The sequence below is a fragment of the Cupressus sempervirens genome, chromosome 3 (assembly GCF_028749045.1).
Source record: "Cupressus sempervirens isolate cs-2001-9-10 chromosome 3, ASM2874904v1, whole genome shotgun sequence".
Lineage (NCBI taxonomy): Eukaryota > Viridiplantae > Streptophyta > Pinopsida > Cupressales > Cupressaceae > Cupressus > Cupressus sempervirens.
In genome coordinates, this window is record NC_143120.1 from 231,949,091 (window position 1) to 232,093,269 (window position 144,179).

General features: G+C 36.1%; 2 protein-coding genes across 2 annotated transcripts; both read right to left on the minus strand.

The window, feature by feature from the left end:
- Window positions 1-5,181: 5,181 nt before the first annotated feature.
- Window positions 5,182-89,377, minus strand: LOC149565700 (transducin family protein / WD-40 repeat family protein). The gene is made up of 9 exons (XM_089819198.1): window positions 89,201-89,377; window positions 69,538-69,604; window positions 30,314-30,570; window positions 28,347-29,877; window positions 27,595-28,056; window positions 27,296-27,490; window positions 26,714-26,770; window positions 6,183-6,245; window positions 5,182-6,071 (listed from the first exon to the last, which is right to left on the minus strand). The coding sequence occupies exons 1-9, from the start codon at window positions 89,224-89,226 to the stop codon at window positions 5,988-5,990; spliced, it is 2,742 nt and encodes a 913-aa protein (XP_089675324.1). The 5' UTR covers window positions 89,227-89,377; the 3' UTR covers window positions 5,182-5,987.
- Window positions 83,164-83,777, minus strand: LOC149565701 (uncharacterized). The gene is made up of 2 exons (XM_089819199.1): window positions 83,522-83,777; window positions 83,164-83,436 (listed from the first exon to the last, which is right to left on the minus strand). The coding sequence occupies exons 1-2, from the start codon at window positions 83,664-83,666 to the stop codon at window positions 83,189-83,191; spliced, it is 393 nt and encodes a 130-aa protein (XP_089675325.1). The 5' UTR covers window positions 83,667-83,777; the 3' UTR covers window positions 83,164-83,188.
- Window positions 89,378-144,179: the final 54,802 nt, after the last annotated feature.

Consider the following 144,179-nt stretch of genomic DNA (forward strand, 5'->3'; position numbering starts at 1 on the left):
ATCATATATCTTTTGGAGAGAAATGGTGAACTCCATAGTATACATAATGAACATAGTTCAAATTAGACAGGACACTGGTAAGACACCTTATCCACTTTGGTTTGGACATGCACCTACCATGAAATATTTTGGACTCTTTGGAAGTAAGTGTTACATTAAAAGAGATGATGATATCGGCAAGTTTGATTGTAGAAGTGACAAAATGTTTCTTGAATATTCATTGAAAGTAAAGCACATCGATGTTTAAATCAAAGATTGAAGACTATTGTTGAAAGTGCTAATGAAGGAGTTGATGAAAAAATTAGAATTCAAGAAAGGATAATTGATTATAACTCAGATGGAGAAACTAATCAAAGGACTAACAATCAGAATGTTGAGGAGGAATCATTTTATGAAACCGACACTAATTTGCATAATGAATTACAAAGAGAAGAAAAGAGAGAAGAATCAAGATCAAAACCTAAAGCAAAAATCAGAGTTGAACAAGTAACACCTAACATGAACATTGCAAAGAATCACCATGTGGAACAAATCATTGGAAGTGTGAACAAAGGAGTTATAACAAGAAACAAGGTTAGTGAAGAATTTTGTTTGATATCTCAAGTTGAACCTAAGAATGCTAATGAAGTTTGTAAAGATGAGTTTTGGATAAAAGCTGTGAAAGAGGAATTAGAGAAGATTGAACAGAACAAAAGTTGGAAATTGGTTTCTAGACCTAAAGATAAGAATGTTATTGGAACTAGGTGTGTACTTAGAAGCAAGATGAATGAATAAGGAGTTGTGAGAAATAATGCAAGATTAGTTTGTAAAGGATATGCACAGTAAGAAGGAATTGATTTTGAGGAAACTTTTGAACATGTTGGTAGATTAGAGGCATTGCAAATGTTTTTGGCACATACAACTAACAAGATCTTTAAAGTCCATCAAATAGATGTTAAGTCATCTTTTATGAATGGAGAACTTGAAGAGAAAGTATACATTAAACAACCTGATGACTTTATTTTGACATAAGGCAAGGATATGGTTTACAGATTGAAGAAAGCATTATATGGACTAAATCAAGCACCTAAAGCCTGGTATGCAAGATTGGATAAACATTTTCCTAATTTGGGATTTGTAAAAGGTAATGTTGATAGTAGTTTGTACCCGAGAAAGAATGAAGACGGTTTGTTGATTGATGTAGTATTTGTGAATGACAATATTTTGGAGGTAACAATGAAGCTAGCAAGTCATTTTAGAACAAATGAAGACAGAATTTGAGACGAGTATGATTGGCAAAATGACATTTCTCGGGATTGCCTATTGTAAAGAATAAAGATGACATTCTCATTTCGCAAGCTAAGTATCTCAAGAGTTTGTTGAAAAGTTTGGATTGAAAAATTGCAAACCTTTTGGAACACCTATGGTGACTGGATGTAAGTTATCTAGCAAAGAGGAATCCCCTAGTACATAATGAATAAAAGTACAAATATATGATTGGTGGATTGCAATATTTGACAGATACTAGACCTGATATAGCTAATACAATTGGAATTGTGGCAAGATTTCAAGTAAATCCTAAAGACACACACCTTGCAGTAGTAAAAAGAAATTTCAGATACTTGAAAGGATTTCCTCATTATGGCATATGGTATGACAAATCACATGATTTCACATTGTGTGTGTACACTGTTGTTGATTGGACAAGAAGTGTAAATAGAAAAAGCACTAGTGATGGAGCATTCTTCTTGGGAGGAAGATTGGTTTCTTGGCTAAGCAAGAAACGAGATTATGTTTCAGAGTACAATAAAGGCAATATATGTCATTGTAGAAAACAGTTGTAATCAAATTATTTGGATGAAGAAAATGTTGAAGGATATTGGAATTGAGTTTATTGATCCTATTATCATACATTGTGATAACACAAGTACATTTAGCACATCAAAGAATCTAACTTTACGTTCAAAGACAAAGCACATTTCAATCAAGTATCACTTTTTGAGAGAAAAGGTAGCAAAGAAAGAGATCATATTGGAATATTTTAGCACAAAAGAGCAAATAACAAAACACATTTGCAAAACCTTTGGCTAATGACATAGTTGAGTATTTGAGAGGTATGTTTGGGGTCATGCCCCAACCTTCTTAAGAGTAGTTGATGCAAAGATTGCATGAGTTCATATGTTTCTTTTATCTGAATTGGATGGTTGATGCTTTGCTTATGGGGGAGTATTTGTGTGGGAGCTGAGTCATTGTGGACTCTTAGTATTGGTATTTAACAATGTCTTTGTACACTTTGTTGAGCTTTTGCAGATTGGATTAGAGATTATTGAGCTTTGAGAATTGGCATAATGACACATTTATCATTGATGTCAATGGGGGCAGCGTAGTGAACATGAAAAACATTATTTATGAATGGGAGACTAGCGTACATGAAAAAAAATCTTGGAGAGATGTTATACTCGTAAAACATTGCTTATTAATGATGTCAATGGGGAGAAAATGTTCTTTGTTATTTTGAGAGAGAGTTGTATTGATGTCTATGCATGGGGGAGATTAGCACCTTCTTTGTGCATGTTGATTATTGATATGTATTGTGTGGTTGTGATTAGAACATCAAAAACTCTTTACAACTTCTCTAAGATTGAGATGTATGTTTACATTTATGGGCAACATGAATGGGCAGAGTGGAGGAAGAAATGTGTTTTGGTATTAACGGTACTTTGATGTTTTTGATCTTATTTTGGCATCAATGTCAAAGGAGGAGATTGTTAAGCATGAATGCTTGATGCAGATTTATGGGGAGTTTGTTAGTATGTCACAGAGATGATTGAGTACTTATGTAATGCATTCATGACAGTGTTTGTCATTGATGTAAACATATCAATTTTCTAGAGAGTTCAGCCAAAGTTGTAAAGTAAGATTTGTTTGGCAAGATTAATTATCAACGAGTTATGTACACTTGAAGGTATATTCATGAACCTGTCTTGATGTTATGTTTATGTTCGCAGAAAATTTTATGAAGATTCATGAGAGTTAGAGAAAGTTAACTGGAGAATGTTCTCAGAGAGAGTTTTTGGTTGACAATTTCTAGCATTTGCATTATATCTTTTTGGTGAGGCTCGGGATTGTTCCAGGCACTTGGATTATGGTTGAAGATATATTCATGATGTTATGGTTAACATGGCGGAATCAAATGTTCATTTTGTGAGGTTTTGTGAAGATTATTCAACGCCTTGTTCCTAGGAAGTCTGTGATTGTTAAAATCCTTATGGGAAGTGTTAATTGTAATGTAACATATTTTGTAACATCTTAATGAGGTCCTATATTAGTCATTGTAAATTGAGAAAGCCTCAAGGGTGACTAAATACTAGTTTTACAACTTGGTGTAAAGGAAAGGTTGTTTCCTTGGTTGTAATCATCAATGAGATCATTATGTTGTTTATGCAAGCTTTGGGTGCGAATTATGTTTGATCAAAGCAAAGAGTGATGTTGAGAATATATTGTGAGCTTCGAAGGAATTGTATTGGCAAAGAATTTTTTGTTTAGTTAGTTCATAACTTTAATATGTTATCTTGATAATTGTTTAGTGAAGACAGTCCGAAGCTATTTGTACAGTGGGTTCAATTCTCCTTTCAACTCCTAAAAGGGTTGGAATCTCCTGACAAGGATTCAAAGTCTTCTGACAAGAACTCATATGTATTGATTATATTTAATTGGCTCCTAACAAAGGCCATCATTTCACAAAGAACTTTTATATTAATACATCATATTGTGGGCATCATTCTCATCAGGGTTGTCCCTCTGATCAAGGGTTTCCCTCGTTAACATAACTTGTGTTATTATGCATGGTTATCTTTCTATGGTTGTTGCATCTATTGTTTACATATTTCCGATTTGATAAAGATCTCATGGTGGACTTCACTTTCTAACACAACCACCCCCCACTCTCAGTCATCTTGGTGGACTTCACCTTCTAACACAACCACCATGACTAGAGCTTTCCGACATTAATTCTTCCTTATAATGATAATTTGTTTGTTTCCTTATTTAAAGGCAAAATCTAGTCTGAAATATCGTGAATCAATTCCTCACAATCAACCTCCCTTGCAATTTGCTCCACAATTACAACAAATTGAAATAATAAGGAAAGTTGCTTACAAGTTCCCAACTTAACAATCTTGTGCAGTTTGCACAGTATTGGAAACCATTCCTAGACCATCATCTCTCCTCCTACAAACAATGAATATTTTCCTCACAATCAACCTACCTTTTACTTTGCTTCACAATTGGAGGATTAAACACATCCTAATAATGTGAAGCATAATGCCAAATGGCTTTGTTTGCAACCAAATCACCACATCTTCCTCACAATGTTGGCTACAAATGATGCCCTCAATCTCAATTTCTAATATTTCCTACACAATCTAACACAAGGATAGAAGTGAAACAACAAAGACAACATTTGTCTAAAAGACATTAGAAAACCTTTCGTCATTGACTACACCCTGGTAGAATGGATCACGATTTGTTGTTGAAGAAAGCTTAGCCATTGAGAAGAGTTGTACCACATAGAAGACCATAAAGAAGAAATAAAGATAAACCCTTATTCCCCCCACATTAAACTTCCCATCTGGCACACAACAAGAAAAAGGACATTCAAAGTCAAGCAATCAAAGAGATCCCTATAACGTGCACCTAGAAATAATTTCCTGACTTCCATAATATCAACCTTGAATGATGAATAGAGAGTTTCCACAACTCAAAAAAGTGGCATTGCACAACCTTCTCGCAAAGACTGCAACCCTCTAGAGTGGATCCGGCACTCCTCTTCCTAAACAACACTTAAGAAAATCATAGAGAGGAAATAAAGCTGAACCCCAATCACCTTCACAAAAAAAATTCCAAGTGGCACATAACGAAACATTGGGCATTTATATCTCGTATATGCCTAGAAATGATTTCTGAACTTGCAAAATGTCAGCCTTGAATGAAGAATAGAAAATTTTTGCCATCCAAAAGAGACAGCACGCTCTTTAAGAAAAAATTAGAGAGGTAAAAGGAAACAACAAAAACAGGCAATCAACTCACAACATTGTCACCAAACTCCCTCATGGAATCATTCCATTAGTAAAAATAGCCAAAGTGTTATTTTCTTAATGCGGCATTAGCTAAGAAACCTACCACTTTGATCAATTCTATATATAACTCAGAAAAAAAAATGGATTTAAAGGTTGCCCCATGAAGCTTTAAAACATTCAACCTCGAGTTCCATTTTTATCCAAAACCATTAACCACCACCATAGTCTTAATTCCACAATAAAATATTTATAGTTCACTAAGACAACCAAGGTATACCCTTCCACCACCACTTGCTAATGTACCTCATTCTCTAGCTTTCATACTGCCTCCCAAAATGGCCATTTTGAGTTAAGTTGCATGTAATATGCTTGAATCTGTCAGGCCTTATTGGAACATATATCTGTCGAGCTCCACCAGAAGAATTACTGTCAGGTTCCCTTGTAATTGTTACATTCATAAAGCTGCCACTGGCCTGCACTTTAGATGCCTGGAATAAAGTCAACTTTTTACATTCAACATCAAAAGTTAGTTCATTGCTACAGGGAAAGAAAAAGCTATACTGAAATGATGTACATTTTGTAGTAATTTGCAATAGCATGAATTTAGTCTGCTAACAAGCCCAAGCTTAACACTGTGGGCCCGCTATCTCTTCTTTCTATTTTTCCTTGCCCATGGAATAATCTTAAGTCAGGCATCACTTATCAAATGTATGAAATATTGCACTACTTGGTAAAACTCATACATTTTTAATTTGTTGAGCCCAAATTTGGAAGAAACGTGCTCTTAGAAAACCAGATAATGCCATAATTCAAATTAAAAGACAAAATAACACTGCCCAGAATTGGTTTCTTGTAGTGGTACAGTTCAGTCCAGTATTCCCAATCTTCATCATGAATAACTGCAACTCGGTAGTGTCTAAGATGTTCACCTCAGCCACCCATCCCAGATAAGGATAGACATTGTAGATCGGAATCATGGTCCTTCGGACATGTATCACTCGAGAGAAAATTTATCTGCAGGAAAAAGTATTCAACACAGCAATAATTTACAGATTATACATTGCGTATTAATTCCAAACTCATAGGAAGACATATAAATCGGGAAAATACAAATCTTATTTATACCTTGAGGATCTCTGACTTTGAGTCTGGATTGAAGTATGCTGCCAGCACACTTAAGTGGAAGTCCTGCAGACAAACAATAAATGTAATCTAAGAAACCAGATCCAAGAAATAGAACAAATATTTGACTTATCTCTTAATTCTTGAAAAAATATGGACTTTGAAGATGATAAGATAGAATTTGGTAAAGGGATGACCAAGCATTTTATTTTTACAATCTCCTTGGTAAATAATCAAGAAAATAATTTAACTTTTTACTAGAATATTTATAATAAATATATCTTCAATGAAATTGGCAATAACAAAAGTTCGACTACATGATATAGATGAAAGAGAAGAATATTTGGTGCTGAATAGAGACCATTAAAACAAAGGTTATGTTTCAACATTTCAGTGTCAAATCTTTCTTTTAAGGCCAAAGAATATTTTCCTATGCAAACAAAACCAAACTGCTAGATTTATATCATTAATCATTGTTTTTCCACTGCCATTAATTCTAATTTGAGACTTCCCAACTATTTAGTCAAGGTCGTCTGTTTATTTGAGTAAAATATGTATGCTTTGAGAAGGAAGATCAGCAATGGCATTACCCAATTGAGGCAGAAATGATCTCCAAGCTTCAGTAGATAGGCTAATTAAGATTAGAGATGACAACTGAGGAAGGGTACATTAAAACACACACTCTAAAAAACAGTGAAAATTTCTTCAAAGAATAATCAAAAGCTGGAATAAGCTGACAGTGTAATGTCCCCTACTGGGACTTACTAATTTACTCTACTATTCCCCACTAGAGTTTGGATTCTGCTTGAAAATGGCAGTTTAAACGTTCCTTACCAGGAGAATCACTTCCCAATGATTAACATACATTACTTTTTAAGTCAGATTAAAATGAGAAACAATCCTGATTCATAATACCATACTTAAGCTCTAATTCCTTGCTTTCCTCCTAATCAATAATCTTGAGAAGGATGGGGAATTATTTGTCCGTGGGCATTTGGAAACCATTTGTAAGTAGGCTCCCTCAAGGATTTGTGGCTCATATATGCATTACCTATTTTAGAACGACGTCCTTAAGGATTCATGATATGCGGTGTGCGCCCTTACCCCAATCTTGGAATTTTCCTCTTACATCCTGCAGTATTACTCCATATATACAAATTTATATTCTACTTTATTATAAATATATTTATTATAATATTTAACCTTTATTTCATTCTTAAATCTTGCATTCTGTCAGCACATAATTTACTTACGCAGACTTTCTCTAAGTCTGGTGCTCTCTGTATTATTCTTGGTCCAATTCTGATATATTCCTCTCATATGTTTCAATTTTGTATTCCCTCTACCTACATGCCAGTGTTTGTAATTCAATTAACCATTGATAGTGATATTTACAGTCTGATATATCTGAAATTGAATCGAACTTATACTGACCGCAAGCATAAAAGGATAAGTATATTGATCACGTCTGTTGATCCCAGTTGCAGATCCTACACCAAATCTTGGATAACAAGAAAATGGAAACAGTGTTTGTGTGCCCCTAGGAAAGAAAGGGCCACCTCCTTTAAGAAATTGAGCAGGGTACCATTAGATCATGATTGTAAGAACATGGGTTGGATGGTAAAACATCCTGATGATACTCTTTCACCCATGGAGGTCAGAAGCTAAAGAAAGTTCAGTGGAGTGGGACAGCAAGTACATATCTTGTGAAAGATAACTAGGTAGAATTCTGTTATTTCATTTTATAGTAATATAATGCTTAGTTACTTTCTTTTGGAAGTTACAGTTTCATTTCTCATTTAATTCCTTATGCTGCTAACGTAATGAAATGAAGACTTTAGTAAGTTCTATCAAGCTAGTTTATGAAATTACTTTTCATGTTCATAGGAACATGAAAGACAATTATTTCAGTTATATTGTTATAGCATATTCCTTTCCCTCGAAATGAGAAATTTTTGAATACCTAATTTATTAGGATAGTTTGGTTGGTTGTTACAAGAACCCTTGCTAGTAAGACTTAAAGGAGCAAATGCCGTTCATTGTTTTACTGAACTTTTACTGGAAGCCCATTAGTTGTCTTAGGGGCTAGACAAACCTAAATCTTTGACGATTTTTAAAGAGTGTATTTAGCATTTAAGTCTTTAATTCTGATTTTGCATAATTAAGTTAATGAATCTTATAATAAATTATCATTGTCAAATGGTTAATCTAAGGGTTGAAGGAAATGAAAGGGAGATTAATGGCTTATCTACCTTATTAATTAGACCTGTGCTTATTTTATCAACTCAACAATAAAAGTACATACCTTTGATTATTTATCAATAATTATTTTAATAAATAAAATGTATTTCCATTATTATTATGGTTTGAACCACTTGGAAGCATTAGCAACTAGCATACAATGTGTAGACAAGATTTATGATCATTAAAACCAAGGACTTTGTAATGGGTTTGATTTGACAGTACAACACCTCCAATGCATTTTGGTTCAATTAGTGATTGAGACAAATAAAAATATTCATGAAACTAAAATGATCCATCCCGCATAATGAGATAAATTTTGTTGTAATGTTCATATCAACAAACACCTTTTAAATTGTGTTTGACGGAGATGTCAAGATAAAATTTATGTCTCATTTGTAGACCTTAAACCTATAAGGGAAATCTAGATTTTTTAGAGAAAGGATTTGTAAACCACAGAAAGATGTTATGAAGAACTCATTGACTCCTTACGTATTCTACATGTTGGTATCTACAATTAGAAGTAGCATTTAATTATAAATGTTAGGTGCAGATTTTATCCAGTCCAAGAACCAACTATTATAGAGATAATGAGTTATAGAATAAGGAAAATGAAACTAGAATGCTAAGAATATTATTAACACTAATATTGTGGAGTTTATTTCTTATCCGAAGACACAAGCCTAGCATTTCCAATTGCCTCAAGTGTGACCCAAACAATGATCATGCTTGATGCAAGTCTACAAACATTGATATGCTTCATTAAGGTGATGTTGTATTAATAGGATACTATTATTATTGAGCCATACTAAGTCGGTATTATTGTTAGTCAAGGTAAAAGTATATGCGGCCTTCCACCTTATTGACCTTAGCATAAGATAATACAACAATGCATTGGACTCGAAAAAAACAGTTATCATTTCATCCCTCATGTGAAAACGTGCTCCTATATTGGGTATATACGTGATAGGTAAACTATTCAAGTTGAAAATTTACTAGGCATAATTATGTTGATCAACTAAGCATGGGAAAATTCTAACAAATCAACACTAGTTGATCAACATTTTCAAACGCCATTTTACCTTCCTTGCTCAATGTAATAATGAGACATGATATGGTACTAGGATAGTAATTGAGTACTAGGACGGAGGCTTTTATATGACCAAAAGACATCAATTGACCCCTTGAGTATAAGAAGCTCAACGTTGAACATTATATGAAATTCAAACATGATAACTGTTATACGAGTTTCTTATAAACCAAGTAAATTTGGGTGAAGAAATCAGCCAAGCCCCTATGTTGATATGACGAAACCTTGAGAGCTTTGAGAAGCTTTTAAAGAACTGTGTGAAACTTTGACCCATTTGGGAGCAAGAACACAAGCGGCACTTGGGTGATGGATGTCCTTACAACCACAAGTTCATGGGTTGGGGGGGGAGAATAACTCTAGTGATTAAAGTTAATCCTTGATTAAACTATCCTCTTTAGTAGGCTTCAAATGAGGCTGAAACGCGTAATAAACACTTATGAAAGTGTTAAGAAACATAATAAATTATATGTACTAAATAATGTGCTTTAAATAGGAAGACATAAGAAATCATTTGGGTTGACTACTTAATAATCAATAATTACTTAAGGTTACCTGTTGAGTAGAGGCCATAATACATTGGTTCCATGAAATTGTTGTGTTTGAGAAACTCAATCGTAGACTTGTATGGATTTATGTGTACTCCTAGATTAATCAATTGTTATCTACTTGATTTGAATTAGGAACATCTCTTCTAGTTATAATGCTAAGCCAAGTATAGGTGCTGACTTTTATGGAAACACATGGAGTTAGGACCCTATGAGGGCATAGGTAGAGTTTGTATTCCTCTAGCACATGACTAGTCCTCTATACTTGAGGTGATCATTGAAGGATAAATCCTATGACCAGCCTAAACTTATTTACTTGAGATTGACCATAGTCAAGGAGCAAATTATGCCGACAAACTATCACTCATAACACCTAGCTAGTGGATGGTTATTGTCGGTTACATGTAGGCATGTGTTACCATGCTGATCTAGGAAATTGCACTGATTCGCCAAGAGCATGAGGGCCTCCGGGCCAACTATGTGCTAGCAATGGATGTCCTCGTTGCTCAGTTATTCGATGGACTATAGGGAAGAGAATTTATGATGAATAATAGGTAAGTGATAATTTGACAAACCTCGTAGTATGATTTTGGGCATAGTTTGATGTGGACATGGTATAGTCCACCCTGTTAGGATGAAGAGGAACACTCATTGTAGTATGGAATATATAAAATCCTCTTCCCAATTATCCACTGATGCAAATAACCAAGGAATAGAACCACAGCATAGTGCGCAATGCTTCGACATTCCTTCTCTTTAGGATGTGCTATGGATAGAGGATCGTGATAGTGAGCGATTGTACATGCTCCAATCTATTTTATTTGTGATGATTGTTAGACTTAATAATTGTCTCTGTGATTCATTTATGATTTAGCCACTATTGTCTTGTGATGTATGTTGGAGCTACTCATTGTGCATGTGATGAATGAAAAAGCTTGTTTGCAAAAGACAAAGTTGTAAAAAGGCTTCTCTAGTACGAAGCCAAAAGAGAGCTACAAGGAAGGGGTTGTTCCAAAAGGAATAGCCTATATTACAAGTGACCCAACACAAGGATTGAGGCATGCCAAGTATAGAATAATTGTCGGAATCATAACCAACTTAAAGTCACAGGCATTCCTGCTAAATACCACAAAATGGCCAAGTTTGGGAAATCCTAGCAAGGGAAAGATCTTTGATTCTAAAAAGAAAAAATCAGCCTTGCTGGTGAAGATGAAGAAGGTTAGAAAACTGACAAGCAAGGGGGACAAAGGGAAACTTGTGGAAAATATCACAATTGTCAATATTACTTTTGAAAGTGTCATGGGCAATGAGTGCCACACTTGGTGGGAGTGTACAGCAGACAATCACCTCTCAAAGAGGTGTTGCGGAAGGCAGAGGTAGACAAAATTATCTCTATGCCCATCTTTGATTTAAAAGATTTTGAACCTATGTTACGCAATATGGTGGCCGGCTATGATAAGAACACCAATAAATCAATCTAGTATTTACAAAAAACCCTAACAATCTCCTATGAGGCCAAGGAAATACATATGGTTTTTGGAATTCCCCATCAAGGACAAGAGCTAGCTAAAATCCTAATAACCGTGGAGGAATAGAAGTGGCTGAGATTAATGTGTAGGAATGATCTCACAAAGAAAGAATGGGAAGGCATTTTAAAAAACAATAGGGGTCTCAAGAAGGTGTTCATAGTGAATGAAGAATGGCATTGCATTGTCAATTTGGTCAAGAACAAACTCACAATTGGCAGTCGCACATGAGATATTGCTCTAAGGATGTTACCAATGGTTGATAGATTGCACAGGGGACAGGTGTACAACTGGGGACAGTTTCTCTCAGACAAACTGCAAGAGTTCATGGAATTGAAGCATAAGGTATTCTACATGCCACGTCATGCCATAGCCTCACTCCTGGAAGCAGTTTGGACGCAGTCGCCAGCGAAACAAAGAGGGACATTGGTCTCAACAAACAGAGTGGAGCCCTACAAGACGCCAATGACATATTGGGTTCACTTGGATATTGTCAGAACAAGTGCAGGGGAACCTCATCAGAAGAAACTCAAACAAATAGCCATACCAACAACATCTCTTGAGGATTCAAGTCAAGAGGAGGCTGGAGAAGACAGCTCACAAGAGGTGAGTAGCACAGATACCTCTTCAAACTCTTAGGACTCTGAGGAAGCGAAAATTCACCTGAGCCATTTGAAAGGAACGCCTAGAGAAATGAAAGATCCCTGATGGATCTCTTCCGCTGATCCGCTGTAATTTTATATTTTCAAATTTGTTTTCCCTATTCATTAAAATTTTCTTGCAGAGCTAGATAGAAGTTGTAGAAGGGTTTGATTGTTTTATATTTTTGATGTTTTTTCAATAAGTAATAACAGAAGTACAATAACATGAACCAGTTCTGAAAATGTATTCCAAATACATTTAAAACAAAGTCGCTTCAAGCAGATTTTTTTGAATATACGCCTAATATGTAACCAGATGAAGATTTACAATAATATCCAGATGATTACAACCAAGAATAAAGCCAACCTGAAGCCGTGAAGGTGAAATATGAGCCCAGAAGGAAGCTACAGCTAGAATCCAGCTCTCAAATGCTGTACATGGAAAAGTAGATGGCTGCCAAGCGCGGCCGTACAGCTGCAAAGTGCCCACACATGGGTCAAATACCCAAACCCCAGCTAAAACTCTGACTCAGTACTACGTTCCTCAAAAGAAACAATGCACAATCTCCAAGATGCTTCTGACTGCAAGAATCCAAACCACTATTTTGGGGGCTATGTCCCAAACAGGCAAAGCAAGTGGGTTTGGCATCCCAAATGCTGAAAGCTCATTCAGAGCCCAAAACACAAATCCAAGATGTAATATGTCAATAATGCCTTTGAACTTTGTCTTTACCTTCTTATAACCCACCAAACTTAACTCGAACCCTAAAAGTGTCCCCATGTGGCGTTGGGTTATAAAATAATATATTTCTCATTTTTAAAGTGGTCAAGTATCCAGAAAATGACCTTTTTACCAATAGAAAGAAATCCGTTCACCGAAATGCTCTGAGTCAAAAGAGAAATATTTAGAAAAGTTCAAGACCTTTCCAACAAGCTATTAAGCCAAGAGATATTCACCCAGATGAGGCCAAAAAACCCCTTATTACTCCAAAATGGCTATAACTTAGCCTTATTTAAATTATTAACATGCTAACTTGGGAGAATATTTAAATATATTAAAATATTTCTCAAATAGTGAACTCATAGCCAAAACACCTCTACAAGGTGAAACTGAACTCGTCACCTCCTGTGACTGATGTCGGATAATCTGAAATAACTGACAGTTTCATCCCTCAAAATTAGGGATACTCCTAAAAAATAGGAACGTCTCTAAATCTCCCGAAATTGAAACCATAGAATGATCTCGTAGAAACTCAAGACTATAACCCATCTCCACCTCCTAAAATGTAGGAAACTCCTACAATTAAGGAACTGCTCTCAACTGCCCTCCTACTATCTGAAACTCCAGATCCAAACATTGCATACCCTGACTGAGTCTCTAAACACCACTGCTAGCCTAAGAGACTCCCTGATAGGCTAACTCCCACGTCTTGCTAGATAGAGCTAAAAGAGGGGACATGACAGTCCTCCCCTCTCGGAGATGCTTGCCCACAAGCAATACAAAACTAATACTCCACTATCCCAAGCAATCCAAATACAGAGCACTAATCGACCACAAACCTGAAGTGACTCGTCAGGACAAACATACTCCCCACCGTAAGGTGTAGAAGTGAAGTAGATCAAATCGTCACAGTAGAGTATCCACCCCTGAATACCCTCGTACGCAAGAATCCAAACAAATGGCCATCCTGTCCAGTCAGAATTCAAACCAGTAGCCGGTCCCAAAGCAATGTTGTTATCCAACCCATCCCAAGCCTCATACAATCTCCGTGGCAAATCTAAATCACCTGTTCCTGTGTATTGAGATATTGAGGGACATGGGGTTATGATCAAATCACTGTTACTATCTAAGTCCTAATCAGTAATCATACTCCTAGCTGATCCACCCTAAGACGGAAGTGGGCATGCCTTGAGCACGATCTTCCTTCTCCCAACCATAAACTCCAATTGTCTCTTCCTGAAATCTTGGTTGTATCTCCCCAAGTATTGCAACCACTATACACCCAAAACTACATCCGTGCCCCCTTAGATCACACATGTAAAAGTAATCTATCAAGGTGTATCCCTTCATGCCTATGCTCAACTATGGGATACCCTTGACGCATTGCAGAGTAAGACCATTGGCCACAATCACATCGCTTCCTAGAAAATTATCACACATGTAAAAGTAATCTATCAAGGTGTATCCCTTCATGCCTATGCTCAACTATGGGATACCCTTGACGCATTGTAGAGTAAGACCATTGGCCACAATCACATCGCTTCCTGGAAAATTATGTGCTTGCAGGCCATATTGGTCTACCATTCTTGTATTTATAAAATTATGTGTAGACCCACTATCCACCAAACAATGCACATTATGCCCCTAGTTCATACCCGATATGTAGAAGAGGTTGTTAAGAATCTAACCTAGATAAACCTACAAGTCTAATGGTACAGACCGTACCCGCTCTTTTATACATATATCCCAAATGATTGGTATTCAATATAAATATATATTGCTCCTAGAGGTGTTGGCGATTTCTAGACAATGCCTTGTTTGGTTCTTGTTTAATTTAGTTAGTCATAACTAAACTATTTGCTAAGATCGCCAGCTTAGTAATAATAGTTATTTTGTTAATGCCAAAGGTTATGTCCCTTGAGGGACATACCCTCTAGAAAGGGTATATATCTGGGTTGTGAATGCAATTTAGAAGACACACAAACACAACAGTCTGCTCTTCTAAGTATTCTACTTCCGGTGAATTATAAATTCAGAGATATTGTTATTCATTCAATATCGAGTAGAGGTTTGGACCTGCATTAAAATAAGTGATAACTTATTCAAACAGTTTGAATATTCATCTTATTTAGAATATAATTCTCAACCATTCAAAACTGAACTTCAAGTCTAATTCAAAGCACAGCGAATTTGTAGAACTTTACAGAGGTGAACTATCGGTGCACCTGACAACGTAGCCATAGTCCCATGTGTTGCAATTGCTACCTCAACATCTTCGAGCTCAATTTAAACGTCATCATCCTTGTCATTTATATCCCGAACCTCCTCATCGTCTACATCTGACATGACCTCAATAAGATGTGCCTTTCCCAATCCAAGGCACCTATGTCCTGGTACCCATGCCTCCTTACAAGAAAAACATAATTTCCTCCTCCTTAGTTCATTTCTAGAATCCAGGTCTACTTTGGGAGGTGGAGGTGGCGTGTCCTTAGCCTGTAAAGGAGGCCTTTGTGGTGCTTGTATATTCCCTGATGGTTTCTTATCAATCTGATAAGAGGTAGGAGTGGTGTCCAATCTCAATGTCACATCAATAGCATCCTTAAGAGTAGCCGGCTGGAAAGCACGAACCAATCCCTTAAGCCTGTCCTGCAATCCCTCAATGAATAGCATCACACTACGCTTCTGGGGCATATCAGGTACCATAACCGCAATGCGCTGGAACTCATTAATATAAGCTTCTGCATGACCAGTTTGTCTCAAATGAGCCAACTCTCTATAGTAAAGTTTTGTATCCTTACAGTCAAACCGTGTAATGAGTTGCTCAGTGAACTCGGCATAGGAATGTACTAAGGAGTGAACCTAGGTAACCAATCCATGGTGCCACCAATCATAGGCAATCCCCTCTAGATGCAACACAACAAACTGAATAGCCTCACGCTCAGGCATGGGCAATAATGAAAGATATATATCCAACTTGTGAACCCAAGCTCGTGCACTCATATCTCTTGAGCCATTATATGTAGCCAATGTGATCTTCCTTGTAGCTCTATTGAAGTCATATTTCTACTGCTGTTGTGGTCGTCTATAACCATGATCTCCCTTGAACCTAGTTGTATCTCTACGCTGTACACAATACTAGGGAAGAGAGAAGACATCCCTAACCTCAGGGGGTAGAGCTCTCCACTCAGCTATGGTTGCCAAAACTAACTCCTGGAACCCCACCTCTAGTGGTTCCACTTGCGTTGGCCATTCACCTAGTATGAACTGAGGAAGCAATGGTCTATTCGTAGTAGGTGTACGATGGCGATTCTGCCTAGAGGAATGAAGGGAGCTCCCAACTGAAGAATGGGACTGATGGCTGCGTTGACTACCAGCCACTAGAACTGATCTACTTCGCCTGCCTCTATGTCCACCCATCTCCAAACGCTCCAAAATATCCTATAATCTATCTAAAGCCTAAGCAATCCTGGGCTAAGTAGTGAATAGGGTCCGCACCATCTCTCTCTCTTCATCATCCTGATTCCCTGTGCCGCCCACCTGTTCTTCTGCCATAATAGGTTCCCGGTCTATTCCAAACCCTTGCTCAAGTTGAGCTCTCCTGTGCATATAAAATCTGTGTATCTTAGTTCTTTGATGCATAGATTTGTAATCAAATCCACAGGCTAGCAAGAACTCGGCTCTGATACCACTGAAAGATCTCTGATGGATCTCTTCCGCTGATCTGCTGTAATTTTATATTTTTAAATTTGTTTTCCCTGTTTATTAAATTTTTCTTGCAGAGCTAGGCAGAAGCTGCAGAAGGGTTTGATTGTTTTAAATTTTTTATGATTTTTCAATAAGTAATAACAGAAGTACAATAACATGAACCAGTTCTAAAAATGTATTCCAAATACTTTTAAAGCAAAGTCACTTCAAAAAGATTTTTCTGAATATACGCCTAATATGTAACCAGATGAAGATTTACAATAATATCTAGATGATTACAACCAAGAATAAAGCCAACCTGAAGGCGTGAAGGTGAAATATGAGCCCAGAAGGAAGCTACGGCCAGAATCCAGCTCTCAAATGCTGTACGTGGAAAAGTAGATGGCTGCCAGGCGCGGTCGTACAGCTGCAAAGTGCCCACACGTTGGTAAAATACCCAAACCTTAGCTAAAACCCTGACTTAATACTGCGTTCCTTAGAAGAAACAATGCACAATCTCAAAGATGCTTCTAAGTGCAAGAATCCAGACCACTATTTTGGGGGCTACGTCCCAAACAGGCAAAGCAAGTGGGTTTGGCGTCCCAAATGCTGAAAGCTCAATCAGAGCCCAAAACACATATCCAAGATGTAATATGTCAATAATGCCTTCGAACTTTGTCTTTACCTCCTTATAACCCACCAAACTTAGCTCGAACCCTAAAAGTGTCCCCATGTGGCGTTGGGTTATAAAATAATATATTTCTCATTTTTAAAGTGATCAAGTATCTAGAAAATGACCTTTTTCCCAATAGAGAGAAATCCGTTCACCGAAATGCTCTGAGTCAAAAAAGATATTTAGAAAAGTTCAAGAACTTTCCAACGAGCTATTACACCAAGGGATATTCACTCAGATGAGGCCAAAAAACCCCTTATTACTCCAAAATGGCTATAACTTAGCCTTATTTAAATTATTAAAATGCTAACTTAGGAGAATATTTAAATATATTAAAATATTTCCCAAATAGTGAACTCATAGCCAAAACACCTCTACAAGGTGAAATTGAACTCGTCACCTCCTGTGACTGATGCCAGATAATCTGAAATAACTGACAGTCTCATCCCTCAAAATTAGGGATACTCCTAAAAAATAGGAATGTCTCTGAATCTCCCAAAACTGAAACCATAGAATGATCTCATAGAGACTCAAGACTATAACCCATCTCCACCCACTAAAATGTAGGAAACTCCTACAATTAAGGAACTGCTCTCAACTGCCCTCGTACTGTCTGAAACTCCAAATCCAAACACTCTATACCCTGACTGAGTCTCTAAACACCACTGCCAGCCTATAAGACTCCCTAATAGGCTAACTCCCACATCCTGCTAGATAGAGCTAAAAGAGGGGACATGACAGGAAATCAAATTTCTACTGCCAACAAGTGGACCACTACCAACAGAAGTACCTGAGTTTGCACAAATTCACCACCATAGTACCATGGAGGAAGCTAAGATGGGTACGGCAGGAGGGATCTGCATGGAGAAAGGAGTCCAAGGTAGCAATCATACCATGGAAAGTGAGGTCAGGTCGTACCTTGGAACCAAACAAGCAGAACGACTATACACAGGGGGAAGGCAACGGAGATCGGCAACAAATTCCACAATGGGATCCACTCGACCATCCATTCCAGGAGTAGCACAACTAATTCCCTCAGATCGGCAACCCAGTACTAAGGTGATAGATCTCAGATGCCAAAAATAGTGTGCAGACAAGGTGATGTTGCAAACACTGTTGGGTACAGAGGTAGTCCATCATGGGCTTTGGTGGTGCAACCTACAGGCCAAATAACCACTTAAAGGGAAAAGCCAATGGACACTACAGCAGTTGAGGCTATGCCCAGTGATGACACACTCCTAGAGGAGGCCGACAGGTTGCTTGAGGAAGAGGGGATGGTCTCTCCATCGTCACCCACCGGTCTAGAGATAGAAGATGAAGATCCCACAAAAATAGAGAGTGAGAAAGTAGGACCGAGTACAACATTTTCTTTTGAAGGCGAGGCTGCTATGTTTCTCAAAGAGTTGCAAGCTATGGAGTATTCCACCAAAGAAGTGATCCTGCAGGCTAAAAATCAGAATATGGGGGCCATGGTCAAGGCAGCCAAATCATTGGAAACATTTATGCAACAGGGTTGTCATAAAGACTCGGAGTTGCTTCAATAGAGTGGATATACACAAGAAGAAATACCTACGGAATGGGTCAAACTTTACACTATTTCTCTTGTCCCGGAGCGTCCAGCCTTCATCCAAACCCTTGCAGATATGGAAATTGTATTTCAGAAGACATACTTAGAACTTCAACAAGGAAAGAACTTGGCACAGTGGCGGGCTAAAAAATGGGAGATTGAAAAGGCTACTTTGGCAGAGGCATGGTGGGCAAAACAGGTAGCACTGGAGGGACCCTGGTACATGGAAAAAGTTGCTTTGGCAGGCAGAATCACAACAACAGAAGCCAAGAAGATGGATGCTTTGCGGGTTTTATAGGGAGTTCAAGCCAAATAGAAAGCGGCGGAGCAAGAACTGCAACGACTCCGTGGAACCCCAAGTGCAGGGATGTCTTCCCAACCCTCTTCTTGAAGCCTCGATTTTTGTTCAAGTTTGTGTGGTAGTCGTATGGAAGACGACTTCTTTTTTGGGGGGGATAGATGTAGCCTGTAATAAAGTATTATTGTATTTAGCATTTGTTAAGCTTGAGTGGGTCGGGTAGTTAGGTAGTGAGGGAATGCGTCAGTTGACTTTCCCAACCAAACGACACTTTTATAAAGACTTTGGAATATTGCTAATGTACTTGTGATGTTTTTGGTATGAATAAAGTAATAAGGTAATAAGGTACATTCTATGTTATTGCTCTGTATATATATGTCTTTATTATTCTGTAAGTTTAAGTAGTATTTCCATTCTACACAACGTCCCCATGTTCATTTCTATAGTTTCCATAAATTTGCATGTAATCTCTCATTAATTCATAGAATCAACCTATCATGAAGAGAAATATAGAGATCCATGCTAAAAGCATACACTATTCCAAGTGATATAACAAAAATTCATGACCAATAAAGATATAATAATATAATATTTATCTATTTGCAGTCTAATCTTCCTCGAGAAGGATCTCAGCATGCACACAAATATGGTTGAATACACAATAATCTCTTTTAATAATATTGAAGAATAAATGCAACCAGTACCTCCAACTATTTTCAAACACCTGCACAACTCAAGACAAAAGTTTCTTCTCTTTTCACAAGTTAAACATTTTGTCAACAATAACATGTACAATCTAATTATGAGTTTTTAGACACTGTAATATCCCTGAATGAATCTGAGCTAAACTTTCACCTTTTATGAATCAACAAAAACTTCGACATGTCAAAATGTGCTTAAATTACACAAAACAATATACTTTAAGAAAACTAACAACCCAATAATATCAATAGACCAACAAGGTGCTCATCACATAAAAAATCCTGCATCTTCCAAAAAAACCACTACAAATTCTCTATGGCATAAGTAACCACAAAGAGCTTAATGAAACATATTGTCTTCAAAATACATAATCAGCACATCTTGGCACTTGCCCAATTAACAGATGGAGGTAAAAATATGAAAATGTGAAGGATAACCTCCACGGGAATACTCATATTTCTCAGACCCAATGAGATATTAGTAATCACAATAAGTGTTGCAAAGATATATTTATTCAATCACCCAAATGTCTTCTTCATTTAACATCTAGCTGCATTGCCAAAGGCAAGAGAAGACAAAAAAGAAGAAATTTGAAACCTCGTTTTGATACAATGTTAATGCTTCATCCAAAATTAAAGATAAACAACAATAAATAAAATAAAGAACACTAAGGCGTAGAAAGACGTGACAATATCCTGGGAAAACCCTCCAACTTGAAGGGAAAAACCCAGCCACACTAAATATATCTCTTTTATTAAGAAATGAGGTTTGAGTACAATGCTTCTAATTGAGTAAATATCTAATCACATAAAACAATCATATACATCTTGAATTGAGAGACTCTTCATATCATAACCAAAAGTCTCTTCATTTACCAAATGCAAGTATCTTCATATTTCCAAACACATCTCTTTGCATGTTGCACGTCTTTTCATGTTTCCAAACACGTGTATATCAAAGTGCATCGTGCAAGTAATTAAGGTATCTTCTGCAGCTACAAAAATCAACAAATGTTTGGTTGTCATTCCTTTAATCCAAGCACTCTATCGCTCATTGAAGCAAGATTTCTCTAATACTCTATACAAAAAGGATTTGTCCACTCCATCATAGGCTTTCCTAATGTCCAATTTCATGAACATCTTCTGCTTTCCCACTTTGATCAAATGGATCACCTCATGTGCTATTATTTTTCATTCCATAGTGGACCTATTCGAGGTGAAACCAATTTGTCCGTCAGATATCAACAATCCCAAGGTACTCTTCAACCTATTCATGACCACCTTGAGATGTTTTAATAGATTACATTACATAAATATATTGGACAAAATTCTTCAAATTTTTCTACAACATAAGAGATTAATTCAACCAAAGTATTATTGAAATCCCTTCGGACAAATCTTTCCTACCTAGACTCCTCAACGACCTTCCATATATCCATCTTAGTCAGATATCAACCATTTTGCTCCTCAAATATCAGCAATCCCAAGATACTCTTCAACCTATTTACGACCACCTTGAGATGATTTAATAGTTTACATTACATAAATATATTGGACAAAATTCTTCAATTATTTCTGCCCCGTTAGGGATTAATGCACCCAAAGTATTATTGAAATCTCTTAGGAAAAATCCTTTCTACTTAGACTCCTCAACCACCTCCCATAAATCTGTCTTAATAACCTCTTAAGGTTTCTGAAAAAATCACGCCTAAAAGCCATCTTTTCCAAGTGGCTTATCACCCTCTAGTGCCAACAATGCCTCTTTAACTAAACCAGAGGCATGAACATCTCACTGTTTGAGTTTTGAAATTAGGATAGGATAACATCCAAAACCTCATCGCACTCCTCAATAGTAACCAAATTGTTTATAGACAATAAAAAGGAAAAGAAAGTTATTGCCTCCTTTTTTATTTCATTAGCTTTGAAACATCATTGTCCACCCCTAGTCACAACTGAGGATATCCTATGAATGACATTTTTGTTTTCACAGAGCTGTGAAAGAATTTTGTTTTATGGTCGCTGTCGTGTCCCCTCTTTTAGTTCCGTCTAGCAGAGACATGTGAGTCAGCTTATTATGGGGTCTTGTAGGCTGACAGGGTTGGATAGAGACCTAGTATGGTTATTCAGTGTTGGGGACTTGATGTTCTGGTAGTTATTGATCAGTTGGGAGACGTTCCTTGTTTTTAGGAGATAGTTCCTACTTTTTAGGAGGTATGATCTTGCCCAGGGTTGGGTCTCCATGAGATTACTCTTTGGGTTCAGTTTCAGAGGGATAGGGCTTGTTTCCTAAATTTTAGGAGCATCCCTAAATTTTAGGGATAAGACTGCCAGTGGATCCTTGATTTCCAACTTCAGTCACAGACAGGTGACAGGATGATTTTATGGTTTGTGATGTCAGTTGGGCATTTTGTGGCTATTTGGATTATATTTTTAATATTTCCTAAGTTAGCATTTAATAATTAAATAAGGCTAAGTTATTAGCCATTTTGGAGTAATAAGGGGTTGGTGGCCTCATCTGGATGCACATCCTATGGTGTGATAGCTCGTTGGAAAGGTCTCAAAATTCTCTAAATCTTTCTCTTTGGTCTCAAGGCAATTCAGTGAACATATTTTTGTCTTTGAGGAAAAAGGTCATTTTCTAGTAACATGACCACTTTAAAATAAGAAATTATAACACTTTCACTACCCAACGCCACTTGGAGACACTTAGGGTTCGATTTGAAATTGAGAGGGGTTATAAGGAGATCAAAGCTTCATTCTAAAATCATCTTTTGCATATTTGACAACTTGTTTATGAACTTTCTCTAAATGGGCAATTTCTAGTCTAGGATGCAAACCCCAGGTTAGTGATTGGTTGGGATGTAGCCCTCAACAATCTTTGGCATTGAATCTCTTAGGTATTGTGCATGGTGATTAGGGACAGAGGCATCAATTCTGATTGGGGTTTCAGTGTGGCATGTCATCTTTCCAATTGGGACGTTGTTCATTGCAGCCTGTGGGATGCCATTTGCAGCAGATACACCACGTGGTGTATAGAGTATTGCTTGTATTCACCTCCAAATGTATGCTGGATTCAAGAACAATCTTCACCTTCCAGTTTGACATCAAATTTGTATGTGAGCTTTGGGAAATGCATTGGATTTATTGCTTGGCTCTATAATTCAAACAAATCTGCCTATTACGGTTTGCAATAATTCTGATTTTTACTGAATACCTTATTTATTTCAGTCGTGTTTCATGGTTGTTGTTCCCTATTCCTTTCTATGTTATAAAACCATCAAAAACAAACAAACCTTTTTGCACTTCTGTCCAGTTCTACAAGAAAACATAAATAAACAGGAAAACAGATTTCAAAATATATAAATTAAAGCAGATCAGCAAAAGAGATCCATCATAGATCTTTCAATTGCCAAATTTTCTCTCGATTTCTAGCACCAGTATATTTCTTCTCTTGCTAGAAACTCATTGTATCGAACCTTTAGATCCTTTTTCATGAGAAAACCACTTGCTCCATACCATCTAAAATCGAAGTGTTGTACAATGCTTCAAGATGACCTATAGCCGTTTTTTCAGCAAAAATGTCTTTTAAGTGAATTTGATTTCATGCCTTCAAAATACTTTGAACGAAATGGAATTTCTTGAAAAAAAACCTTTGTCTCCCATACATGCTGGAGAGTTATACCACCATTTTGCAAGAGTCAATGTATATCCTACTTCACGGAACCACAACTTTTCAAACTTGAAAGCATACCTAAAAGGAGTTGAATCCTTCTGCGAAGTTAAGGCCACAGGAAAGTGATCTGAGCAAGTAAAAGGGAGAATTGAAGCCTCAAAAATCGAAGGAAGAGAGTCCCATCAACCAGCCAAGAAAAACCAGTCTAGCTTTTCTAATATATTGGAGAACACCTGCCTTTTATTGGTCCACATAAACACCCCATTTTGTGCCTTAGCTTCCCACAGCCTGTTCCTTGTGACAAAGTTCTAGAAAGCAGTTTGAACATTTCCCAATATTCCCTTCCCACCTCTCATTTCAGCCAACTCGAGGGTTGCATTGCAACCTTACCCAAGGATGAAAACCTCCCATTAATTCTGAGATGGCTCTCTGTGCTGTCTTTTTATCTCATGTGTTTGTCGGTTCATAAACATTAAACAAAATTACCTTGTTCTGCAAATGCATCATATGACTTCAACCAGCTGCCAGTTCCTTGAATGAGAAATGTACTCCACCTTGACTGTCCTTGGATTCCATAAAATGTATAGTCTGCCTGAAGCCCTATAAGAACTCAGAAAAATTCCAGACCAAAATTTCCTTGCACCTAAAAGTGATGTTGCTTCTTCCTGCTTTACTTTCTTGTATGCAAATCACGTCAGGTTTTTCCTGATCAAACACTGCTTGATCAAGTGTCTCCTGCTAGGGGCATTGCAACCCATAACATTCTACACAAGGATCTTCATTGTTGCCCAGGAGAGAACAAGTCCCTGCTGGATCTCAGTTTGCTCTGATCTTTCATATTACCAACCATTTCCAAAAGTTCTTGATTGGACTTTCTACCTCTGGTTCTTCTACCCCCTATATTAATTTTCTGGGATCCAGGCTTATTTTGACTAATAGTTCTTTTCCCTTCTCCATCTACTACTCCAAGGATGTCCTCCTCTCCCTCCTGACCAGCCAGTCCATTATCCTTTGACCTTTCTTTCTCAATCCTAAGATCTTCTCAAATTGGAGACATATGAATATCTTTAAAAATCATTGCACTCTAACCAATCTCCTCTCCATATTGAACGCTTGTTGGTTCCTTCTGAGGATCATTTCTGATTTCTTCATTTACACCTTTTGTTACTATTGCCTTATAGCTGTCATCCTCCACCAAAGCTCCACAAGTATCCTCTTTATCGCCCATACCCCTGGAAACCAATCTAGACTCCCTTTCTCAGCTGCCTAACTCTCTGTTTTCTCTCCCTTATCACCAGACCCAGAGGCAATTCTTGCTGCCTATTTTCCTTTACCCCAGTTTCCTGGTTTTGAATCTACCAGTCTTCCATAGTGCCCTCTCTAAGTGGGATTCTGAACCAGGAACATGAGACCTTCCCCTTCCATCAACATGCATATCCACTCTATGTTGCAACTGGTCACAGTTTTTATTTTTTGTCCCCTTTGGATCCATCCTACTACAGAAGCCGTTCCATCCAAGTCCCCTTTTTGATTTTCTATCATAGCTGCTAATTTTGTCTCCGTGAGGTCTTGTTCAAGACCTCTACCCTTCTTGTCAATCAAACACTCCTTTGTCTAATCACCCTGGGACTTACATTTGTTGCATTTTTCTATAACCTTCTCTACCTCGATCTTCTTCACCATATTCCTTCACTAGTCAAAATCTCCTGCATGTGTGGCAATGGAGGATGGGGTCTCCATGCTATGCATATTCTAGCATACATTCTGAAATCATTTTTCTCTATGGCTTCATCTGCTTTTAAAAGCTTTCGAAGCTTGTTACCTATAATTCTTAACAGTAATCCTCATCCAGATTTCATGAGGTAAGTTCTAAAATTTTACCCAATTTGAGATTTACCCAATTAAAGCTTGTTTTGGGTTGAAATTTGGCAACCAGTCTTTGATAATAAAAAACAATGCCTCCCATCAGAAACAGACCATTATAAATCATCCATTGTTTCTCCCTTGCATTACAAGTAATAACTAAAAGAAATCCGTTCAGTAGGGTTTTCAAAGGAAAGTGCTTACCCCAATTTTCGTCATACCATTTCCATATTCCATGTTAGCTGTCCTCCCCATTTCATGAAGAATGCCCTTTACTTGTACAACTTCACAATATCTTTCCAACCCTCTGCTGCAATATGCGCTAAGATGACTGTGTTGTCCACCATTACTGATTTTCCCTTTGCTGTCTAAGTAGGCTGAGACAGGTTTTTCAGTCTCCGTTACTTGGTTTCTAGCCTTTTAAACCCATCTCACTTCCCTGAACCAATTTTAAGTATCCGCAGAAGTCCCTTCCAAAGTCTTTCAGACCTCAGTTTAGTTGCAACTCCTCGTGTCCCCAACAGCTCAAATTCCTTTGCGGAGCCTCCCAAGCCCTTCTAGGCAGGCACCATGCCAGGAGGCTTCTACATTCCCATTGATCTCCTTGCAGTCTCTGGTACCCGCTACTCGACCCGCCACCATAAAACCATAACTCTCTGTGTTTCTCCACCATTCTTTGCACAAAGATAACTGAGGGCAGTTGTTACAAGGAAAGGGTTAAGCGAATATTCATGTGTTTGTGGGGATGGAATCAATGTCTCTAGCTGCATTGCCCACCACTGTTACTAATGAGCTGTATTATTATGTTGGAAGGAATAAGAAAACTAGATAACATACAGGTGAACTACCATGCAGAAAGGTTTCATATTATTAAATGATTAATCATAGAACCCATAAGTTCAGCCTTAGATTTGCATTTGAAAAGTATCGATGACCATCCTTTTAAATTGTAATTGAAAGCAACCACTCATCAGGAATGATATCATAGATGTATATATTCAAATTGGAATATATGAATATAATATTGAACTTTTAAGACAACCAAAAGAGTGAGTTCTCAAGGGCCATTAGGAATCTCTTTCAAGAATCTTATTCTGCAATTAAAAAAGGAAGCATGGTTGTGCAAATTGAAAAATATAGTTTATGGAAATATAATAATTTCTGATTAATGGAAATTTGTCTGTAAAGAACATAGAGCTCAATGAAAAGGACAAAACAATTTATATATTCAAAAAGTAAATGCATTCAATCGGTGATTGCAAGTTGATGGAACTGAAAAAAGCTTGCCACATGCAAGGTGAGAAATCTCACCCGAAAAGGATCACCACGCAAAGACTGCACGTACAAGGAACTTCTTGAACCACGCCCCTGCAACAATACAGTTGTTAGTACTTCGTACGATCACTACTAATAAGTCAAATACTCAAATTTCCAAAAAAATCAACACTAGTTTAATTATTCTCAGAAAACATCACATCCTTAAAACATGCCAACAGCCAGGCAATATTTTCTATCATGAAAGAAAATGATGACCATGGTGATCCAGTCGTTGTTTAAGTGATAGTCAAATTAGTTTTTTTTAAAAGTCTCTAAATCCAAAATTGATGAAAATTTGAGTACATATAGGACTAAATGTTATTCTTTTTATTGCACACTGTCATATAGCATGCTTGCAGTTCAATAGTATTTCGTGTGAATTATGAAAAATATTTTATTTCATTTTGTGCTTACATACTTGCACCATTTCCATATAGCCGTCCATTTGATTTAATACTCTCCCATCAGACGAAATATATGCACTTGAAAAAATGATAATGAACATGCAATTGATAAAAGAAACTACACTTATCTAGATTAGGGACTTCTTTATATTCACAACAAAAAAGGAAATACCTCAAGGGCAAGATCCCTAAGCCTTCTACCAGTCTGAGCACAGCAAATACGAACAACATTTTCCTCACAACTCCCACTAATAATATAATCTTTCCCATTCATGTAATATGATCGAGTGTAGTTCTGAACACCTCCTGTAGATGCAATGTCAAATTTGGTATGTAGCCTCCCATCCACAGCTAAATGTTGCTTAACCTATACAACCATTTTTTGAGTTAGCCATGCAATTTGTTTCAAGCATTATTAAAAATTTTGCACAACCCAAAAAAACAATCACAATCTATTCATCATAAAAATACCTCGTTATCCACAGCTGAAGAAAGAATATAATGATCGTCATGAGCGAAGCAGACCATCACATTTCCTCTTGTGCTGGTAATTGTATAAAGAGGATGTGTTGGCTTCTGTCGTAAATCCCACATCTTGATGTCCTTGTCAAATGATGAAGTAGCAAATATATTGGGGGAATGATGAGAAAATTTAACAACATTTATATGTTCACCATGAAGATCTTCAAAAACATGCAAACGTCTCCCACTGCAAATATCATACAGAGCAACATGTTTTGAATAGCCACTAGCAAGAAAATAATCATCTGTTGAATTGATATGGACAGATGTTAATGACTCAAACTCTTCATATGTATAAGAGGAAGGGTTCCTATTACTGCTGTTTGCACCATATCTTCCAGGAACTAGTGCTGAACGCATCCGGTTCACATCATATAATTGTAAAGTGCCATTGTCAGAGCCAGCAATAAGCTGTACATGGCAATTGATAAAAAGTGCAACTTAACACTAATAAGATTAATGAAAGGAATAAAATTTTGATAATAATTTATATCATCTATAAAAGAAAGTAAAGAGGATCCCAATTGTGAATTAAGCGTCACAGTTATGTTTCAATTAAGAAAAGTCAATCTAAAAATATAGAAGCACAATATCCCCTGCCAACAATAAATTGATCTGACTTCAGAACCAAAATCAAGCCCAAATTTGCCGCGAAATTTGAAATCAATCTAATTTAATCATCAAGTATAAGCTCAACATACCTTTGTAGGGTCCTTGCTGAACCAACACAGCCCAAGAACGCTACGATTTGCTCCAACTGACTGAGCATGACCAACAAGTTTACCACTTTCATGGTTGATCACAACTACTTCTCCATCCAGAGTCCCAAAGACCATCAAACTAGAATCTATTGGGTGATATTCAAATTGCCGGGGTCGAAACTTATTATTAGTCTCATTAAGGCATTTTTTCGACTTAGAGATAGGGTGAATATCTGGCCATGCTGCCATTTTGGCTGCACAAATAGATTTATGAAATGCAACAGCATTACCACTGGCCATGCCAAACTGTTTTAATTTGGAAGACTTTTGTAGTCCAGGACCTATCCCAGTTTCACGTCCATTTAAAATGTTAATGACATTTTCTTTATCTCTCTTATTGTATGGCAGCAATTCAAAATGTTGAGAAAATGTTTTTTGCGCTCTTTCCCTCTCCGACTGAGATATAGGCACATTGTCAAGCACTTTCAAACCAGGTAATGAGGCAATCATAAATTCTCGATAATGTTTCTCAAAGCAAATCGGAGAGGGATGGTATGAAGCATCTCGTCTGACTGCAATGGAAACAGGTATTTCTGGGAATGCAACATTTAGATCATTACCAGAAGTCCCTTCTCCGCTATTTATCGCACTTAACCCACCTGGTATGGCTCTCTCAGGTGCATAATAAAATGTATTAGTTGAAATACAACAGTCAAATGGATTATGAGAAGCTTCACTGAGACTTCCATGTGTTTCCCTGTCTCTCATCAAGAATAGTTCTTCATTCCTCAAAGAAAACCATTCATTTGTTTCAAAGAAACTCTCCTCTGCGTTTTTATGCTCAGTTGGTTGCTCCCAGACATTGGCATTGTTATAATCCATGTGTGTGATTTCATTTCTCTGTCTTTTCAAATTTCTAAGAAAACCTGTCTGCTGCTGAATATTTGTTGGAATATCTGCTGCAACCAACTCTCTTAGGTGAAATCTTGAATCCGTATCACTTTCATCTGATGAATCATCATTCGAGCTATGACCTAAATGGTAGCGTGCCACTGACTCATCATCTGAGAACATGTCATGAAAATTTGCTTCTTCTGTTTCAGAAAGTTCTGAATCTGGAAATCTAACACCCCCATGATCAACAGGAGGCCAGTCTGTGCTCCAATCTTTATGGGTTGGTTTTAGAGCAATACTTTCATGTACAAGAGAATTGAGTTTCTCAGACGAAGACTCTGGACATTTTCCTGTATCATTACAACATAAACAATTCTGGAAACGAAGCTCCAACAAAGATGGAAGTCTTGATAATGCAGCACATGTTGTCCAGAAATTGGTGATTCCAGTCTCACACATAGAAAGCCTCTTCAATTTTGGCATAGAGATAAAGCAATCTTTTGGCAAGCTGGTAAGATTATTAAAATCGAGCTTCAGTGTGTGAAGTGCAAAAAAATGCCCTGACATATTTAATTTCCTGACACAACAGGAACTCAAGTTCAAAAGCTGGCATGGCAAGCCTCTTTCCAAAAGATCCCTGTACAATGTAGTTTGAATTAAAACTTCATGCCAACCACCAAGACTAAAATATATGATGTTATTGAATTTACTAGCTTTCATCTATCCAGTTGAAAAAGCTACAGCTTAAGATCTGCATCTCAAGACAAGCATAGAGCTCTAACAGAAATCAGACAATAGCATTAAAAAATAACATAAGATGTTATTGTATAAACTAGCTTTGATCTATCCAGTTGAAAGGAAATAACACTAAATTCATGCATCTAAAGCATTAATTGAAATCAGATAGTAGCATACAAGAACCAATGAGAAACAAAGTTAAATGTAATTCAACAAAATTAACCAAATCAGCAAGAAATGAATTTTTACAATACACCAGGATCCAAGAAAGAGAAGCAAGATAAGGATGAAATCTTATTTGCAGTCAAAATGAAAGAATCATTCTAGAGACCCACCTAAGGGAATCTTTCCCAAGAGAAATATCTTTTAAATCAACAACTCGAAGTTTTGGCCCAATCAATCGCATGACAGCCAGGAGGTCTTGGCCATTGAAAACCACACATGGCGAGATGTGAAGTACATCTACTGCATCTAATTCAGAATATTTTACCAAAAAAAGGGCTTCAGTCAAAGGAGAAATATCAGTATCTGTGAGTTGGTCGATGATTATCTCCAGGATGCATGCTTCATCCAGAGATTTCAGCAGCTTAGCCTGGCAGAAAAACAACAAAAAAATGTTTGCTATAAATGTCAGCTCATCTGGTTCTTAAAAATAATAATCTATGCATTACAACAGTATCTAGCTATATGGAAAATCCAAACAGAATGTGTTTGTCCACAAATAAAGAACAATGGTCAATGATCCATAAAATTAAATAAGCATGAAGATGTGATATTTTTTGAAAGACAATTTCACCAAAGAGATTCAAGTAGAATTATAGCAGTCTTCAAGTTCAAACAAATCTTATCATAACATGTAAATGGCATTATTCAATTACAGAATAATGACAAAAAACAACTGAATTCGAATTTTTCCATTCTTATCAATTTTGACAAGTGTCAATCATGACTAGTCTATGCAGCTATTGAACCCCTATTTTTAAGTTGTCATGTGATAAATAAAATGACAGATGATGCTTGATATCATATCAAACTCATTTGTTTGGAAAAGATAAGAAAGAGCCCAATTAATGTTTTGAATGATAATTATCAATGCTTGGGAAAACATATGTATTAAACTGATTACACATCAACTGTATTCCCTATTGTGCTTATACGAGGTGCCCATCTCATGCTGCACTTGGAATCACCTATCTATTAACATTATCACTCATCCTGATAATGGACCGCAAAGATCAGCCCAAGTCCTCAAATTGTTTATCTTTTCTATGCAGTTTATCCTTATAAGAAAAAATGAATGTAGAGAAACTGCAAATATTTACTCAAGACAATTTGTGCTTCTATTTGTTTTTTCATTTAAATACAATGCAAATTTAAAGAATTTTCAAATCCTATGTTGTAGGAAGCAAGATTCCAAAATAGACTGAGTTGTTTTAAGTTTTAACAACTCAACAAACATACCACTAATAAAATAACCTATTAAACAAACCGTGACTAATAATAATATTAAGTTGTTTTCACAAAAACTAATATTAATATGGCACTTATTTATCACGCATATATATCACTAACCACAAACCTGACAACTTATTATTTTATACATCTCAATATTCCTAACACATATTCGAACACCAATTCCTAGTGACACCCTTTATGGTGGACATGGGGAGATAGTACATCGCAATACTTGATGACCAATCATAGCAGCTCACCAAATACTAAAAGATAAAAAGTAGGGGCATACATATCTGTTAAATGGAACCAGGGATAGGAACTAACATATCTACCCAATGTCTTACATAAAATTTGGATAGGGGCAAGCATATCTATCCAAACACAAGGTTATGAACAGGGACACACATCTGCTCAAAACAATTATGATTGGGGACAAACACTTCCAATCACTTACATCTTATTTTGTGAATGGGAGCAAACACATCCACTCACAAACAGCCAACAATAGTGATTTGGGACAAACACATCCAATCACTAATTCAAACATTTGATTTGAATAAAGAACACGCTCCTCACTATCTTTCTGTGGAAGATCTTCAGTAGCCATCCCATGAAAGCATTCTTTATCATCATCTGCAGCCAAGCATGATTTGTATTTAGCTTTCCATCAAGGAGATCCTTCACATATTGAGTGCAACTCATAAATGTGTCCCTTATTCTTGCAATAGTAGCTCAAAATTCTGTTATACATGAAACCATTTTCCTTTCATGCAAAAGAGAACTAGAGTTGGACAAATGGTTATGTTTATTTTTTCCACACAGTGCAGTTTGCTGATTCAATTTTCTTGGCTCTTTCATCAATCAAAGTAAATAATATTTCTTCTAGAGTAGCATGTACTTTATTTAACGTGAAAACAATGTTGCCATAACTAGGAGGCATGCTATTTGACAAAATAGCTTTTAAGTCATCATCATCTAATTTAGCACTTATCCCAACTAGTTGATTTGAAAGGGACAAAAACTTACTAATGCTGAACAATGTTATCATGATCTATCATTTTCAGCCCAAACAATGTTTACTTTATGTTGTCGGTCGATTTTGCATTCTGTAGCCGACTAGGTTATGCCGTCGGAGATTTTGTATTTTGTAGCCGACGGGTAGATTAGGATTGTTATGTAGCCGACAGACCCCTTCGGGAAGGTTCAGCAGGAAGTATTTATACCCCGTCTGGGTACATTGTAAATCGTCTTATCTTATCTGATGCTCTGTATGTAATCTGTTGGCATATACGAATAAAGGAGTACTATTGTTGTTGTTCGTGTTCATTATCTATGTGCAATACTTAATTAATCTATGCGGTAAACATTTGGCACCATTGCCCCATGAACATGGAAGGTGGGAGGAATGAAGATTACTGCCAAATCAGCTTAACAAGGATTGAAATAAGGTCAAGGGAAAAGATGGAATCCATACTGCGCAAGAAAATTTAATTCTGGTACAACAAGACGAATGTAGAAGGAGGTTTCAGAAGATTGCTAACAGACACAGAAGCGCAGAGGAATTGTTAGAGGAGACTCGACAGCAGGTGGAGTTGGTGGAAGAAGCAAGGGAGGAGTTTTTGAAATTGTATTCACCGATGGAAGAGAATCGACTCGCACAACTCAGAGTGCCAAGGGAGCACGAGCGTGGAGTGAACTCTTTGTCCGCGATACACTTCCGAAAGGGACAACTTCAGAAGATCCTTCTTCACCAAGCTTCGCAGCTATTGAGACTGCCAATGTGGGAGAGCAGACCGCCGGTGTGGGAGTGCAGACCGCCGATGTGGGAGAGCAGATCACTGGAGTGCAGACCACCGATGTGGGAGAGCAAGCCGCAGGTGTGGGATTGCAAATCACCGGTGTGGGAGTGAACAACGCCAGTGTTGCAGGCCCAAACAACACTTGTGCACAAAACCTAGTAGTGATGGCAGGGCCAAAAGAAAAGTTACCGAAGTTTACTGGTGATTGTACAGCCAATCCGATTCGACACTGTAAAACATGCGAAACGATTTGGAAGGCAAATGGCATAACAGATACAAACGAATGGGTGCGGTAGTTTCCGGCAACCCTACGGGGTGTTGCAATTGATTGGTTCGTCGATGTAGATCCCCAGAACTTAGCCACTTGGGACAACCTTAAGGAGTTTACTGCCGAATTTCAACTGTTGCGCAACAACAACGAAATTGACTCAAAGATATACAATACGAAGCAAGGGAAGAATGAAATTGTTCGCATCTACGCTAGGAAATTAAAAGATTTGATAAGTAAAATGAAAAATAAACCAGCGAACGGACTGCAAAAAAGATGGTTCGTGGAAGGCCTACACCCGAAGTTGCGGAAGAAGATGAAAATTGTGCCACCGTCATCATACACAGAAGCATACAACAGTGCGATGAACTTGGAAAGCGAGCAGAGGACAAAAAAGAAGAATAGTTCCTCCGACTCAGATGACGACGTGTCCTCGGGGAGGATAGCAGTGATGATGAAAAGAGTAGCAAGAAGGTCTGCACCCTACAGAAGGACATGATCCGTATGATGAAGGAATTTAAATACATGCAGAAAGAGACAAAGGTAAGAGAGTTGTGGTGCACAAGATGTAAGACGGAAGGTCATACTAAAGGGTCCTGTCCAAAGAACCAATTTTGCAAGATTTGCTAGATCATGGGACATTCCACAAAAGAATGTCCCTTTAACATGAAAACCAGAGGACCTCAACAGGTGTTTCTGGCATAGGCAACTTCCACGTCAGGAGGGAATAGAAATGCAAACATTGATGGTGCCACTTCGAGTGGGTACAGGAATAATAGCAGAGGGCAAAACAACAATAACAATGCAAACAATAACAATAACAATGGCAACTGAAGTTGAATCCAGTATGATGCAAACGGACGGCCAATCGTTCAATGCCGAGCATGTAATTTGTGGGGTCATTTTGCGCGGGATTGTACAACAACAAACACTGAAATTATTATGCAGATGGTGCGGACCCGACGACCATGAAGATGCCAAGTGCCCAAAATCCGGAGTAAATTTGATCACTGTTGGAACAGACGAAGAGGAGGTTCTGGCAATTACACGGAGGCAAGCAAAGGTGTACCCGGACCCGTCAAAAGAAAATAGGAAATCGGGGGAAGCGCGGGCGGAAATTGAAAAGGCATCACAAGTGGAGACATCTCAGTTGAAAGACACCACCGGCACCTCAACAAGGAACTGCGCCGAGCAAAACATAATAAAGCAGGTGATGCAAATGGAAGTCCCGATCAAATTAAGTGACCTTCTCACAATGCCCCAATTATGGACGGCCATTCTGAATTCTACACTACTTCTGAAAGCAACGGAGGAAATCGGAAGGGATAGTAGTGGAACGACGACGACAGACCCAATGCTTATGGCACTCACAACGGGAAGGCATCCGGCAGTCGTCGAGATGGGGATTTTGGGAAATGTTCTGACAAACACAATTGTCAATGGAGGGTCCGGCGTGAATGTGTTACCAGAGGACACCTAGAAGAAGTTGGGAAAGCCAACGTTGTGGCCACCTACATTGCAGTTGCTCACAGCAGACCAGCATAGGATCAAACCATTGGGAATCTTGAGGGCGCAACCGGTAACTATTGGAATGCAACCATTTTTATTGGACTTCGTGGTCATTCCATTGAAAAGAAAAGGATATGATGCTATTCTGGGATGGAATTGGTTGGTGCAAGCAAAAGTAAAACATAATTGGAAACGAAATACCCTATCAATGGAGCGCGGAGGCAAAAGATTCCTAATTGACCTGCACACACAAATGATAGGTGAGGAGGCAACATCATCAGATTCAGAAGGTGAAGGCGAAAGTGATGACGAAGGAAAGAGGAGAATGGAACTGGACGAAGGAGTATTGAGACTAGGAGGATCGAATGACGACAACCTAGACTCGGTGAATGGCCTTTTCCAATAGCAGATAGAAGACTACAAACTGTTTCCGAGTTGTAATATGTTAAGGGTCGACGAAGGTGAGAAAACAGAGGAAAATGAATGTTCGAAGGAATACAGAGAAGCGGAAGAAGAAAAGGCAGTTACGGCTGACACTGAGGGGAAGAACATACAGTCCGAACCCAGGAAAAAGAAAGATCCCACTGTCTAGTATATGGTGAACGGACTGCACAGAAAGAAAAGAATACACCGCATCATAGAATTAGTTGACGGGTGCCGACAACAAGGAAATAATCTAAATGAGCGACGACTAGAGGCACAATGGGCCACGGAGGTGACACAGAACAGACGCAAAGCGTAGCGTGATAAGCATCTAAAGCTCAACAAGTTTCAGCCGGGCCAATTGGTACTGAAGTATGACGGGCGGAGTGAAATCAAACCAAGAAAGTTTAAGATCAGATGGGTCAGGCCATACCAGATCTGAAAGGTAGGTGACAATGGAGCAATAAAACTATGGATGCTAGACAGAAAGGAAGTGGTTGACGCAGTGAATAGTTCGAAGTTGAATGTCTACCATGAAAGAAGTAACGCACCTCCGTGAACGAACAACTAAGAAAAGAACGACTGTAAATACTATATATATGTAAATATTGTACAGAGTTAATCAAAAAAAAAAATGCAAGCGAGAAGACCCGCGGACACCTATTCCGCGAGTTATGGCTCCGCGGGAAGGCCCTTGCCTATGCGGGCTGCGACTCCGCGAGGAGTCCTTTGTCTTCAGTGGCCTAATGTCTCCGCGGGAAGTCCTTTCTCCTCCGCAGCCTGACTATAAACTTCTTTCCCGCAGCAATCCTTGTTCATCCGCAAGTTGCGTTCTTTCTCCGCGGCTTAATACTTCTTTCAGCGGCAAGACAGGTGGCTAAGGTGTGAACTTTGTCCCCGCAAGCGCACCCGGGCGCTGCCCCAAGACCCCGTGAGGGCGCTACCCCTCGACCCTGCTGAGGGCGATGCCCCCTAGACCCTCAATCGTTGTAGTTATCGTTCGTGGGAAGTGTGACCAGTTAATGAGACTTGGAGCTACTGTAGGCATTGAGTGTCTGTGTACCAGAGGCACTTGGAGTAGGTGTTGGATGTGAGGTTGTCTTGGTGGATGTATAGAGAGCTCGGGAGGAGTTGACCATCCAATTGAAGGCATATAGCGACACTTGGCTCAGTGTACCTAGAGTTGGAAGCACAGGTGGTTATCAAGGTCAGCTTGATTAAGGAGACAGCATTGTGCTAGCAGAGGCTACGGATGCATCGTGGTTTGGTACAGGCACGGGACAAATGTGAAAGTGATGTGACAGAAACAGATCTATCTTGTTGTAGTTAGCCAGTTAATGTATTTTGTTTGTTAATTTGTCTTGGATATTTTGTTAGTCGTCAGGAGACTACTTTTCTTTTTGGGGGGGATGATGTCGTCGGTAGATTTTGCATTCTGTAGCCGACTAGGTTATGCCGTCGAAGATTTTGTAATTTGTAGCCGACAAGTAGATTAGGATTGTTATGTAGACGAAAGACCCCTTCAGGAAGGTTTGGCGGGAAGTATTTATACCCCGTCTGGGTACATTGTAAATCATCTTATCTTATCTGATGCTCTGTATGTAATCTGTTGGCATATGCGAATAAAGGAGTACTGTTGTTGCTGTTCGAGTTCATTATCTATGTGCAATACTTAATTAATCTATGCGGTAAACACTTTAAGCTCATCATTGCACTTGTTGCTTGTGATTTAAACGAAGTATTCACATCATCCCACATTTCCTTTGAGGTCTTCGTTAAGTTGATATGATGGAGATATGCATCTGACAATTCAAGGCCAATCGAGGTTACTGCCCTTCTATCCTTTGCAGTTCACCTTGCAATTTCATCAACATCAGTTGGCTTTATCGTTGCTCCACTTACCACATCTCATTAATCTATTTCAAGAAGGATAAAGTGTAACTTAATCTGCCTTGTGTGGAACTCTGAACCTTGGAATTTTTCTATCAATATACCTTGAAAAACTTACTAATATGCTGAACAATGTTATCATCATCTATCATTTTTAGCCCAAACAATTTTTGCTTTAAGCTCATCTTTGCACTTGTTGCTTGTGATTTAAACGAAGTATTCACCTCATCCCACATTTCCTTTGAGGTCTTCGTTAAGTTGATATGATGGAGGTATGCATCTGACAGTTCAAGGTCAATCAAGGTTACTGCCCTTCTATCCTTTGCAATTCACCTTGCCATTTCATCAACATCAGTTGGCTTTGTCGTTGCTCCACTTGACACATCTCATTAATCTATTTCAATAAGGATAAAGTGTAACTTAATCTGCCTTCTGTGGAACTCTGAACCTTGGAATTTTTCTATCAATATACCATCTTTCTCCATGTAATGAAATATTTTCAAACTTTGAGGCTAAAATTTTTAAATCCCCCATTAAAAATGAGGTGTCGAACCCCACCAAAAAATGCACCTTAACACTCACAAATTGGACACAAAAAAAACTTGACTGAATGACACTTGGAAGACCAAAAATGTTGCATTGTCCTTGTTGGTTCCCAAAATCGCAGATTGGAATCCTACGAGCCTTGCCTGCTCAATGCTCGAATATCCAACTGGTTAAGGCCAACTTGATAGGATTGATCGATGAGATCCAAATCCCTTGCGCTTCTAGCTCTGCAAAACCAAGGCGGGTGTACTTGATCCTGAACAAAACACTTGAGCCCAAGATGCTTATAGCAGATTGATTAGAACACGAAAACAATGGAAGCTTTCAAAATGGGAAGAATTATAGAAAGCTTTAAGATTGCAAATTACGAATTGAGAATAATAAATGAGATAATGTTTTAAATAAAGAATGAACACAACAAATGAATATATTAATTCCTCAATAAAAAGAAATGAAACAGTTGCTAGCATATGGATTACGAATCAAGAGTAATATAAAGACCAGTGCTTAATTAAATGGGCAATCAGAGTCAATATTATAAGTTGACACATACAACTTTATAAAGTTCAATGTATTTAAACTATATACAATTTTAACAATTCAAACGCAACGGATCAATTATATGAACGCAATTTTAAACTAGTCTAGGATACACTTTTAACTCCTGTGATATGGAGACAAACTAGACATAAATACAGAAACAATTAAATATTTCACAATATCTATGCTTATCAAATTTAAAATGCAATAATAACCCAATCCACTTATCCAAATTTTAAAATGTTTATAGAAAATAAATAAAAACATTTATAAAGGACACAACTTAATAATAATTTAAAACTCTAAAATTTAAAATAAATAATTATGCTAGAAATAAAATCATAATAAAGACACTCCTTACAGATGATCGATCTATTGCAAATTTATCCAGATCGCATACAATTCACCCAATGATTCAATCCACGGGCTCTAATCAAGAATTTATTTCTTCGCCAATCAAAGAATACAATACATCATAAGTGCATCATAATATGAAACATTAAAATAAATATGAATTGTCTATTGTGTTTTACATCTCATATATTTATAAATGTGAAAGGGTGCTAATACGAACCAACACATCCTAATTGCAACTGCCTTCTAACCTAGATAATAATGATAATGAATTACCCCATGAAATGAAGGCGGCTAGTAATATATAATAAATTTTCTGAGATTTTTCGATTAACTTAATAATAAGTTGAAATTGTCCAAGGGCATGTAAATCTCCATGGTAGGCATTATGTGCAAAATGGCTTTCACCTTTTAACAGCACAAAACTCGATTTGATTCATCATCAGTGTTCTCTTTTGCATCACTCTTTCCTCTATGCTCGAGCTAAGAGCGATCAAGGCGTGGTCATTCACTTGCTAAATGTGATGCGTGGGCTCATTGGGAGTTCAATACTTCAAGACGCAAAAATCATACCCTCCCCGCACATGTTCACCATAGACATAGCGCACAATTTTCTCTCTCGAAATCATGTTTACTATCCACGAATGGGGATAGTCACGAGATTCTGAAGATGTATATTATGCCTCCTTTTTTAATCCTCATATCTCCAAACCTCTGTCGCATCTCACATGCCAAAGATAAGGAATGATTCAGAAGTCGCATATATCCTCTCGAGAAATATCTCCGGCACTTGAAATCTAGAAGTCACTTCCTTCTTTGTGAAATAAGTTTGGCACATATTGCGGTAAATCATTTCTGGTAGTAATCTTCTATTGCCCTCGTTTTTGATGTCCCAAATCATTTTCTGTCTAGTCATGGATGCTTCCATATTTCTCCATATGCCTGCATTGATAACAAAAAACCAATTAGAAATAAATTTATTGAAGAATGATTGAAGTCATGAATACATTTGTTCATGCTCAGACTACTCTATGAGTCGTGGAAATTAAGAACTCCATCATTCCAGCGTGCATTCTCCTCCTAATATTTCATATCTCCATGCTATCATGTAGTCTGATGCTTCCTTGGTCTGTTCATTCCAATCCATATTGTCTTAATATAGCTTGCATGGCATATTCTTGCAAATGAGCACTTTCTACTTCTTGTGGTATATCAGAGAGAGCCATTAACAGAGCATATAAATTATTCCAGATTTAATCCAAGCATGGTTAAACACCTTCAACAAGCAGACTTCACTCTATTCTGCTCTAACCTTAGATGCAGTGGCATAATGTCCAATATCATTCCTTTTCTGAGATCACCAGCAGTGCCTTTGAAATCAAAGAAGTTGATGAAGACACCAGTACTCTGCTACTCCAGAATCGGGAACTTCAACCAAAGTGAATGATGATATAGCTTTATATGTATTCAGCACGACATAGTAAAGAGTTGAGAGTGTCATTCTTTTGTCTGATTGCTTAAATATCATTCTGCAATTTCTTATGTCTTCTCACTACCACTCTAGCATATGGGAACACATTTCTCTTGAAGACTTTTCTGAAAAGCTTACCTGTTTTGTTTATGATTCCAGATTGCACAATTAAAAATCTCTACACATCATTCTATCCGGAATCGAGATGATGGTCAAAGACAATGACACCCAATACAGTGTGCAGTCACCAATATAGAACATTATATAACAGCAAAAAGAATCTGGAATCTGGGAATAGGATGCATCAACAGAACTCTAACTCATTATGTTCGCTCATTCTTTATGATAAAAATGGAGAGTAAAATAAGTCTCCATCAGTCCTCTCATACAACTAATAGTAAGATTTATATAAGATCTAAACCAATTTTTTCAAATAATGCTGAGGCAGCCGATGAAACACCTCACATGATGCTAACAGATGCAGATTGACAAGCCTAGTTCCTTGTTTAGAAATGCAGATGGACCAACCAAAGTTTTACCTTTTGTAAGTGAACTTCAACACTTATGTCACCATTATTGCTTTCTCTATGGCTGGCCTTCGGTTCTGGATTTCTTCCAGCCGAGGATGGACTTGTAGTCCTTCCCTTGGCATTCTCCTTTGCTTTCTTGTTTTGCTCTTTCTAGGTTACCATTTGGTATTCCTGTTGTTGGCAGTTTCCTAGTTTGTAAGCTTTTAGGACCCTTTTGGTGGTCTCTTGTTGGACATTAATAAATTTATCTTATCTTATATATTCTAATTTGCTTGCAGGTCACGATATGAACAATTGGAATATTTGAACCACAGACCATTTGATTGAGATAAAGAGCTTGGGAATTATACGAGATGGGCAACACAAGAACCGTGATAATTATAAGACAAAAAGTATGTCATGACATTGAATGACAAAAAAAAATTCAAACTCGAAGTCTCAGTTTCTTTTTCCTATCAATCTTGCTTCCTTTGCTATAACAGTCAGATATGTATGCAGATATTAATCAATCTTCAAGTATGAATGGGCTTGATTCAAGAGCCTAAATTCAGCAATGACCAAGAATGTTGAGCAGAAGTTATATATTGGCAACCATAAACCTCCATGCCGAAGTTATTCTCAATGTCTTTTTGCAGCATCAAAGTTACCCTACTGATAGAAACTCCTCATGCCAACTCTAAAGAGACAAACTCTTGGGACAAACTCGGGCTTGGTTCAAGGAATGAGAACCCATGCCTGAGAACAAATTCCCTGAGGAGAGGAAGGCCTATGATATTCGGTTGATAGCATTGGTCTAGCAATGACACCCAAATGGCCAGCAAAGAAAATGTATTTCCCTTCCGATTGGCAGCCAGCAAATGCACAATTTAAATCACCAATGATACTCGTCTGCATTTTCTCCTCAATTTGAGCAAACACAAACAAAGAGAGCACAAAGTAAATGTATTAAAAATCTTGACAGAATTACAAACTAGAAAATCAAACACAACTTCAGTCTGATACCATATAAAAAAATATAGACAGAGAGAGCTTCAAATATTTTATTCAGAACAATCCATGCCTCTATACTTATTTTCATTCCAATAGAATACACATTTATAGGATTCTCAAATCCTATTTTGTAGGAAGCAACATTCCTAAAGAGACACGACTCAATAAATGTACCACTAATAAAATAACCTATTAAATAAACTATGTGACATGTAATAATATTAAGTTGTTTCTCAACAAATTAATATTAATTTGACACTTGTTTATCACACATATATCACCACCCAAAGACCTATTAGCTTATTATTAAGTGTCCTAATAGTCCTAACACCTATGTTAACACTAATTACCAATAGTCGTAAAGCTTCTTTCTAATAAGCCTGTACCACTTGTTCATGGTTCCTCACATTGTTTCAAAGCTTTGTTTGAAGTGGCATTGTGTACATCTTAAAGACAGTTATTTAGATAGTGTACTATTGTAAATTATCTGCTAATGTGTGCTATTTAGAGGCTCCAATAAATTGCATGTCCTTTCTTCCTGTTCATAGAACTTCAAGTGTCACTGAAGAGAGAAATTGATAAAGGAATTTGAATATCATAGCTAACTACTTTTCAATTATTAGAAATATGCAGGTTCAAGATGCAACAACACAATTCTAACCATTCAGTACCTTCATATAACAACATTTGATGCATCAGAAAATAGCCATTACCTGCTTTAGCATGGTGGCTGCTAGTGAACAGATTAAGAAGCTCCAAGCAAATTTATTTCTACTCCTTCGAATTTCAAACAGATAATGTGATATTCAACAAAGAAAGTAATATGAAGAATTCAGGAGTCATAACATTTTTTTCCCAGAAGAGTTTCAGGTTTAAAATTACAATTGACAAGCAATTAGAAAACTCAAGACTTCTGTAATATGCCATGGATCATAAGCTAGGAGCAAATAAAGATAAATTTTGTAGACAACCTTTCATAAGAAACCAAAATAAAAACACTCTATTGTACCAACCATAGTTCAAAATCTCACTCTCTGCCACTTATTGGCAAGGTAAAAAAGAAAAGCTCTTGACAAATATCAGAGCTGAATCGGTAACTTCTCGGGAAAATATTAAGAATTTTAAAAATGACTTAACTTTAATTAGAAATGCAGTATTTTTTGCAAAATTCAACAAGGAGATGCATCTGATGAGTCAGTAAATGAGAAAACAAACCAGATATATATAAATTCAATATGTAATGAAATCGCATCCTCATGTGGAATGCTGATGGCTGACAGCCATGGTCAAAGACTCTAAACTCTAAAGAAAAGTAAAAACAGCAAATTGTCTTTGTAAAAATATAAGCAAATACAAATATCAAGTAGAATACGAAACTAGTCTATACATCTTCCTCTTCCCCTTCCCATTCGCTCTAGTAAAAACTATGGGAGTGGGAGGGGGTCCAGCCCTAGTAGTCCACTGTGGCTGCGGTTGTGGTTGTGACTCGATATACATTCTAGATGTAGTTGGTGTTGGTGTTGGTGTTGGTGTTGGTGTTGGTGCTGACAATGAATCCTCGTCATATGTATCCTCATTCTCAGTGTCCTCCGCCTCTGTAACATACCATTTTTACTAAGCTGAAAATAAAGTACATATTCTAGGATTATAACCAAATATCATAACGGAATGACATGAAGTAGTTGAGAAACAATAGATCATAGTTATAAATCCAAAATTAAATAACGACTAAATCCATTTCACATGAAAGACAACTAAATTAACTTCCTTAACTGACTTCTAAGATTTCATTTTAAAATGAAATCAATTTAACCACATCTACAACTATGCATTTCAAGTAATATAAAGGTACGTACAAGTAAAAGATTTAAGATTCATACTGAGTTAACTGACGGTGTGTTGTGCAAGCCTCAATATTTGACAAAGGGGAGAAGCATTGACATAGGCTTAACCTCCCAACCATGGACCTTAACATATCCCCACACAATCTCTTACGAGAAAGGCCCTCCTTACCCCAGGTTAGGCTTGGGACACCATAGTCCTGTCATCCTGAGCATACCGATGTTAGAGTGATAGCAAAGCAGCAGACAAGGCTAAGGAATTCCTCCGTCAACCTTTCCTCTATCATCTAGCACTCTCAACCTCTAGTGATCATTTATGGCAAGCATGCCTCTATACTACCTTGCCCAAGGATTTAGGTGGGTATTAAGCAACCCTATCACCACCGCTCGACTTGACAACCGATTACATCTTGGACGATCATGAGCTGACTTGGACTTAAGCAATCTCTTTCTTTAATTGATCATATATTTAAGATACTGAATGATAGTTTTTGTTTTCTCTTGCAAGATTCCTCTCCTCTTCACCCATTTACACTTGGCTCTACCAGCCTTGGGTGCATCCTAAGAGAGACTACTGATAATCATGAGATTCTTTTAAATCAGAATGTTTGTGAGAACCAATCACAGCTGGTAGATATCAAATAGTAGAGAAAAACAGAAGATATTTCAAGACTAGAGATACTTCAGATTTTACACAACATAAAAGTACTATATGATTGCATTGGTTGGGCATTCCTTTCCCAAGAATTATAATAGTTCATCCTTTCGGACATGCACCTGATGCATATAAATAGGGACTTGTCATAATATAAAACAATAATAAAGAGCAAAGCCAACGCTTCTCAGATGCAAAATCGAGCTCAAGCTAATACTGCATTTGAATAAAAGGAGCTTTCTTGAATCATAAGGCATTGCATACAATGCAAATAACTTGATAAAGATACATGACCTGGATACAGAGAAAAACAATGCAATCATTGATGCGGTAGCAACCACTATGCATGATATGGCTTCACTCGTGCAGCTCAGTATGCAGTAATAGTGAGGTGTTATTGGCTTCACCCAAGCGGCTCAATATTGCATTACTATTACGATATTATGCTTTTGATATCAGACGGAGAGATAAGAGGAACTTGTTTTATAGAGAATCGTATACAATAATGAGAGAGAGTGCATGAGAGAGAGAATGCTCTCTTAGCCATAGGGAATAGAAAATATAGTCTCCCGCCACAATTACAAGAAGGAGCTCGATTAACAATTACAAGAATTCTTTAAGTTCAAATGTTAAAAACCGATGCCGATAAAAGGTGGCAATGCTCATGTTTTGGAATCATAAAGAAGTATATAGATTACATTTTTTGCATAATTTTTAACAAATATATATTTATATATGTATACATATATATACATACAATATATACATATAATATTATGTCATCATGCTATTAATATCTGTCTATGATTGTAGCATGCATATATTTATATATACATGTAAGTGCAATTCATAGACATTATTAGAGTATCATGGTGGCATCATATATGTGTGTGTGTAAAGTCTATAATGTTGAGCACATCCACAATTTCAAAAATGAAAGAGAGGTAATAGTTCTTCTCATGATATTAAAGGTTTAATATTTCTCTTGTTATAAAATTGACCAAGTAGCTCGTGACTATCAAAGGTATACTTCGTTGCCTAGTCGTTAAATCCTTCATCAAGGTAGTTAGAGCCCATACTTGATAGTCCGACGATGGACAAAATTGGTGCCCCATTTCTTGAATCTCGTTTAGCAATGCTTCCCCCCCTTCATCTGCTCTTGCAACCAAAAATGCATTTTCCACAATAATAACATGTTCCTCCATTTAAATTGAAATATCAATAAAACAAAATAATTGATAACTGTCACAACTGCTAACCACTGCTAATCCTTATATTAAAATCTAAGCATTCATTTTTGTCAAAATAACAGAAATCAACTAACAACTCATTATCACATGAATCAATTCATTTCACAAGATCATGATATCCAAGAGTATCTAACTAACCATTACAACAGCTATGCCATTATTTTAAAAGATCAAAAAATTGGGATGTAACAGCCTCATTGCCCTCCTCCTTAATGTCATCCAATCCTGGTGCAAAACCACCCTCCTTTGAATCTAGATTTGCTTCAAAAATCTCTTTGGATTAACTTCAAATCCACTTGCAATCGATCTACAAGGCTGCCAATTACTCTCTCTCCACCAAAACCCTTCTCTCCTCCAAAGGCTGCAAATTGTAAAATGGGTCACTAAATGGTAACTCGTTGGGCACCCCAATTTTACCGGTGCTGCCCATTCGATTTTTTCAAGTTATCAAAAGTATGTAACTTCTTGCAAGATTTTCCAGACTTCTCGGCAACAACTTCTTGCGTGAAAACTATACGTTTTCTCGTTTTGGAAAACTTCCCACAATAAGCCGAGAATTCTACCACTTCTCGGCGAGATTTTGATCTATGGTACCAACTTCTTCTTGACACCATTAAGATACATATAGAAGTTCTTATGCTGCTCAAACTATCTTGGGAGAGAAGATAGCTGAATTATATCAGATATGCATTTACACTAGAGCTCCAATACCCATTCAACTCAACAGTGACTTCTTCACAGAAAAAAATTTGTTTATTTTCTAATATTGGTATGTTGCTAGGGCATCATAAAATACATTATAGATATCAACAACAGCCATTGGAGAATATAGGGCGCATAATCGCTTCAAAATAATACATCAGATGACAATCGGCTTGTAGCATTCTAAGCATAGCAACTATACATAGCTAACGAGTCTCTGAGATTCCTAACAAATTGTTGATTTATTCCAATACTAGAAAATGTTTTCGAAAGTTCATTTTGAGCAGCTCAAGAAGCTTATAATATCTAACAAAAATTAATAAATTAATAAATATTTTAAAGTTGTGCTGCAAAAAGTCGATGTGCTCAAGAAAGTAAGTTTTTAAAATATTGTAATGTTTCTTTGATGGTCATCTTAGTTTACGTAGTTTCTAATCTTGTCTTATGTTTACATTTGCTTCATTTAGAAAGATTGTAATGCAATTTATCTATATAATTAACTCCATTTTCATTATTGAATATACAATTACCATTATGTATTATCAGAGCGAGTTGATGGAGGTTTATAAAGTTTGGTGATTTTTTTAATAAAAATTTGGAGGCCAGAAAACTTACATTTTTTGGCATTTTTTTGGAGAATTTTTGAATACCAAATTTGTGGGCGAACTTTCTTCTAAGAATTTGAGGGTTTTTTCACAAGGTTTGTGGGTGAAGCCTACTAGCATCTTATGTGTTTTTAGTGGAACCCGTGTTTAAAGGCGACTTCTTGATTCATTCTGCTTGTGCTTGTGAAGTCTTTTAGGGATTCAATAGTGGTGGCTTGTAACAAGCACATTATTGTTTTGATTATGCCTTCAAGAAAACAACTCACTACTCTACAGGAAAAATGAAATCAAAAGTTGTATTAAATTGTATAACCAAACTTGAATAAATAATGTTATCAAAAATTTCAAGACTCGAGCCCCTTCGCAGTTTATTGAAAGAATACTCCCATTTGATGTAATTATAAACACTAAAATATAGGAATGCAAAAGAATAGGAAATAAGCACAAAATGTGAATTATATCCTATATCAAGGATGCAATGTGATGTCCCCTATTTGGGTTTAGTCTCAGCGATTACCAAATTAACACATTTGATATCCGTGTCCCAAGCTTAGGGATATAAGACAGTTTAAGTTAAGAGAACTATTCATTTATTTTATTATAATAAGTTATTTGTATATTCATTAACACTCATTTCCAAACCTATCACTATTTCAACTCAATGAAGGAAGGGGTACACATTATCAAAAGTGCCTAGAGACTAGCTGCAATGGGCTCCCTAAAAGTTTACAAATCCAAGCCCTTAGCCTATTTTGGGACCATGCCCACGAGGTGCTCAAGCTAGCTGATCCCTACCCTACTTTAAGACAAAGAGCCATTTCTTGGATATATACAAGCACCTCCTTGGAAACCTTTGACTTCCCTTCTTAAATTAAAATAGTAATAAGTGTCTAGAGACCAACTGCAATGGGCTCCCTAAAAAATTTACAGATCCAATGTAATGACCCCTTGTTAGGATTAAACCATGGACAGAAATAATAATTACATGCAAATATAAACAATATCAGAAAATAATAGATCATACAGAAAAGAACACAAGACACCAAGATTTAACGTGGTTCACCCAATCCCTAGGCTACGTCCACCAAACAGCAAGTCTGATATTATTACGATTCAATTATTACAACCTGATTACAATGCGTAACCCCTCACAACTCAATACTGCCGCAAGAACCAATTTTCGCATCACAACGCTAAAACAATCCCTAACCCTAAGCCCTTTTATACAAGTATTTTACCACTTCAGGGTTATAATTAATAATTACATGTTGGCCCAAAATCTTGATAAAATAGGGCCGAAAAAAATTTCAAGGTGGTGCCGCGAGCCCTAAAGAATTTATGAAGTATGTACAGTACTTTCCTGATCAGTCACCACAAACTAACAATCTCCCACTTGGGGACTGATCAGACTCCACATTAGACAGCAATCTCCCACTTGGAGACTGATCCTGTAGCAATACCGCTACCACATGGGGCTCCCACTAGATCAAACTATCCTGGACTTTGTTGTTTTGTTATTCCTGTTTAGTCTAGAAGACCAACCAAAGCTAAAGAGGAATTCAGCTTCTCCCTTGTCACCACCTTTGTAAACATATCCGCTGGATTATCATCTATATGTATCTTATCAAGCTTTAACTGTCTGTCATCCAAAATTGACCGAATGAAATGGTACCACAACTGTATGTGTTTTGTCTTTGAATGCAGAGCTAAATTCTTTGCAAAATGAATGACACTCTAACTATTTGTAAACAAATAATTAGCCCTCTGAGGATGTCCCAATTCATCCAAGAAGAACTAAAGCCATATCATCTCCTTGGCTGCCTCTGTAGCAACAACATACTTTGCCTCTGTAGTGGATAAAGCATTAACCTTCTGTAACCTAGAAACCCAACTCACGATTGCCCCACCAACAGTAAATCCATGACCTGTAGTACTCTGCCTGATATCAATATCTCCTGCCAAATCTAAGTCAACATAGCCCTGTAAATCAATAGTAGAGCCCCCAAAAGTGTAAACAATTATTGGATATTCCTCTCAAATTGTTAGCCGAATGGATGGTTTCGGCGGTATTTTGTGTTCCGTAGCCGACGGTCCGGTGGTGTTTTTGTAGCCGATGGTCCGGCGGTAAATAGTTTGTAGCGGATAAAATAATTGTGGCCGACAGATTCCTTCGGGAAGGTTCGGCGGTAGTATTTATATCCCGTCCGGGATCATTGTAAATCATTAATCTACTATTGCGAATATAATTCTGCTATTATTGTCTGTATGTGTTGACTTCTTTACCTATACGGTAAACATTTGGCGCCGTTGCCTTATGAATCTGGAAGGTGGGAGGAATGAAGATTAATGCCAAATCAGCTTAACAAGGATCGGAATAAGGTGAAGGGAAAAGATGGAATCCGTACTGCGCAAGAGAATTTAATTTTGGCACAGCAAGCTGAACGCCGACAGAGATTCCAAAAGATTGCCGACGGAAACCGAAGTGCGGAGGAATTGTTGGAGGAGACTCGGCAGCGGGTGGAATTGGTGGAAGAAGCACGGGAGGAGTTCTTGAATTTGTGTTCGCCGAGGGAAGAAAATTTAGACGGAAGAGCATCAACTCGCACGGCTCGCGGTGCCAACGGAGCACGAGCGTGGAGTGACCTCTTCGTCCAGGATAGACTTTCGCGGGAAACAATTTCGAAGGATCCTCCGTCTTCACCAAGGGTTGCAGCTGTCGACACCTCCGGTGTGGGAGTGCAGACTGCCGGTGTGGGAGTACAAACTGCCGGTGTCGGAGTGCCAACCACTGTAGGAGTGCAGACCTCCAGAGTTATGGCAGGACCCAAAGAAAAACTACCGAAATTTGAAGGCGATGGTACAGCCGACCCTCTCCGACATTGTAAGACATGTGAGACAATCTGGCGGGCAAATGGAATCACAAATGCCGACGAATGGGCCAGGCAATTTCCGGCAACCCTATGGGGTGTCGCGATTGATTGGTTTTCGGATATGGATCCGCAGAAGCTGGATAAATGGGATAACATTAAAAAGGAGTTCTTGGCGGAATTTAAACTCTTACGGGATGATAATGAAATCGTAGCGGAAATTTTCAATACCAAGCAAGGGAAGCACGAAACTGTCCGTGTCTATGCCAGGAGATTGAAAGACTTAATAAACAAAATGGAAAGCAAGCCAGCGGACGAATTACAGAAAAGGTGGTTTGTGGACGGCCTACGCTCGAAGTTGCGGAGGAAAATGAAAATTGTGCCACCGTCATCATATGTGGACGCATATAACAGAGCACTGGACCTTGAAAGTGAGCAGAAGACAAAGAAGAAGAAAACTAGCTCCTTTGATTCTGATGACGACGAGCCTGCCGGAGATGATAGTAGCGACGAGGAAGGCAGCAGCAAGAAGGTTTGTGCCCTACAGAAGGATATGGTTCGCATGATGAAGGAATTTAAAAACATGCAGAAGGAGCCAAAAGGCAGTGAGCTGTGGTGCACAGAGTGTAAGACAGACGGGCATACTAAAGGATCGTGTCCAAAGAACCAATTCTGTGACATTTGTCAGATCATGGGCCATTTGACAAAGGAGTGCCCCTTTAACATGAAAACAAGGGGACCTCCGCAGGTGTTTCTCACACAGGAGGCTTCCCCGTCGGGTAGTAGCGGAAACACTAATACCGCTAGTGCTACATCCGGAGGATACAGGAATAATAACAAAGGGCAAAATACTAACAACAATAATGGAAGCCGAAGTCGAACCCAGTATGATGCAAACGGACGGCCGATCGTTCAATGCCGAGCATGTAATTTGTGGGGTCATTTTGCACGGGATTGTACAATGGCAAACACACCGAAATTATTATGCAGATGGTGCGGACCTGACGATCACGAAGATTCCAAGTGTCCAAAGGCTGGAGTAAACTTGATCACTGTTGGCACGGATATAGAGGAGGTTCTGGCAATGGAAGCGCAGGTGGAAATTGCAAAGGCATCATCGGCGGGGACATCTCAGTTGAAGGATATTACCGGCACTTTGGCAAGGAACTTTGCAGAACAAAACATTGTACGACAGATCTTACAAACGGAGATACCGGTCAAGATAAGTGACCTCCTTCTCACAATGCCCCAGTTACGGACGGCTATTCTGAATCATACATCGTTTCCGAAAGCACCGGAGGACACAGGAAGGGACAGTAGGGAAGCGACGGCAACAGACCCAATGCTGCTGGCACTCACATCCGGACGGCATCCGGCGGTCGTTGAGATGGGGATTTTGGGAAATGTTCTGACAGAGACAATTGTTGACGGAGGGTCCGGCGTGAATGTCTTACCGGAGGTTACTTGGAAGAAGTTGGGAAAGCCGACGCTGTGGCCACCTGCATTTCAGTTGCTCACGGCAGACCAACATGGAATCAAACCGTTGGGAATTCTGAAAGCGCAACCGGTAACAATTGGTACGCAACCATTTTTATTGGATTTTGTGGTCATTCCATTAAAAAGAAAAGGCTATGATGCTATTCTAGGACGGGATTGGTTGGTGCAAGCAAAAGTACAACATGATTGGAAACGCAATACCCTATCAATGGAGCGCGGAGGCAAAAGATTCATAATTGACTTGCACACGCAAATGGTTGGCGAGGAAGTAGCATTGTCAGATTCTGACAGTGAAGGCGAGAGTGATGATGAAGGAAAGAGGAGAATGGAACCGGATGAAGAAGGAGTATTGAGACTTGATGGAGGATCGAATGACGACGACCTGGACTCGGTGAATGGCCTTTACCACTGGCAGATAGAAGACTACGAACTCTGTCCGAAGGAATGCAGGGAAGTGGAAGAAGGAAAAGCTGCCATGGCTGAAGCTGAGGGGAAGAACATACAGTCTGAACATAGAAAAACGAAAAATCCCACTGTCCGGTACATGGTGAATGGACCGCGCGGAAAGAAAAGGTTACACCGCAGCATAAAATTAGTGGAAGGACACCAACAACAAGGAAATAATCCAGTTGCGCGACGATCGCAGGCACAGTGGACGACGGGGTTGGCGCAGAACAAATGTAAGGCGTACGACAGTCAAAATGAAATCAAAGTGGAAAAGTTTAAGGGCAGTTGGGTTGGACCATATCAGATTCAGAAGGTCGGCGACAATGGAGCGATCAGATTATCAACTTTGGACGGGCAGAAAGTACCTCCGGCAGTCAACAGATCCAAATTTCAAATATATGGGGCCCGGAAGACTCCGTCGCTGTCACAAGATGGCCAGCTGACTCCGTCATCGTTGCAGAATGGCGACGCCGGGAGACAAAATGGAGGTACCTCTGTCATTTGAGGTACCTGCCGGAGATCCCGCGAGCAACACCTGTCGGAGGCCCCGCGGGAAAGTCAGACCCCGCAGGCAGCACCTGCCGGAGATCCCGCGAGCAGCACCTACCGGAGGCCCCGCGGGAAAGTCAGACCCCGTGGGCAGCACCTGCCGGAGGCCCCGCGGGAAAGTCAGACCCCGCGGGCAGCACCTGCCGGAGGCCCCGCAGGCAGCACTTGCCGGAGGCCCCGCGGGCAAGTGAGATCCCACGGGCAACACCTGCCGGAGGTCCCGCGGACAAACCAAACGAAGGCCCGGACAAACCAAACGGAGGCCCCACAAAAGCCCCGCGGGCAGAGCCTGTCCGTGGGTGGACAAAAGCCCCGCGGGCAATCTGTCCGCGGGCTTCAAATTTCCTTGTCCGCGGAGTTCGGAATGTAGCACGTGAATAAAACGAAGGCAGAACGGAAGGAAAAAAAAAAAAAAACGACAACAAAATCAAGTTGTTCAGAATGAGTGACAGATGATGCCAAAGGGAAGGGGACACATCCGTGGTTGCCAGAAAGAGTGCAGAATTGGCAGATAATGACAGAAATGGTGTGTTCCATGCATTTTTGTGTAGGTTTCGAAGTGCTAATTTGGTCTTGGCGGCGAGGGGCGCTGCCCCTCGACCCCGCTAGGGGCGTTGCCCCCTGGACCCCCAGTCGTGGCGGATATCAGTCGTGGGAGTCTGACCAGTTGAGAAGAGTTGAAGTTGCTACAGGCATGGACTTTCTGTGTACCAGAGGCAGTAGGAGCAGGTGTTGGCTATGAGGCTGTCTTGGTGGATGCGTAGAGAGCTCGGGAGGAGCTGATCACCCGGTTGGAGGCAGTGCAGCGACACTTGGCTTAGGGTACCGAGAGAAAGCAGCACAGGTGGCTATCAAGGTCAGCTTGAGGAGACAGTGATGTGTCGGAAGCAGATTTCTCTTGTTGTAGTCACTCTGTAAATGTATTTTTTGCTAATTTGTCTCAGATATTGTCAGTCGTCAGGAGACGACTTTTCTTTTTGGGGGGGATGGTGTTAGCCGACTGGATGGTTTCGGCGGTATTTTGTGTTCCGTAGCCGACGGTCCGGTGGTGTTTCTGTAGCCGATGGTCCGGCGGTAAATAGTTTGTAGCGGATAAAATAATTGTGGCCGACAGATTCCTTCGGGAAGGTTCGGCGGTAGTATTTATATCCCGTCCGGGATCATTGTAAATCATTAATCTACTATTGCGAATATAATTCTGCTATTATTGTCTATATGTGTTGACTTCTTTACCTATACGGTAAACACAAATATCTGAGAATCCATTTGACAACATTCCAATGCTCAATTCCTGGATGACCCATATACCTGCTAATGACTCCCACTGCATGTACAATATCTAGCCTTGTACAAACCATAGTGTACATCAAGCTTCCTACAGCTGAAGCATAGAGTACCTTTGACATCTTATCCTCCTCTTCTTGTGTCTTGGGACACATCTCCTTACTCAACTTCAAATGACCAAGTAAAGGTGTGCTGACAGCTTTAGCATTCTCCATAGAGAAACGGTGCAACACCTCAACATAATCAACCTGATATAGCGTCAATTTCGTGTTCTTCCTATCTCTACAAATCTTCATACCAAGGATTTGTTTTGCTGCCCCCAAATCCTTCATAGCAAAAGCATGTGCTAACTGGCGTTTCAACCCCTTAATCTAATCCATGTTGGACCCAGCTACAAGCATATCATCAACATATAAACATAAAATAATGTAGCTATCATCATCCAACCTTTTAAAGTAAACACAATGATCTGAATGACACCTACTATATCCATGCTCATGCATAAAACTGTCAAATTTTAGATACCATTGCCGAGGTGCTTGTTTCAAGCCATATAAACTTTTCTTCAATCTGCACACTAAGTTCTCCTTACCTTTGACCTCAAATCCCTATGGCTGAGCCATATATATCTCTTCATCCAAATCACCATGAAGGAAGGTTGTTTTAACATCAACTTGCTCCAAATGCATTTAAGAATCTATATGAGCAAATGCTTCACAACCAAATGTTTTGAGAAAAGAATAACTCACCTTCTTACCAGTCCATGCTTCCTCTGGAATACCACAACCCAAAAGAGTAGAGGGGCCTCTATTAATCAAATATACAGCAGTATTGATAGCCTCCGCCCACATGTGTAAGGGCAACCCAGCATGCAACCTCATGCTCCTTACACGCTCCATTATAGTCCTGTTCATGCGTTCAGCCACTCCATTTTCTTGTGGAGTCTTTGTAACAATTTTTTGTCTACGAATACCATTACTGGAGCAATAATCTTCAAATTCATGACTACAATACTCACCACCATTATCAAATCTAAGACATTTTAATTTCTCACCAATCTCATTTTCAACCAAGCATTTCCATTTCCTGAAAGTTTGAAATACATAAGATTTCTATCTAAGGAAATAAATCCATACTTTTCTAGTTGCATCATCAATAAAGGTAACATAATAATGAGAGCCACCAACAGAAGATACTTGAGCCGGTCCCCATATCGATATGCACAAGCGCTAATTTCTTCTTTTTATTTTCCTTCCCAGTCTTCACAAAACTTACTCTCTTTTGTTTTCCATACACACAACTTTCACAGAAATTCATATTAACACATTTCAAACCTGGTAAAACTTTCTTTGAATTAAGTACTTTCATACCTTTCTCACTCATGTGCCCAAGTCTACTGTGCCATAGCACTGTATCAAAATCTACAGCAGCTATTTGTTCTCCCTGCTCAAATGCAACAACTATTCCTAAACATTTATTTTTTTCTAAAACAATTAAAGTAGAAAGAACAATATGACTTGTACAAAGATATAAGGTGTCTACTTTCACAACTTTTGCTACTACTAAGGAACCTTTTGAAACCTTCCATTTTTTATTATTAAAAGTAACTACACAACCCTCATCACCGAGTTACCTTGCTCAAATTAAATTCCTACTCAGCCTTGGAACATGTCTTACCCCATGTAATAGCCAATGATTCTCATTCTGCAACTTAATCTTAACTTTTCCCTTTCCAACAATTTGACAAGATTCATTATCCCCCAAATAAACAAGTCCAAAATAACCTCTATGAGGTGTAGCATGAAATGAAGCACCAGAATCTAAAACCCATTAATCATCAACACTTTGTAAAGACAGAAGCAAAGCACTGTCTTCGGATTTGTTACTTACCACATTTGCCTCCTTGTCTCCATCTGGTTTATCTCTTTCATTTTTCTTTCGAGTCCAACAATCTTTTTTTTTATGCCTTGGTTTCCCACAGTACCAGCAGTCATTCGGTCCTCTCGATTGAGACCTTCTCCCCTTTGACTTTCCTCTTGATTTCTCACGATTTCCAAAATTACTTCCTCTTAGTCGTTCTACCTCTGCTTTGTGCATTCAAAGCACTTCCTAATGTAGATCCACTTGAAGATTTTCTACGAGTTTCCTCATTCAAAATAACACCGATCACATTATCATATTTTAGGGTACTAGATCCAGGAACAGAATTACTCACAGCCATTACCAAGCCATTCCAACTTTCAGGCAAAGAACACAAAATCAAAAGAGCCCTAATTTCTTCATCAAAATTGATACCCACAGAAGATAACTGACTAGTAATAGTGTTAAACTCATTTAAATGATCCGCAACGGATCCACCTTCTGTCATTTTCATACTAAATAAATGCTTCATGAGAAATACCTTGTTTAAAGCGGAGGGTTTTTCATACAATTTCGCTAGGGTTTGCTTCAACTCTTCTATTGTCTTCGCTTTTGTAATATTAAATACCACTGATGGTGCCAGGCATAAGCAAATACTTCCAAATGCCTTTTTTGTCCAAAAGATCCCAGTCGTCATTTGACATAGATCCCTGATTCTTGGTTTTGCCTTCCAATGGCTTTCATAAATCCTTCTGATAAAGATAGTCTTCCATTTGCATCTTCCATAATTGAAAGTTCTGCCCATTAAACCTGTCAACCCTCAGCTTACCCTCGTTTGCCATCGCTCCCACTCAACCGTAAGACTTTCCTGTAGAGGATAACTAAAAGAACCTCACTCTGATACCACTTGTTAGGATTAAACCACGAACATAAATAACAATTACATGCAAATATAAACAATATCAAAAAATAATAGATCACACAGAAAAGAACACAAGACATCAAAATTTAACGTGGTTCACCCAATCCCTAGGCTACGTCCACCAAATAGCAAGTCCAATATTATTATGATCTAGTGATTATAACCTGATACAATCCATAATCAATTACAGCTCAATACCGCTGCAAGAACCAATTTTCACATCACAACACTGAAACAATCCCTAACCTTAAGCCCTTTTATACAAGTATTTTACCACTTTAGGGTTATAATTAATAATTTATGAAGCATGTACAGTACTTTCCTGATCAGTCACCACAAACTAACACCCCTAAATTAAATCTATTGTAAATTCAAATGAACATTTGAAACTTCCATTATATTAAAGTAGATAGATATATCAAATAAAATACACACACATATATATATATATGAATGAAATATATCTCATAAAACTAATATTATTGATATATATACATATTAATGCTTAGTAATTAAATTACAAATTAACTAATAAAGGAAATAATCAGATATCAGATATTAAAATAGCATTATCAAGGATAGTGACCATTGGTCACTTGAACAAAGCTATGACCAAAGCCATGACCAAAAGTTGTGACCTTGGTCAGTGACCCATGGTCACCACCTACGTGCTACTATAAGGAGGAATCTTACAGTCAAGAAGGTAGCGAAGGCCATAAAAGGAACACGGTCAAGTCTAAAACTTAACAAAGAATTATGAAACACCCAGTGATAAGAAGAGCACATCATTAATTGGGGGAAGAAGTGCCAAGTCATACACAATTAAGAGTGATTCAGATTTATACATACCAGTGAACTGAGGATTGATCAGAAGGAAGATCAATAGAGATAAGTATATAAACTCAATTAATAACAGAGATATAAACCACAGAAACAAAGCCATACCAATGATTAGCTAAAATATCTTTTTCCAAAGGAAGAGAAGAACCTTATATAAAGAATAATTGCAAAGATAAGGTATGCATAATTTTGAGCAAAATCGAATCAATTTTAATAATTATAAATCTTATTTCTATTATGGTAATTAGAATTTATAATTGTTACAAAGACCAAGTCCATCTTGGTAAAAGGTATTCCTTGAGAATGTCGAGTTTCTCTAAAAGAGAACTTAGAGATTAGAGGGCAATCTTTATGAATATCGTGATTCCAATTGGAGTTCAAGGAGAGATTCATTGAGAATCTCTAGAGACAATATATATATGTTTAATCATATGCATATGCCAAAGATCAAAGGCTTGGGAAGAGGTGGGATCTCTGCCAAGTAATTATTTTTAATGAGTGCACTCATTATTAGAGATCCCAGAGACCTTAGAAAGGCACTCTCAATGTGAAGGTTGCCTAATGAAAAATTATCCTCATCGGAGGGTGTTAGGTATATCTAAGAGAAGTACCTTATAAGGATTAGGTGGGTTAGTGTGGGATTAGTAAATAGTTAATTTAATGGTTATTTATCTTAATATCTACTAACAATTGTTGCAAGTTTAATAAGTAGTTGATTTTAAATTTATATATATTTTATCATGTACTAACAAATTGTTACAAGTTATAGCCTTCATTTCTCAATCTAGAAGTAGGGACATTACATCCAAGCCCTTAGCTTATCTTGTGACTATGCCCGCAATGCGCTTAGGATAGCTGATCCCTACCCAATTTTGGGACAGACTGCCATTGCTTGGATTTATGCAAGCCCCTCCTTATAATCCTCTAACTTCCCTACTTATATGTGTGTGTGTGTGTGTGTTCACACTATTTATTGAGCTATGGGGCATGAGTGAGAGCAACCTTGGATGAGATTTCTTGGTTTTCACAAGCATGGAGGGTTCAATTATAGAGCAATGGAATGCCCTTGATGGCCATTCAATTGAAGGGACCAGCCAAGCTTCAACATGAAGCCTATGCAACCAACATCCAACAAATCGCGAAAACTCGATGAAGCACATCACCGGAATGGGCGGCGAGTGCAAAATGGAAATCAAACTTTTGGGCAACGAAAATTGATTGAATAACCACTCAGGGTTGAACAAGGTTTTGATTTCAAACAGATAGAGAAGAAGCTTTGGAAGCCAAAATGGGCAATCGTAGATGGGGAGGAAAATAGGGCTCCCCAGAAAGCACCCAGTTTGAAACATTTAAGTTGGCAATGGCAAGGAGTGCAGCCAATCAAACTAAGCTCTTGAGATCAGGAATGGGATTTACCCTTTTCCAAGAGCAATGAGGCTCCTCACTTGCAATGTCAGGGGCTGCAATGCTCCTGACAAGACACACCTAATCAAAAGATGCCTTGATCAGGTTAGACCAGATGCTGTCTTTCTACAAGAAACCAAAATTAGCAATGAGGATATGGAGATAATCAAAAGGCGTTTCCTAGATGGAAAAGTGAATTAGTGGACTTGGTTGAAGCCTCTATTGGATTAGGAGTGATGTGGTTTGAACAGGTTGTTGAAATCAGGATTAGAGCCAAGAATAGATATTGGATGTGGATGGAGATTGCTTCCAAACAACTCTCAAAGGTTTGGCAGGTTATCAATGTGTACAGCCCAAATGATCCCAACCCAAAAAGGATTGTATAGCCAGATCTATCCACCATCCTAGCCCTGGGATGCAGAAGCAAATGCCTACAGAAGCTGATGCGGGAGCGGATGCTCTCTGGTCCGCACAGGATGCGTTGTTGTAGAATTCACAGGGTTTGTGGAAGTATAGTGCCTGTATATATTTTATAATCGGAAGTGGCTGCTTGATAATCTTTCCCAAGCTATTTGATAATACATGAATTGTAATCTTCTCACTATTGCACCCTCATCTCCACTATTTCCTACTTGTGGCAACACCCTTGAAGGCCTTAATTTCAGTCTGTACAGCATCCCAATGGCCGTTGCTCTCCCTCTTTGTTCTTCTGCACTGGATGTGGGGATGTTGGACAACCATGCCATTGGCTTAGAGGCTGGCACTACACCTCTGTTGTGCAACACTCAGAACAGAGGGTGGGAATTATAATAGGGATGTCACCCACACCAATGTGGTAGCTGGATATTTAACTACCTTCTGAAAAAAAAGGGTATATATTGCAACACAAAAAAGGGCTTCATCTTTGTTAGTGATAATGATTGATATGCTAAAGAGACTCGAAGGAGTCAAGGACCATTAAAAAAATTGGTAGCAATAATTCCTTGCAGTGATGCTTAGATATTCAATATATTCACTGTGAAGAACAAATGTAAGGGGACAGCAAGGGATCATGTACATGATCTGACTAGTTTGTTTGCTGAAAAGTCGAGCTCTGTGGATGTCATGAATTATTCTTTATCTAAGTTAGCAGGTGGGTGAATTCTCTTAGGAAGAGTGGGAAGGAGGGGGTGGTGCTACCAGTACCAACCCTTCTCTCACCATCTATATAAAAAATTTATAAGCGAAAAATTGGTATGGTACATGTAAAAAACTGGAGGCTTTGAGCTTTGATGGTGATGCAGGAGCATCCAGAGGTATAAAGGCAATCATGTGTCACCCAAAAAAAATTGTACTTAGACTTAGTTTCTGTTTCATGTCTTTTCATTTTTGGATACCCATTTGGGTCAAATAAAGGTTCCAACTCTCACAATTCCACTATCAGTGTGTTTGAAAATCCCGAAAAAATAGGAGCATGCAATTTGGCCATCATTTTGGTGACCTAGAAGGTGTGAATTGGCCAGATGAATATAATTGTGATTTAGAGCATTCCAGAAAAAGAATCAGGTCAAAAGGCCCCATGGTTTGAAAGTTATTGCAGTTTTTCGAGTTTTGGAGACCCCCTAAGAATGCTTTGAAGTCAGGTTAGGGGCATTAAATGACCTCGAAAAGGGTCGAAAAATGGGGGACGAGCAAAGCTTGTCCATAGGGCTATAGAGCGCTTCGAGAGCTTTCCGAAAAATGTAAACAGTTCGTCAATTGGAGCTACGGTTCAAAAGTTATGCCTCCAGGAAGTTCGGTTACCGTTTCTGGATTCTTCTAGATTTGCACCGACTTCTAACGGAGCTTCCGGAACCTTCTATTTGGTCAGTGGATGCCTACTAGCACTTTCTAGAATGTACTCCTAGTCCTTAACCCTCCTGGGTCTATTTAAGGAGATTTCTAGCATTGTAAAAGGCAGTTCGGAGTGGAGTTTGAGAGGAGGTACTAAAAGGAGAAATTATCTCCAGATTTATGCTATTGTAAGCCCTTAGGGCATGTTTTGAAGTTTATTTTCTCTGCACTGTTTGTACTAGCTTATTTTCTCAATTAATATAATTTTCCCTTTCTGTTGGTTCCATTCTGTTCTTGGGTCGTGTCCCCATCAAGTGGTATCAGAGCGGGTTTTCCTGAGTGTGTAGACAGAACGCTGACTGTGAGGCAGTTTGCACCAGGACTGTGTGGTTGTGGGTTCGAGTTAGAAGATGCCTCCACGAAGAGAGCATGGTGGAAAGGCCAGAGCTATTAATCCTGAGGAGGTTAGAGCCCTCCAAAGGCAGGTGCAAGCATTGCAAGAGGAGCTTCGTAGAGAAGCAAATGTTGCCGCAGGTGACAACAGTGAGGATGACAATGAAGAAGAAGCAATGGGACCAGAAGAGGAATTTGACGGGGAAGTTCTAAATCCTGTAGAGGAAAGGCTTTTTAGGGCCATTACTAAGTTTGGGAAAAGACCTACAATTGAAGTGGGTGTATTTTCAGGAAATCTGAAACCAGATGAGTTGATCGATTGGATCAATGAACTGGAAGAATACTTTGAGTATGAGGATATCAGGGACCCAGATAGGGTTAAGTTTGCAAAGGCCAAACTGAAAGGCCATGCCAAAATCTGGTGGCAAGAGGTTCAATTGGAAAGAAACAGAAGAGGAAAGGAGAAGATCACAAGATGGGATCGCATGGTGGACAAATTGAAGAAGCAGTTCATTCCTGTGGACTACGAGCTTGACCTATTTAAGAAGATGCATGGGTTAATGCAAGCAGGAAGATCAGTCCAAGAATACAAAGGAGTTTTACCGACTCTTGATTAGAGCGGGGCATGCAGAAGCATATAAGGAGAAGGTTGCTCGTTATATCAGTGGGTTGCGACCTAGCATCCAGGAGGAATTAAGTCTGGTAAGAATGACCAGCGTTGAAGAGGCATACCAGTTTGCCCTACGAGTTGAAGAGAAGCTGAATAAAAGGTTTGAAAGAAGACAAAGAGGGCACGGTCAAGGAGGAAGGGGAAGCGGTAGATCATCTGAAGGCCGCAATGAAACCCAAAAGAAAAATGAAGATGTGGGTACTAGCAGAAACCAGAGGAATGAGGTTTCAACCGCTCCCATGATCAAGACTTTGGAAATCAAAGAGGAAGAGGTAGAGGACGTGGACAAGGAAGAGGAGGCTTCCGTGGAACCTGTTTCCATTGCAATGAAGAAGGTCATCGTGCCTTTGAATGCCCTCAACGACAAGGAAGGACAGATAGGAGAGCTGAGGGCCAAGCTAGGGTTGCTCATGTGGATGAGGATGCACAATCATCACATTCAGAGGATACAGAAAGAGGAGAGACCTTGGTAAATGAAAGAGTCCTACTAAGTGGTGAGAATGAACCAGGACAACGAAGGAGTTTGTTTCGTACCAGATGCAAGTGTGAGGATAAATGTTGTGATGTGATCATTGATGGTGGTAGCACTGATAACTTGGTATCAGAAGAGATGGTCTCTAAGTTGAAGCTCAAGAGGGAGAAACATCCCCAGCCCTATCGGATTTCTTGGGTAAAAGATGATCATAAGGTCCTGGTAAGTGAACAATGTTTAGTAAAATTCAAAATTGGGAGTTACCATGATGAAGTTCTCTGTGATGTTATTTCGATGGATGTTTGCCATCTATTGTTGGGTAGACCATGGCAGTTTGATAGACATGCAATACATGATGGACATGTAAACACATACTCTCTGACAAAGGATGGAGTTCGCCACAAATTGAAGCCCATGAAAAAGGAAGGTGAAAAGGTATGTAGCAGTGCTAGGATTTGTCTTGTAGATGGAAGGAAGTTTTTAGATGGCATGAAACATCAGCATATGTGCTATGCTTTGATTCCTAGGAAAGATAAAGAAGGTAGTAGTGAAATACCATTTGAAGTTTCAGATTTACTAGGGGAATTTGGAGATATTATCTCTGATAATGTTCCAGATGGATTGCCACCAGTAAGGCAAATCAGTCATCAGATAGATCTGATTCCAGGAGCTAGTTTGCCTAACAAGGCTGCTCACAGGATGACTCCTACTGAAACAAAGGAGCTAAATAGACAGGTTCAGGAGCTGTTGAGGAAGGGCTTGATTCGAGAGAGCCTGAGTCCATGTGCAGTACCTGCAGTACTTGCACCAAATAAGGATAGAGAGTGGAGGATGTGTACAGATTCTCGAGCTATAAATAGGATAACCATCAAGTACCGGTTTCCTTTACCAAGGATGGATGATCTTATGGACTGCTTGAGTGGAGCTCAGTACTTCACAAAGATAGATCTGAAGAGTGGCTATCATCAGATACGGATTCGAGAAGGAGATGAGTGGAAAACAGCCTTCAAGACCAAGGAGGGTCTTTATGAGTGGTTAGTCATGCCCTTTGGATTGACGAACGCCCCAAGCACCTTCATGCGGCTCATGAATGAGGTACTTAAGAAGTTCTTGGGAAAATTTGTTATTGTCTATTTGGATGATATTTTAATTTTCAGCAAGACTTTGGAAGAACATTTACTGCATATTCGTAGTGTCCTTGAAAGGCTAAGGGAAGAGAAACTGTTAATTAATCTAAAGAAGTGTGTCTTTGCAAAAAGGGAGTTAGTCTATTTGGGATTTGTTATATCACCTGAAGGTCTCAAAATGGATCCAGAGAAGGTAAAAGCCATCTTGGAATGGCCTACTCCAAGGACTGCTACTAAGGTAAAATCATTTCATGGTCTGGTTAGTTTTTACAGGAAGTTTATTAAGAATTTTAGTGGCATATGTGCACCCCTAACTGATACAATAAGAGGGGATAGAAAAGAGTTCAAATGGACTGCAGCAGCTGCGAGAAGTTTTGAATTGCTGAAGAAGAAGGTGACTGAACAGCCTGTGTTGGCACTTCCAGATTTTAGAAAAGTGTTCCAGGTGGATTGTGATGCTAGTGGTAGCGCTATTGGGGCTGTATTAAGCCAAGAAGGTAAGCCTATTGCATATTTTAGTGAAAAATTGAATGATGCAAAGAAGAAGTATTCTATTTATGATCAAGAATTCTATGCAATAGTTCAGGCCTTAAAGAAATGGAGGCATTATTTATTGCCAAAGGAATTTGTTTTGTATACTGATCATCAGGCATTACAGTACCTAAATAGCCAAGGTAAATTGAATCAGAGGCATATGAAGTGGGTAGAATTCTTGCAGAGTTATACATTTGTGTTGAAGCATAGAAGTGGAAAATCTAACAGGGTTGCAAATGCACTAAGTAGGAGACAGTCACTGCTTACAGTAATGCAGGTTGAAGTAGTTGGGTTTAATGAACTCAAGAATTTGTACCCCGAGGATCCTGATTTTGCTGAAGCATGGAAAGCTTGTAAAGAACCTGTTGCTGTAGATAGAACCAAGTGGTTAGACTATTTGATTCAGTATGGCATGTTGTTCAAAGGTAGTCAATTGTGCATTCCAAGGAGTTCCATGAGGGAAAATCTGATTAAGGAGAAACACAGTGGAGGAATGGCAGGACATTTTGGTCGAGATAAGACCATTTCCATTCTTAGAGAACATTATTTTTGGCCTCAAATTTCATAGGATGTGAAGAAGTTCATACAAAGTTGCCAGGTTTGTCAAGTTGCCAAGGGGTTTAGTCACAATACTGGTCCATATCAGCCGTTGCCTGTTCCATCAAGGCCATGGGAGGACATAAGTATGGATTTTGTTCTTGGATTGCCAAGGACACAAAGGGGTAATGACTCAGTATTCGTGGTGGTTGATACGTTCTCCAAAATGGCACATTTCATTCCATGCCACAAAACTCATGATGTTGTCCATATTGCAGACTTGTTTTTCAAAGAGGTGGTAAGACTACATGGTCTTCCAAGGAGTATAGTTTTTGACAGAGATACTAAATTTGTGGGGTATTTCTGGAGGACATTGTGGAAGAAGTTGAGAACAGACCTAAAATTCAATTCCACGCATCACCCACAGACTGATGGTCAAACAGAAGTGGTAAATAGAAGTTTGGGCAATTTGTTGAGATGTTTAGTTGGGGATAAGCCCAAGGGATGGGATTTGATTCTACCACAGGCAGAGTTTGCTTATAATAACTCCGTAAATAGGAGTACTGGAAAATCACCATTCCAAATTGTATATGGGAGTAGCCCAAGGACTGCACCAGAGCTGAGGAAGATAGAACAAGGGGAGAGGACAAGTGCTGAAGCAGAAGAATTTGCTGAACATATCAAGCGTCTACATGAGGAGGTTCAAGCACACATTACCAAGATGAATCAAGAATATAAAGCTAGGGCTGATCAAAGGAGAAGACATAAGGAATTCCAAGTAGGGGATCTAGTCATGGTGCACTTACGAAAAGAAAGATTTCCAGCCGGTACTTACAATAAACTGAAAATGAAGAAATTTGGCCCTTGCAAAATTTTGAAGAAACATGACTTAGGAAATGCATATGAAGTAGAGCTGCCAGATGGTATTCACATTTCTCCCATTTTCAACATTGCAGATTTAACAGAGTATCATGATGATGGTGCAGATGATGAGCTGGTGTTAGAGCCATGTCCAATTCCTGCTTCTAAGAAGGAGGAGATAGAAGACATTCTAGATCATCGTGTGGGTAGGAGTACCAGAAACAGGCAGTATGAAGAGTATTTGGTCAAATGGAAAGGACGACCGATCGAGGACTCAACTTGGATTTCAGCAGCTGAGGTTTCCCATTTGGGATTTCCTCTACCATCCATAAAGTGACAGGGTCACTTTTCAATCTACCCTGGGTGTCTGATGCAGGAGCATCCAGAGGTATAAAGGCAATCCTGTGTCACCCAAAAAAAATTGTACTTAGACTTAGTTTCTGTTTCATGTCTTTTCACTTTTGGATATCCATTTGGGTCAAATAAAGGTTCCAACTCTCACAATTCCACTATCAGTGTGTTTGAAAATCCCGAAAAAATAGGAGCATGCAATTTGGCCATCATTTTGGTGACCTAGAAGGTGTGAATTGGCCAGATGAATATAATTGTGATTTAGAGCATTCCAGAAAAAGAATCAGGTCAAAAGGCCCCACGGTTTGAAAGTTATTGCAGTTTTTCGAGTTTTGGAGACCCCCTAAGAATGCTTCGAAGTCAGGTTAGGGGCATTAAATGACCTCGAAAAGGGTCGAAAAATGGGGGACGAGCAAAGCTTGTCCATAGGGCTATAGAGCGCTTCGAGAACTTTCCGAAAATGTAAACAGTTCGTCAATCGGAGCTACGGTTCAAAAGTTATGCCTCCCGGAAGTTCGGTTACCGTTTCTGGATTCTTCTAGATTTGCACCGACTTCGAACGCAGCTTCCGGAACCTTCTATTTGGTCGGTGGATGCCTACTAGGACTTTCTAGAATGTACTCCTAGTCCTTAACCCTCCGGGGTCTATTTAAGGAGATTTCTGGCATTGTAAAAGGCAATTCGGAGTGGAGTTTGAGAGGAGGTACTAAAAGGAGAAATTATCTCCAGATTTATGCTATTGTAAGCCCTTAGGGCATGTTTTGAAGTTTATTTTCTCTGCACTGTTTGTACTAGCTTATTTTCTCAGTTAATATAATTTTCTCTTTCTGTTGGTTCCATTCTGTTCTTGGGTCGTGTCCCCATCAGATGGAGAACTAGGCCAACAATGACATTAATGCCTATAAAGATAAGAAGGATGATTTTGCTGATAAAATTCTCTTGAAGCCTTTACATGAATTCCAAACCCGGTAATTTAAGTTTTAAACTCGTACATGAATTCCAATTACATTTTCAATTTGATGTGTATGTGTAAAATTGTATAAAATAATCTTTACTTCTACAATTAATGTGAAGTAAAACATCATCAACCTATTTTTTCTTTATTTCTACCATATGTGTGTGAACTTTTGAATTGGTAAAGGATGTTGGTACATAAATGATGGAAATGAAATGTGCATAGAATCCCAAAGCATGCACCTCTATTGTCAGCCCAAGTATATCAATGTGCAATCTCAACCATCTAGCTTCATACATACCACATATACTTACAAAATTAACCTGCTAAGCGCATTTCTAGAAACACGATGCTTAATTAAGATTTAAATACAAGTTTTTGTCTTAGAAACCTGTCTTTTAAAGTGATTTTCCAAAAATTGTCTAGGCTCACTCTACTTTCACCTCTAGAACTAGTTCCAACCCTGGTACATCTAGGAACAAACCCACAATCCCAGACATGAAGCTTGGGCATGGACCTGTACACTGTAGTCGGTGAATAATTGTAATGAACCGACGGGTAGGATAGTATGTATTATTTGTTATGTAGCCGACTTGTGCCCGACAGGTTCCTTCGGGAAAACCTTCCGAAAGGCCCTTCGGTGAAGTATTTATACCCTCTTCGAGAAGCATTGTAATCATCTTGTCATATCAGATATCAGCGAGCATAATGTACTGTTTGGCATATGCGAATAATAATAAGAAGTTCTGCTATTCATATCTAATAATATTTTATTTTTATTTTATTTTTTTAAAATTGAAAAAAAAAATGATGAAATAAGTCCCCGTACGGCTTTTCCAAATTCAGTGTACGGAATTTATAGGTTCACCGTACAGATTTTATAATAAGAAAGTAGTGTACGGTTTTTAAATGCTACCATACGGTTTTTTAGCGAGCAGATACCGTACGGATTTTCAATACAGTTCCCGTACGGATATTTTCACAATTGCCGTACGGATTGTTGAGATAGCATATGGATTTCTAACGATTTAACAGCATACGGATTTCTTGTGAGTGGGCAGCGTACGAATTTCAGGTTCCAGCCAACGTACAGTTTTTTGAATTCATCACAAGTTCTATAAAATCTGATTACCGTACGGCATACGGACTTTGGAGGGCGTATGCAATGTACGGAATTTAAAAGGAGTGGCCAGCGCACGAGTTTTAGCAAAGCAGTGTACAAATTCTTTCATCAGTCATACGGATTTTTGAGCCAGGTAATTGTACGAGATTTTTAGCATATTCAAAGTACGGATTTTCTTAAGGTTTTAGCATACGGATTTTGTAATATGCTTGCAAAGTATGAAAATTACCAACTGGGATGCAGTGTGCAGATTGAAGGCAAACACCACTGTACGGATTTGTAAAAACATTGATCTTCAGGATGGTGGTTTAGCAAACACAGTACAACCTCTGACCAGTTGATGAGACCTAGAGTTGCAAGACATGGACAATGTGTGTCAAAGGTGGCACTCGGAATAGGTGTTGGCCGTGAAGCTGTCTTGGTGGATGCAGAGAGAGCTCGGGAGGAGTTGATCATCCAATTGAAGACAGTTCAGTGTACCCAGAGTTGGAAGCAGAGAAAGTAGCACAGGTGGCTATCAAGGTCAGCTTGACTAAGGAGACAGTGTGTTTTGGAAACCAGTTTGGCGCAGGCATAGAACGAATGTGAAAGTGATGTGGCAAATCTATCTTGTTGTAGTTAGTTGTTTGAGTTTTGTTCTGTAGTCGTCAAGATACGACTTTTCTTTGAGGGGGATGATGTAGTCGGTGAATAATTGTAATGAGCCAACGGGTAGGATAGTATGTATTATTTGTTATGTAGCCGACTTGTGCCTGACGGGTTCCTTCGAGAACTCCCGAAAGGCCCTTCGGTGAAGTATTTATACCCCCTTCGGGAAGCATTGTAATCATCTTGTCATATCAGATATCAGCGAGCATAATGTACTGTTTGGCATATGCGAATAATAATAATAAGTTCTGCTATTCATATCTATTGTCTGTGCGTTGATTTCTTTACCCAGTACGGTAAAACATACACAAACTCATATGGTACAGGTACACTTCAGAAACAGACAAACCCAATACTAAAGCAACATTCACTATGTGTGCAACCCATTCAACTCATTGTTCGTGAAAATAAATGCAAATGAACTCATGCAAATAGCTTCATAAGATATACAATCATCAAGTTATGTGGACTACATATAATTATCTCCCTATCTCTCCTCTCATTGGGCCAAGTAAGTCATGCTAAATTTTGCATTTGCTAACAGAAAATCAAAATACAGAAGAAAAAAGGAGAATATTGACTTCCAGTGTTGGCTGAATCATTTCTAGTATACTTATCCCATTTCTTCCCTTGCATTTCATGGCATAATATTCCATGTGATTCAGAATTTAAATTTATTTGTGGACTACAAATAATTATCTCTCCTCTCATTGGACCAAGTCAGTCATACTAAATTTGGCATTTGCTAACAGAACATGGAGGAGAATAAAGGAGAATAGTGACTTCCAATGTTGGCTGAATCATTTCTAGTATACTTATCCCATTTTTCCCCTCGCATTTCATGGCATAAATATTCCATGTGATTCAGAATTAAAAGTTATTTGCCACTAGCAACAATTAATCATTAGAAAAGTAATTTCGTAGCATCATGATAAGCATATGTGCCCTTCAGTGCAAACAAACTCCCATACATTGAATTAGGATACTGGGATGCATAAAATTATGGAGCATATCAGGCTTTTAAAATTGACTGAGAGAAATATGAAATGAGCTGATAAAGAAGTTAACTAAAGAAAACATTTTAGGATATTGCCAATACTGTCAAATTGTCAATCAATGCAGAAAAGGGCATTATGGACTTTATAACCCTTGGTTCTTTGACCTGTTCATGTATTTATATTTCTACTTCATAGACCCAAAGTCATTATGGACTTGATAAATTTCAGATCATTGAATTGTTAATTCAGTGTTTATCCTTTCCTTTGAGGTAAAATGAAAGCTACCAGAAAGAGAAAATAAACTGTATTTTGCGAAAGGCAGTGTACCTTTGTGAACGCATATTGTTAAAATTACATTGCAATGATCTAAGAAATCAACATAGTCTATGATGATATATCTGGAGAAATATGTGACTGAAGTGGCTGAACTATATCATTTTAACTTCTAAACATTTCGTGAATATATTCAATTGTTTACCAAAGTTGTAACCATTGAGTTCATCTAAAAAATTGGTCAAACTGCCAATATAAAAATATATATAACAGAAATATCATACAGATCTTCAGAAGTAGAAACAACCTTGGCAAAAGCTGACAAAATCAAGTTGTTTGGAGAAGACCCGTGAGACTGACAGGCATCGACATACCTGATAGCACAGCCACAGAAAGATTTAGATCACTTAAGGTATATCACCATACCTTCTTTCCTATAGAATTATATTGGTTTGTTGAGTGTGGAAAATAACAAGAAAGGCAAGTCTTAAAAACATTGATCATTAAATTCTTCGACAAATCTTTGTAAACACTAAAACCAATTAGTTCAAGAACAATTCAACCACAAGGCAATGATGAAGAAATCCCAACTTTTCTGATTGATGCACCATGTATAATGGATGCACCAGGTAGCACATGTGCTATTTATAACTGTCCGCAAAATAATATGCAAATTGGAGAGTGTATGATGCATTAAACTAAATAAAATTATCATACAACATATATTTGGAAGGCAATATATAACACGAATAGTTATACGAATACACATACCTTGACTTTTGTTACTCAGTTCTTGTACTAAAAATGCATCAGAAACTTATATATGAAGTTTCTTAACAACTTTATACACCATTTAAATGCATCACTTGAAAAGTTCAAAAATGTGAAACTCTTTATAGAGGTTTCTCACATATATCATAAGTCCTACTGGGTTTTCCAAAGGTGCTGATATATAGTTGACAAAAACTAAAACACCTAAAGAAATAAACTAATAGACCTTAATTTTCTATTTTCACACAAAAATTTACCAAAATTTGTTTATTTGGATAGAACGCATATGAAAGTGCAACAATCTAAAATATTAAGGAAAGTGATTGGTATGCAATACTATTGTAAAACTATTTATTTATATAACTGTTAGGAGATGCAGTAGTAATGATCTTGCCTCACCACGTATCTCACCCCAAGATGGTATCCCGTATCACAATTCTGAGTATGTCAGATGATTGATTAGTGATGCAGATTTCATATAGTTGTTAAACTCTGTCATACTTGTGCCTGTAGGTGCAATTGAAGCACTAACAACTGTTGAACTCGGACATACACACAATTTTGGAATTCGCAAGAAGTGCAACACTATGTTACCCCAAGTTTCTGGGACAGAGTAATGGGGAAATGGGTTTCCAGGACGGATTTTCTTTTCCTGTAGCAGGGGATGTTAGGGGACAGCAGTGGGGATGGCTATGTAAAATATAGGAAAAATTCAGAATACATAGGGAAATTTTAGATATCCATAAGAAAACATGGATAAAGCATTCTTATATTCATTTTAGAACCTTAACATCTAACGTTTATGTTAGATAACTCAAATTGTGATTTACTTACGAGTGGAAGTCAAACAATTATCAATACTCAAACATTATTTAAATTAATTTTATGGGACATCCAGGGAACGGATTTCTGAGTTTTCAGGATGTCCCCATCTCTGGGACAGGTCAAATTATGCCAGAAATGCATCCCACTGCAACACAATAAATGTGCAACATCATTTGATCTACATCCCCCTAACAGGGAAAGAGTAATAAATAATTTATAGAACCCCCCTAAATGGGATGTACCAAAACAAAAAATCGAATAAAGTGATGATCATCATTGCAATAACTTGGTAACATCCTTCTAACTTTCATCATCACAGCCCTAGAATTTAGATTTCCATACTGCAGTAATGGGTCTAAAAATTATAAAAGATCTATCATAAATATAAATCATTTTATCCTATTGTCAACCCAACATAGTCCCTGCAACAGATAAGACAAGGATGTAACTTATGCCTTGGTAAATGGCCATAATAAAATATTTTTCATCTTTTTGTTAAGGTATTCAGTGGAAGAACCTTGAATAATCACCCCCACAAAACTAACTCTAGTGCACATAAGTCCATAGAAGAGAAGGAAATTAATTTATTGGATTCATATCGCCTATCTATGAAAAGATTATATAGCAGAATGAAGATATTTTATTGGAGAAGAGGGAATTATATATATTTTCCCAAAAAGTTAGATCTTCATAAACGGAAATGTTAGAAGTTGCAAAGTACAAAGATATTTCATAGTGGGAATCCTCTTGAACACTCACTCCATGATCATTGCTCGAGGACAAGCAATCTTAGGCAGGCCCTTTTTTAAATATGGTTTAATAAATAATAATTTTAATAAACTTAAAATATAAAAGAAAAATGAAAAATGAAAGTAAAAATGCAAAAGAAAAAATTTTAAATATAAGTTGACTATAGCTTAATTAAGTTCAATGAATTGTCAAAAGCCATGAAATGAAAAGTTGTGACACTGCCAAACATGGGATAATAAAAGGGAGAAGAGAACTATTTCAAAGGACATATAGAGGGGGGAAGAAATAATGGAGCGCCTGAATCAAGGAAGGATTAATAAAAGAAAGAAGGAATTGGAAGTAAATAAGGAAGGGACTCTTTCAAAGAGCAGAAATTATGAAGGGTTGTACTGTTTCAAAGGGTGCTAATTGTGAAAGGTTGTGCCTCTTTCAAAGGGCAGAATTTACGAAGGGTTGTTAAAATTTCAAAAGATGCTAATTATGAAAGTTTGTGACTCTTACTAAAAGCTAAAATTATGAAGGGTTGGACTATTACAATCGGTGGTAATGTGAAAGATTGTGACTCTTGCCAAAGGACAACCATGATGAAGAGGTGTGTGTAATGTACCCTTATATGACTTCGTAGGGTTTGGGATTAATTTCTATTAAACTTGTGCTCTATAAACTTGGATAGTAACAATATACTCATTGCAAGTGCAATGAGTAACAAATGATAGCAATTATCTTTATTGGCAATGATTACACTTATATACAAGGGCCTTAAACAAGATGATCAATCTAGTCGTGAGGATTATATCAATCTAGATATCTTTCGATATGCAAAAACAAGAGTATACTGATCAAGAATTTATATGAACTTTTAAGTACATAATATCCCCTCTTATCTCAGTGTTGAATAATATATCAATCAAGACTAAACGATAATGCTATTTTTAATATCACCTTAATACAAGTGCAGTGCTATTTATTCTGATTGAAGATATATACCAACTGCTAGGAGTATATGCAATGGTATTTGTTATGGATCAGAGAGCATATGCTGGTCTTAATATTGTCTTAATAATATATGTGAATTATACTGCTGCGGATCAACCTAGTCTGATCACTTGACTGATATGGTCTTTGTAAAGGTGATAATCTGATTTTAAGCTATCGCTGTTTCAGATGTACATCTTACTGCTTAATGAGATATTGGATCACTGTCTCTGATTCACATCCTTATAAATGATTGATCTGAAACTTATATCTGCTAGTGGATGACCTCCACTGGGACCTGCAGAACTAATTAAACAAAGATTGACGAATAAACTGAATTGAATGCCCTTGAAATGGTTGTTGATACACACTTGACACCATGTGAAAGTGTTGCAACTTTTCAAACAAGATACATCTCTTCGCAAACTTAATTTCTTAAATAAATATTTTTTGTCTATTGAGTACCAGTTAGAATGATCTTTAATTGATATTTAATTGCTGCTCCTCATGATCGCATTCACACTCTTTCAATTAAACAAGGGACTTGCTATAAATCACACTAATTAATTTCCTTCCTAAATCAGAAAACCTATTGCTCCCTATCTTAACACGCTGCCTTAAGAATCAAACCACCATCAGTTTGCTGAATTGTCATGATGACTTGCCATTATCTCCCATAAATAGCTCTGTTTGCATTACAGATTAAAACTTCAATCATTGCCTATTCTGTTTGCTGTCGAAGAAATAATTTGTCTTTGCTGCATGATCGATGGCTTCTTTGGATTGTATTTGCCTTATCATTGCTCACCATGGTGTCCACATTTATATGCATGATCACTGCAGACTGAAGGATTACTCACTGCCATTGATTGCTACATAATTACATTCGCTTTTTTAATAAAATACTATAAGTTCTTTGACATGGGTGATTTCAATAAAACCTTGTTGGTTTGGATTTGGGACATTACAGTCTCCCCTCCCTGAAATTGCTTGCCTACAAGCAATCCTGAATCATAATCATGATGCCCGGATCTGAATTAAGTCTGTAGAATGTTCCAACACCTATTCCAGGCTCCATGGGGATGCCACCGAACTCCTCAGACTGCATCATTCTATGAACCAATTTATTAGTCTGTCTGTCATGTACACTAACGAGTCCCAGGTGTTTATAGCGCAACCTTTCCAAAACATAATCTTGTGGTAAATAAGTTTGAAAACTGCTAAGAGAAAGAACATCCCAATGCTACAGAAAACTTCTTATAAGATTTTTGTCTTTCAAAGCCTCAAGCCTTAACATTATAAGAGCAGTTGTATTATATTCTTCATAGATCATCTTGATTCCAAGGTTCCACGTCAGTCTTGGCAACAAACCATCAGACTGATGCTACGTCACTCTGATTACAACAATTGTTTTTCATAACCTCCTCCACCCCTTCTTGAATCCTAAGATGTATCCCTTGTCTAACTTTTAACTAACACATAATATGAAATGTCCCCAATTTAGCAGGTCTCCGGAGTGTGGATTTGTCAGCTCATCATCGCAACCCTTGTGAGCTGATGTCTGGTTTTGGGGGTCTTTGTCGTGAGATTGCTACTTTTGGGCTTACTATTTTTTGTAAGTCACTCTCGGTTAGTTGCTATTTTTGGATTGAGCAATGCTGGCAGGATGGTCCTCTGATTCTAGATATTTAATCTCTTTGGGATTTCTTTATTAAAGTATTGATCGGTGAGCTTGTTGGCTAATGATTTAATTCACATTAAATCAGCATAAGTACTTTATATTATAAAGTGTCATAACTTTATATTATAGAGTTGCCTTTTAAGCGGAAGGTGTGAGAGTGAAGCTGGATGGCTCAATTTGTGTTATAAATGCAGCTTTTTGTTGTGAAGAGAGCATCTTGAAATCATATATTTAATTTGCTCATATTGCCTGGCTGAGGATTTTGAAGAATTTCAGTGATCTTTCTCGATAATCATGCTGAGGTATACAATTATTTAACTTCTCCTACTGTGGCTACTGTGGCTTGAAGATATCTGATGTTGAAGGTTGAAGTTTTATGCTAAGATTTCACATTGGCTTTTGCTAACTGAATTAATAAGGGTCTGCGTTTTTTATTGGAAGTAAGTGTGGATTGCACAAAGAGACTGGACAGCATTATCAAGGAAACTACCACGCCCTTCTCAGTCTAGCGTTAGAGTTGGACGTCTGATGTGAAGCCAGCTGGGCTTGCGGCTCATTCATTCTCACGTGAAAGACCCAGCCCAAACCATGAGTAAAAGCAGGGCCTGCAAATAGGAGTCGGCAGCTGACAGAATTGTGGTGAAGATCGAATTCACACCTGCAGGAAGGAATTGTGAAATTGCGATTTAGTTTAGAGCGCTATTGGAGAGGTTGGAAGCCATCTACTTTGGTGCCTGCATTCAAGTTGTTCACCAACGATTTGTTTCAAAATATTTGCGTGGAGGAGATAGCTGCAATTAGACGTTACTTCACATAATCAGTTCAGGTTCAATTTGCTGTTTAAGAATTGTATTTTGATTTTATGCATACCTGTCCATTTTAAATTTTAATTTATTTGGCAAGTCAATTTCAAGAGAGTTTATGCTTTGCAATTTATGTTATGTTAGTTCATAAATTTCAAAAAAACCAAGGAACAAATATGTGAACCAAAATAACCACAAATTAGAGAGTTATATTAAATCAATTTGTTGTGCATCAAGTTTTAAATTGGGAGCCATTAAGGTTCTTTTCATAATATTCTTGATCAATGGAGAAGAAACTTTTCTCAACCATAGAATCAAGGTCTCTACATATTCTCTCAAGGTGTCAAGATAGATAAGATAAAATATTTATGTCTAGCAAGAGACCACAAACGCGCCTAAGGAACTGAAAGTACAAACAGAGGCCAAAAGGCAGCAGGACCACCAAATAGTGTGTCTAAGAAAAAGGAAACCAACAAAGCAGGAAGCAAAAAAAAGAGAAACACACTATACAAGAGAGACTACGAAATTGCAAAACACCAAGTGGTTCGTAGTCGTCGAAAAGTAGCTCAAAACCGAAGGATAACTATCTGGGTGCAAAGAAGTCTGAACCTATCGCCGAAGAAAGGAGAGCTGATGCCACTAATGGCGCGTGTGTATGATCTTTGTGTGGTCTCGCCGATCTAATGTGAGTAGAAGTGGACTGGCTCCACGACCGCTTGGTTCCTCTAGAAGAGGTAACCGGAGTGAAGAAGGAAGTGATAAGTTGATAGAGGGACATAGATCCAGAGGGGGAAACTCCAGAAGAGTGAGATCTCGAAGACAGAAGGCCTCCTCGAGAGAGAGCGCAAGGCATCGTTGATCATCATACCTGAAGAAGGATAGGGACCTGCACTCTCTGAATAAGCAATGGAACCTCCCTCGAATCTCATAGTAGATCGGATAGTAGAATAGGAAATGGATTTCAATCTCAAACATACCCATGTCACAACACTAACAAATTTGCTCATCCTCCTCATCTTCTTCATCAACTTCCTCCTCAGATTCTTCTTCTGACTCATGAACTTGTTCAGGGGTTTGAGATGATTTAAATCCCTTGCCACCTTTTAATTTGAATTTGAGGGATTTTTTTATATCAGAAGAAGATGCTCCATCTTTACCGGCAATTTCTAATTGCGACTTTCTTCCAAGAGGACCAAAACTTCCACAATCCAAACCCAACTTTGGATTGACCCTTTTAGGACCTTTGATTTTCAACCACTTGTTGATATTTGCCATAATGGATTCAAATCTATCAAGGATAGATGTACCTTCTTTTTGCCATCATTAAATAGGGAAAGGGCATCGTTTAGCTAAACCAGCCTGATGATATTCTAGATCAAGAATATTACCATCATCTTCAACTTAAAAATCAGATGGGATCTTGAGCATATTAAGTTCAATGATCTGCTGCAAAGTCAACCTGCAGCAGTCCCTTTTCATTATATCCAACTCCGTCTGCATATCAATCCAACTATCTTCTATACGATGGACATGAGTAAATGCTCTCTTAATTTTTGAATTCATCTCTTTGTAATCAAAACCAAATATGGCTTTGAACTTCTTCAATGTAACCAACTGAAGTTCTACTTCCATGGCCTTTGCTTTGTGTACAAAATTTATCATGTAATGACCAATCACCAAGGGCTTGGCAGAAGAAATACCAAAACCTGGTCTATGTAGAGCATGTTGATCAGATTGAACCTCCATGAGTTGTCTGGTTAATTCCATTAAAATGATCCTGTTGGTAGCATACCTAGGTAAGGTATATGGTTCTCCTGTGAAATACCCAACCCTCAAATAGGTAAAAGTTGGAAACTGGATAAAGATGCAACTATACCGATTAACCTTGTCCCAAGCCCAATCTGACACCCTTTTGACAGACAACTGCTTATCAAATAAACACCGAAAATGCCCAAAGAAAGCATCATGAACTCTTCTATAATGGCATTTACTATTAGTGAAAGTAATTTGATCATAGTATTCCCAAACTAGAATTTGAAGACGATCTCCTTTGGTTGAAAGCCCAGAAAAAGATCCCATAGCAGCAGCAATATAGACAAGATAGGAATTCATGTAGAATGGTGTTGATGTTCCTACATTGAGCAACTACTCACAAAGTGCAGTGCTGATAAGTTCTCCCCAAAAGGTATGTTCCTTATTATCAATGATTTGGAAAATGAACTTATACATCCATGGTTCAAAATCATTAGAATCCTTGAGACCACATATCCTACTAAGAAGGATAATTAGGTCTTTGTATTCCGACTTGAAACTAGATCTGTGAATGGTTTTTGGCCATCTTGAGAGGTTGTTTCTCTTGGAGTCCAACCAATATAGATTAACATACTTCTGATAATTTCCCTTATTCACATCCCATATCTCCAAAGATGTCTCTTTGGTCAAATCCACACACTCTACCCTCTGCAGTACTTTGAAAATCTGCTCAATAACCTCAGGATCAAGGCTTATAATAACATTACCATCAACATCCTTAATGGTTTTTGACTTTAGACTGAAACACTTTGCACATTCAAGAACAAATTCCAATTCCAAAGCAGCCATAGGAAAAGAAGACACCAAATGAATATTACTTCTTTCAATGCATTTCATTTCATGACTAGTGGGAGCTTCTATCTGTCGCAAGAAATCGGTCATATCTACATGCCCGATCTCTATATCTAAAACACTATCAAGAATAGATGTAACCAGGGATGGAGTTGCGTTAGCCAACTCTTTATCATATTGATATTTTATTTTGCCTTTCGATCTTGCAGATGAGGGCATCCCTTGTGCTTGTATTGCAACATGAAAATTCCAAAATGTGAACACATCATCAAAGGATATGGCTTCCATAAAAACATCAATTCTCGATCAACAAAAAAGGTTCGGAGAATGGATTAGATACTTCAATGATCTAACGTGATGATCTTGAAAAGAGACAAAGTGCATAGGTGAAGGTTGGAGTACGGCTTGTGAGGATGAAAATATGAGGTGGAAGTGAACGTTTATGAATATGCTTTTAAGACATGAAAATGGAATGCATGGGAATGCATGCAAATGAAAACTTTTGACTTTTAAAAAGTGACTTTAAGTCAAAAACGGGTTTTTAAGATGCAAATGCACGAAAAGTGAATTACATGTATATGTGACATGCAATAAGGAATGAGAAGCGAGACTGCATGTAAATGTAGATGAAAAGTGAGTTTACATGTAATTGCATGCAAAAGATGAGATCTAATGTGTTGTGAAATGAAATGGGAAATTACATATAATTGCTCATGAAGTGTAATGGCGGATACGAAATGATATGATGCAATGTGCCTTTGCATGTAATGAGGGAGGTGGAATGAAAAGATGCACTTGCATTCGTTGATGGAAGATGGAATCAAATGATACGTGATCAAGTTCTTGGGAAAGAACTCGCAACTTCTTTCAAATGAAGAAAATCAAGAAAACAAGCAAGCAAAGAAAACAAACACAAAAGAAACGCGTACCTTCAAACATGTCAACAAGCAAGATACCTCAACATACAAACTCAAATTTGGAATTCGGGAAAAAACCAAAAGTATAAAAATGATACTTTTCATCATTTTTAAAGAGAAAATACACTTTTTATAGCATCTATATCAACAAATGTGAAGCATCAAGCTAAAACATGCATCAAATCAGCAAGATAAGCATGAATTAATTAGCAAAAGGAAAATGTCCACTTACTTGAAGATTAAAATGTCAAAAATGAAGGGAATGAAGTTCCAACTTTGACAAATTCTCAAACAAACTTGGACCTTTTCAATCTTTCAATAAGGAATTTAAAATGAGCATCCAATGAGGTGTTTTTGGATGAGAATGCCCAAAACATGCCCTAGAATCTCTCCCAACTCCAACATTTTTCAATGAATGCAAGTTATTGGGACGTTTTTAGTCAAAAACGTGTTTCAAATCTGCCCCAGATGCACTTTTAGCATTGGAATACAAAAACATGCTTTCTAATAGCAAGAATATGTATGGAAACTCCAAAATGGCTCTTTCATAGATAAAACGTGATCAAAATCACCCAATAATGGACAATTTTGGTTTAAAAACGTGGCTTCAATCTGCCATAAAATGCATCGTTATTTACAAGGAATCCACCGTTTTTGCAAGGAGAATGCATGGAAATGCAAAAACGCCCCTTGAGGAAGAGATCTTAAGACATTTCATGAACAAATCTAGGCAAATTCATCAAAAAAATGTTCTTGGAAGCCATAAACATGGACGTTTTGCTGCCCTTGGAATGCAAAAACAGGTTCTTAGAATGCAATGACATATGTCAACAAGTTCAAACACACTTTAGAGGTACATTGACATGTTTTAAAAACATGTGTCTAGTTCAAAAACAGGTTTTCAAGATGCAAATGCATGTCTTATAAGCAAAATGCATATTTTTGGTGCAATTACACTTTTTTAAATTTTCAAAAATGACCTCCATAAGGCAAAACACACATTTTTGTTGTCATGACATGTTTTAAAATATGCATCCAAGGTAAAACACACCTTTTCAGTGCAATGACATGTTTTGCAATTGCTCTCCAAGGCAAAACATGTCTTTTTGGTGTCATTGCATGTTTTTGCAATATACATGTCTCACTTTTTTGGTGTGATTGCATGTTTTAAAACATATGCAATTACATGTGTTTTGTGCATTTACATGCATTCCCATTCAAAATTGCACCTTTTTGGTGCAGTGACATATTTTGAATTAAAATGTGCTTGTAGACATGTTTGCACAACTTAAGTGATGAACTAAGCATGTGTAAATTTAATTTTTTAACAAATGTTACTCAACTGGGACATATATAATATTTACACTATATAGTTAATATAATGTGCAAATATCATTTTAAAAGTAATATTTAGTAGAGCATTTGATTTAAAACTTAAAAATTAAATCAGACTATATAGATAATATAGTCACTTAACTAAAAAATCAAAAAGCACTCAACTTAAAAATATAACATAAAGTGCACTATAGTTACTTTAAGTGAAAAATTGAAATGATAAAGTAACTTAAAAACATAACATAAAATGAATTCATGTTATATTTTTCAAAAAGTGAATGTCAACTTAAAAATATAGCATGATATTTTTAATTCGTGCAGTTGCACCTAAAAGGTCCACTTTTTGGGCACCTAACCGATCATATATTTTGATTGCCAACTTCGATTAATACCTAAGATATACTGAATCGAAGGGAAAACCAAAAGCCAACAAACACACTCAAAAACAATAAAAAGGACGTTGAATGCTTCAAAAATCAAGCATAAGCTCGAAAAATAGAGTAACTAAAAAGACTTGACGAAAGCCTCCAGTAAAATGATTCATTATATTAATTGGAATCGATTGGTTGATCAATACTAAACAATTATATAACAAACTAACTCAGAGAAGAACGAAACAAAGTTGAAAAAGTTTCGTACTGTTACTTGCATTAGGACAACAGTAAGAAAGACAAGAAGGGGCACCTATAAAGAACATTTAGTGAAATTGCAAGGACTCCTAGATACTGAATTTGTTTGCATGTTAGAGGCTGATATACTCAAACATGGAGTCACTCTTCAAGGGACTTGAGTTTCGAAGTCAAGGGGGGTATGATGCAGGAGCAACAATGGCTATTTCTCATCAATTCCCTCAATTTTGGAGTGATTGTCAATCATAGGATGTCATCTCATGTATTGGAATTAGTTCATTTTGGTTTGGAGTCATTTGAGTATGTTTTTGTCCCAATAAGACTATGTTAGCCACTTGGTCAAACTGGGTCAATGGTAGGCAAAGGGCAAATCTTCATCAAATTTGGACATGTTATATAATTTATGGTGGATGTTTATAACCACTAGATCTTGGTTGGATGGCTCTTTACTTGGTTAGGTTGGAATAATACACAAATGTTGCAAAATGTGCAACATTGCAAAAGTTGCATTTTCTTGCAAACTGATAAAGGTGAATAGTAACCTCTTGTTTCCTTGTGGGGAAGCCTTCATAGAAGGTGAAAGGACACTTTCCACATATATTTGAATGGGATGAAGCAATTTTGAAGGGGTTAATAAAAACTTGGAATAACACTTTGGTGGAAATCTGTTATGTCAACTATAAGTTCACTATTCACCAGCACAATTATCTATTTTCTTGCTTGTCGTTGTTGAGATGTGAATGAGGATGTTTTGCATTGCATTTAGCATAGACTAACATTATCTTGCTCTTGGTTTAGTGCATAGTAACGTGAATCGAAATCGTATCGGAATCGGCATGGCCAAATTGAATCGTGAATCGGGGGTGAATCGCCGGTGAATCGGCGATGAATCGGCAAATTTGAAAAAACCCTTTAAATGTAAAGATTTTAACAATTTAAGACTTATTTCATGCACCCTTTATTGAATATAACTTAAAAACACTATAACATCATCAAATAGAATCTAACATACATAAACATGAAACATAAAATCCATCACATACGTAACTATGTTATCATTATGTACTAAAATGTAAATTGTATGCTAGCTGAAGTAAATAAAAATCAAATGATCATAATGATTCAAATCATAGAATCAGTAAGATGAAATCATGAAGATCTATAAGACATCAAATCATAAATGTATGTATAAATCTAAGATGAAGATCCATGAAAGTTTGAAACATATGTCTATCAGTGATTCAGTATCACTATCAATATCTATACAGTGTAAACAAAATATAAAAACAAGGCTCCAGCTCAAGCCTCATCATCCTCTAGCTCTGCTACAGCCTCAACCTCAGCCTCTGAGTATCCAGTTTGCCTATGAGAAAGGCGTGTAAGGTAGGTCCTAGAGGACAGCCGAGCCATGTCCCCTGCATCGGCAATGGGCTCATGAATAACGTCGCTAGGGCCTACGTCTGTGCGTGCGCGTGTGCGTCTACCAATGCCTGAACATGCTCTAGCTGCCTCCTCTACCCTAGCCACAGCCTCAGCCTCTACATCCACCTGGTCAACCCACGCGCGGTCTTCCTCAGTGAAGACTGGGTCCACGGTCTCTGTGATCCACTCTGATTCTGGATCAATCTCCTCTAGAATGATCGGAGAGGAGTCAGCGCCCAAAATCTGTCTAATCCTAAGACGAAGGTTGTAATGAACAAAGACAAGATCATTCAACCTCTGCACTGTCAACCTGTTTCTCCTCTTCGAGTGGATGTGCTCGAACATGGACCAACTGCGCTCACATCCAGAAGCGCTGCTCGGCTGACTTAGAATGCGGATGGCAATTTTTTGAAGGTTTGGGGTTGTGGCCCCAAACATTTGCCACCATCTATCTGAAATAAGAAAAAAACAAAAACAATTAGTCTCATTTACAAATTAAAACTCTAAAATTAATGCATTATATAATCAACTTTAAGTTTAGAATCTAGATTCATGAACATTGAATATATTATTTAATTTTTACCTGGCTGTAGTGTTGTCTGAGCATTTATGGCCATCCTGCCAGAGAAAAGTGGCCCCTCCTTATTGTTGAACTGGTCTAGCTCAACAATCGCAGCAGCGCTATTTTCATCGCTACTCAATCTCTGAATCACTGTGTATAAGCCAGTGAGAACCTTCGCATCCGCCTTGAACTCAGGACGGAAACGAAATGCCGGATTCAGATAGTAAGCTGCTGTGTGGATGGGTCGATGGAGTTGATTCTGCCATCTCCTATCAATGATGTCCCAAACAGGGCCATACCTCTCCTGCACTCCTGCATATTGGGCTCTGATGGCCTCCTTGGCCCTATCCATGCCCTCATAAATGTAGCCCGTAGAGGGCTTCTCCCCATCAGCAGTTCGTAGCAAAGCCACAAGGGGCTCAGTGACCTACATATAAAGTAAAACAAAAAATTTGAGTCAAAACTTAAATATAAATTAATATAACTTAAAGTAAAAGAAAAATACTAAATGTTAAATTGCAATAAATTTACCTTAAGGATTTCTCTAGCGGGTTTCCAAAAACCATCCTCATCAAATATGCAATCCGCCACATCTAACCCTACAGTGGTCATAGCATAGGAAGAGCAAATCCACTCCTGCCCAACAAACATGCTCCTCAATCCATCCCTTGATGTCAACAAGGACTACAAGGTGATGAAATTCAAGGCAAACCTCGTGATACCTGGGCGAGCTAACTCCTTGCCTTTTGTGTACTTCCTCATTGTGCTAAGGACAAATGCATGATTATAAATGAATTTGCATATATTTTTTGCCCTTTCCACACATGACTTGACAAACTCAAGTTTGCCAATTTTCTCCAACATGAGGTCAATGCAGTGTGCCGCACAAGGGGACCAAAATATGGTGGGGTGCCTCTCCATCAAAAGTTTACCTACAACAATTTTAAGTCAATTAGAAACTCAAATTTCAAAATTCAAATAAATTTATTTTCAAAACTTGCAAAGTTAAAAGTTTACCTGCTGCAACATAATTTGCTGCATTATCCGTCACCACCTGGATCACATTTTGTTCTCCCACCTCTGCTATAACTTCCTCAATAGCCTCACATAAATATGTGGCATTTTTAACATGTGCGGAAGCATCAATGGATTTTATGAACATGGTATATCCTACAAGTAACAAAACAATGAATTATAATATTAAATGGATCATTAACGAATTAGCATTCAACAAATCAAAATTTACAATGTATGTAGGAAAATAGAATGATCAATCGCCTCCACAGGATACAAGAAAATTGAGGAGTGTTCTATTCCTCCTATCAGTCCAACCATCAGTCATGATGGTGCAACCCTTTGCAATCCATTCCTTTCGGTTCTCCTCGAGGTCAACCCTCATGTCCTCTACCATCTCATCCAGGAGGTATCCGCTCAACTCAGCCTCAGTTGGGGCTTTAAACCCCGGACCACAAATAGCAACCGCATCTATCATATTCTGCCAATAAGGAGCACTGTCACAAATAAAAGTTTGGATGTCAAAGACTCAAATTATAAAACAAGTAGATATAATTAAAGTTTTACTTTTACTTTTAATTTTAGCTTTAAAGAAAACAAAGAAAAAAGAATCAATTACCTGGCTGCAATAAATGGAATGTTGCAAAAGTAACAAAATTTGCATATCTCCTTTCTGGCAGCATCGTAAATCTCCTTGTTCAAACCCATGCCCTCAAGCGTGGGTTGGGAACCAGGAGTAATGCGGGGCACAAAGTAACTATCCATTCTGTTTTTCCGCACTCTAGGCTGCAATAGGTTGGTGTGGGACTCCGTCTCAGTATGTGACCGACTAGCACTAGCACTAGCACGAGCAGAAAAACTAGGATAAAAATGAGGCCTAGAAGAACCCTCTCCAACACAACCTACGGATGCGGAAGCTGATGCAGATGCAGATGTGGATGCGGCTGCGGATGCGGGAACATGGGAGCCAATACCCCTTAACCCTTCAACTTGCATTTTCCTATTTGCTTTGTCTTTTTCAATTTTTTCTAATGCCATTAAGCAAGTGCGTTTTGCCTCAGGAGTTTGGTGAGTGCAAACTGTAACATCATGTCCAGGTATAGCAGCAATGTGGAATTTCAATCTATAAATACCCTCGGAAGTTATTTTTTCTTTACAAAACATGCATTTTGTTTGATATTTGGTTCTTCCAGGAAACTCTTCATTATATTTCCAACATTTATCTTTTTTACCCATTGGAATTTGCGAAAAATGAGAGCAAAGGCTGCTGCAATAAAAAATTTTATGTAAAATATCAAAGTTTGAAGCTAATAAAAATTAGAAAACAACAAACCCTAGCTTGCAACTTAGTAAAAATAAAGAGCATTCAAGATTTACACTAAAATTCTTGAAAACTATAGAAATTTAACAAAAAACGCATAATACACTAAAAATTTAACAAAAAATGCATAATACACTAACATGCAAGAAAAAAAAAAGCACTTACCTCTTGCAAATGAGTTGAGGAGTGTTGATATTGGCTCCTTAATGCTCCCAAAGCAATTGATGGGCTCTCCAAATGGCCTGCTGATCTCTTTGGTGCTCCTCCTTCTTGCCGGTTGGAAACCTATGGCTTTTTTTTTTCTCTTCTTCTCTCTCACTTTTCCTCTCTTCTACTCATGCTTCACAAATAGAAGGCCCTTTAGGGTTATAACAAAGAGAATAGGTCAAAAACAAAATGAAAAAAACAAGTGATTTTTTTTTAAATTTCAACTTCCCTTTTTACATGCCGCGGGCGATTCATAGCCGATTTTTTAAGGCGATTTTGGCGATTTTTACATGAATCGCATGAATTGACGATTCAAGCGATTCATGGCCCAGAAATTGGCAATACCGATTCACGATTCAAAAAAAATCGTGCAAGATGAATCGGGTCGCAGAATCGCCGATTCAGGCGATTTTTGGGCGATTCTCGTTACTATGGTTTAGTGAATTCCCTAAATACTAGTCAAATTTAGCTTCCACTGTGATAATGTTAGAGTGGGGATGTCGTTGCACTAAAAGACCTATCTATCAATCCCCAATACAACTACTCAACTTTTAGTACATAGGAGGTGGTTAAGCCCTTGTCACGAATCCCAAGGGGAGCACTAAACATTTTTCCAACAATCTCCCCTTCAACGTTACTTGAGGATCTGAGGATTCAAACCTATGACCAAGCTCTCATACCACTTGTTAAAGTGTGATTGTCGTTGCACCAAAAAACCGATCTATCAATGCCCGATACAACCACTCAACTTATAGTACACAGGAGGTAGTTAAGCTCTTGTCACAAATTCCAAGGGGAGCGTTACACATTTTTCCAACAAATAGTAGGATTAATGTTTAGGCTTAGTTCAAATGGGTTGTCTCTCACCTTGAACCTCTGTAACTATGGAGTGCTAGGGTGAAATGGGAGGTTCTCCACTGTATTCTAGGTATCTGCACTCAAAAACTTTGACTCACACCAAGATCATACCAGGCTTTGTCATTTAAGCTAGGGATTTAGGGTATGTCACTAGCTAGGGTATAGTAGCAGAATGTTGCAAAAAATGGAAGTGGTGTTGGTTCACTATGATAGCTTCTTAGGAGCATATATGGAGTGTTCATACTATAGACTCTGAGATTTGACAAGTGGTTATTGTCTTAGACCCCTGAAACAACGAGCATCCTTATTTTTAGGCCTTAAACCTAGTGTTTTGTGATTCAGTGCAATAGAAGGGACTTGGAGCCCTAATTCTCAAGAATCTTGTAGAACTATGTAATGGGTATTTGAAAGTCTATTTGGTTCCCAGGATGTTTTGGGAAGATTTAGAGGTATAGCCCAAAAAATCAATTAGGAGGCCTAATTGTTTTAGGTCTCTTTTAGGCCTGTTTTGCATTTTCTCATTGTCGATCTTTGTCCTATTACTTGTAACCCAAAAATTGGTTGATACAGAGTGGTATGGGATGTTTGAAGCCTTTGGAATGCTCTTGGGGAGTTGGTAATAAAAGATCATAGGAAATACTTGTGTGGTTGCCTTGGAAGGTGAAGAGTCAATTGGGGGTTTGGAGAAGTTTGGGAATTGATTGCAGCTAGGGGTGAGTTGGATGTGTTAAGTGGGCTATTTGGAACCTATATAGGGACTACTTGCTTGTCTGAACCTTAGAAAGATATTGGAACAATCCCTGTCCTTGGCTTACCATAGTTGTCTGTGATCTTACCTTGCCAAAGTGCTTTCTACTTGCATCAGATGGATCCATTGAAGTTGTTTTCAAGGGATGATCCATTGAAGTTGCTTTCAAGGGCTGTCACTACCACAAATCAAAACAATAACATATTCAAATCTGGGATCACGAGCATCACATCTAAGTTGTTTGACAAAGTGTCGCAGTCATCTCAAGGAAAGAAATGAAATAAAATGTAGATTGAATCCGCACAAAATGGATTTTGCAATGAAGTCTCGAAAGATTTGAGTAAATGAAGCAATCCAAATACATCTTAACATCCAAAAATGTGTGTTGTGTTCCAATGATTGTATGCAGGTTGCAATCACCTAATTCCATGGTCGACCTCCATGCCTAGTGAGGACACCCTGCAATATGTACGTGAAGTGCCAATGTTTTGACAATATGTTTAAAACAGAATTACTCAATGGCTCGAGTTGCGGTCCATGAGCATACAAAACGAAAAACCATTTAAACATGCAAACAAGCACAAACAACTAGATTTAGTAATAAAAGGCCTAGGAAGAAATGTGATCTCATGCTATGTCACAGTTATGAGATGTGCACCTCTTGTGTGAATGTGATCGGCTATGGTGAGCAATATGACATTCTCTACCATTGTAGATAGTAGTTTTCCACAATCCATTAGAATTCTTAGCTGTGTTTTCTAGGTAGATTGTGTTACAATTTTTGCATCAATTGATGCAAAAATTGTAACACAATCTACCCAGAAAACACAGCTAAGAATTCTCTACCGTATTCGAAGTTCAATGCACAGGACAAGTGATGCAACACAAGAAATAGTGTTTGGAGCTTGTTCTCAAAAGTCTTGATCTCTCCAAATAATGAAGGCGAGTGGTTTTTAGTAAATGAGGATTTGGTACAATGTTAAGGTCAACGAATACAAGTCCCCATGATATGAGTACAATGTGCCTACCTTTATCATGTCCATACATTATATCATCCAGTTTTGAAAAAGATATGTTAATGAAGGAATTTTGAAAGATAAATAGTGATTATTACATATTATTTGACTCAATAGCGTTCAAGCAAAAGGAAATGGGAGTAGTGAAAACAAAAATGGCAATCAGTTACATAAAGTGAAATTGTTAGTTTGGAGGACAGAATTGAAGCTCAAGATAGCATCACTGTCATTCATTTCTTACAAACGTATGTCAAGCAAAAGTCTACCGCAACTGGAATTTGACATCAAACTTCACATATGACACGTAATGGAGGATCATGTTGATTGACATGTGAAAACTCCAACCTGTTTCCAGCCTTTGCAATCATTCAATGTCTATCTTCCTACGACAAACAGGGATACTGTGGATATGCATTCAATTCCCAAAGTCTTGCAGAAATTACCAGGAAAATTCTCCCCTTCATATGACATTGGTCAAATTTTAAGAGAACTGTGTTCTATCCACATCTCATTATCTCAGAAAGAACGACGACAAATGACCTGAGTCATTGACTTTTTTATAAAGATTAGCAAAAATACATATAACTTAACTGGGGATCTCAAACAAAGAAAAGGGTGAATAGTGAATGGAGTTCAAACTCATCTCTTCAGTAAAGTTGAAGGTGAGGATAAAATCACAGGCAAGAGCATTCAGCAACAGCAAAACTATGAATGTGTTTTAAATCATAGTTCTGAGACTACAAATGTCCTCAACACTCACAATTTATTCATCCTGACTAACAAGAATTCATCAATTATCAATTGAACACTAAAAATAAAGTGAAAATAAACCTAAATTATCAGTGCTCCTTCCTCTCTGAGTCTGAGGCCCATGCTAAGAAGGCTTCGCCGATCGAAAAATATTACAAATAGGGAAAAAAAAAAAAGTAATGCTGGCAAGCTAACCCTCTCTCTCACAATTCAACATCTAAGTTACTTTCATCAGTCATGCTGCACGCAACACCATCTAAGGAAAAAGTGGAATTGCCAGCAATGAGAATTTAATTTTAGTGATTTTGGTAAGCGCGTAGATGATTTCCATAGCTAACCTTTTCAAAATTCAACATTTGAATTACGGACATACAACAGCACCTAAGGGAAATACAGGATTTCTAGCACTGAAGACTGGAATTTAGTGATTTGATCAGTATGTGGGTGATTTCCATTGAGTTTTGAACGATTTAATTTGCGAGCTTTAGTTGAATATTTTGGGGCCTGAGCTAGGCCCAAAATGCGCCTGCCCAATCCAAACAGTTTGCTTATCATTCTAGCATTGTTTTATCGTGAAACTCCGAAGACCCTTCGTGAAATATATACAAGACATTTATTTACAAATACAGAAAGCCATAAAGTAAATCTCATTCTCATTTATAACCCAACACAAGAAGTTCAATTATTGCAGGAACGATACAGGGATTCAACTATATTTTGTTTAATTGTAATGTATCTACACAGAGCAAACATAATTAAAAAAACAGAAAATAAACGCATACCGGGCTTCCAAAGTGGCAATCTCCATCCCAGTCTAGTTGGACACGAGACCTTCAAACTCGCAATTTCTGGTCTCCTCCTCGCACAACAAAGTCCGCCCAAAATAAAAATTCCTGCCCTTTATCAGTCTCACTGTGGACACGAGTTTAACCATTCTTTTACGTTTCCAAATCCCTTTGGATTAGGATTCCGTACAGAAAGGTGCACATGTACGTATAGTATTTGTTTTTTTTGGAATCAATCAGAAAAGGTGTATTTATTGACACAGACTACCCAATCCTATTTTCCTCTCGCTAGTAGATTAGTAGTTGAGTTTGACTCAAAATCATATAGTTAAAACGTGATATTAATATCACAATTTGACTTGCTGTGGAAATTATCTTCTATTTATCAATTGATGAGCTTAAGGGGCTATTTTAATGAATGGTTCATAAGGCACAACACTTGGTGAAGGTTTTGCAAATGGAGTTGCAAGCTTTAGGTTTAACTATGGAGGAAACTCTGCAGTTAAGCGCGCTTAGGCTGGAGTAGTATTGGGATGGGTGACCTTTCAAAAAGTCTCGGTGCTTCATCCCTGTGAGCATCACCTAGATCCAATGAGTGCTAAGTGTTCCATTTATTCTAAGGAGACTTGGGAAGAGAGAATTTGTAGATTCTGCAATTCTGGGAAAGTGGAAATTGAACAACACTTTATTTTAGAACGTGAGGCCTACAAGAGTAGTAGAGATAAATTTTTGGATACTATATGTGACAATTCTTGGCATAACCTATTCAACAAAGAGTACATTGAGCAATTGGGTGGAATCGTCATCATCCTGCACAAGAAGCGAATAGTGCTACTTAAGTTTGCTTGAGTTGTCTTGCTATCCCATAGGCTATTTTTAGCCTCGTGGACATTAAAATTTTATCTATCTATCTACTCATGAAACATGGGTCAATGAGTTTGACTCAAAATCACACAATTAAATCCTAATATTAATATCACACAGATTAGTAGTTGTTATTATTTTTATTTTAAATATTATTTTTTAAGCATCGTAATCGGCTAATTCTAATTTGATTTGTAGTTATTATATCATATTTTAGAAAATTAAAATTAGGATAATTAATATTGATATTCTAGATTATTTTATTTAAGAATTATTTCATTTTAAATTGGAAAAATCTTAGAGGAAAGATGAAGTTTGATAATCATATTGTGTGGTTTACATTCGTCTCTTGGTGTGACCGCATTTGTTGACCATGTGATCGATGTTGACCACTATGTGGGTGAATGTGTTGCTTTTAATTAACTCTTCAACTTTTGAAGCATCTCCAAAGCCTCCAGACACTTTGTTGGTTCCATGGCCTAATGGCAGTCCAAAGGAAGAACACATTCATTGTTTCCCTTCTCAATCTAATCATGAATGGAGATAAGTAAATAGAGAAAACTTTATCAAAATCCAAGCACGATATTGTTCTAAGGTCAACAAGTAACTTGAGAAAGTATTATTGGCAGGAATAATCCCAAATATTTTTCCCCCACAAGTGAATGTCTTTCTTTTGTATAGGTCTTGTTTGGCATTTTGCTATATCACAAATTATGGGTTAACACTTAAAAGTAGGACATATTGCACATATCAAAGCCTAGTTTAGGATTGTTGGGTGTTTTATTTGTTAGTCCTACGGGATTAGATTGTTGAGAGGGGCGGTGGAATCAATAATCAACCGGTTAAGCAACTTTTCAACCTTCAAACCTTTATCACAAGAATAACGCAATAGCAACACATGGAAGCATTCAACACATAAACATCCACAAAATTGACACGGAGATTTTGGTATCATGAAAATCCAACTCGGGTGAAAAATCACGAGGGGATTAGTTCCCACAAATTGTGCACTTTCTGAAGTATGTCATGTGAGGAGCTTAACCCTATTATGAGTTACAGAGACATTGCTAGGTGTCACCATGTTGAGGAATTTACCTCTAGCCATGTTAGGATATTTACCTTGTTGGGAGTAGCCTAGTTAAAGGACTTTAAACACTAATTAAACTGTCGCCCAGTTAAAGGATTTATAACAAAGGACTTGTTAGGATCCACCTGGTTAAGAGATTTTCTTGTTGTAACTATTAGGGAACAACAAAAAGAATGATATATAGAATAGCACTACCTCTACTTGATCAGATTCATTGAATCTCAATCGCACTTCACAACATACTCAACTCTACCCTAGCTCGATCACAATTTGCACCCTTCATTGCACTTGCTTGACCATCATCGACAACAATAAATTGTTCAGCCTCCACCTTCAAGCCCACTACCTTAATCAAGCTCTAAGATTTGAAATTAGTATGTCTTTCAAGTATCTCACTTAGATCTAGTGCGTCATAAGATAAATCTTAAACCAAAAAATGCATTTCCAAGATTGCACCAACTAATTCATAGAATTTTGTGCCAAGAGGTCAAACACATTTTGATCAGGCGATTGCTTCCTCTATAATCTTCTCCATATGTTATCATCGAACAATGTGATGTCAAATCATCACCTCCAATCGTGAAAATATGTGACTAGATCGTGATTGACTCAACTAAATCAATCGCAACCTAAACATCAATTAGTGATCATCAATTTATTAACTATTGCTCAAGAACTTGATACATTTTCACATGTTTAGCTACTTTGCTAGTACTTCACTAATCATCTTTTCATTTTTTCATTATTTTTTCAATCACAATAGTGATTTGTAGTCATAACTATATCATCTTAACTATGTTGTTTTAACCATCCTGAGATCACTCCACTTGACTCATCGTAGATTTGACAAACCAATCAAATAACATGACACTTATCACTAATTATTCTAATAATTGCACTATCAATTCACCCTAGCATACCTTCACATTAACAGTAGCAGTCATACAATGAACCTTCAAAGGCACTTCTAATTCTCTCCTAATGATCACAACCACTGAAACCCATTGCAACATCTTTCTCATCATGTATAGGCTTGGCACATACTAGGAACACTAGGTCAATAGTTGGCATTAGTGACATCCCAATAATTGATCATCATGCAATAAAAATTGTATCATGACATTACTAGCATCACCCACCATCACAACATCAATTATGCCAACAATCCCCCCTTTGGCATTGATGGCAATACTTGTTAGACTTCTATACTCTTACTTTGTACACAAAATTGTTCATCAACCATAATCACTAGAAAATACAAAATGTTTCCATTTATGTCTTTCACCATTTCTTTAGATGTGTCCCCTTTTACTAGACTTCTATCTTTTCTAATTCATCGTACACATTCTCCTCTTTTGTCATTACATTATTCTATCCCTTTGATAGTAATGCCAAAGGCGCCAAACACACTTGATAACTACTCTACTACATTTGACTAACCAAAACTTACTACAACTACTCCCCTTAAGGAGTAGCCCCAAAACATCAATTCAAACACAAAAACATTCAATGAGTACATTTTAATTAATGCAACTACATCTTCTCCTAGTTCAACTTATGTGGGGGAATGATCCCTAGCCTACCTCTTCAATACTCAAATGTATCATTAGGTAATGGCTCAGTGAATATGTTTTCCACTTGATCCTTGGTTGACACATATTCCAACCTCACTTACTTTTTTTTAACATGTTCTCTAATAAAATGATACTTTATAGCTATATGCTTGGTCTTAGAGTGCATAACTAGGTTCTTTGAAATATTTATGGCACATGTATTGTCACAGTTGATAATCACTAGTTTAGTTACCTTCTCTTGAATTCCTTCTAGAATTTGTTTGATCTGTATTGCTTGTGTGCAATTGATTGCAATAACCACGTACCTAGCTTCAATGGTTAATTGAGATACACAATTCTTCATCTTGCTTGCCTAAGATACAAGCCTATTGCTGAGAAAGAATTCACTATCACTTGTTCTCTTTTGATCATCTACATTACCTTCCCAATCAACATCAACGATTACATTCAATGTGAAATCACCTTTATGTCCATACCATAGATCATAATCTTCAATCCCATTGAGATATATGGAATTCCCTTTACAAAAACAAGATGAGATTCTTTAGAATTAAAGGAAAATCTAGCCACTAACCCACTACTTGTACTGTTATATTTAGTCTATTGTAAACCACACATTGTAGCTTACCAATTATGGATCTATATAGTGTCCCATCCACCACTTTAGAGTCATCTTCCTTGGACATTTAATAATTGGTTATCATAGGAGACCAACCATTTTTTAATCTTCTAACCCAAAAGTCTTCAAGATCTCTTTCACATACTTGGTCTGACTTATGTAGATTCCATCTTTGAGTTGGCATATACATAATTTGATGAAGAACTTGATCTCACCAATCATGGACATTTCAAACTCCTTCTTTATCTCATCTGCAAATGTAATGCTCATCCTATCATTTCCTCAAAAAATGAATCATCTACAAATATTTCTACAATCAGTACCTTGTCATCACTTTTGACATTCAGATACATATTACCACTATCACTTATTCAAATGAAGCCAATCTTGATCAGTTATGAATGCAATCTTTCATACCATGTCCTTGGTGCTTGCTTCAATCCATATTAAATTTAATGTAGTTTGCACACCATGTTCGCACCTTTTGAGTTGGTAAAACCTTCACGTTGTTCAATGTATATTTCTTCTTCCAAGATATAGTTGAGAAATGTTAACTAAAAATCCATTTGATATACCTTGAATTCCTTGTAAGTAGAAAATGCAAGTAATATTCTACCCCTTCAAGTCTGGCCACATGTGCAAAAGTATTTTCATAGTCTAGGTCATTCTCTTATGCATACGCTTTGCACACTAGTCTTGCCTTGTTCCTAACTACTTCATCAGTCTCGTTCATCTTGTTTCTAAAAACCCACTTTGTATTAGTCACATGTTTTAGGCACTAATGTCTAGGTCTTGTTCTACTCCCCACTCTTCATCTTTCAATGTATCTTTTATTATTTTTGGTTCCAATTTAGACAACAACAAAGTACCTTCTCTTTCCTTTCTTCTTGTTAACATAGCAACATTTTTGTCACCAATGGTTTGATTAGGGAAATGATTAAATGTTACATACCTTGGTGACACTGGTTCTTCTCTAGGTGCTTCTTCAATTGCCAGAATTAGTTTCATCACATTCATTTGTTCCTCAATCATTTTTATTGTAGATTTCTTCCCCACTAGTTGCATATAGACAAACCCTTGATAGTCTTCGAGTTCTTTTTTGTTGGATTCATCATTCTACTCAGACCATTCATCAATCCTCGCATTTTTATTTTCTATTGTCTTGTTAGTTCTCTTGTTTAGACATTTGTATGCCTTGATTTTAGCAAAATGCCCAAGAATATTCCCTTGTCACTTTTTGAGTTAAGCTTAATTGAATAATCATCTCTCTTTATGTAGCACTTGCTTCCAAATACTTTAAAATAACTTATAGAGAGTGAATGACCATACCATAGCTCATAGGGATTTTTGTTTGTATCTTTCTTCAAGTGGACCCTATTTAATGTGTAGACTACAATACTCACCACTTTCTCCAAAATGTTTGACCAGTGACACCTTTCAACAACATTAATGTCCTTGCATAATCAAGGATGGACTTGTTTCTTCTTTTGATAATTCCATTCTACTAAGGTGTTCTAGGAGATCACATCGATCTTACAATTCCATGTTCTTCACAAAATGTAGTAAACTCTCCTCCTCTTTTTTATCCAAGGCATTTTATTCTATCTTTGAAGATGTTAAAGATGTGAAAAACTACAAATTTGCATTTTAGAAATACAACTCACATCATCCTAAAATATTCATCCACAAACAAAATGAAGTTTTTATCTCCATAATAAATCTAAGCTCCTATTGAGTCACTAGACCGATATGAACTATATCTAGTATTTCTTCTAAAGAATGACTTTTACATATGAAACTAGAACTAGTTAACTTTCCACATTACATTATATCATTTTACTGGGTTAGGCAAACCTCTCATTATCATCATTTTACTTAGTTTGATCAAGTTATGTCGTAACCATGAAAAAAAATCTTATGTCATAACCAACAATCTTCCACTCTAGCAATCAAACAATTATTAATAGTAGAATTCAGATGGAGTAAGTGACCTATGGTTTTTTCATTGGTAGTAATCACATCTATTTTCCCAATAATCGTACACACACCTCCATTAAAATCCAATTTGTATCCTTTGTTATTTAGGTAAGTGTTGGCCATTTTGCCCCTATTCAGTTCATCACAGAATACCTGATCTGAGAGACCTTCAAAGGGATGGAATCTTTCACATTGGGCTAACATATCAAATTTGTGGCTAACCCTTGTATTAACCCATTATGTTATTTTGCAAGTGGTCACTTTGGGAAGCCAGCAAAATAGAAAAACCCTTTCGCTATTTCATTGGGCTCTTCCATCATTTCATGTAGAAAATAGTGCTAACTGTTAGATTTAAGAGGTTTCTCCATCAACAATTGTGTTTTAATCACTCACTGGGAGATCTTTTGTTACATCTAAGTCATCATTCAAATAGAAATCTTCTACATCGATGGTTCACCTTTTTTTTGTAAGATCAAATATTTTTCACAATTAAACTCTACAGGTGTACATAGGTGAGTTAACACTCTGTGTTATCCCTTCCCACATTATTTGATAGTGACACAATTTGACTTCTTGCAACCATTATACATTACAAGGACTATCTATTTAATACAAAATGACTTCTTGAGCCCTGTAATGATGATGATAATGTCTCCCCATGCTCATTTAATATTTTTTGCAAAGGAATGATTGTTCTTTCAACTGTTGGATGCATTATTTTGGCCCTTTATGTCACTTCCATGGATCAAGTTGCAGTGAAAATCATATTTTTATCCGATTCTTCATGTTTTTTTACTCTGTAACCTCACCTCCACTGTGTTTGGAGTTTAAACTCAATGTGAAATCTGGGTTATGCATGCACCCCATAAAGACAAAGTTTGTAATTCTCTCGGGATCTATTTTTTTGGTCTTTTAATAGATTTCTCTTCTATAAATGTTGTTGCCTCTCTTCCAATAGAAATTATTGTTGTTCTATCCACTTTCAGTCAATTAAATTTGTGCAATGTATTATGCCTTATCTTTCTGGATGTATTTCAACATCTATAGTACTAGATGATTATGTTTATTTCTATCAATATATATGTTAAGTGAATATTTTAATTCCTTGCATGGTTATATTGATTCTAAACTTTTCTTTGGTGCTAAGGTTGATAAAGTACAAACACTGGTATAATTTTATGAGCTCTATTGAATTGTAGTACAAATATTGGAAGGAGTAGATCAAAAAAAATATTTGATACATCACCATTTTTCCCTTTAACACTTTAAATTTTGTAATCCTTCTCCATTTTCCTTCCAAGTCTTAGTTTACGTGCACCCTGATAGTGGAAAAGTCAACCTTCTCTGGAGATTTAATCTCTAATTTCAAATCCCACACTTTGAGATTGTTTCTATATTACACAAGGTTTCCTAGGGATATCGCATCAGGCAAGGTTATAGAGTTTTGTGTTAGGATGAATTCTTCACGATCTAAAGGATTTATGGTAGAAAACAATGAGACATTTGCAAAATAAAATTGATGCATTTTCACATGTTTGAGAAAAAAAAATCAAAACATTTTTGTTTTATGGTGCATTCTATTGAGAGGTTAGCCCGTGTCATTTGAAAATGGGGCTCTAAACCCACTTTACATATAAATGATATTTTTATTTTGTGCAATTATCAATTAAAACTCCACTTTTGAAGGATTTTTAACAAAACGTGCATTCTGGCCAAACAACTCTACAACATGCTTAAATGCTTAATAACTTGAGCTATATAGCTCTGTTTGGCATAAGATAACTTGAAATGAGTGGAATTTCAAGGACTATAATCCTAGGGGGGAAATAAGATTAAACATTTAACAAGAAAATAAGAAAAATAAAGAAAAAGACTTGAAGGCTGCCAAAAAATCAAGTGCTTGTAATGAGAGAAGAAAAAATACATCCTTAAAAGCATTTATATGATTAACTTGATGAAAACCTTCAAAAATAATGTTCTAAAGATGTGAAACTCATAAAAAATTAAGGGATGATGAATTACTCTTATGATGCATCACTTGAAATATCAAAGCTTAGAGGTAACATCTACAAACCCATGAGAAAATTACATAGGGTTATCTCAAATTTGTGATGTCAAAAATTGAGGACAACATCATCAATCCACCAATACCAAACTAAGATGTTTAAAATAGTTGCATATTTCTTTTCTTGGGAATAACCTTGACATAAGAAATATCATTGAACACTTTTGTTGTTTTCACTATACCAACGCCTTAATAATTTTTCCTCTTGTCATTACTCCACTACTTGCATTACCAATAATCTAATCATCAATAAAATTTAAATAAACATACCTTGGTGTTACCTATTCTTCTCTAGGTTCTTTAAGTGGAACATGAATTCCATTGTTAATTTCAAAGGATAGTTCTTGTTTTGCATTCTGATTTAATATTGATCTTTGACTTTTTCTTTCTTGATTTATATCATCATTTGAATCATGCTCAAAAGTTCTTTCTTGTACTTGAAATATATCATCAATTCTTACATTTGTAATTTTAAAATCTTTCTTATCCTTTAGTTATAAGATTTGTAAGCCTTGATTTTAATATAATATCCAAGAAATATACCTTCACCACTTCTAGGATCAAACTTCCCTATTTCATCATCTTTTTTGATATAACATTTGCTTCTAAAAATTCTGAAGTACTTAATAGTAGGTATATGACCAAACCAAAGTTCATAAGGTGTCTTACCCATGTCTTGTCTAATATGAAATATGTTCATCTAGTGTATACCGCAATACTTACTACTTCTCTCCATTTTGCATGTGTCACTCTACATTCAAGTGCATTGGTCTTACTTCCTCATAAACTATTATGTTTCTTTTATCTACTACTCCATTTTATTGTGGTGTTTTAGGGATTCATTGAATTGATTATATGTTACCTTAAATATTGATTAAATATTTTACCTTAAATTTTGATTAATTCTCAACTTTTTCTTTAAAGATCTTAAACTTTTGAAATTCTCCAGATTTCTCTCTTAAGAAAGAAAACAACATCATTCTAGAGTGAAATAATCAATGAAAAGAATAAAATACTTCTCACTATATAATGTTCTTGTCTTGGTAGGTCCACATAAGTTTTTTTGCACAATATCTAACTTTTCTAAAGTTTTCACACATCACGTTAGAAGGTTTCACAATCTTACCTATAAATCTCCGACTAGACTGGAATTACATACCTTCACTACATCATCAAATTTTGTATAACACATTATCATATGCCATAACTAACTATCATCAAATTTTACAATAAAACAACTTATCTTAGAGGGATTGAATTACAATACATTACCTATAGTCCTAGTACAAGCAATCGCATTCCCTTCTCTATCTTTGATTGAACATTTCTTACCAGTGAATTGTAAGTGATAACATGTCTCTACAAGCTATCCAACACTTAGCAAATTATGTTTCAATATAAAACATCATCAATGTTAGTCTTAGCATCAAGTGATATTGAAGCTTTCGCTTTTAGGAATTAGGTGTATTGTCACCAACTCTAACAATATCTCCATCATACTTTTCAACTCAACAATCATATCTTTATGACCTGCCATATGATGTAAACATCCACTATCTATAATCCAACCTTATTTAATTTCTCTCCATAATGAAACAAGTTATTTTTCTTCTTTAGCAGGACTTTCCTCTTTAATATAAATAAATCCCATTTCATCCTCATTATCACTATCTTCAAAGTTAATATCCTCACTCTCAATATAATCATCACTAACATAAAGACATTCTTTAGGAAGTTTTGACTTGTCAAGTCTAGGTTTAACCTCAGATTCTCTTGTAGAACATCTTGATGCAAAATGACCAATTTTCTTACATGTATGACAATGTATAGGTAGTTTTCCTTTAAATACTCCCTTACCTCTTTGTCTTATTTTCAAGATCAAAGCTTCAAGTTCATTAAACTTTATTTATCCTTCTTTAATTTATGCCCATTCACTTGCATACTCTCTAGGTTTCTATTAATGGTGCTCAAACTCTTAGTAAATACTCTTTTATCTATATGTACACTGGATTTAAATGCACTCTCAACTCTAGATAAAGAGTCCCTCAATCATCAATTTCAAAAGCTTGTAACTTACCACTTAATATATCCTTGTTAAAATTTTCAATGAGAGGAATGAATTCCTTAATTGCATCGACCTCACTCTCACTGGTTAGTGTTAAGGATATGATACTTTTGTTAACAACTTCATCTTATGCTATAATTTCTCCTATGCTCTTTATCCCTATTGCAATGTCAATAATCCTTGTACATATTCTCTAAAAGTTTCATCTTCCTACATTATAGAATTATGTAATCTTGTTTTCCATTTCAAAAACTTGCTTTCTTTTCATATTCATTGTCTTCATTTAACATTTCTAATTTATCCCAAATATCACTTGCTAGGTCAAGTTCCTTTTCCTCAAGGAACTTTGATTTAGATAGGGATCTTATCAATGCTTCCTTTACACTAATGGTGTATTGAAATAACTTATTTTCCTCATTAGTGCATGAATATGTTTCTCTTTCTTCTTTAACATTGGTTTTATCTCTATGATCAACCAGTAATCGATTCCCATATAGATCAAATAAGTTTTCGTATTGTTCTTACAATTGTCATTGTTAGCACCATCAAATTTAAGGCTCTCCTTGTAAGCCATTGTATATCTCCTCAAGATGCTAATCTTCCTTCTCAAATAGGACCTGCTACTCAAATACCAATTATTAAGAAGGAAAGTCCATACACAACTAAGAGAGGAGGGGGTGAATCAATTGTGAACAAGTATAATTAAATCCAAATTTACAAATATGATCACTGATAATTAAAACAATGATGCATAACAATAAGAAACCATACACCATAACACAATGGTTTATTGAATAGGGAAACCCTTGATTAGAGAAATAACCCTGGTGGGATGGTACCCACAAGATAATTACTAATATATATGTTCCTTGTGAAAGGATGTGACCCTATTAGGAGTCGAGTTTATTCAATACAATAATCTTTGTTAAAGGAAATATCATTGTGAAGAGACCTTGGATCCTTGTTAGAAGGTTCTAACCTTATTAAAGTCTGAAAAACAAGTAGATGCACTATCTAAGTGATCAAACAAAAGTGAAAGATAATACTTCCAGGATAACATATCCAATGGACATGAATTGATTGATTTGCAACTTACTTGCCAAACCGTTCCTTTGAAGTCCACTCAATCATCCAACATCATCTCTATTATGCTATATAATCCACCATCAAGGATCATGTTGGAACTCTAGGTTTTTGCAAAATCCAAAATTCCAAATACAGTACCAAAAGGAATGATCACTTTTACCTCATGTGTAAAGCGGTCAACTTCAAGTGACTTCAAAAGGAGACATGTGATATGGTGAATAGGAAACAAACAATTCACATTATTTGGAGGATCTAAAGTAATGCAAACTATTCCAACAATGATAAACAATTCCATAGAAATTGGTTAGAAAGATTTGAAGCGATAGAGCTCATAGGGGGGTGAAGAATATATATATATATATATATATATATATATATATATATATATATATATATATATATATATATATATATATATATATATATATATATATATATAAGTCATTCTATGATCTCCTCCAAAAATGCATTGTTATGAGTGAATCATATTTTTATATTTTAGGTCCAGATTTGAAGCCATTTTTTTGCAACAAATTATGTTTTCTACATCTAAAATGGTACCCAAACCTTTTCTCATGTTCATATAGCAAGTTTGTAACATTTTCATGCATTTTTGAGATGCCAACAACCTCAAAAACTCGAGAAATCTCTAAAAATGGCCCAACAATATTTGAAATTCAAAATAATGTTACAAATATTGGAAGTTAATGTTTGAAGCTATGAAAATGTCTCATACAAATGCATAAAACAAAAACAAAGATGAAAGGGCTGAAAAGAAGCTTCTGAAAGTTTTTCAATGAGGAATTATCATTTGAAGAAATCTCAATTGAAAAACAACAAGTCCATTCATTGCTTTAGCATGATAGGAATACCATAGTGTCACAAGATTGATATCCACTAAAACATCAACAAGACTACATGCTTTCATATTAGATTCTCACTATTTCATAGTGACTTCGAATTGGGCCAGCGAAATAGCAAGATCGAGTAAGAGTACGAATGAATTGTCATCCATGCTCAAGTACCATCAACCTTGTTTGAACATTGTCATTCGATTGGTACTGTAGTAACGATGAATTTAGGCCCCGTTTGGTTGCTGGAATATGAGTGGAATAGGAAAACGAAATTAGAATATGTTTTATATTCGTTGTTTGGTAAGCTCAATCGAAATTGGGAATAGGAAGACATATTCCAATTTTGCCCCTAAAATGAGCATATGTCTATGCCAAAAAATATCTGTTATTGGAATAGGCCATTTCCATTCCCATTCCGATTTTCCATTAAAAAATATTTTTTATTAAATATTTTTTTAAAATATTTTTTTTTTCGATTTTTTATTTTTATTTTTTTTGTACTTTTACTTTTTGAATTTTTTTTGTTAAATTTTTAAATTTTTTTTTTTTATAACATTTTTTACAATGATATCTATTTGTTTAAAAAAATGAAAATGAAAATGAATTAACTAAAAAAAAATAAATTGAAAAAAAAATTAGGAAAAATGTTTTTAAAAATAAAAAACTTAACCTTATTCCTATTCTATTTTTGTACAACCAAACAATAGATTAACATATTCCAGTCGAATTCCAAGTGCACCAAACATGATTGGAATTGTCTATTTCTATTCCCATTCCTCATTTCCATTCCCATTCCATTTTTCTATTCTAATTTTCTATTCCTATGCCAACAACCAAACAGGGCATTAATGTTCTCACTTTTAGCATATCAGGAAGTCTTGTGTTAGAGGATTACAAATATGCAAAATTTGCTATTACACAACGTAAGTATCCCAACCCCATCGAAATAGCAAAAAGGTAAGACAAAGGTAATTAATGTTTTCATTCAATAATCCTGTCTTATCTTTATTTGATAAAATTATTTTCAATAGGAAATACTTAAAAGTATAAATGGTAGATTTGATAAACCAATGAATATTTTATTTAATCATTTATATGTTATCCTATATATCTATTGCCAAATCAAGGAGCATGTGTGTAAGGTCCCCCAAGAAAGCTAAATATTGTTATTTCTCAAGGTAAGTGTGTCATGAGCTTCGAAATGTTGAAGGGTAGTTTGGGTTCAATATTAAGGTTTATTTACATATTTTTAAAATATTTTATGTTTTTAATATTTATTGAAAAGGATTTCACTCAAGGAACTAGAATAGTAAAATATATTATTCATGAGCATTTAAAGATTATAAGTAATGCTTTATTTTTAATATTATTTCATCTTTGTTTCATTCTTGAATCAATTGTTTCAAGGACATGAATGTGGAAGCAACGAGATTTATATCTTCTAGTATAATACCTTCAAATTAAATTTTTATTTATTTAAAGAAGGCATTTTAAAATTATTATCTCATTGCATCATAAAGAAAATGAATAAAATGCTTTATTACGTTAAAAATAAGATTTGAAATATATATATATATATATTTATAGGCAAGAGCCTAAAACACAATGGTAAATTGTGAGCCTCTTATCAAAGAGCTCTTGGTTTTGAATCTACTCATGATCGCACTTAATAAATTATAATAATTATTAATTACAACACATAATAATTAATCTTGGCTTCGGCCTCTTACTGATATATATATAGGAATACATTTTTTGGTAAGATATTATTATTTTTATTTAAATAAATGCTTATTGTTAGACAGTGTAAAAGATGACATGTTATTAAAATAAAAATGCTTATCCCTGAATATATAATTTTCAGAATAATTTCTAAAAATTTCTAACCATATATTTTTGGAAGCATGAGATTATAGATTATAAATCATTGATACATTTCCAATGTATATAAAGTTTTATCTCTAAAAGGGGGTATTAAGAATTATTGTTCCAAATTTAAACATATATTTTAGCATTTGGAATGGGAAATTTTTTTAGAGAAAAATATTACTAATCTCTCTTATTGAAATATTTGGGGAAGAAATATGAAAACATTTTCTCAGCACAAAAATCATTGAATCCTTTCCCTAAAATGTGAAGGTAATATCTTAAGGTAAAAATACATTTTGATAATATATCTTGTCAAAACAATGTATTTTCCAGTGTCATTTATTTCCCTAATCATGTCTATAGGCTTAATTGAATATTTTTCAAGTCTAAAATATTTTGGTCAAGACTTGTGTGCAGGAAAGATTACAAATCATTCCAAACAAACCAAAACTAAAGGTAAGACTCTAATTTATTTTTAAGTTAAAGTATCTCACAGAATTATTTTTTGCGCAATGTTTGTTCATTGAATAATTAATAACGAGGAATCATGAAAGCACTTTCTTAATGAAATAAAAGGGAGAGTAAAGAATCATCATTTGACTATCAAAGATTTATTTGAAACCAAAGGATGTGGCCTTTCAGAAGGCTGGCATTGATGACACAAAGCCTCAAGAATATTTATTTAATTCTAAACTTTTGCATTGTAATAAATGTGTTCAGTTGCATTTAGTTATAGGATAGGAAATGAGGTGATGGTTTGTAGCTTGCATACATCATTTCATCTTCAATAAAGGATATTGGGACCATTCGCAATAGATATAGCTTTTTTATAGTTTTCAACAAATATATCAGAGAGATTGATGACTTTGCAATTTGATTAGGTAATGGAACTAAACACAACTCAATTGTGATTATTTAATTTGACTCAATAAAATTACTCTATTTTATCTCAAATTTGGGAAATTGATGCTCAATATCTTGTATACTATGTTGTCCTCTTGGATCTAGAACTACTGTTTGATAGATTTGCACTCTTGATTATCAAATATTACATACAATGTGATGTGTCTCCAATTGGTCTCCTTTAGTTGGGGTTAAATTTATTTAGACTAAAGATTTATGTTTTAAGTTCTCTATTTGATTGTTGATGGTTTGTGTATGTTGTCTCCAAAAGAGTTTGATGATAAGTTCATGCAAGGTTGACTCGATTTGTGGTGTAGGAGCACTTCTAATACCTACCATTGCAAGCACATTGGGAGGATCAAACAAAAAGGGTTAGGATAGGATTTAGATCTAGAATCCAATGGTAGAAATAATGTCCAAGTTGTAAGGCAAGGAGACATTAAGTGTGTTATAAACCTGATTGTCTACCTTAGTCATTTTATGGGCAATTTCTAGGTAGAATAAGGATAAGATAGTCTAGAAGGTTAAATAATGGTTGCTTATTGATTTAAACCTTCTTAGAATCCTAGGTAGGGTCTAGGATTGAAGTTATTAAAGTTTGGAGACATTTGACAACTTTTGCAACAAGTTGTCAAAGTTGTAAATGTTGCGTAATGCAATTTTTGCGCAAAAATGCAACTTTTGAATCCCAACATTCACAACTGCCTTTATTGGTTGGAACTATTTGAGAATGGCATAAATAAGGTTGAGAAACCTTTCTCAACACATAAGATACGAATCTATTGTAATCATTGTTTTGAATCAATAGATTTCTATTGTTTTCCTATTAAAATTGCCTAAGAAACTACTCGTACAGAATTATACAGATTCATATGCAATTCTGGAATATTGAAAAAGTTGAAGAATATTATTATGAAGTATTTTCAAGTGGTTTTAGGCTTCAAAGACATATTGGTTAAGAGAAATCAAAATTTGATTGCTTGTTGACCGTAGGGAGGCCTGAACTAAGGTTTTGAGAGAAAATTCTCTTTCCTCAAGATTCCACCATGGGAAAAAGATAAGCCTTAGTGGAGAGAAGGGGGAGAGTATGTACATTAATATTTTTTGGGTCTCAGACTAGGAAGTAGAAGATGTTGAGCAAAAACATTGAAACCTCTAGATAGGCATCTAAATGTGACTGTCTAGTTTTGGGTTTTTGAGGCACAACTTGGCCTAAGGGTGGAATAGAACCATAGGAACTTGGACTTAGATTTTTTGAAATGTCCTTGAATTATTCCAATAGGATTGGTTGGAATATGTTTTGAACTTCTTTTACTTTCTTTGGAAAAGAGACCTAATTAGCCCTATTAGGCCTAAGAGAATTTTACAAACAATTTGAGTTGGGAGATTGGTCAAGATGTCTGAAGATGGCAAGGGTTGTTGATTTAAGGATCAAAGAGTTTGGAGGTGCTTGAGACTTTCTGTGGTGGAATTCCAAGAAGGTTTTCTTAACAAATCCTTAGTTTCTCCCTGTAGCCCTATTTGGAGTTTTAGGTGAGTAAGTTGATTTCCAAAGTAAATGGTTGACTTTCAAAGTTCATAGTTGATTTTCTAAAGTACATATTGGAAGGACTTGTGTATGATAACATTTGGAAACTACATCTAAGGTTGGAAGAAGGCCTGTTTCATCCCTGAAAACCTTGGCTTAAATTTTGTGTCTTGTTAGGCCTCAAGGAGGTGTCTAAAACTTTGAATTTGATCTAGTCTAAGGAGAGTGGGTATTGGGAATCACATAGTGGAGTCTGGTCTTGTATGGTTGTGAAACATTTGTCCAACTATAAGGGACACACCTTGGGTATATAGAAGGGGACTTTGCTCCAATTTGTGCAATATTAGATTATGGATTAGTCTTGCTTGATTCATTTGAGTCAATATACAATTGCAGTTTGTGAAGTTCTTTGCCTAGTTCATATTCATGCTATTTATCCTTTATCACTCATATTTCCAATTATCGTTTAAAAGAATTACAAAGCATTCAGTTCTATAGTATTGATTTCTCCTTGGAGGTTACTTGTCATTTTCAAGAGTATCACCTAAGAAGTCTGCAATAGTGAGTATTAGATCAGTTTGAAGAGTTAAGAACAAGTACACTCACTTAGGTTTTGTATGTCCTGAAGAGTAGGGGTATTTGGTCCTCAAAGGATCAAACCCATTCACTAGCCAATTTGTGTTGATTATCTTAGCATCAAGTGACAAGCTCATAGGATTTTAACAAGAACCAATAGATCACATCATATTTATCAAGAAATACAACTCATTAAATTATCAAACAAGGAAAACATCTTTCCTTTATACTCTTTACAAGTAATTAGGTTAGGCTATTAGGTCATCCCCAATATATAATTAGTTACATAGGACCATGCAAAGGCATACATGCCTTCATAAGCATCAATACAAAAATTAAATTAAGTTTTCCACATGTTACAATGCTAATATCACATTCTCCAATGATAAACCATGCACTAAAATAACAAAATCAACGACTAGTAAGATACAACACATGTTACACACTACTGAACTTTCTAGAATAATACAAATGTCTTTCACTCTTGGTAAGTGCACCAAGATGGTGTACAAAAAGGGGGTATAAGTGGACACCTTTATTTTTGAAATTAGGTAAACATGAACTTGGATGATACGTTTGAGGGCCATCCACTCAAAATGACAAAGTGTGTAAAACATATTAATTGGTAGAAAAGTACTCTGAATCTAATTTCTGAACTACTATTTTTTTACAAAATGGATAAGATTAAGTGGATCAAACCATGCACACATGAAAAATAGTTCCTGGTTTTTTAAAAATATAACATATATATTTTTTGTGTGCAACTCAAAAGACAATTATATTCGATATTTTGCAAATCCTTTTGGTAGGATGATAGTTAAGAGTGATATGTAGAATTTGTGTATTTTAAAAAATAAATTATGATGAGTATTTTTTAATGAATTATTGAACCGACTACATCCTAAAATATTTCTATATGTTCATGTGTTGAGCATAACTTGCGTCAAAATAATCGAAAATGGATTTATTTTTAAATTGTATAGAATCAAGTGTAGAGCAATAATATGTAATTTATTTTGATTTTGGTTAACTATATCAAAATTTATTTTTAAAAAGTAGACATATGTCTGCGAGGACTATCAAGGCATTGGTAAAAATAATTAAAGTTTACAATGTTAATATTCTCCAAAAATAGAAAAAAATCTATGGTTAGAAAGCTAAGAAGACGTGTAAGATTATGGTGGTGATTTTAGAGATACCTACTTTACCATTAGCAAACATGACGAAGGAAAAAACAAGAATTCATCTGAGAAGATGAAAAAATGTCAAAAGGGAAAAAATGGAGGGAAAACAATCTCTCAAGCCTTTGGGTCATGTCCCTAAGTTGTTACTAAGCCATAACACGATTGAGTTTCTAGGATTCAAATAAATCGATCAGGTTATGAAAATAAAAAAAGTTCATTAAAAACCCAATCGAGTTATGAAACTTGATCAAGTTTTGAAGAATTATAAATTTACTTGTTCAAAACCCAACCAGATTTTGAAGAACTAAAAGTAGGCTTTAGTTTAGACGTGTAACTTTCACATACAAAGTCTAATTGACTCCATAAAAAATGTGTTAGAAATCTATTAAAGAGCTCTACAACATTATGTAGATAAACCATTCCTATGAAATAAAATTTAAAATGCCATCAATTTGAATTAAGTATGGTCTATTAAAATAGGTAGTCATTATTTCCCAAATATGCAACCAATAGGTAAACACAAATGCTAATATAATTTTAAAAATATCTATCTAAAACAACATTCACACACTCAATAACTAGCTAATTAACTCCTAAGATATCTAGTTCTTACTAATTCCTAACCTCTTGCATTCTCTCACCAACTCCCAACCCCTCTTTCTCTCTCTAACTTGTTACCCATAAGCTATGTCTCTCTCTAAGTAGCCCTTAACCCCACTCTCTATCACTAACCCCTAAAAACCCCCTCTCTCTCTCTCTCTCTCACACACACACACACACACACACACACAAATGAAAATAAAAATACTAAGTTCTCTTAATCTCTCACTAATTTATAACCCCCTCCCTCTCTTATACATACACTCCCAATCTCTCTCTCTCACTAACTCCTAACCTTCTCATTCTCTCACTAAATAACAACCTCTCTAACTACCTCCTAACCCCCCACCAACTCTCTCTCTCTCTCTCTCTCTCTCGTGCGCGCGTGCGCACTTGCGCGCATGTGCGTGCATACACACACACACACACACACACACACACACACACACACACACACACACAAACTCCTAGGAATTATCTATTACTAAAATCTAATCTCTCACATTCTCTCATGAACTAATAAAATATCTCTCTAATTCGTAACACTTAACTTCTGTTAGTTTGTGGTGATTAATCAGGGAAGTACTGTACATACTCTATAAAAATTTTGGGACTATTTTATTGATATTTTTGGACCAACATATGGTAACTAATTTTAACCCTAAAGCAATAAAAATACTTATATATAATGGCTTAGGGTTAGGGATTTGATAAGGTGTGATACAATAATTTCTTCTTGTGGTGGTATTGAGCTATAAGGGATTATAGATTGTAATCACTGAATAATAATAATAATATTTGACTCACTATTTGGTGGAAGTAGCCCAAGGATTGGGTGAACCACATTAGATCTTGGTGTCTTGTGTTCTTATCTATGTGATTTATTATTTTATGAAATTGGTTATATTTGCATGTAATTGTTATTTCCTGTCCATATTTAATCCTAATAAGTGGTATCAAAGCCAGAGTGTCCTCATTTTTTTAATCTATCCTCTACAGGAAGGTTTCATGGTTGAGTAGGAGTCTCAATGTTAAGTGGGAGTAATGGTATATGAGAGTAAGCTCAAGGTTGAGAAGTTTAATGGGTAAGACATTTAGTTATAGAAAATACAAATGGAGGACTATCCTTATCAGAAGGATTTATGGTAGTCATTGGAAGGAAAAGCCAAGAAACAAGGAACTTTGATAGATGACAAGTGAGAAATTTTGGATAGAAAGGCACTTGGAAGTATTTGATTATGCTTGGCACAATCAATGACATCTAACATTACAAATACAAAGATGATGGAAGCATTGATGCAAACCCTAGAAAAATTGTATGAAAAGTCCTCTGTTCCAAACAAAGTATTTCTCATGACGTGTTTATTTAATATGAAGATGATAGAAGTTGGATATGTTGTAGATTATTTAAATGAGTTTAATATGGTTACTAGTCATTTATCTTCGATGAATGTTAATTTTGATGAAGAAATTAGGGCTCTCTTGATTTTGTGTTCTTTATCTAAAAGTTGGAATGGCTTGGTAATGTAATGGTTGTGAGTAATCTTGTTTATGGATCTAATGCCCTAAAATTTGATGATGTGATTGGTGTTATTTTTAGTGAGGAAACTTGTAGGAAAATCTTAGGTGGATCTACATTAGGAAGTGCTTTAAACACACAAAGCAGAGGCAAAATGACTGAGAGAGGAAGTAATTCTTGAATTCATGGGAAATTAAAAGTAAAATAAAAGGGGAAGAGGTCTCAATCTAGAGGACCAAGAGATTTTTGGTATTGTGGGAAACTAGGGCATAAGAAGAAAGATTACTAAACTCAAAAGAAAAATGAAGGAGATTACTAAACTCGAAACAAAAATGAAGTAGACAAACAAGATGGAAACAAGGAGGCAAATGTGGTATGTAACAAATCCAAAGAGGATGTTTTGCTTCTTTCTTTAGAAAGTGTTGATGATTATTGGGTTTTAGATTCAAGAGCTTCATTTCATTCTACTCCCCATAGAAGTTATTTCCTAGATTATGTCCAAGGGGATTGTGGGCTTGTTTATTTGGGGGATAATGAACCTTGTCAGATTTTTGGAAAGAGAAAAATTAAGATTAAGTTGCAGAATGGGAATCACTATCTACTGCAAGAGGTAAGACATGTTCCAAGGTTGAGTAGGAATTTAATTTCAACAGATCAACTGGGTGATGAGGGTTGTGTAGTTACTTTTAATGACAAAAATTGGAAGGTTTCAAAAGGTTCCCTTTTAGTAGAAAAAGGTGTGAAAGTAGGCACCTTATATCTCTGTATAGGTCATATTGTTCCTTCTACTTTAATTGTTTAAGAAAAAAATGAATGTTCCGAAACAATTGTTGCAGTTGAGTAGGGAGAACAAACAATTGTTGTATATTTTGATACAACGCTATGGCACAACAGACTTGGGCACATGAGTGAGAAAGGTATATAATTATTTTATTCAAAGAATGTTTTACTAGGTCTAAAATGTGTCAATATGAATTTCAGTGAAAGTTGTGTGTATGGAAAACAAAGGAGAGTGAGTTTTGTGAAGAGTGGGAAGGAATAGAAAATGAGAAATTAGAGCTTGTGCATATAGATATATGGGAACCAAATCAAGTATCTTCCCTTGGTGGATCTCATTATTATGTTACATTCATTGATGATGCAACTAGAAAATTATGGGTTTATTTTCTTGGACAAAAATTTGATGTAATTTAATCTTTTAAGAAATGGAAATGTTTGGTTGAAAATGAGACTGGTAAGAGATTAAAATATCTCATATCTGATAATGGTGGTGAGTATTGCAGTTATGAATATGAATATTATTTCTCCATTAATGGTATTCGTAGACAAAAAAATATTCCAAGGACTCCATAGGAAAATGGAGTGGCTGAACGGATGAACAAGACAATAATGGAGTATGCAAGGAGCATGAGGTTGCATGTTGGGCTGCCCTTAAATGTGTGGGTGGAGGTTGTCAATGTTGGAAATACAATAGGGAAAGTAAACTTTGAAGGGTGGGGGGTGAATCAATCCTTCAAAACTTTAACCATAAATTCATTCATCACACGTCCATCCCATAATTGTGCATGTAAGCTGAAATAGCTAGCTAAACACATTCATCCATAATATGAAAGCAAATAACATTCAACCCATGTATGACATGAGATATTTGGCTACCCAGAAACCCTTCAATGAGAAGGTAAAACAAGGCTAGGGATAACACCCACAAATCTTCACTACTACAGTTGTAAAGTGTATCCAATGAAAGTTACAATGTTTAATCATGAAACATGATCTACCATGTTAAAGGCTTACAAGATTGTTAGATCTTACCCTGTTAAAGGATTTCAACACCCTATTAGAAGTGTGCTTGGTAAAAGGAATTTAACTTACAATGAAGTAAATACCCTGTTAAAGGATTTACAACAGCCTGTTAAGACTACTTTGTTAAGAGATTTAATTGATTCACCTATTAGAATGTCTCGGCAATGATCTTGTGGTTAGCACTCTACTGCTAGATAACAGATCACCTCTTTGCATGTATTCTTGATCCTCCTTTGATCAATTGTATCTCTTCTATCCTCTAACCTCTTTTTTTTTTCTCTTCTAACTAATTTTGCAATGTATCTCAATTTGCAATACCTTAGTCACCGTGAATGCTCTGTTTGCACATGTAAACCTCTCTCTTTTCTCCTTTCACACTCATACAAAATTTAGGATTTTTCCTCCTTAAGAGGACCTAGGTGACTTAGGGTTAGGTATGAATTAACAACTATAATTCATCCATCTAGCCACTCAAAACATCTCTTTAACTAATTGGTTGCATGTATTGCATCGGGTTCTACAATAAAGATTTGTCGTTATCATCTTAGAATCACAAAGCAATCCTCAAGTCAACTCCAAAATGGTTTATATAATAGATTGTGCCATTAAAAAAAACTATATCAAAATTATGTTACTCGACACTTGAAGTACGTGATGCTCAACATTAATCGCAACTTCAATGTTGTAACTCGGTATTTGAATGACTTGGCATCCATTGGTTACTTGACATTTGAATCACTTGGCATCATCTGTCTGCTCAACACTTGAGTGACTCAACACTAATTTTTTACTTGGAACATACTAAGTATCTCACTTGGCATGCACTATTTGACATGTTATTCTAAGCACACATTACTTGTTCGGCATGAACTGAATTCTAATTTGTAAATGAATTAAGTGTATAAAGACTCATTTTTCAAAACCAATATGAGATTAACAATACCCCACTTTGACATGAGTGGAAAAAACACTTGGTCATGCATGAATGATCTTAACTTAATGAGCATAACTTAGATACTTACTATCTTTGTTAGGCATATGTACAAAAATTTAAAATTTTGCAAAACTTGACTTAACAGTCATACCTCGAAATCTTAACTCCCCCTAAGTAAATATGTATATGTTGAATTGTATTGTACTATGTTTCTATCTTTGACTCCCCCTTTGTTTGGTCTCCCCCAAAGATGTATTCACTCTTTCCTTAGAATCATTGTCTCTCTCAAAAAATTATTACTCCCCTTTTTTAACACTAATGTCAAAGGGTTTTACACGTATAGTGTGTTTGTCTAAGAAAGGTTTATGGACCTCAAGTATAATCTTCAAAGCTGCATTCCAGTTATCACAAGCTACCTCCAATAATTTAATATGGATGGCTAACTCGGCAACAAGGTGAACTAAGCCTTCATGTTTAGAAAGATGGGGATCTTTCATCATCACTATTTCTACAAAGGCTAGTTCCTTATGTAATATGTCTACGTGTGGGGTCAACATGGATTGGATGCTTATCAATGTAGCCCAAATATTTGCATCTTGAGCATGTAGGGCTACCAATTGACCTTGGGAATTCATCAAATTCATGAAGCGCTTTTGACTCTAAGCTAGAGAATTGGCTGGAGTAGTACCTTTCATCTTCATATCTCCCTCCAGATTTTCAATATGGTGCTACACTTCTTGTGTGAACAGAGTTGTATCACACAACTTGGTCTAAAGTGAGAAAATGTTCTCTAAAACTTTCTTTACACTATCATGCTTGATTTCTAACTCAACCTAATTAAGTGCAATGACACTTGACATAATTTCATTGACTTGGTTTTGAAATTTCCTCTCAGACCATTCAAGTAGTTTAACACTTGAATCCAGGTCTGTATCATTTACCTGCTCTACTATATTCACCAATTGCTCCATGATAGGCTTGTCTTCTACAAGTTTAGGCAGGCTAAATGCATCAAGAAATATTTTCTTCATATCTCACAATGCTTGCTTCTGCCCATGCTCCCTTCTGAGTAGTACTTGGTTCTTTTTCCTTGTAAGAGCATCTTGAAGTATGCTCATCTATTCAATACTGATTGTTGCAAGATCAAATTTTGGCAACACAATCACCTCATCCATGTTGACATCACCATATGGTGTAACTTTTTCTACCTTGGATGTGCTCGGACTAGGCCTTCCTGACTTCAATGGTGTAGCTTCTACACTTGGCCTGTGAAGAGCTTGACTTGGAGGAGTAGTAGTTTCTAGCAAAGTAACCAATGTTTGAATTGCTAATTGCTCCTTAGGATTGGTAGTCAAGACTGACTCTTCAGTCCTATTCTTTTCTTGCTTTTCAATCTTAATTGCAACTTGAGTTTGTGATGTAGGTACAAAAGAATCTTGACCTGTTTGAGCTTATGTCCCTTCACGTGCTTCTGTAGCAACTTTTTGTACTAACACATTTTGCACTATTATGCTGATATTTGTCATTATTTTCTCTTTCCTTTGGTACACTACAATGAGCATTGTAGGTTGTACCATAGTAAATTGAGGAGTTTGAGTTATGGTTTGTTTTCCTTCCTTTGTAGATGTCTTTTCTGCCTTCTCAAGTTCATCTATACTCATCCATATAGGATGAATACATAATTGTGCCTTGGTCTATTGGGGGATTGATATTCAGATCTATAGTATCAGAAACATCCTTGATCTTTACTATATCTATGTTGGCATTTGTCACATGTTGTGGATTGGCACTCAACATTTGTATATTTGTTACACTCTATTCTATTTATTGCTCATCTTTAGTTGTTGCCTGTGTATCTACCTTTATCTTGGTGCCTTCCACATGTGCATCTTTCTCAATTTCATCTTTAGTAACCTAAGTTACTTCTTGTTTACCTACCTCAATAGGTGTCTACTCAGTTGCCTTAGGTGTTGTCAATCCATATCTTGACTTCCATATCTGAGTGGACTTCTGAACAACACCCTCAATGTCCTTTTGCAAAATATTGAATGCTCTATATTTAGGAGCAAATATCCCTTTATATTTATTAATGACCTTTGACATTGTGGCCTTATCCAATTCTGACATCACTTGACCAAGTGTAGTCTCTCTGATTTACCTTTTATAGTGAGACTATATTTCCATTTTTGCTCAAATCTTGCATATAAAATTTTAGGTATAGAGTTGGCAGGCTCAATTGGAGTCTTCTTAAATGTTGCCATCATGGCATATATTGACTCTTCCACTTGGTTCATCTCAATCTTTCCAAGTTTTTCAAACTCAACATGTGCAAATCTAGATAATTCAACATTATTCTTTATATTTTCACACAAGTTGTCCAAATCAGGAGAAGGACGGTGACTTACCACTTTAAATTGGCTATTGTCATCAAATTATATCCTCTCTTCATCGGACTCAACTGGAGCAATGTACTTTTTCCTTTGTCTCTTCTTAAACTCATCTTCATGTGTAGCTATCCTAGTTCTCTTCCCTTTTGGCTTTTGCACTTCTTGAAACTTCTTAGTAGTATCCCTTGTGCTGGCCCTGGTGGCAAGAACTATAGGCTTAAATTGTGTAGGTTTTACAACCTTCTTTGGTTTGCTAACTATTGGAGATTTAGCTTTTATTTGACTATAGCTGATTCATTTGCTTCTTCTCTCTCATCACCTTCATCAAGCTTGGCTTCCTCTTCAACTTGGTCTTCTCCTTGACCTTGAGTAATGACCAGTGGTGCTTGGGTAAGTGCATCTTCACCTTCATCATCATCATCATCATCATTTTTCTTCTTCTTCTTCTATCCCTTCATCAAATTTTTCTTTAAGCTTCTTAACAATTTTGTTCTTTTTCTTTATTATAGAGGTTGTCTTGAAACCCATATTTATCTTTGACTTGGCTACATCATAATTACCAAAAGCTATAGCTTCTTTATCTACTTCTTCAGCCAGTAAAGTAGTAATTGTTGTAGATGCCTCATTCACATTTATCTCATAACTAAGAGGCTTCAACCATCTCACCCTTGGAACTGCAGCCTGTACATATGTGAAATCAGTATCAACTAGAAAGAAAACATCATTGAAGTGCTTCTCAACTAGTGACACTAGAATCTTATGTGTTTGTTTCATTTTCTTAAAGTCTTCAAAATAGCTAGTCATTTTAGACTCAAAGTTTTCTCCAAGTTGCTCAATGTATTCTCCTATCTGTACTGCAATAGATCTATTTGTCTTCCATGCAACTTTACCAAAATAAGGGAATGTGTATTACACATTGAAAAATATAATGTGTATTGCACATAGAAAAATATAGATACTAGTATTGAACCAAACTTGCATTGTGCACTCTTGGTTTTCCTTATGACTCCCAAGTTTTCTGATAACTATTGTAATTGGAGCTTGGCAAAGTCATAAGAATGATTCTTCTTGACTATCTTGTAGCATATGTCAATAGAAATGCAAGGTACACTATTCAATCTTAATTTATGTGCAATTATCCTTACTGCAAAAGCAATTAGGGGATCTGTGATTGTGTCAATTGTCATTCCTCTCTTATTCCATACTACTCTTGTGTTTTTCTCAATAACCTCTTTTGCATCACTTCTCATGGTCTTAGATTTGTCTAGGGTTGGATACCCTGTTACCCTATGCACAATCCTCTTGGTGATTTTTATAGGGCCATCCTCCAACCATACAAAATTGTCATGAATTCTACTAAGAAAAATCTTTATCCATATTGTTTTGAACATGTTTGGAAAATCTAGGGCACAAGTTAACCCTTTTCTCTTTACAACCTTGAATTCTTCTTTCAAGACACTATTCTTACACAATTTTCCATAAACTTCTCTTATCTCCATGTTACCTATGCTACCCACCTTACATGTGTAACAACATCTTAAATCTTGAATCATTAAAACTTGTGGTGGTATCATGGATAATGCACCAAATGGGTCTTGTTTGTATGCAATGTCAGGAATTGCTTTAAAGTTTAGTTGTCTAATCTCATTATTGATTAGTTGAACATTCAAAACTTCCTTTCCCTCTTTAACCTTAGAAGTAGAATAACTAGATGCCATATTTGATACCTAGGGTTTGCACAAATTCAAACAACGTAGCTCGACACACGATAAATACCTTCAAAATATGATGAATGGTGTCAAAAAATGGTTGAATTCAGTTTGAAAATGCCTGGAACAATCTCTCCAACTTTTCTTAAGCTCTTCATGCTCTCTTCAAATTTGAATGATGTAAAATGAACTAAAAATTTGACCATATAGCCCTCAAAACTTTACAATTAATGCTTAGTGCTTACACAGTTGTAAGCTTGACTATAATAGCAATTTTGACTTACTCAACTTCCATGTAGTTTTTGTCACACTTGGCAACCACTACGAGCTTGGCCAACACTATCACTTACGATAGCTTGACATCAACTAGATTTCACTCAACAGCTTAGGTGAAACTTTTCATGTATGGCAACAACATGAAAACTGACAAAACTTAAAGATTTCTACTAGGTTCTAAGCAATACTTTGCATCTTTCTTCATGCATATATAATCTTCTTAGAACTAAATCCTTGGAACTAATGCATGATATATCATTTAAATATCAACCCCACACATACCTTTTGATTGCTTAATTGGTGCTAGTGTGATCACCTGACCCATTGGGTGAGGTGATCCCCATATGAACTTGATGTATTGCAATCTTCCTTTTTCTTCCATGTTTTGTTCATTTGCATTTTGACTTCTTCAACATTTGCCTTTCCTTTGCCTTTCCTTTGCCTTTGTTGAACTCACTATTTGGTGCCTTTGACTTTGTTGGACAATGTTTGCTTATGTGACTAGTCTTTAAGCAACTAAAACATGTAGTCTAACTTAACCATCTATTGTAATCACTTCTAAAATGTGTTCTTATGTAGTTCTCAGGAACATGTCCATATTCTTGACAGTAGTGACAACTATATCTAGTATTATAATCCCAATTGCAAGAGTTTCCATTGTGGTTTACCTTTGTTTGCTTGGTTGATGACCACTTGGGCTTGGATCTACACTCATATGCTCTATATCCATACTTCTGATAGTTATAGTTGTATCCTTCAAATCTTTGTGTGCTTATGGTTTTGGTTATGCATTCATGTGCCTGATGTCCTTTCTTGTTACACTTGTTGAAAATAATTGATTAATTGTGTATTGTCTACACAAAATGTCATATCATTGCTAGTTAGTGTATGCTAAGCTCACTCAGGCATTGAAGACAATTTCCTGTGTCTGCCGATCATTCCATAGTTTGCCTAGTTCAGAAGATAGTGTCTTTCAAGTTCACTCAGGTGACAAAAGAAAATTTGCATAAGTTGAGTGTTAACTGAGCTCACTCGGTTGATGAAGGAAATGTTGGATGGAACTAGTGTTAACCAAGCTCACTTGGTTACCAAAGGAGCTTTGTAAATATGCAGTGTTAATTGAGTTCACTTAGTTAACACAGGAAAATCATTTTTGAGTTAGTGCCTATTGAGCAGGGTCAGCTAACAAAGGATTTTCTTGTTTTTCCATATTGAGTTCAATTGAATTGTTTGTTGGCTCTAGCCGACTGAGAAGATGAATATTAATTGTTCTAAGTTGTATTCAAGCTGACTTGACAATATGAAAGATATAAATGTAAGGTCAAGTTGAGGATTGAATGTGTGGAACAAAATTGAAGATTTGATGATGCAAAGATGAAGTGAATTAGAAGGATAAGCAGAATAGCTTTGTTGCAATGCAAAGATACATTCGATCAAGAAGGATCAAGTATAAAAATTAGAATTGAGATCTATAATCAACAATTTAGTTGTATCAAAAATCAATTCATCTCATTGTTACTCTTTAACCATTGTAGCAGTGATCTAAATCTCTTAATAGAGTTGGCTTAACAACTATTTATAAATCCTCTAACAAGGTGGGATTTCTATTGAATTGTCTAAAAACCTCTAATAAGGCCACTCCTACTAGGGTGATTAAATCTTCTAATAGGGTCACACCTAACAATATGTTTTGTAACCTTTAACACAGTTGGTTCCTAATAGGGCTCACTTCAAAAGAGTGAAAATTAGTAACTTGTTGCAATTGGTGGGTTTTCCCAAATTGGGTTTCCATGTTAAATCTTGGTGTCAAGTGTGTTTATGCTATTTCTCTTATGTGTTTACAACTAAGTTAAAGTAATATTAATCATAGATAATAACTTAATATTTTCATGTTAAGCATTTACCGAGCTACTTTAGTGTTTATCGAGTTACAACATTTTGTCTGTGTGTTTACTGAGCTTCAACAGAGTTGAGTTTGTAGAGTTTATTTTGTATTGACATCTAAGGGATTTGGGATTTATTTTTTTAGTAACTAATTTACCCCTCCCCTCTCGGTTACTCCTCTTATATTTCTAACAATCGGTATCGTAATGTTTGGTGCTTGTAGAGAAGGTTTTAAGGACCAAAGCTAAATATCAAAATGTCTTACAGAAGAGAGATTCCTGAGTTAAATCAAGAAAACATTGTAAGATGGAAAGGACTTGTGAGGTTACATTTGGCAACTATCAGTGATTCAGGTTGTAAGTATCTTGATAATGAATTCAAGACTCCTACTAGAACATTATTAGTTGAAGATATTGTTGAAAAGAAAAATCATAACATCATGATGATTGAAATTGCTTTTGCTCTTAATTATGTTGAATTTGATGAAGTCAAAAGTTGTACTACAACTTATGATATGTGGATCAAACTGAAAGACATCTATGGAGGAGATGATAATGTAAGAAAAGCTAAAGCCGAAAGTCTTAAAGGACAATTTGATTAGATGAAGATGGAGAAGTTTCCAGAAATAAAGCAAGGTTAGTATGTAAGGGTTATTCTCAAGAAGGAGGTATTGATTATGGTTAAAATTTTGTTGTTGTTGCAAGATTAGAAGGTGTTAGAACTTTACTAGCATATGCAACACAAAGAGGATTTAAATTTTATCAAATGGATGTAAAATTTGCATTCTTGAATGGAATTCTTAATGAGGAAGTTTACATAGAACAACCTGAAGGTTTTGTAGATCTAGCAAAAGAGATATTGTCTACAAATTATACAAAGCATTACATGGTCTCAAGAAAGCTCCTAGAGCTTGGTATAAAAAACTTTATAACTACTTGATACAGATTGGTTTTCAAAGAACAAATGATAACATTAGTCTATATATCAAAGAAGGACCAAACACAAAGATTGTGTTGGCAGAAATATTCATGGATGACACTTTATTCACAAGAAATGAAGACTTGTGCAAGGAATTATTGAAAGAAATGAGTAAAGAATTTGAGATGTCTATGTTTGGAGAGATAAAATTATTTGTTGGATTGTAGATCCAAAAGAAGAAAGATGGTATCTACATTACTTAATCTAAATATATCAAGGAGATACTAAAGAAGTTTGGAATGGAAGACTCAAGACTAGTTGGAACCCCTATGTCTATTAGACATAAACTTTCCAAAAATGATGATTCCAAAGAGGTAGATCAGACCACATACAAACCAATGATTGGAAAATTGTAGTATGTAGTGCATACAAGGCTTGATATTGCATTAGTGGTCAGTATGGTGACAAGATTCTTAGCAAATCCCAAAGAAAATCACATGATGGAAATCAAAAGAATCATGAGATATCTGAAACTATTGTAGACTATGGTTTAGGTACAAAATAAGAGGCAATTTTGATTTAAAGGTATTCACAGATGTTGATTGGGTAGGAAGTATTGATGATAGAAAGATCACCAATGGTGGAGCATTCTTTCTTGATAAAAGACTAGTGTCTTGGACAAGCAAGAAACAAAATTGTATTTCTTAGTCTATAGTAGAGACAGAATATGTGGCAGCAACAGTCAATTGTTCTAATATTTTTTGGTTCAAGTTGGCAAGTATGAGGATACAGATCAAGGATTCAGTGGTTATATACTGTGATAACACCAACACAATTAATATATCAAATAATTTAGTGATGCATACCAAAAAAAAACACATTGCTATAAAATGTCATTTTTTGAGGGAATTGGTACAAGATAAAGAAGTAAGATTATGTGAATACTAAAGAACAAATTTCAGACATATTCACTAAGCCATTACTTAAGGATGCATTTCTGTATCTAAGAGGTAATCTATGGTTTATTCCCCTATCTGAAGCTCACTAAATGAAGTTTATTGATGCATCAACTAGAGCATGTTGAAGATCAATTAGTTGGTGCAATATTGACAAAGGGCATATTGCAAATGAATCAATACATGAGGTACTTTGATATTCATTGAATAGTGTCTTTGACATGAGATGTCAAAGAGGGAGAAGTTTTATTAGAAATGCTTTAGAATAATTGAGAGGGGGGGTGAATCAGTTATTCAAGGTCCAAATGTCCTAATAAAACTTTTTCACTAAGTATAGTGAGCCCATTAAACTAACCATACATCCAAGCTAAACATTCATCTTAGCAAGTTACTGGAAAATCAACATGCAAGAATAAGACATGAAAGATAAACACATAACACATCAATTTACTTGGAAACCAAATTTGGAAAAAACCACCAATAACATGCTACTCCTTTCTCACTCTTCTAAAGTGATGCCCTATGAAAGGCCTCCCCTGTTAAACGCTACAACACATTATTAAATGTGACCTGGTTAAAGGATTTAACCACCCTGTTAGAAGTGGGCTTGGTTAAAGGACTTTAGAAAATTCACTTGGAATTTCACCCTATTAAAGGATTTACAAATGGTTACTAAACCAACCTAAGTCCATAGGATTTTACCCTAATTGATACAATTGCTAGAGAGTAACAATAAGGGCTTTTGATCTGATACAACTCACAACATAACTTGCAAATTTTAGATCTCAATTCAGTTCAAAAAATTGTCTAGCTTTTAGTGTCTATAGCTTTGACAACTTGTCCTTCTTTCAAGCTTTGTCTACTTGAGTCTCCATCCTCATTGTGCCAGTGCAATTACCTCTATGGTCACCTATCGAAGCAAAGTCACTCTGCTCTATTCCTCCCTTTTAATGCCTTCTCCTTGACACCACATACTCTCTCCAACCAACTTCTCTTGCTTCTTGACTTGTAACTTCTTAAATAGAAGTCTGGAATAGTTTTCCTACTCTAATCTTTCTGCTCTTAATTTTGGCTCGAATGGATTAGGTAAGATTCAATAAATCTCCCCTTAATCTTGTTTCTTTTAGAAACATCATGAAAAATCCTCCTATATTCACCCAAAAATGGTTAACCTAAAATTTTGTGCCACTACCTCATCATCCTTATCTTCCCTCTGGTTCACAAAATTCAAGGTAAGAAACTTGTCGGCTCAGATCTGGTAAATCTTTGACTTTTCAAATAATGCAGTAGCTCGACACTATTGAATTTTTGATGCTCGGCACTATTGAATTTTTGATACTCGACACATACTATGTTACTTGGAACCTACTGTAATTTACTAATGCTCAGCACCTGAACTTGCTTAGCTCCTTTTGTTTCACTTGGCACACACTATATTTTGCATTTTTTCGACACTTATTGATAATCTGTTCGGCATGAACTAGCTTGCTCGACACGCACTAATGAATTTAGTCAAGCTTTGTAGATAGCTTTGTTACAACTTATTCTTCTAGAATTTCTAAGTGTAGCCAACCTTTATATATTCAAGTGTATTATCAATACATCATTTACCATTGTGTTAACTAATCCTTGTACTTAATTACAAAACCATAACTCAACCTTTCCCTTAGGTGCTTTTGTTACATCTTATTGATTAAATCCTCTTCATCAATCAACTAAGTGATAGTATGTGGATCTTATAAGTAATTATCATTCCAACAAATAGCAGGTATGACATCAGTGACAAAAAAATGATTGAAAATATTCTTTATCAACAATCTCCCTTCTTCAATAGTGATCTTTTCAATCAGATTTCAACAATCTCCCTATTTGCCATTGATGGCAAACCAAACTGATCAACCAAGTTATCAAAATGCTAACTAGGTTAGAACAATAAGTCAAATTCTATAAAAGAAAACTTTTCTCAAATGCCAAAAAAGAAAACTTTGTATCCCAAAATTGTCCATTCTATCAGCAACTTTGAATTTCTCATAACTCCCTCTGAATTCTGTAGGTAACTCCCTCTTTCAAAGTATTAGGGATATCTCTTTTGCTGATACACTATCTTCTCCTTTTTTTTCTACTCTCTCTCTAATCTTGTTATCCTGATTGATTCTTGTCTACGTTATTTTCTCCCTCTTTTTGTAGCTTTCCACTTTGATCAGTTTTGCTATTTCTCCCTCTTTGACAACAATGCCAAAGACATACTATTTCAACATCTTATCATGCAAGTGTAGCATGTGTAGGAACTCCCATTTCTCCCTCTATCACCTTGCTTGTGATTGATTTAGAATTTGAGTACTTTAATTACTTTAGGTAAAACCTAAAGTAAGTATCATTTTCATCAATTTATAACATTTCAACAATCAACTCATTTGATGTAGGGCAATCTTACTATTATTCAAGCAGTCTTGGATAGGGGTACCACCCCTAACTTACCTCTAAGATAATCAAATGCATCTTTAGGTAATGGTTTTGTGAAGATGTCAGAAATTTGTTCCTTTGAGTTGACATATTCCATCTTCACTTGTTTGTCTTCCACCAGTTCTCTTACATAGTGATACTTAATTGCAATGTGCTTTGTTTTGGCGTTCATCACAAGATTCTTTGATATGTTGATGACACTTGTATTATCACAATAAAGTATCATAGGTTCAATCATCTCTTCTTTCATACCTTTCAACAGGTGCTTGATCCATACAATATTGGTGCAGTTGATAGTAGCAACAACATACTCAGCTTCAACTGTGGACTGTGAAGTACAAGTTTGATTTTTTCTAGTCCAAGTGACTAATTTTTTTTACCTAAGAATAGTGCTCCTCCACTGGTACTTTTTCTGTCATCAATATTACCTCCCCAATCTACATCAGTGTAGGGTTTCAACTCAAACTTTTCACTCATCTTGTAGCATAAGCCAAAGTCATTTGTTCATTTTAGGTAGTTCATTATTCTTTTTACTACCATAAGATGATTTTCTCTTGGATTTGCATAAAATCTTGCCACTATTCCAATAGATAATGCAATGTCTAGTCTATTGTATACAACATATTGTAACTTTCCAATCATTGATTTGTACATTGTTTGATATACTTCAACTAATTCATCATTCTTGGATAACTTATGTATTGTTACCATTGGTGTACTAATTGGTTTTGAATCATCTAAGTCAAATGCTTTGAGTATCTCCTTGATATATTTTAATTGGGTCATAAATATGCCATGTTTTAGTTGATGTACTTGCAATCCAACAAAGAATTTGATTTCCCCAAATATTGACATTTCAAACTCATGTTTCATCTAATCAACAAAATCTTTACATAGGACATCTTTTTCTCCAAATATTATATCATCAGTAGAGATTTCAGATATCAAAGTGTCTTTACCTTTCTCTTCCTTGATATTTAGGTTGCTATTGTCATCTGTTCTCTCAAATCTTATTTTCACAAGATTTTTGTGAAGTTTCTCATACCATGCTCTAGGCACTTGTTTCAAACCATATAGTGCTTTATGCAGTTTGCAAACCATATCCTTGTTTTTGTCATCAAGAAATCCCTCTAGTTGTTCTATGTTGACCTCTTCTTCTAGTATACCATTCAGAAAAGTAGACTTTACATCCATTTGATAGACTTTAAAACCTTTGTAAGTAGCATATGCAAGTAGTGTTCTTACTCCTTCCATCCTTGCAATAGAGGAAAATGTTTCCCCATAGTCCAGTCCTTCTTCTTATGCATAACCTTTGCAAACTAGTTTGGCTTTATTTCTTGTGATCTCACCATTCTCATCTAGCTTGTTTCTAAATACCCACTTGGTACCAATCACATTCTTATCAAGTGGTCTTGGAACTAAAGTCTAGGTTTTGTTCTTCTCTATCTGATCAATCTCTTCTTCCATAGCTTTACACCAATTATCATCTAGCAGTGCATCTTTCACTATTTTGGTTTCAATCTTGCTCAGCAAACATGATTCATTCTTAGTTTGTTCCTAGTCATTGTTCTGGCTTCCCTGTCACCAATAATTTGTTATGTAGGGTGATGTCTCTTCACATACTTGGATAGCCTTGGTTCTTTCCTTATTTTCATGTTTGGTCTTTCAGCTTTAGAGTCATTATGCACATCTCTTTTAGGTATTTCATCACCTCTTTCATGTGTACTAATTTCAAAATCAGAATGTGCATTATTTTCATTTTCTAACTCGGCTTCTAAATGTAGCTCAACATTCACTGGTTGTGACTCGGTTGATACTGAAACTTGTTGCTGATTCCCAACTTGTTTGGTAGATTCTTCTTTAGTAAACATTCCTTCATAAAAGTATACAAAGGATCTATACTCTTCTGCTTTCTTGATGGATTCATCAACTTGAACTTCTATATGCTCATCAAAGTTTACATTTGCACTCTCCACAATTTTATTAATGTTAGTATTTAAACACTTATATGCTTTACTTCTAGTGGAGTATCCAATGAATATGCCTTCATCACTCTTTGCATCAAACTTTCCATTTCTAGAATCTTTAAGAATATAACATTTACAACCAAACACTCTAAAATATTTTACATTAGGTGAGTGACCAAACCATAATTCAAAAGGTGTTTCATTTGTACCTTTTTTGATTTGTACTCGACTCAAGGTGTAGATAGTTGTACTTATAACTTCTCTCCAGTACTTTAGAGCGACATTCTTCTCCATCATCAATCTTCTAGCACAATCTATCATTGATCTATTCCTTCTTTCTGCAATGCCATTCTCTGGGGGAGTTCTAGGTGTTGATGTTTGTCTCTTGATTCCTTTGTCATTGCAAAATGTCTCAAATTATTTTGATGTGAATTCTCCTCCTCTAACTTCAAACTCTTCCTTGTTTCTTTCTCAGCCCTAGCCAAATACCACTTAAACATTTGAAATGCATCAAATTTTTTCTTTAAGAACATGACAATCATCATCCTAGAGTAGTCATCAACAAACATCATTATTTATCTGTCTCCTTTGTAACTTTGCACTTCTATTGGGCCACATAAATATGTATGAACTAACTCTAATACTTCTTTGGTAGTGTAGGTTTTTCTTTTGAAACTTGACTTGGTCATCTTTCCCAGCTGACACTATTTGCACATTGTATTGTCAAGTTTCTTTAGTTTAGGCAATCCTCTAACTTTCTTCATTTTGTTGATGCTTATTAGATTATCAAGTTGACATGACATAGCCTTTTATGCCATACCCAAATGTCATCAATTCTTACAATGAGACATGCAACATCTTCCATATCTAGGTAAAACAAATTACTACTTGTTTGATCTCCTTTTCCTATCAAATTTCCATCAATGTCATAGATTTTGGCAGTTTTGTTTCGAAATTCTACTTTGCATCCTACATTGCCTAACTGTGACACACTCAGTAGATTGTAGTTCAATCCTTCAACATAATATGCATTATCACATGAAATTTTCTTTGTAAGCTTAATGAAACCTTTTCCTTTTATTAGACATGGAGCATCATTTCCAAATCTAACATTATTTCCATCATACTGAGTAAAGGTAATAAACTTAGTTTTGTCTCCTATCATGTGATGTGAACACCCACTATCTATTATCCATTTGTCATTCTTGTTCACATAGGTTACCAGTGCTATTGCCTCATCTTCATTTGACTCATCCTTTATGGCTACATAGACTACCTCATCATCATTTTCATCAGAATCCTCTTCTTCAATAATGTAGCACTTTTTGCCTTTGTCTTTGTAATCTCTACTATCATCTTCTCTTCTGTTCTTGTGCTTTTTGCCTTCTCTGTAGTTCTTTTTCTATGTATACCTTACAACAATATGTCCTACTTCATTACAATTAAAACAAATGATAGGCAACTTACCTTTGCCTTTGTGAAATATTCTAGTCAACAATGCTTCCAATTGTTCCACATCTTCTTCATCTGTGCTATTGTCACTGGATGCATATTTTGTCTTTTTCTTCTTCTTCTTCTTTGGTTTTACCTCTTTAGTGTCTTTCAACACAACTTGGCCTTGAAAGCAGATTCAAGATTCTTAGTTACGTAGTTATCAAAATTGGATAACTCAAATTCAGTAAGTCTTTCCACTATACCTTCAAGAGTTAACTTGTTTTTTGGTACACATCTTAACTCTTGGATGGCTAAAACTCTAATAGAATAAATGGGGAGCAAGGTTCTTAAGAATTTTCTATTGACAGTTTCATCATCTAAATGACCACCCAAACTTCTTATTGCACTTACTACTTCTTTTATTCTAGAGGCATATTGAGCAATGTTCTCACCTTCCTCCATTCTCATGTCATCAAACTTTCCTATGAGGCTTTTTCTTTTTGCTCTTTGGAGATTCTGATCTCCTCCATAAATATCTATCAAGGCTTTCCACATCTTGAATGCAGAGTCACATCCCCTAATGTCATCAAATTCAACATAGTTGAGGGTACAGGCAATCTCCAACATTGCTTGATTATGCTACTTCTTTTTCTTCATATCTTCTGCATTAGGGACACTAGCTAGATCAACACGTTCCACTTCAATTGAGGTTTGTGCATGATCACATATTAATCCAAGGTGTAGTTTCATTAAACTTTGTCATGCAGCGAAGTTATCTCTGTTGATCTTGGAAACTTCTCTCTTGAACATCTTGATCTTTTATGCTTCTAGTACCTTTAAACTAAATCAGTAGATTTCTCTGATACCAATTGTTAGAAATGCTTTAGAATAACTAAGAGGGGGGGTGAATTAGTTATTCAAGGTCCAAATGTCATAATAAAACTTTTTCACTAAGTATAGTGAGCCCATTAAACTAACCATGCATCCAAGCTAAATATTCATCTTAGCAAGTTACTAAAAAATCAACATGCAAGAATAAGACATGAAAGATCAACACATAACACAATGATTTATGTGGAAATACAATTTGGGGAAAAACACCAGTAACATGCCACTCCTTTCTCACTCTTCTGAAGTGATGCCCTGTGAAAGGCCTGCCCTGTTAAAGGCTATAACACACTGTTAAATGTGACCTGGTTAAAAGATCTAACCACCCTGTTAGAAGTGGGCTTGGTTAAAGGACTTTAGAACATTCGTTTGGAATGTCACCCTATTAAAGGATATACAAATGGTTGTTAAACCAACCTAAGTCCATAGGATTTTACCCTAACTGATACAATTGCTAGAGAGTAACAATAAGGGCTTTTGATCTGATACAACTCACAACATAACTTGCAGATTTTAGATCTCAATTCAGTTCATAAAATTGTTTGACTTTTAGCCTCTACAGCTCTGACAGCTTGTCCTCCTTTCAATCTTTGTCTCCTTGAGTCTCCATGCTCGTTGTGCCAGTGCAATCACCTCTGTGGTCACCTATCGAAGCAAAGTCTCTGTGCTCTATTTTCTCCCTTTTGACGCCTTCTCCTTGACACCACATCTCTCTCCAACCAACTTCTCTTGCTTCTTGACCTATAAATCCTTAAATAGAAGTCTGGAATACTTTTCTTGCTCTAATCTTTTCACTCTTAATTTTGGTTTGAATGGATTAGGTAAGATTCAATGAATCTACCCTTAATCTTGTTTCTTCTAGAAACATCATGAAGAATCTTTATGTATTTGCCCAAAAATGGTTAACCTAAAATTCTGTGCCACTAGCTCATCATCCTTATCTTCCCTCTAGTTCATAACATTCAAGGTAACGAACTTGTCGACTTAGATCTGGTGAATCTTTGACTTTTCAAATAATGCAATAGCTTGACACTATTGAATTTTTGATGATTGGCACATACTGTCTTATTCGACACCTACTATATTTTACTGATGCTCATCACCTACTATGGATTCACTTGGCATCAACTAGGTTATACAGATGCTCGACACCTATTACTTGCTCGACACTTGAACTTGGTTGACTCCTATTTCACTCGACACACACTAGATTTTGCATTTGTGTGGCACTTACTGATAATTTGCTCAGTATGAACTAACTTTCTCGACACCCACTAATGAATTTAGTCAAGCTTTGTAAACAACTTTTTTACAACTTATTCTTGTAGAATTTCTTAGTGTAGCCAACCTCTGTATCTTCAAGTATATTATTGATACATCAGTTTAGCATTGTCTTAATTGATCCTTGTACTTCATTACAAAACCATAACTCAACCTTTCCCTTAGGTGCTTTTGTTACATCTTATTGATTAAATCCTCTTCATCAATCAACTAAGTGATAGTACTTGGATCTTATAAGCAATTGTCATTCCAACAAATAGTAGGTTTGACATCAGTGACAAAACAATGATTGAAAACATTCTTTATCAACAATCTCCCTTCTTGAATAGTAATCTTTTCAATTAGATTTCAACAACTTTTCTATCATATTGTTGTCATATCTCATAGAGATTTTATGTAAAAGAGGGAGAATGAACTTGGTTAGATATCAAAGGCAGAGTTTGCTATTAGAAGAAGATGTTGAAGACAAAAGTTTTCTGATAGAGGGAGAAACTAAATGTAGAAGGAGTTCTCATGGATGAGAATCAAAATAAAACTAAGGATATGTTCCTTACTTTATTCTTGCTCTAAAAATTTCATTGCATTATGACATGTTGTGTTGCCATCAATGCCGAAGAGGTAGATTGTTGAAAATAATTGATTAATTGTGTATTGTCTTTGATGTTACACAAAATGTCATATCATTGCCAGTCAGTGTATGCTGAGCTCACTAAGGGATTGAAGGCAGTTTCTTGTGTCTGTCAGGCATTCTAGAGTTTTCCTAGTTTAGAACACAATGTCTACCAAATTCACTTGGGCTACAAAGGAAAGTTTACAAAAGTTGAGTGTTAATTGAGCTCACTTGGTTGATGAAGGAAATGTTAGATGGAACTAATGTTAATCAAGCCCACTCAGTTACCAAAGGAACTTTGTAAATATGCAGTGTTAACCAAGTTCACTGGGTTAACACAAGAAAATCATTTCTAAGTTTGTGTCTATCGAGCAGGTTTAACTAACAAAGGATTTTCTTGTTTTGGCATAATGAGTTCAATTGAATTGTCTGTTGGTTCTAGCTGATTGAGAAGATGAATATTAATTATTGTAAGTTGTATTCAATCCAACTTGATAATATTAAAGATATAAATGTAAGGTCAAGTTGAGGATTGAATGTGTGGAACATAATTGAAATTTGATGATGCAAAGAGGAAGCGTATTAGAAGGATAAGAAGAATATCCTTGTTGTGATGCAAAGATACATTTGATCAAGAAAGATCAAGTATGAAAACTAGAATTGAGATCTATAATCAGCAATTCAGTTGCATTAGAAATTAGGTCATTTCATTGTAACTCTCAAACCATTGTACCAATAATCTAAATCTCTTAATAGAGTTAACTTATTAGCTATTTGTAAATCCTCTAACAAGGTGGCATTTCTATTGAATTGTCTAAAGACCTCTAACAAGACCACTCCTAATAGGGTGATTAAATCCTCTAATAGGGTCACATCTAATACCATGCTTTGTAACCTTTAATAGGGTTGGCTCCTAATAGGGCTCACTTCAAAAGAGTGAAAATCAATAAGTAGTTGCAATTGGTGGTTTTTTCCAAATTGGGTTTCCACGTTAGATCTTGGTGTCAAGTGCGTTCATGATATTTCTCTTATGTGTTTGCAATTAAGTTAAAGTAATATTAATCACAGATAATATCTTAAGATTTTTATGTTAAGAATTTACCGAGCTATTTCAATGTTTACCGAGTTACAACATTTTGTCTATGTGTTTGCCGAGCTTTAGTAGAGTTGAGTTTGCAGAGTTTGTTTTGTACTGACATCAAAGGGATCTGGGATTTATTTTTGTAGTAATTGATCCCCTCTTAGTTACTCCTCTTATATTTCCAATAGCACTTGTGGCAGTGACCCATTAACTTATGCTTAGGATTTTGATTTGTAGTCTTGCTTCTACAAACATTAGCAATATGTCCTAATTTTTCATAATTAGGATGAGTAGGTTTGGAGTTCTTACCATTAATATTCCTTTGTTCACCACTTTTTGATGATTCTCCTTCTTTAGTACTTGTGTAAGCCAATCCAATAGTATCACTGTTGGATCTAGGAGATCTCATCAATTGCTAAAAATACTTGATGGCTTCATTAGGTCCATTGAAACATTTAGCAAATTCTTTTCTCTCTACATATCATTTCTCAATTGTTCATTCTGCAACTTCAGTGTTGTGATTTCAATATCTTTTCCATTCAATTCATGATTAGAGATCATCATTTGATTCAATGTTTCCAGTTGCATGTGAGCAATCCTATTCACCTATGATGTCTTCTCTTCTAGTCTATTAGTTAGTATCCTTTTGTCATCTTCAATCATGAATTTGTCTTCTTTAGCTTTCATTTTCTGCTCGATCGCCTCACATAGCAATACTGATTGGACTTCTTGTTCTATATTGAGATTTTTGACCTCTTTAGTTAGAGTTCCATTCTTTTCCATCAGACCTACAACTGCTGCATCAAATTCACTTATGTTTCCATTTGCAAATAATTCAATAGTGTCAAACTCTTGGTAATGTGTGTCATTCTCTTCAATAGCTATCTCTTTCTTTCTCTTCAATGATCATTTTAACTCATCTCTTGCTTCATTCATTTGATGTAGGGCAAGCTGTATTTCAATCTTCTGATTATTAATAATTTTTTTTCCAACTTATAGACTTTCATCTTCAAGATCTTTCCTCAAAGTTGCAAAGCTTTCCTTTCCAAATAAAAATGCTTGGATACCAATTGTTGGAAATACAATAGGGAAAGTAAACTTTGAGAGGGGTTGGGCGGGGGGGGGGGGGAATCAGTCCTTCAAAACTTTTACCATATATTCATTCACCACACGTCCATCTCATAATTGTTCATGTAAACTAAAATAGCTAGCTAAACACATTCATCCATAATATGAAAGCAAATAACATTTAACACATGTATGACACAAGATATTTGGTTACCCATAAAACCTTCAACAAGAAGGTAAAATTGGGGTGGGATGACACCCACAAATCTTCACTACTACAGTTGTAAAGTGTTTCTAATGAAGGTTACAATGTTTGATCATGAAACATGATCTATCCTATGACAGGTCTACCCTGTTAAATGCTTACAAGATTGTTAGATCTTATCCTATTAAAGGATTTCAACACCCTATTAGAAGTGTGTCTAGTAAAAGGACTTTAACTTACAAAGAAGTAAGCACCTTGTTAAAGGATTTACAATAGCCTGTTAAGACTACTCTATTAAGAGATTTAATTGATTCACCTATTAAAATGTCTCAACAATGATCTCATGGTTATCACTCTACTGCTAGAAAACAAATCACCTCTTTGCATGTATTCTTGATCCTCCTTTGATCAAATGTTTATCTTTTTCCCTCTAACCTCTTTTCTCTATTATCTTCTAACTGATTTTGCAATGTATCTCAATTCATAATACCTTAGTCACCATGAATGGTCTATTTGTGCATGCAAACTTCTCTCTTTTCTCCTTCCACACTCATACAAAATTTAGGGTTTGTCCTCCTTAAGAAGACCTAGGTGAATTAGGGTTAGGTACAAATCAACGACTATAATTCATCCATCTAGCCGCTCAAAACATCCCTTTAACTGATTGGTTGCATGTACTACATAGGGATCTACAATAAAGATTCATCCTTATCATCTTAGAATCACAAAGCAATCTTCAAGTCAGCTCCAAAATGGATTACATAGTAGTTTGTGTCATTACAAACAACTATGTAAAAACTGTATTACTTGCCACTTGAAGTCCTTGATGCTCGACATAAATTGTATTTTCAATGTCGTAACTCAACATCTAAATGACTTAGCATCCATTGGTTACTCGACATCATCTATCTGCTTGATAGTTGAGTGACTCAACACTAATTTTTTACTTGGCACATACTAAGTATCTCACTCTACATGCACTATCTAACATGTTATCCTCGACATGCATTATTTGTTTGACATGAACTGAGTTCTAACTTGTAGATGACTTAGGTGTATAGACACTCATGTCAAAACTAATATGAGATTAATAGTCAATTCTATTATATATTTTATTAATAGAGGTCCCTTTACTCCTTTGGGCTATGGTATTCTAGAGGAAGCATGGACTAGTAAAAAGGTGAGTTATTCTTTTCTCAAAACCTTTGGTTGTGAATATTTTGCACATATAGATTATGGAAATAGAACTAAGCTAGAAGCAAAGAAATGCATAATTTTTCGATATGCCATTGATGCATTTGGTTATAGGCTTTGGAATTTTGAAATTTATAAAATTGTAAGAAGCAGGGATGTCATATTCAATGAGAAAGTGTTGTACAAAGATATGTTGTAGCAACATGAGAAAAAATAAAATGATTATGTAGTGTTGGATGATACTCCGAAAGATGATGTTCTAGTAGTTCCTCATGCCCTACAACAAGTACAACAATAAATACCACACATCTTAGTGATTGTTAGATGGTCAACAAGGACAAGAAGACCTCTAGAAATATTTTCTCCATCTTTGTATTCTATTTTACTAACTGATGCTAGTAAAATTGAATGTTATAATGAAGTTGTGAAGGTGGATACTAAGATTTGATGGGAGTCTATGATGACAGACAAAATAGACTCCTTGCTAAAAAATCAGACTTGGGATTAATGCAAGTTGCCTGCAAGTAAAAGGGCTTTATAGAATAAATGGGTTTGTAGGTTCTTCATAGTGATTTAGATAAAGAGATATGTATGTAACAACCATAGGGATTTGAGGTCAAAGGTAAGGAGCATCTAGTGTGCAAATTGAAGAAAAGTTTATATGGCTTGAAGGAAACACCTTGACAATGGTATCTTAAATTTGATAGTTTTAAGTACAAGCATGGTTACATGTAGTGTCATTTTGACCATTGTGTTTATTTTAGGAGGTTAGATGTGTCAACTACATTAGTTTATGTTTATACATTGATGACATGCTTATAGCTAGGTTTAACATAGATCACATTAAGGGGTTGAAATGATGGTTAGTAGATTCATTTGCAATGAAGGATTTCAAGACAATAAAAAAAATCCCTGGCATGAAAATTTGTAGAGATAAGAAGAAGAAAAAATTTACATTTTCTTAGGCTGATTGTATTGAGAAAGTGTTGCAACATTTCTCTATGAAGAATGCTAAAGTTGTTAGCACACCTTTACCTAGTCATTTGAAGTTGACTAAGGAGATGTGTCCAAAGATATAAGAAGAGGTGGATAAGATGTCCAAGCTACCTTATGCTTTAGCTATAGGAAGCTTGATGTATGCTATGGTATGTACAAGGTCAGATATTGCACATATAGTGGGAGTCATTAGCAGGTATATGAGTCATCCTAGAATTGAGCATTTGAATGCAGTCAAATGGATTTTTAGATATTTGAGCCAAACATCTAGTAACTATTTACATTTTGGGGGCTCTACTACTGACTTGCAAGGCTACATTGACTCAAATTTGGCAAGGGATATTGATACTAGGTGGAGTACTATAGGTTATGTATTTACTATTGGTGGGACAACATTAAGCTGGGTTTCTCATTTATAGAAGGTGAATGCTTTATCCATTACAAAGGTAGAGTATGTTGCTACTATAGAGGCAACCAAGGAGATGACAGTGCTCTAGTTCTTCCTAGAAGAATTAGGACACCCATAGAGGGACAATTATTTGTTTACAGATAGCTAGAGTGTCATTCATCTTGCAAAGAATTTTTCTTTGCATTTAAAGCCAAAACACATATAGTTGTGTTACCATTTGATTCAGTCAGTTTTGGATGATGCGCAGTTAAATCTAGACAAGATACATACAAATGATAATCCAACATATATGTTAACAAAGGTAGTGACAAGGGAGAAGTTGAACTCTTCAGCTTTGGTTGGTCTTCTCGACTGAACATAATAAAGGTACAACTGAGTCTAGGGTGGTTTGATCTAGTGGGAGCCTCATGGAGTAGTGACATTGCTACATGATCAGTCTCCAAGTGGGATATTGTTGTCTAGTGTGGAGCCTAATTTGTCCCCAAGTGGGAGATTGTTAGTTTGTGGTGACTAATCAAGGAATTACTGTACATACTCCTTTTTTTGGTCTATTTTATCAACATTTTTTGGGCTAACATGTTGTAACTAATTTTAACCCTAAAGCAACAAAAATACTTGTATATAATGGCTTAGGGTTAGGGATTTCATAAGGTGTGACACAATAATTTCTTCTTGGGGCCATATTGAGCTATAAGGGATTACAGATTTTAATCAGGTTGCAATAACTAGATAATAATAATATTAGATTCATTGTTTGGTGGATGTAGCCTAGGATTGGGTGAACCACGTTATATCTTGGTGTCTTATGTTCTCTTCTATGTGATTTGTTATTTTATGATATTGGTTATATTAGTATGTAATTGTTATTTCATGTTTGTGTTTAATCCTAACAACTTCTCTATCTCTCAAAATGAGAGAGAGAGAGAGAGAGAGAGAGAGAGAGAGAGAGAGAGAGAGAGAGAGAGAGAGAGAGAGAGAGAGAGAGAGGGGGGGGGGGGGGGGTTAGGAGTTAGTAAGAGAATTAGAGAGGTTAGGAATTAGTAAGAGATAGTGAGAGAGAAATATTGGAATTTAAAGAGTATGTGGGTATATAAAAGAGAGAAAGTTAAAGAGTTAGTAAGAGAGAGAGAGATCTTAGGATTGTGTGTGTGTGTGTGTGTGTGTGTGTGAGAGAGAGAGAGAGAGAGAGAGAGAGAGAGAGAGAGAGAGAGAGAGAGAGAGAGAGAGAGAGAGAGGAGAGGGGGGGAGGGGGAGGTTACACTTAGTTGGAGAGATAGGTTTAAGGATTACGAGTTAGATAGATATTAGGATTTATTAAGAGTATCAAAGAGGTTAGGAGTTGGTGAGAGAGATATTTATTAGGATTTATTGATTGAATAAGTGAGTGAGTGTGAGTGTGTGTGTGTGTGTGTGTGTGTGAGAGAGAGAGAGAGAGAGAGAGAGAGAGAGAGAGAGAGAGAGAGACTCTATGATAACAATCTTACCTTCCTATGCGCTCCATGTTTGGAAAATAATGACTACCTATTTTAGACCATGATTGATTCAAATGGATGGAAAAGAAAATCTTGATTTCCTAGTATTATTTGAGTTGCATTATATTATATATCTCTTCAATATATTTCCAATGCATTTTGAACAAAGTCAATCAGATTGTGGTTGTGAAACTAATGTAACCCATTTGGGTTTTGAAGAGTTTTTTGTCCTAGAAACTCAATTGGGTTATTGACATTTTTGGTTTTTTTGGTGTGATGTCCACTAAATTGTACACATCTTGATGTACACACCCTCCTAAACATAGGTACATGAAACAATATTCTACCATCTTCCATGCTCGCTACCATTAATTCATGTTTACCAATAAGATATGGAAAAAATATCTACAAATGTCTCTATCACAATTTCTTGTACATTGGTATGCTATTGATCTTTACTAAACAATCTGTAACTCAACCAAAACATCATATAAAGTATAGAGAATATAGACATGATGTCTACACTCATTCTACTACACAACTATAAACTTGCATATCTAAATCTATCAACCATCGTCCTTACTGATCTAATAAATAACCTACAATATAAAGAATCCACACCTGTTATGAACTTAAGATCATATGTTATCATCAATGAAAAAATTGTCACCAATACAACATCTCTGCAACTCATCCAAGTTCCAATAATACCCTCAATTCCTAAGAGATTCTTATATATTTTGAATATATTATGATTTTTTAATTTTTTTTATTAAACCTAGGTTGTTTGTCCATTCAATAACAAATCTCTATTTGATACTTCAAGAAAAATAGGAAAATAGGAAAAAAAACAAATTTAAAAATGTAGGAAATAGGTCTTTATGTGACCTTTTAGTCAAACAAAGATTTTTTTTGATATATACTGATCAAGTTAGAGAGATCAATACCTATATCTAAATTATAATTATTGTTACTTTAGAACTTAATAAAATATGAAATATTGAACCAAAATGAAAAAATAAAATAAAATAAATCCTCTAGATATTAGCATTGAAAACCTAACCTCAAAATAATTACATTGTTATCTAGACACAAATAGGCCTTGTAAATGTAGCACTGAGAAAAGTAATAGACATTGTTTACAATTATGGATCAAAACTACTAGATGTACCACTATATATTATAGCAAGGATATACAATATATATGACCACCATGGAATGGACAATACCTAGAAGGGGTACCAATAATATCAATATCCTTAGAAGTAGAAGAAAAATACCAATCATAATGTGTAATACCCCCTCTAATAGTCAAATTAAATTTTAAATAGTTGTCAACTCTAGAATTGATTAAATAATATGATGGTTATTATATTAATTAGTCAATTATAATATTTACCATCTATAATTATTAAGTACTTCATTATAGATTATATTAAAAATCAATTAAATACATTAGTAAAATTAATTAATAAATATAATTAAACCAACAAATATAATCTATGAATAAGCTTAATATAATGACCATTCACATAAGACTAAAGTATTGAGACATGACCAATAAAGATAGGGTACTTATAAGTACCACATTTAGCGAAGAGAAGGGGGACATAAAAAAAAATCAACACAAGAATTTCATTACCTAACATTGAAGGAGGAAAAAAGGAGAATCTATAGTGGTGATTAGATAAAAAATGTACCAACCAGTCTGTGGTCCATTACATGTAAGAACATTCACATCATATGCGTACATCTTTGCAAGTCACACAAACAAGGGCAGACAACTTAGTACACATACTAAGGTGCTCAACACATTTTGTTTAGAACATAATCCAAGCAGACTTGTGGATAAGGGGTTTACCACAAAACATCAATTGAAAAATAATAGAATGAAATCATACAAAATATCACTACATTCTTATTGGTCAACACCGTGCCATAAAGTCCATACAGATCAAAGCCCATGTATACCACGTCAGCAATATATTATGTGTAACTATTTGCATACTAGGTGGGCCAATGGGTTCCACAACATGACAAGTAAAGCATTGATCGAGCATAGTATAAATATTGGGCATCAACAATAGGATAAGGAATGTATCCCAAGGCATTCCTTTGAATTGACCCTAAACATACCCATGCTGACATACCTTATGAGTATGCTAATGTCAGCCAATGTAGATATAAAGATCTTAATCACATACATTATAATTGAGTAGATACTAGATATATAAATATATCATTTTAGGGTCAATTTTCAATATCAATCTCATTAATGATTTTAAGGTATTTCTTAACATCATTATAAATGACTATTAAATATATTCTTATATGATATTATAAGAATAACACTTTTATCTTTCGATCATAAATACAAAGAAATAAATATCATTTGATAAACTAATGCTTATTATGAACATTACAACTTGTTTTAATGAGATCAAGCATAATGGACCCAATTTGGGGACATTACAGTGGCATCAGAGCATGATCTTGCCATCCTGAAGGGTGAAGAAAATTATATGAAAAAAAAACTAATGAATACAATTGTTAAAGAAGCCTAGAAATATGATTAAACACATGATGAATCTATGTTCATACAAGTGATTTATTGTCAAGACAGGAGAAGCAGAGTAAATCCACTCAAGATAGGTAGATTCCAAGATAAGTAAGGACATAGGTTCCAATGCCTTAAGCAAAGAGTCCAAGATGGGTGAGGACATAGTTTCAAATACCTTGAGGAAAGAGTCCAAGATAGGTAAGAACATGGTGCCAAAATCCCCGAGGAAAGAATCTAAGATGGGTATGAACATGTGGTCTTAATGCTTTGAGGGAACCTACTCATAGATAGGTATCTAGTGTCTTGCAACATTGAGATTTTCATCCTCTAAAGGAGGTAATGTATGAAAGAAAAAAAAAGAAAAAAAACTTGAGCTCAATATGCTAACCCACAATTTATTTCATTAAATCAATCATCAAGGAAAATAGATTGAAACATTAGAGATCGATCATATTAAATATTTTTATAATGAAGGTATTAATCAGACAACGTCAATTCATTCATTAAATGCACTTATCAATTTATCATGTAAACTCTTAGTTGTATTAAATAAAACAAGTTGAATAATAAGATCTAATAGATCAATTAAAAATGGGAATTGCTTGAGGACAAGCAATTTCGAGAGGGTAGGACTATAATACCCCCTCTATTAGTCAAATTCAATATTAAATAGTTGTCAACTCTATAATTGATTAAATAATATGATGATTATTATATTAATTAGTCAATTATAATTTTACCATCTATAATTATTAAGTACTTCATTACAGATTATATTTAAATCAATTAAATACATTAGTAAAATTGATTAATAAATATAATTAAACTAACAAATAGAATCTATGAATAAGCTTAATATAATGACCAGTCACATAAGGCTAAAATGTTGAGACACAACCAAAAAAGTAAGATAGGGTACTTATAAGTACCACATTTAGTGAAGAGAAGGGGGACATAAAAAAACAATCAACACAAGAATTTCATAACCTAACATTCAAGGAGGAAAAAAAGAGAATCTATAGCGGTTATCACATAAAAAATGTACCAACTAGTATGTGGGCTATTACATGTAAGAACATTCACATCATATATGTACCTTTCTACAAGACACACAAAAAAGGGTAGATAACTTAGTACACATACTAAGGCGCTCAACACATTTCGTTTAGAACATAATCCAAGTAGACCCGTGGATCAGGGGTTTACCATAGAACATTAACTGAAAAATAATAGAATGAAATTATAAAAAATATCACTATATTCCTATTGGTCAACACCATTCCATAAATTTCATGCAGATCAGAGTCCATGCATACCATGTCAGTAATATATTGCATGTAACTATTTGCATACTAGGTGGGCCAGTGGGTTCCACAACATAACAAGTAAAGCATTGATTGAGCATAGCATAAACATTGGGCATCAATGATAGGATAAGGAATGTATCCCATGGCATTCCTTTGATTTGACCCTAAACATACCCATGCTGACATACCTTATGAGTATGATGATGTCAGCCAATGAAGCTATAAAGATCTTAATCACATACATTATAATTGAGTAGATACTAGATATATGAATATATCATTTTAGGGTCAATGTTCAATATCAATCTCATTAATGATTTTAACTTATTTCTTAACATCATTATAAATGACTATTAAATATATTCTTATATGATATTATTGTTGATATCAAATTGGTTTTGACAAGTGAGTGTCAAAACACTTAAGCCATTTACTTAGTTCATGTTGAACTAGTAATGCATGCTGAGTACAATATGTAAATATTAGACCATGTCAAGTTGCAGTGAGTGCCGAGTCACTCATGTGTTGAGCAGATAGACCATGTCGAGTGAGTTCAAGTGCTGAGTGAATAGTAGATGCTAAGCAGTGTAGGTGCTGAGTCAAAATAGAATTATAATGTATGTCGAGCATCAAAGACTTCATATGTCAAGTAACATAGATTGGACATATTTGTTTGTTATGGCACAAACAAGTATGTATATCATTTTTTAGCTAACCTAAATATAGATTTCAATATTTTGGAGATAAGGATGAATCTATATGCAGATTCCCTGTGCAATTACATGTAACCAATCAGAAAATATGAAGGTTTAAGAGAAAAAGTGGATGAATCTTAGCCATAGATTCATACCTAACCCTAAGTCTCCTAGTCTTCTTAAGGAGGACAAAACCCTAAAAATTCTTATGAGTGTGTAAGGGATTAAAGGAGAGAGATAGAGAAGCTTGCATGTGCAAATAGATTTCATAGAGACTTAGAAGTTATGAAGAAGGAATGAATTGCAAAATAAGTTAGAGAAGAACAAAGGATAGAGAGAAGGATACAACATTAAGACATTTGATCATGAAAGGATCAAATTGGACATTACGTAGAGGTGATCTTTTATCAAGCAAGTAAGTGCTAATCGTAGGATCTATGCTGAGACATTTTAGCAGGTGATTTCAGTTAAATTTCTTAACAGAGCAGTCCTAGCAGATTGTATGAAATCCTTTAACCTAGTGCTTACTTAATTGTAAGTTGAAGTCCTCTAACTAGGCACACTTCTAACAGGGTGTTGAAATCCTCTAACAAGGTGGGACTTAATAGTCTTTGTAAGCCTTTAATAGGGCAAGCCTTTCATAGGGTAGATCATGATTCATGGTCAAACCATTCTAACCTTAATTAGATACACTTTATTTTTGTAGTAGTGAAGATTTGTGGGTGTCATCCCCACCCTAGTTTTACCTTCTCACTTGGAGGGTTTTTGGGTAATCATATCTAGTGTTAAATGTGTGATTGCTTACATGTTTACATGATTTAAGTGTATGTGCTTTACATGTTATTTTAGTTTATTTATTGAAAAATGAGATGGATGTGTGGTGAAAAGTTTTATGGGTTCATGTTTTGATTATTGATTCACCCCCCTCAAAAGTTTACTCTCCTCCCACTTGTAAATCCAACATTATAAGAATAACACTTTTATCTTTCAATCATAAATACAAAGAAATAAATATCATTTGATAAACTAATGCTTATTATGGACATTACAACTTGATTTAATGAGATCAAGCATAATGGGCCCAATCTGGGGACATTACATAATGACATATGCAATAACCATACACAAATATGAAGGATTGACTTGACTCTGATCAAGAAGGAAACCATTGACATTTGCAAAATTGAAAGACAATGATTGACATTCATGACTATGTCTATAGTAAAGACCTTAGATGGACTACATCTCCATTCATCATTCCTCTTTGAAAGATTCACAAAAATAGTAAGCCACCCATATAGGGTCCTTTATAAAAATGAGGAAACATCAAACATCTATGAGGCATGATGTAGAACTTTCAAATGTAATACAGACTACAACCTATGTTGGCTACCAAAGTCCATTTCAACAAGGAATAAATTTAGATATATTGCCCACCTAAGATGTACATTATAATTGATACATTTTAGTCCTTCCACCAACAAAGTTTGTAGTGACACCTTAGATATGAGTAATGTCAATACCAACACCCAATATACAAGAGTGCTAAACTGGCCTCACATGGTACACATGTCTTACCAACTCCTCACTACACTATTTTTGCTATAAAATTCTAAATATGTGTATATTTGACTAGCTTCCAAAGTTCACATCACGATAATGATCTTATCCAAAGCAATTTTCTATATGTTGAGTTGAATGATAAGAATTATATACTAGTCTTAAGACTCCATCATATGCAAGATAAAGAAAATAAAATAGTTTTCAATAAGAATGCCTTATAATTTAAATTTTTTGAACCCTTGCACCATGTGATGCAAGTGCTAGTATATACTTTCATATGGTTCTATTCTTTAGAGGAATTTATTTCAATATGTTCCATTTGGGTTTGCCTTAGCTTAAAACACTTTAAGGCTTGGCTGGAGCAAAGTATTCATTTATTATCTCCAATCTAGACATATTGTTGGCTTCAGAAACAAGGAATGCCATTAGATGAGAGATCCTAAAATTATCTAAATGGGTAATCATAGTTTTGTCCATTAACACATTTGAAGGCTTCATGAATACATAATGAAAAATAGGGAGATAACAAGTATGATGTGAATATGCCATCCTAGGTGCCACACTAAATGCAAGTTCACTCTCATATTTAAACTCAAGCTACCCCTTTTCTCATCCTTGCGGATTTTTTTTCTAGGCTCCCATTTGACATATATCTCAATATCGATCCTTGAAATTCAAAGTTGAGCAAGAGGAAAATAATGTGACAAGATTGTGGTGCTTTATTTTTCTCAGCATTCTATGCTCCCTAACAAAATTCTTGTATGAATTTTTAGTGTCCTAGTTGAAGGCCTTTATAGTTGCAAATGTGGTATCATACAAGAGTTTTTCATAAACTCAAATATGGCTAGTACCTTTGGTACAATTGCATTGGCAATCTATCAGTCATAGATATGGTTGCACAAAGTGTCAAAGGAATTACAAAGGGGAAGGTTGTGTAGGTCATGTTAACAATTCGTATGCTTTATTTGTGTTCTTTTTTATTGCTTTTGTAACTATTCAACCCTTAATTTTTGTGTGTGGTTGACTCTTATTCCTACTTTTATTTCATTTTTTCATTGAATTGGATTTTTATCCCTAGCTTTCATAGTCCTATTTATTAGCTTCATATTGTATAATCTTTATCTATTAAAAATCAAACAATCTATTGCAATTTATAGAGTTTCAAAAGATTTATTTATTTATTTTTACTTTATTTTTTCACACATATTTTAAAGATCAATCAAAACAATAGATTACAAAGAGTTATCAGATTAATTAGAAATGATTGTATTAATTATTCTATTAAACTATTTTCAACCAAATAAAATTTAGTATAAATATATAAAATTTAGAATTACAATATAAATAAATAAATATAATCATATATAGGCAAGAGCTTATGACACAATGGTAAATTGTGAGCCTCTTATTTGGGAGGTCATTGGTTCGAATCTAAACTTATAAAGAACCTATCACTCACTAGAGGAAAGGACCTAGTACATACACACCCTAACTTTGCATGACATCAACTATCCAACCATGAAAATGGTAGTGGCTAGATGTATGCCCATGCTATACCATATTTGCAAACCTGTACTTAAAGAATGTGTTTATATTACCCTGCAATAATCATTACTATGGATAGTGAATTAATATTACCATGTAATTTTAAAAGAATTTAAAAAATGTTAAGTAAATTTCAAACATTTTAATATTTGTGGAACACTTTCATCTTAGTATAAATTTCAAATTTTAAAAAAAATTTATGTTTAATTTTTGATTTTTTCGTATTTCCTTCTTCTTATTAGTTTTTTGATAAATAAGAGGCAACAACCCATATTATTATTTTTAAAATATTTACAAAACCCTATTCAACTATAGGCACTGAGGGAAAAAGAATGAGGCTAAGAAAACCCCTAGTGTAGCTTAGGACTAAAGCCCTGAATACATACAAATGCCCTAGGAGGAACTTAGAAGAGGACATTCCCTCTTTTACAAAAAAATTAGAGGATGCATTCCCCCCATAACAAAATTCTTAAATATGATTACATAATTACATTATTACATGTTTGAGAAAAAACAAAGATAGAGGAGAGTTCATTGATCTTCAAGTAGGATAAACTGAACAAGAGGCTTTTATTTAGAGGAAGCTAGCTAAAACCCATCCACTTGTAACAACAAGAAACAACACCCAACCAACAAGGCTTTGAAAAAAGGTTAGTGTCAATAACCAAAAAAATCAAAACATCAGAGTTTATTAATAAGAAACCCTATAGGGGCTTAATAGAGCAGAGGTAACTAGTTCCAAACCAAGACCAAGGGTTATTATTGAAGCCTATGCTGAATGAAACTGCAAGAATTATGAAAAGAAATATGAACATTGACCTCCCAATCATTGTGGAAGATCCTACAAGTCAACATTTAGTAGATAATAGAAGAAGATACACTATTAGATAGTAGGCATTTTAGGGAGGTCTTAGAACCCCAAAAGATGAAGAATCTTGTTTATAAGCCATAAACATTTGTAGAACATTCATTTTAATAATATAGACAATAATAAATGATCA

Excerpts from the sequence above, each read along its gene's own strand:
- LOC149565700 (XM_089819198.1), bottom strand. The coding sequence starts at position 89,226 with ATGGAGATTGCCACTTTGGAAGCCCG. Across the intron at positions 69,605-89,200 it reads ATTGCCACTTTGGAAGCCCG|GTATGTCGATGCCTGTCAGT; the intron begins GTATGCGTTTAT and ends CTGTGCTATCAG. Across the intron at positions 26,771-27,295 it reads TTAGGGATCTTGCCCTTGAG|GGGCGTGGTTCAAGAAGTTC; the intron begins GTATTTCCTTTT and ends GTATTGTTGCAG.
- LOC149565701 (XM_089819199.1), bottom strand. The coding sequence starts at position 83,666 with ATGTTCATAAAATCCATTGATGCTTCCGCACATGTTAAAAATGCCACA. Across the intron at positions 83,437-83,521 it reads AGCAAATTATGTTGCAGCAG|GTAAACTTTTGATGGAGAGG; the intron begins GTAAACTTTTAA and ends AAATTGTTGTAG.